This window comes from Telmatherina bonti (genome assembly GCF_933228915.1).
Source record: "Telmatherina bonti genome assembly, chromosome: 2".
Classification (NCBI taxonomy): domain Eukaryota; kingdom Metazoa; phylum Chordata; class Actinopteri; order Atheriniformes; family Telmatherinidae; genus Telmatherina; species Telmatherina bonti.
The window spans coordinates 43123320-43267498 of NC_136620.1; the positions used below are offsets into that span (position 1 = coordinate 43123320).

Sequence of the window (144179 nt, forward strand, 5' to 3'; positions counted from 1 at the left end):
ACATTAAACATCCGGCCATCTTGGTTTGTTTACAGTTTCCTGTAAACCAGGAAAAGACGTGGATCGGATGGGACCATCAGTCAGTCCAAACCGGGTCCAGACACGCTTCAATTGAATCTGCATTAAATACAAAATAACGTCTCTAAACATTTAAACACAAGTTTAATAAAACTACGCTGGCATGCCGCGCACAGACAAGTCCTTCATTTGATCCGGAGGAAAGGTCACCATGACGACGACATAGGGTCCTTCGTTGGACTAAAAGGTCACCATGACGACGACATAGGGTCCTTCGTTGGACTAAAAGGTCACCATGACGACGACAGGTGGAGTATTTCAGCGGGACCGAGGCCTTGAAGGGACAAACTTCAAGCATTTCCTCAGAAAAATGCAGCAGAGTTCATGTAGTGAAGATTCTTCTAATAGACGGGAGGATGGTGGACGGGATGGGGGGGGGTTCGGGAATGGATGGGGGACGGGATGGGGGGGGGGGGTTTGGGAATGGATGAGGGACGGGATGGGGGGGTTTGGGAAACGGGATGGGGATGGGGGGGTTTGGGAATGGATGAGGGACGGGATGGGGGGGTTTGGGAAACGGGATGGGGATGGGGGGGTTTGGGAATGGATGAGGGACGGGATGGGGGGGTTTGGGAAACGGGATGGGGATGGGGGGGTTTGGGAATGGATGGGGGGGGGTTTGGGAAAGGATGGTGGACGGGATGGGGGGGTTTGGGAAAGGATGGTGGACGGGATGGGGGGGTTTGGGAAACGGGATGGGGATGGGGGGGTTTGGGAAAGGATGGTGGACGGGATGGGGGGGGGTGTGGGAATGGATGGGGATGGGGGGGTTTGGGAATGGATGGGGGACGGGATGGGGGGGGGGTTTGGGAAAGGATGGTGGACGGGATGGGGGGGGTGTGGGAATGGATGGGGGACGGGATGGGGGGGGTTTGGGAATGGATGGGGGACGGGATGGGGGGGGGTTTGGGAAAGGATGGTGGACGGGATGGGGGGGGTTTGGGAAACGGGATGGGGATGGGGGGGTTTGGGAAAGGATGGTGGACGGGATGGGGGGGGTGTGGGAATGGATGGGGGGTGTGGGAATGGATGGGGGGTGTGGGAATGGATGGGGGACGGGATGGGGGGTGTGGGAATGGATGGGGGACGGGATGGGGGGGTGTGGGAATGGATGGGGGACGGGATGGGGGGTGTGGGAATGGATGGGGGACGGGATGGGGGGGTGTGGTTTACGTTTACGTCGATGTTAAAATCCTGGTCAGACCAGTTTTATTTTCCTCCCAGGAGGCAGAAAACCGACGCGGTGGTGAAACGGTGAGGAAGAGGAGGAGTTGTTACTGGGATGAAGACCAGTTCCATCTCAACCCTCCATCCCAAAGTCCTCTGTGAACTTCTTCACCTTCAGCAGGTCTTCGGTGTTGACTGTGGGACGTGTGGTGGACAGAGAGCGCAGCATGTCCGCCTGAGGAGGAACAGAAGACATTGTTACTTGTTTATTGGATCACAAGCCTGCATAATACTGGTCCTACTGATCTCTACTGGACCGGAGCTACCGATCTCTACTGGTCCTACCGATCTCTTCTGGACCGGAGCTACCGATCTCTACTGGACCGGAGCTACCGATCTCTACTGGTCCTACTGATCTCTACTGGACCGGAGCTACCGATCTCTACTGGACTGGAGCTACCGATCTCTACTGGTCCTACCGATCTCTTCTGGACCGGAGCTACCGATCTCTACTGGACCGGAGCTACCGATCTCTACTGGTCCTACCGATCTCTTCTGGACCGGAGCTGCCGATCCCTACTGGTCCTACCGATCTCTACTGGACCGGAGCTACCGATCTCTACTGGTCCTACCGATCTCTACTGGACCGGAGCTACCGATCTCTACTGGTCCTACCGATCTCTACTGGACCGGAGCTACCGATCTCTACTGGTCCTACCGATCTCTACTGGACCGGAGCTACCGATCTCTACTGGTCCTACCGATCTCTACTGGACCGGAGCTACCGATCTCTACTGGTCCGACCGATCTCTACTGGACCGGAGCTACCGATCTCTATTGGTCCTACTGATCTCTACTGGACCGGAGCTACCGATCTCTACTGGTCCTACCGATCTCTACTGGTCCTACCGATCTCTACTGGACCGGAGCTACCAATCTCTACTGGTCCTACTGATCTCTACTGGACCGGTGCTACCGATCCTTACTGGTCCTACTGATCTCTACTGGACCGGAGATACCGATCTCTACTGGACCGGAGCTACCGATCTCTACTGGTCCTACCGATCTCTACTGGTCCTACCGATCTCTACTGGACCGGAGCTACCGATCTCTACTGGTCCTACTGATCTCTACTGGACCGGAGCTACCGATCTCTACTGGTCCTACCGATCTCTACTGGACCGGAGCTACCGATCTCTACTGGTCCTACCGATCCCTACTGGACCGGAGCTACCGATCCCTACTGGACCGGAGCTACCGATCCCTACTGGACCGGAGCTACCGATCCCTACTGGACCGGAGCTACCGATCTCTACTGGTCCTACTGATCCCTACTGGACCGGAGCTACCGATCCCTACTGGACCGGAGCTACCGATCCCTACTGGACCGGAGCCACCGATCTCTACTGGACCGGAGCCACCGATCTCTACTGGACCGGAGCTACCGATCTCTACTGGTCCTACCGATCTCTACTGGACCGGAGCTACCGATCTCTACTGGACCGGAGCTACCGATCTCTACTGGACCGGAGCTACCGATCTCTACTGGTCCTACCGATCTCTACTGGACCGGAGCTACCGATCTCTACTGGTCCTACTGATCTCTACTGGACCGGAGCCACCGATCTCTACTGGACCGGAGCCACCGATCCCTACTGGACCGGAGCTACCGATCTCTACTGGACTGGAGCTACCGATCTCTACTGGACCGGAGCTACCGATCTCTACTGGTCCTACTGATCTCTACTGGACCGGAGCCACCGATCTCTACTGGACCGGAGCCACCGATCTCTACTGGACCGGAGCTACCGTTCTCTACTGGTCCGACCGATCTCTACTGGACCGGAGCTACCGATCTCTACTGGACCGGAGCTACCGATCTCTACTGGTCCTACTGATCTCTACTGGACCGGAGCTACCGATCTCTACTGGTCCTACTGATCTCTACTGGACCGGAGATACCGATCTCTACTGGACCGGAGCTACCGATCTCTACTGGTCCTACCGATCCCTACTGGACCGGAGCTACCGATCTCTACTGGACCGGAGCTACCGGAGCTACCGATCCCTACTGGACCGGAGCTACCGATCCCTACTGGACCGGAGCTACCGATCTCTACTGGTCCTACCGATCTCTACTGGACCGGAGCTACCGATCTCTACTGGTCCTACCGATCCCTACTGGACCGGAGCTACGGATCTCTACTGGACCGGAGCTACCGATCTCTTCTGGACCGGAGCTACCGATCTCTACTGGACCGGAGCTACCGATCTCTACTGGTCCTACCGATCTCTACTGGACCGGAGCTACCGATCTCTACTGGTCCTACCGATCCCTACTGGACCGGAGCTACCGATCTCTTCTGGACCGGAGCTACCGATCTCTACTGGTCCTACTGATCTCTACTGGACCGGAGCTACCGATCTCTACTGGTCCTACTGATCTCTACTGGACCGGAGCTACCGATCTCTACTGGACCGGAGCTACCGATCTCTACTGGTCCTACTGATCTCTACTGGACCGGAGCCACCGATCTCTACTGGACCGGAGCTACCGATCTCTACTGGTCCGACCGATCTCTACTGGACCGGAGCTACCGATCTCTACTGGTCCTACTGATCTCTACTGGACCGGAGCTACCGATCTCTACTGGTCCTACCGATCTCTACTGGTCCTACCGATCTCTACTGGACCGGAGCTACCAATCTCTACTGGTCCTACTGATCTCTACTGGACCGGTGCTACCGATCCTTACTGGTCCTACTGATCTCTACTGAACCGGAGATACCGATCTCTACTGGACCGGAGCTACCGATCTCTACTGGTCCTACCGATCTCTACTGGTCCTACCGATCTCTACTGGACCGGAGCTACCGATCTCTACTGGTCCTACCGATCTCTACTGGACCGGAGCTACCGATCTCTACTGGACCGGAGCTACCGATCTCTACTGGTCCTACCGATCTCTACTGGACCGGAGCTACCGATCTCTACTGGTCCTACCGATCTCTACTGGACCGGAGCTACCGATCTCTACTGGACCGGAGCTACCGATCTCTACTGGTCCGACCGATCTCTACTGGACCGGAGCTACCGATCTCTATTGGTCCTACTGATCTCTACTGGACCGGAGCTACCGATCTCTACTGGTCCTACCGATCTCTACTGGACCGGAGCTACCAATCTCTACTGGTCCTACTGATCTCTACTGGACCGGTGCTACCGATCCTTACTGGTCCTACTGATCTCTACTGGACCGGAGATACCGATCTCTACTGGACCGGAGCTACCGATCTCTACTGGTCCTACCGATCTCTACTGGTCCTACCGATCTCTACTGGAACGGAGCTACCGATCTCTACTGGTCCTACTGATCTCTACTGAACCGGAGCTACCGATCTCTACTGGTCCTACCGATCTCTACTGGACCGGAGCTACCGATCTCTACTGGTCCTACCGATCCCTACTGGACCGGAGCTACCGATCTCTACTGGACCGGAGCTACCGATCCCTACTGGACCGGAGCTACCGATCTCTACTGGACCGGAGCTACCGATCTCTACTGGTCCTACTGATCCCTACTGGACCGGAGCTACCGATCCCTACTGGACCGGAGCTACCGATCCCTACTGGACCGGAGCCACCGATCCCTACTGGACCGGAGCCACCGATCTCTACTGGACCGGAGCCACCGATCTCTACTGGACCGGAGCTACCGATCTCTACTGGTCCTACCGATCTCTACTGGACCGGAGCTACCGATCTCTACTGGTCCTACCGATCTCTACTGGACCGGAGCTACCGATCTCTACTGGTCCTACTGATCTCTACTGGACCGGAGCCACCGATCCCTACTGGACCGGAGCCACCGATCCCTACTGGACCGGAGCTACCGATATCTACTGGACCGGAGCTACCGATCCCTACTGGACCGGAGCTACCGATCTCTACTGGTCCTACCGATCTCTACTGGTCCTACCGATCTCTACTGGACCGGAGCTACCGATCTCTACTGGTCCTACCGATCTCTACTGGACCGGAGCTACCGATCTCTACTGGACCGGAGCTACCGATCTCTACTGGTCCTACCGATCTCTACTGGACCGGAGCTACCGATCTCTACTGGTCCTACCGATCTCTACTGGACCGGAGCTACCGATCTCTACTGGACGGGAGCTACCGATCTCTACTGGTCCGACCGATCTCTACTGGACCGGAGCTACCGATCTCTATTGGTCCTACTGATCTCTACTGGACCGGAGCTACCGATCTCTACTGGTCCTACCGATCTCTACTGGTCCTACCGATCTCTACTGGACCGGAGCTACCAATCTCTACTGGTCCTACTGATCTCTACTGGACCGGTGCTACCGATCCTTACTGGTCCTACTGATCTCTACTGGACCGGAGATACCGATCTCTACTGGACCGGAGCTACCGATCTCTACTGGTCCTACCGATCTCTACTGGTCCTACCGATCTCTACTGGACCGGAGCTACCGATCTCTACTGGTCCTACTGATCTCTACTGGACCGGAGCTACCGATCTCTACTGGTCCTACCGATCTCTACTGGACCGGAGCTACCGATCTCTACTGGTCCTACCGATCCCTACTGGACCGGAGCTACCGATCTCTACTGGACCGGAGCTACCGATCCCTACTGGACCGGAGCTACCGATCTCTACTGGTCCTACTGATCCCTACTGGACCGGAGCTACCGATCCCTACTGGACCGGAGCTACCGATCCCTACTGGACCGGACCCACCGATCTCTACTGGACCGGAGCCACCGATCTCTACTGGACCGGAGCTACCGATCTCTACTGGTCCTACCGATCTCTACTGGACCGGAGCTACCGATCTCTACTGGACCGGAGCTACCGATCTCTACTGGTCCTACCGATCTCTACTGGACCGGAGCTACCGATCTCTACTGGTCCTACTGATCTCTACTGGACCGGAGCCACCGATCCCTACTGGACCGGAGCCACCGATCCCTACTGGACCGGAGCTACCGATCTCTACTGGACCGGAGCTACCGATCTCTACTGGACCGGAGCTACCGATCTCTACTGGTCCTACTGATCTCTACTGGACCGGAGCCACCGATCTCTACTGGACCGGAGCCACCGATCTCTACTGGACCGGAGCTACCGTTCTCTACTGGTCCGACCGATCTCTACTGGACCGGAGCTACCGATCTCTACTGGACCGGAGCTACCGATCTCTACTGGTCCTACTGATCTCTACTGGACCGGAGCTACCGATCTCTACTGGTCCTACTGATCTCTACTGGACCGGAGATACCGATCTCTACTGGACCGGAGCTACCGATCTCTACTGGTCCTACCGATCCCTACTGGTCCTACCGATCCCTACTGGACCGGAGCTACCGATCTCTACTGGACCGGAGCTACCGATCCCTACTGGACCGGAGCTACCGATCCCTACTGGACCGGAGCTACCGATCTCTACTGGTCCTACCGATCTCTACTGGACCGGAGCTACCGATCTCTACTGGTCCTACCGATCCCTACTGGACCGGAGCTACCGATCTCTACTGGACCGGAGCTACCGATCTCTTCTGGACCGGAGCTACCGATCTCTACTGGACCGGAGCTACCGATCTCTACTGGTCCTACCGATCTCTACTGGACCGGAGCTACCGATCTCTACTGGTCCTACCGATCCCTACTGGACCGGAGCTACCGATCTCTTCTGGACCGGAGCTACCGATCTCTACTGGTCCTACCGATCTCTACTGGACCGGAGCTACCGATCTCTACTGGTCCTACTGATCTCTACTGGACCGGAGCTACCGATCTCTACTGGTCCTACTGATCTCTACTGGACCGGAGCTACCGATCTCTACTGGTCCTACTGATCTCTACTGGACCGGAGATACCGATCTCTACTGGACCGGAGCTACCGATCTCTACTGGTCCTACCGATCTCTACTGGACCGGAGCTACCGATCCCTACTGGACCGGAGCTACCGATCTCTACTGGACCGGAGCTACCGATCCCTACTGGACCGGAGCTACCGATCCCTACTGGACCGGAGCTACCGATCTCTACTGGACCGGAGCTACCGATCTCTACTGGACCGGAGCTACCGATCTCTACTGGTCCTACTGATCTCTACTGGACCGGAGCTACCGATCTCTACTGGTCCTACCGATCTCTACTGGACCGGAGCTACCGATCTCTACTGGTCCTACCGATCTCTACTGGACCGGAGCCACCGATCTCTACTGGACCGGAGCCACCGTTCTCTACTGGTCCTACTGATCTCTACTGGACCGGTGCTACCGATCCTTACTGGTCCTACTGATCTCTACTGGACCGGAGATACCGATCTCTACTGGACCGGAGCTACCGATCTCTACTGGTCCTACCGATCTCTACTGGTCCTACCGATCTCTACTGGACCGGAGCTACCGATCTCTACTGGTCCTACTGATCTCTACTGGACCGGAGCTACCGATCTCTACTGGTCCTACCGATCTCTACTGGACCGGAGCTACCGATCTCTACTGGTCCTACCGATCCCTACTGGACCGGAGCTACCGATCTCTACTGGACCGGAGCTACCGATCCCTACTGGACCAGAGCTACCGATCCCTACTGGACCGGAGCTACCGATCCCTACTGGACCGGAGCTACCGATCTCTACTGGACCGGAGCTACCGATCTCTACTGGTCCTACTGATCCCTACTGGACCGGAGCTACCGATCCCTACTGGACCGGAGCTACCGATCCCTACTGGACCGGAGCCACCGATCTCTACTGGACCGGAGCCACCGATCTCTACTGGACCGGAGCTACCGATCTCTACTGGTCCTACCGATCTCTACTGGAACGGAGCTACCGATCTCTACTGGTCCTACTGATCTCTACTGGACCGGAGCCACCGATCCCTACTGGACCGGAGCTACCGATCTCTACTGGACCGGAGCTACCGATCTCTACTGGACCGGAGCTACCGATCTCTACTGGTCCTACTGATCTCTACTGGACCGGAGCCACCGATCTCTACTGGTCCTACCGATCTCTACTGGTCCTACCGATCTCTACTGGAACGGAGCTACCGATCTCTACTGGTCCTACTGATCTCTACTGGACCGGAGATACCGATCTCTACTGGACCGGAGCTACCGATCTCTACTGGTCCTACCGATCTCTACTGGTCCTACCGATCTCTACTGGACCGGAGCTACCGATCTCTACTGGTCCTACTGATCTCTACTGGACCGGAGCTACCGATCTCTACTGGTCCTACCGATCTCTACTGGACCGGAGCTACCGATCTCTACTGGTCCTACCGATCCCTACTGGACCGGAGCTACCGATCTCTACTGGTCCTACCGATCTCTACTGGACCGGAGCTACCGATCTCTACTGGACCGGAGCTACCGATCTCTACTGGACTGGAGCTACCGATCTCTACTGGTCCTACTGATCTCTACTGGACCGGAGCTACCGATCTCTACTGGTCCTACTGATCTCTACTGGACCGGAGATACCGATCTCTACTGGACCGGAGCTACCGATCTCTACTGGTCCTACCGATCCCTACTGGTCCTACCGATCCCTACTGGACCGGAGCTACCGATCTCTACTGGACCGGAGCTACCGATCCCTACTGGACCGGAGCTACCGATCTCTACTGGTCCTACCGATCTCTACTGGACCGGAGCTACCGATCTCTACTGGTCCTACCGATCCCTACTGGACCGGAGCTACCGATCTCTACTGGACCGGAGCTACCGATCTCTTCTGGACCGGAGCTACCGATCTCTACTGGACCGGAGCTACCGATCTCTACTGGTCCTACCGATCTCTACTGGACCGGAGCTACCGATCTCTACTGGTCCTACCGATCCCTACTGGACCGGAGCTACCGATCTCTTCTGGACCGGAGCTACCGATCTCTACTGGTCCTACCGATCTCTACTGGACCGGAGCTACCGATCTCTACTGGTCCTACTGATCTCTACTGGACCGGAGCTACCGATCTCTACTGGTCCTACTGATCTCTACTGGAGCGGAGCTACCGATCTCTACTGGTCCTACTGATCTCAACTGGACCGGAGATACCGATCTCTACTGGACCGGAGCTACCGATCTCTACTGGTCCTACCGATCTCTACTGGACCGGAGCTACCGATCCCTACTGGACCGGAGCTACCGATCCCTACTGGACCGGAGCTACCGATCTCTACTGGACCGGAGCTACCGATCCCTACTGGACCGGAGCTACCGATCCCTACTGGACCGGAGCTACCGATCTCTACTGGACCGGAGCTACCGATCTCTACTGGACCGGAGCTACCGATCTCTACTGGTCCTACTGATCTCTACTGGAACGGAGCTACCGATCTCTACTGGTCCTACTGATCTCTACTGGACCGGAGCCACCGATCCCTACTGGACCGGAGCTACCGATCTCTACTGGACCGGAGCTACCGATCTCTACTGGACCGGAGCTACCGATCTCTACTGGTCCTACTGATCTCTACTGGACCGGAGCCACCGATCTCTACTGGTCCTACCGATCTCTACTGGTCCTACCGATCTCTACTGGAACGGAGCTACCGATCTCTACTGGTCCTACTGATCTCTACTGGACCGGAGATACCGATCTCTACTGGACCGGAGCTACCGATCTCTACTGGTCCTACCGATCTCTACTGGTCCTACCGATCTCTACTGGACCGGAGCTACCGATCTCTACTGGTCCTACTGATCTCTACTGGACCGGAGCTACCGATCTCTACTGGTCCTACCGATCTCTACTGGACCGGAGCTACCGATCTCTACTGGTCCTACCGATCCCTACTGGACCGGAGCTACCGATCTCTACTGGTCCTACCGATCTCTACTGGACCGGAGCTACCGATCTCTACTGGACCGGAGCTACCGATCTCTACTGGACTGGAGCTACCGATCTCTACTGGTCCTACTGATCTCTACTGGACCGGAGCTACCGATCTCTACTGGTCCTACTGATCTCTACTGGACCGGAGATACCGATCTCTACTGGACCGGAGCTACCGATCTCTACTGGTCCTACCGATCCCTACTGGTCCTACCGATCCCTACTGGACCGGAGCTACCGATCTCTACTGGACCGGAGCTACCGATCCCTACTGGACCGGAGCTACCGATCTCTACTGGTCCTACCGATCTCTACTGGACCGGAGCTACCGATCTCTACTGGTCCTACCGATCCCTACTGGACCGGAGCTACCGATCTCTACTGGACCGGAGCTACCGATCTCTTCTGGACCGGAGCTACCGATCTCTACTGGACCGGAGCTACCGATCTCTACTGGTCCTACCGATCTCTACTGGACCGGAGCTACCGATCTCTACTGGTCCTACCGATCCCTACTGGACCGGAGCTACCGATCTCTTCTGGACCGGAGCTACCGATCTCTACTGGTCCTACCGATCTCTACTGGACCGGAGCTACCGATCTCTACTGGTCCTACTGATCTCTACTGGACCGGAGCTACCGATCTCTACTGGTCCTACTGATCTCTACTGGAGCGGAGCTACCGATCTCTACTGGTCCTACTGATCTCAACTGGACCGGAGATACCGATCTCTACTGGACCGGAGCTACCGATCTCTACTGGTCCTACCGATCTCTACTGGACCGGAGCTACCGATCCCTACTGGACCGGAGCTACCGATCCCTACTGGACCGGAGCTACCGATCTCTACTGGACCGGAGCTACCGATCCCTACTGGACCGGAGCTACCGATCCCTACTGGACCGGAGCTACCGATCTCTACTGGACCGGAGCTACCGATCTCTACTGGACCGGAGCTACCGATCTCTACTGGTCCTACTGATCTCTACTGGACCGGAGCTACCGATCTCTACTGGTCCTACCGATCTCTACTGGACCGGAGCTACCGATCTCTACTGGTCCTACCGATCTCTACTGGACCGGAGCCACCGATCTCTACTGGACCGGAGCCACCGTTCTCTACTGGTCCTACTGATCTCTACTGGACCGGAGCTACCGATCTCTACTGGTCCTACCGATCCCTACTGGACCGGAGCTACCGATCTCTACTGGACCGGAGCTACCGATCTCTTCTGGACCGGAGCTACCGATCTCTACTGGACCGGAGCTACCGATCTCTACTGGTCCTACCGATCTCTACTGGACCGGAGCTACCGATCTCTACTGGTCCTACCGATCCCTAATGGACCGGAGCTACCGATCTCTTCTGGACCGGAGCTACCGATCTCTACTGGTCCTACTGATCTCTACTGGACCGGAGCTACCGATCTCTACTGGTCCTACTGATCTCTACTGGACCGGAGCTACCGATCTCTACTGGACCGGAGCTACCGATCTCTACTGGTCCTACTGATCTCTACTGGACCGGAGCCACCGATCTCTACTGGACCGGAGCTACCGATCTCTACTGGTCCTACTGATCTCTACTGGACCGGAGCTACCGATCTCTACTGGTCCTACTGATCTCTACTGGACCGGAGCTACCGATCTCTACTGGTCCTACCGATCTCTACTGGTCCTACCGATCTCTACTGGACCGGAGCTACCAATCTCTTCTGGTCCTACTGATCTCTACTGGACCGGTGCTACCGATCCTTACTGGTCCTACTGATCTCTACTGAACCGGAGATACCGATATCTACTGGACCGGAGCTACCGATCTCTACTGGTCCTACCGATCTCTACTGGTCCTACCGATCTCTACTGGACCGGAGCTACCGATCCCTACTGGACCGGAGCTACCGATCTCTACTGGTCCTACTGATCTCTACTGGACCGGAGCCACCGATCTCTACTGGACCGGAGCTACCGATCCCTACTGGACCGGAGCTACCGATCTCTACTGGACCGGAGCTACCGATCTCTACTGGTCCTACCGATCTCTACTGGACCGGAGCTACCGATCTCTACTGGTCCTACTGATCTCTACTGGACCGGAGCCACCAATCTCTACTGGACCGGAGCCACCGATCTCTACTGGACCGGAGCCACCGATCTCTACTGGTCCTACCGATCTCTACTGGTCCTACCGATCTCTACTGGAACGGAGCTACCGATCTCTACTGGTCCTACTGATCTCTACTGGACCGGAGATACCGATCTCTACTGGACCGGAGCTACCGATCTCTACTGGTCCTACCGATCTCTACTGGACCGGAGCTACCGATCTCTACTGGACCGGAGCTACCGATCTCTACTGGTCCTACCGATCCCTACTGGACCGGAGCCACCGATCCCTACTGGACCGGAGCTACCGATCTCTACTGGACCGGAGCTACCGATCTCTACTGGACCGGAGCTACCGATCTCTACTGGTCCTACTGATCTCTACTGGACCGGAGCCACCGATCTCTACTGGACCGGAGCCACCGATCTCTACTGGACCGGAGCCACCGATCTCTACTGGACCGGAGCTACCGTTCTCTACTGGTCCGACCGATCTCTACTGGACCGGAGCTACCGATCTCTACTGGACCGGAGCTACCGATCTCTACTGGACCGGAGCTACCGATCTCTACTGGTCCTACTCATCTCTACTGGACCGGAGCTACCGATCTCTACTGGTCCTACTGATCTCTACTGGACCGGAGATACCGATCTCTACTGGACCGGAGCTACCGATCTCTACTGGTCCTACCGATCCCTACTGGTCCTACCGATCCCTACTGGACCGGAGCTACCGATCTCTACTGGACCGGAGCTACCGATCCCTACTGGACCGGAGCTACCGATCCCTACTGGACCGGAGCTACCGATCTCTACTGGTCCTACCGATCTCTACTGGACCGGAGCTACCGATCTCTACTGGTCCTACCGATCCCTACTGGACCGGAGCTACCGATCTCTACTGGACCGGAGCTACCGATCTCTTCTGGACCGGAGCTACCGATCTCTACTGGACCGGAGCTACCGATCTCTACTGGTCCTACCGATCTCTACTGGACCGGAGCTACCGATCTCTACTGGTCCTACCGATCCCTACTGGACCGGAGCTACCGATCTCTTCTGGACCGGAGCTACCGATCTCTACTGGTCCTACTGATCTCTACTGGTCCTACTAATCTCTACTGGACCGGAGCTACCGATCTCTACTGGACCGGAGCTACCGATCTCTACTGGTCCTACTGATCTCTACTGGACCGGAGCCACCGATCTCTACTGGACCGGAGCTACCGATCTCTACTGGTCCTACTGATCTCTACTGGACCGGAGCTACCGATCTCTACTGGTCCTACCGATCTCTACTGGTCCTACCGATCTCTACTGGACCGGAGCTACCAATCTCTACTGGTCCTACTGATCTCTACTGGACCGGTGCTACCGATCCTTACTGGTCCTACTGATCTCTACTGAACCGGAGATACCGATCTCTACTGGACCGGAGCTACCGATCTCTACTGGTCCTACCGATCTCTACTGGTCCTACCGATCTCTACTGGACCGGAGCTACCGATCCCTACTGGACCGGAGCTACCGATCTCTACTGGTCCTACTGATCTCTACTGGACCGGAGCCACCGATCTCTACTGGACCGGAGCTACCGATCTCTACTGGTCCTACTGATCTCTACTGGACCGGAGCTACCGATCTCTACTGGTCCTACTGATCTCTACTGGACCGGAGCTACCGATCTCTACTGGTCCTACCGATCTCTACTGGTCCTACCGATCTCTACTGGACCGGAGCTACCAATCTCTTCTGGTCCTACTGATCTCTACTGGACCGGTGCTACCGATCCTTACTGGTCCTACTGATCTCTACTGAACCGGAGATACCGATATCTACTGGACCGGAGCTACCGATCTCTACTGGTCCTACCGATCTCTACTGGTCCTACCGATCTCTACTGGACCGGAGCTACCGATCCCTACTGGACCGGAGCTACCGATCTCTACTGGTCCTACTGATCTCTACTGGACCGGAGCCACCGATCTCTACTGGACCGGAGCTACCGATCCCTACTGGACCGGAGCTACCGATCTCTACTGGACCGGAGCTACCGATCTCTACTGGTCCTACCGATCTCTACTGGACCGGAGCTACCGATCTCTACTGGTCCTACTGATCTCTACTGGACCGGAGCCACCGATCTCTACTGGACCGGAGCCACCGATCTCTACTGGTCCTACCGATCTCTACTGGTCCTACCGATCTCTACTGGAACGGAGCTACCGATCTCTACTGGTCCTACTGATCTCTACTGGACCGGAGATACCGATCTCTACTGGACCGGAGCTACCGATCTCTACTGGTCCTACCGATCTCTACTGGACCGGAGCTACCGATCTCTACTGGACCGGAGCTACCGATCTCTACTGGTCCTACCGATCCCTACTGGACCGGAGCCACCGATCCCTACTGGACCGGAGCTACCGATCTCTACTGGACCGGAGCTACCGATCTCTACTGGACCGGAGCTACCGATCTCTACTGGTCCTACTGATCTCTACTGGACCGGAGCCACCGATCTCTACTGGACCGGAGCCACCGATCTCTACTGGACCGGAGCCACCGATCTCTACTGGACCGGAGCTACCGTTCTCTACTGGTCCGACCGATCTCTACTGGACCGGAGCTACCGATCTCTACTGGACCGGAGCTACCGATCTCTACTGGACCGGAGCTACCGATCTCTACTGGTCCTACTCATCTCTACTGGACCGGAGCTACCGATCTCTACTGGTCCTACTGATCTCTACTGGACCGGAGATACCGATCTCTACTGGACCGGAGCTACCGATCTCTACTGGTCCTACCGATCCCTACTGGTCCTACCGATCCCTACTGGACCGGAGCTACCGATCTCTACTGGACCGGAGCTACCGATCCCTACTGGACCGGAGCTACCGATCTCTACTGGTCCTACCGATCTCTACTGGACCGGAGCTACCGATCTCTACTGGTCCTACCGATCCCTACTGGACCGGAGCTACCGATCTCTACTGGACCGGAGCTACCGATCTCTTCTGGACCGGAGCTACCGATCTCTACTGGACCGGAGCTACCGATCTCTACTGGTCCTACCGATCTCTACTGGACCGGAGCTACCGATCTCTACTGGTCCTACCGATCCCTACTGGACCGGAGCTACCGATCTCTTCTGGACCGGAGCTACCGATCTCTACTGGTCCTACTGATCTCTACTGGACCGGAGCTACCGATCTCTACTGGTCCTACTAATCTCTACTGGACCGGAGCTACCGATCTCTACTGGACCGGAGCTACCGATCTCTACTGGTCCTACTGATCTCTACTGGACCGGAGCCACCGATCTCTACTGGACCGGAGCTACCGATCTCTACTGGTCCTACTGATCTCTACTGGACCGGAGCTACCGATCTCTACTGGTCCTACCGATCTCTACTGGTCCTACCGATCTCTACTGGACCGGAGCTACCAATCTCTACTGGTCCTACTGATCTCTACTGGACCGGTGCTACCGATCCTTACTGGTCCTACTGATCTCTACTGAACCGGAGATACCGATCTCTACTGGACCGGAGCTACCGATCTCTACTGGTCCTACCGATCTCTACTGGTCCTACCGATCTCTACTGGACCGGAGCTACCGATCCCTACTGGACCGGAGCTACCGATCTCTACTGGTCCTACTGATCTCTACTGGACCGGAGCCACCGATCTCTACTGGACCGGAGCTACCGATCTCTACTGGTCCTACCGATCTCTACTGGACCGGAGCTACCGATCTCTACTGGTCCTACTGATCTCTACTGGACCGGAGCCACCGATCCCTACTGGACCGGAGCCACCGATCCCTACTGGACCGGAGCTACCGATCTCTACTGGACCGGAGCTACCGATCTCTACTGGTCCTACTGATCTCTACTGGACCGGAGCCACCGATCTCTACTGGACCGGAGCCACCGATCTCTACTGGACCGGAGCTACCGATCTCTACTGGTCCTACCGATCCCTACTGGACCGGAGCTACCGATCTCTACTGGACCGGAGCTACCGATCCCTACTGGACCGGAGCTACCGATCCCTACTGGACCGGAGCTACCGATCTCTACTGGTCCTACTGATCCCTACTGGACCGGAGCTACCGATCCCTACTGGACCGGAGCCACCGATCTCTACTGGACCGGAGCCACCGATCTCTACTGGACCGGAGCTACCGATCTCTACTGGTCCTACCGATCTCTACTGGACCGGAGCCACCGATCTCTACTGGACCGGAGCTACCAATCTCTACTGGTCCTACCGATCTCTACTGGACCGGAGCTACCGATCTCTACTGGTCCTACTGATCTCTACTGGACCGGAGCCACCGATCCCTACTGGACCGGAGCTACTGATCTCTTCTGGACCGGAGCTACCGATCTCTACTGGTCCTACCGATCTCTACTGGACCGGAGCTACCGATCTCTACTGGTCCTACCGATCTCTACTGGACCGGAGCTACCGATCTCTACTGGTCCTACTGATCTCTACTGGACCGGAGCTACCGATCTCTACTGGTCCTACTGATCTCTACTGGACCGGAGCTACCGATCTCTACTGGTCCTACCGATCTCTACTGGACCGGAGCTACCGATCCCTACTGGACCGGAGCTACCGATCCCTACTGGACTGGAGCTACCGATCTCTACTGGACCGGAGCTACCGATCTCTACTGGACCGGAGCTACCGATCTCTACTGGTCCTACTGATCTCTACTGGACCGGAGCTACCGATCTCTACTGGTCCTACCGATCTCTACTGGACCGGAGCTACCGATCTCTACTGGTCCTACCGATCTCTACTGGACCGGAGCCACCGATCTCTACTGGACCGGAGCCACCGTTCTCTACTGGTCCTACTGATCTCTACTGGACCGGTGCTACCGATCCTTACTGGTCCTACTGATCTCTACTGGACCGGAGATACCGATCTCTACTGGACCGGAGCTACCGATCTCTACTGGTCCTACCGATCTCTACTGGTCCTACCGATCTCTACTGGACCGGAGCTACCGATCTCTACTGGTCCTACTGATCTCTACTGGACCGGAGCTACCGATCTCTACTGGTCCTACCGATCTCTACTGGACCGGAGCTACCGATCTCTACTGGTCCTACCGATCCCTACTGGACCGGAGCTACCGATCCCTACTGGACCGGAGCTACCGATCTCTACTGGACCGGAGCTACCGATCTCTACTGGTCCTACTGATCCCTACTGGACCGGAGCTACCGATCCCTACTGGACCGGAGCTACCGATCCCTACTGGACCGGAGCCACCGATCTCTACTGGACCGGAGCCACCGATCTCTACTGGACCGGAGCTACCGATCTCTAATGGTCCTACCGATCTCTACTGGACCGGAGCTACCGATCTCTACTGGACCGGAGCTACCGATCTCTACTGGTCCTACCGATCTCTACTGGTCCTACCGATCTCTACTGGACCGGAGCTACCGATCTCTACTGGTCCTACTGATCTCTACTGGACCGGAGCCACCGATCCCTACTGGACCGGAGCCACCGATCCCTACTGGACCGGAGCTACCGATCTCTACTGGACCGGAGCTACCGATCTCTACTGGTCCTACTGATCTCTACTGGACCGGAGCTACCGATCTCTACTGGTCCTACCGATCTCTACTGGTCCTACCGATCTCTACTGGACCGGAGCTACCAATCTCTACTGGTCCTACTGATCTCTACTGGACCGGTGCTACCGATCCTTACTGGTCCTACTGATCTCTACTGAACCGGAGATACCGATCTCTACTGGACCGGAGCTACCGATCTCTACTGGTCCTACCGATCTCTACTGGTCCTACCGATCTCTACTGGACCGGAGCTACCGATCCCTACTGGACCGGAGCTACCGATCTCTACTGGTCCTACTGATCTCTACTGGACCGGAGCCACCGATCTCTACTGGACCGGAGCTACCGATCTCTACTGGTCCTACCGATCTCTACTGGACCGGAGCTACCGATCTCTACTGGTCCTACTGATCTCTACTGGACCGGAGCCACCGATCCCTACTGGACCGGAGCCACCGATCCCTACTGGACCGGAGCTACCGATCTCTTCTGGACCGGAGCTACCGATCTCTACTGGTCCTACTGATCTCTACTGGACCGGAGCTACCGATCTCTACTGGTCCTACTGATCTCTACTGGACCGGAGCTACCGATCTCTACTGGACCGGAGCTACCGATCTCTACTGGTCCTACTGATCTCTACTGGACCGGAGCCACCGATCTCTACTGGACCGGAGCTACCGATCTCTACTGGTCCTACTGATCTCTACTGGACCGGAGCTACCGATCTCTACTGGTCCTACCGATCTCTACTGGACCGGAGCTACCAATCTCTACTGGTCCTACTGATCTCTACTGGACCGGTGCTACCGATCCTTACTGGTCCTACTGATCTCTACTGAACCGGAGATACCGATCTCTACTGGACCGGAGCTACCGATCTCTACTGGTCCTACCGATCTCTACTGGTCCTACCGATCTCTACTGGACCGGAGCTACCGATCCCTACTGGACCGGAGCTACCGATCTCTACTGGTCCTACTGATCTCTACTGGACCGGAGCCACCGATCTCTACTGGACCGGAGCTACCGATCTCTACTGGTCCTACCGATCTCTACTGGACCGGAGCTACCGATCTCTACTGGTCCTACTGATCTCTACTGGACCGGAGCCACCGATCCCTACTGGACCGGAGCCACCGATCTCTACTGGACCGGAGCTACCGATCTCTACTGGACCGGAGCTACCGATCTCTACTGGTCCTACTGATCTCTACTGGACCGGAGCCACCGATCTCTACTGGACCGGAGCCACCGATCTCTACTGGACCGGAGCTACCGTTCTCTACTGGTCCGACCGATCTCTACTGGACCGGAGCTACCGATCTCTACTGGACCGGAGCTACCGATCTCTACTGGACCGGAGCTACCGATCTCTACTGGACCGGAGCTACCGATCTCTACTGGTCCTACTGATCTCTACTGGACCGGAGCTACTGATCTCTACTGGACCGGAGATACCGATCTCTACTGGACCGGAGCTACCGATCTCTACTGGTCCTACCGATCCCTACTGGTCCTACCGATCCCTACTGGACCGGAGCTACCGATCTCTACTGGACCGGAGCTACCGATCTCTACTGGACCGGAGCTACCGATCTCTACTGGACCGGAGCTACCGATCCCTACTGGACCGGCGCTACTGATCCCTACTGGACCGGAGCTACCGATCCCTACTGGACCGGAGCTACCGATCTCTACTGGACCGGAGCTACCGATCTCTACTGGACCGGAGTTACCGATCTCTACTGGTCCTACCGATCTCTACTGGGCCGGAGCTACCGATCTCTACTGGTCCTACTGATCTCTACTGGACCGGAGCCACCGATCCCTACTGGACCGGAGCCACCGATCTCTACTGGACCGGAGCTACCGATCTCTACTGGACCGGAGCTACCGATCTCTACTGGACCGGAGCTACCGATCTCTACTGGTCCTACTGATCTCTACTGGACCGGAGCCACCGATCTCTACTGGACCGGAGCCACCGATCTCTACTGGACCGGAGCTACCGTTCTCTACTGGTCCGACCGATCTCTACTGGACCGGAGCTACCGATCTCTACTGGACCGGAGCTACCGATCTCTACTGGACCGGAGCTACCGATCTCTACTGGACCGGAGCTACCGATCTCTACTGGTCCTACTGATCTCTACTGGACCGGAGCTACCGATCTCTACTGGTCCTACTGATCTCTACTGGACCGGAGATACCGATCTCTACTGGACCGGAGCTACCGATCTCTACTGGTCCTACCGATCCCTACTGGTCCTACCGATCCCTACTGGTCCTACCGATCCCTACTGGACCGGAGCTACCGATCTCTACTGGACCGGAGCTACCGATCTCTACTGGTCCTACTGATCTCTACTGGACCGGAGCCACCAATCCCTACTGGACCGGAGCCACCGATCTCTACTGGACCGGAGCTACCGATCTCTACTGGACCGGAGCTACCGATCTCTACTGGACCGGAGCTACCGATCTCTACTGGTCCTACTGATCTCTACTGGACCGGAGCCACCGATCTCTACTGGACCGGAGCCACCGATCTCTACTGGACCGGAGCTACCGTTCTCTACTGGTCCGACCGATCTCTACTGGACCGGAGCTACCGATCTCTACTGGACCGGAGCTACCGATCTCTACTGGACCGGAGCTACCGATCTCTACTGGACCGGAGCTACCGATCTCTACTGGTCCTACTGATCTCTACTGGACCGGAGCTACCGATCTCTACTGGTCCTACTGATCTCTACTGGACCGGAGATACCGATCTCTACTGGACCGGAGCTACCGATCTCTACTGGTCCTACCGATCCCTACTGGTCCTACCGATCCCTACTGGACCGGAGCTACCGATCTCTACTGGACCGGAGCTACCGATCCCTACTGGACCGGAGCTACCGATCCCTACTGGACCGGAGCTACCGATCTCTACTGGTCCTACCGATCTCTACTGGACCGGAGCTACCGATCTCTACTGGTCCTACCGATCCCTACTGGACCGGAGCTACCGATCTCTTCTGGACCGGAGCTACCGATCTCTTCTGGACCGGAGCTACCGATCTCTACTGGACCGGAGCTACCGATCTCTACTGGTCCTACCGATCTCTACTGGACCGGAGCTACCGATCTCTACTGGTCCTACCGATCCCTACTGGACCGGAGCTACCGATCTCTTCTGGACCGGAGCTACCGATCTCTACTGGTCCTACTGATCTCTACTGGACCGGAGCTACCGATCTCTACTGGTCCTACTGATCTCTACTGGACCGGAGCTACCGATCTCTACTGGACCGGAGCTACCGATCTCTACTGGTCCTACTGATCTCTACTGGACCGGAGCCACCGATCTCTACTGGACCGGAGCTACCGATCTCTACTGGTCCTACTGATCTCTACTGGACCGGAGCTACCGATCTCTACTGGTCCTACCGATCTCTACTGGACCGGAGCTACCAATCTCTACTGGTCCTACTGATCTCTACTGGACCGGAGATACCGATCTCTACTGGACCGGAGCTACCGATCTCTACTGGTCCTACCGATCTCTACTGGTCCTACCGATCTCTACTGGACCGGAGCTACCGATCTCTACTGGTCCTACTGATCTCTACTGGACCGGAGCCACCGATCTCTACTGGACCGGAGCTACCGATCTCTACTGGTCCTACCGATCTCTACTGGACCGGAGCTACCGATCTCTACTGGTCCTACTGATCTCTACTGGACCGGAGCCACCGATCCCTACTGGACCGGAGCCACCGATCCCTACTGGACCGGAGCTACCGATCTCTACTGGACCGGAGCTACCGATCTCTACTGGTCCTACTGATCTCTACTGGACCGGAGCCACCGATCTCTACTGGACCGGAGCCACCGATCTCTACTGGACCGGAGCCACCGATCTCTACTGGACCGGAGCTACCGTTCTCTACTGGTCCGACCGATCTCTACTGGACCGGAGCTACCGATCTCTACTGGACCGGAGCTACCGATCTCTACTGGACCGGAGCTACCGATCTCTACTGGACCGGAGCTACCGATCTCTACTGGTCCTACTGATCTCTACTGGACCGGAGCTACCGATCTCTACTGGTCCTACTGATCTCTACTGGACCGGAGATACCGATCTCTACTGGACCGGAGCTACCGATCTCTACTGGTCCTACCGATCCCTACTGGTCCTACCGATCCCTACTGGACCGGAGCTACCGATCCCTACTGGACCGGAGCTACCGATCCCTACTGGACCGGAGCTACCGATCTCTACTGGACCGGAGCTACCGATCTCTACTGGACCGGAGCTACCGATCCCTACTGGACCGGAGCTACCGATCCCTACTGGACCGGCGCTACTGATCCCTACTGGACCGGAGCTACCGATCCCTACTGGACCGGAGCTACCGATCTCTACTGGACCGGAGCTACCGATCCCTACTGGACCGGAGCTACCGATCTCTACTGGACCGGAGCTACCGATCTCTACTGGTCCTACCGATCTCTACTGGACCGGAGCTACCGATCTCTACTGGTCCTACCGATCTCTACTGGACCGGAGCCACCGATCTCTACTGGACCGGAGCCACCGTTCTCTACTGGTCCGACCGATCTCTACTGGACCGGAGCTACCGATCTCTACTGGACCGGAGCTACCGATCTCTACTGGACCGGAGCTACCGATCTCTACTGGTCCTACTGATCTCTACTGGACCGGAGCTACCGATCTCTACTGGTCCTACCGATCCCTACTGGTCCTACCGATCCCTACTGGACCGGAGCTACCGATCCCTACTGGACCGGAGCTACCGATCCCTACTGGACCGGAGCTACCGATCTCTACTGGACCGGAGCTACCGATCTCTACTGGACCGGAGCTACCGATCCCTACTGGACCGGAGCTACCGATCCCTACTGGACCGGCGCTACTGATCCCTACTGGACCGGAGCTACCGATCCCTACTGGACCGGAGCTACCGATCTCTACTGGACCGGAGCTACCGATCCCTACTGGACCGGAGCTACCGATCTCTACTGGACCGGAGCTACCGATCTCTACTGGTCCTACCGATCTCTACTGGACCGGAGCTACCGATCTCTACTGGTCCTACCGATCTCTACTGGACCGGAGCCACCGATCTCTACTGGACCGGAGCCACCGTTCTCTACTGGTCCGACCGATCTCTACTGGACCGGAGCTACCGATCTCTACTGGACCGGAGCTACCGATCTCTACTGGACCGGAGCTACCGATCTCTACTGGTCCTACTGATCTCTACTGGACCGGAGCTACCGATCTCTACTGGTCCTACTGATCTCTACTGGACCGGAGCTACCGATCTCTACTGGTCCTACTGATCTCTACTGGACCGGAGATACCGATCTCTACTGGACCGGAGCTACCGATCTCTACTGGTCCTACCGATCCCTACTGGTCCTACCGATCCCTACTGGACCGGAGCTACCGATCTCTACTGGACCGGAGCTACCGATCTCTACTGGACCGGAGCTACCGATCCCTACTGGACCGGCGCTACTGATCCCTACTGGACCGGAGCTACCGATCCCTACTGGACCGGAGCTACCGATCTCTACTGGACCGGAGCTACCGATCTCTACTGGACCGGAGCTACCGATCTCTACTGGTCCTACCGATCTCTACTGGACCGGAGCTACCGATCTCTACTGGTCCTACTGATCTCTACTGGACCGGAGCCACCGATCCCTACTGGACCGGAGCCACCGATCTCTACTGGACCGGAGCTACCGATCTCTACTGGACCGGAGCTACCGATCTCTACTGGACCGGAGCTACCGATCTCTACTGGTCCTACTGATCTCTACTGGACCGGAGCCACCGATCTCTACTGGACCGGAGCCACCGATCTCTACTGGACCGGAGCTACCGTTCTCTACTGGTCCGACCGATCTCTACTGGACCGGAGCTACCGATCTCTACTGGACCGGAGCTACCGATCTCTACTGGACCGGAGCTACCGATCTCTACTGGACCGGAGCTACCGATCTCTACTGGTCCTACTGATCTCTACTGGACCGGAGCTACCGATCTCTACTGGTCCTACTGATCTCTACTGGACCGGAGATACCGATCTCTACTGGACCGGAGCTACCGATCTCTACTGGTCCTACCGATCCCTACTGGTCCTACCGATCCCTACTGGACCGGAGCTACCGATCTCTACTGGACCGGAGCTACCGATCTCTACTGGTCCTACTGATCTCTACTGGACCGGAGCCACCGATCCCTACTGGACCGGAGCCACCGATCTCTACTGGACCGGAGCTACCGATCTCTACTGGACCGGAGCTACCGATCTCTACTGGACCGGAGCTACCGATCTCTACTGGTCCTACTGATCTCTACTGGACCGGAGCCACCGATCTCTACTGGACCGGAGCCACCGATCTCTACTGGACCGGAGCTACCGTTCTCTACTGGTCCGACCGATCTCTACTGGACCGGAGCTACCGATCTCTACTGGACCGGAGCTACCGATCTCTACTGGACCGGAGCTACCGATCTCTACTGGTCCTACTGATCTCTACTGGACCGGAGCTACCGATCTCTACTGGTCCTACTGATCTCTACTGGACCGGAGATACCGATCTCTACTGGACCGGAGCTACCGATCTCTACTGGACCGGAGCTACCGATCTCTACTGGTCCTACCGATCCCTACTGGTCCTACCGATCCCTACTGGACCGGAGCTACCGATCTCTACTGGACCGGAGCTACCGATCCCTACTGGACCGGAGCTACCGATCTCTACTGGTCCTACCGATCTCTACTGGACCGGAGCTACCGATCTCTACTGGTCCTACCGATCCCTACTGGACCGGAGCTACCGATCTCTACTGGACCGGAGCTACCGATCTCTTCTGGACCGGAGCTACCGATCTCTACTGGACCGGAGCTACCGATCTCTACTGGTCCTACCGATCTCTACTGGACCGGAGCTACCGATCTCTACTGGTCCTACCGATCCCTACTGGACCGGAGCTACCGATCTCTTCTGGACCGGAGCTACCGATCTCTACTGGTCCTACTGATCTCTACTGGACCGGAGCTACCGATCTCTACTGGTCCTACTGATCTCTACTGGACCGGAGCTACCGATCTCTACTGGACCGGAGCTACCGATCTCTACTGGTCCTACTGATCTCTACTGGACCGGAGCCACCGATCTCTACTGGACCGGAGCTACCGATCTCTACTGGTCCTACTGATCTCTACTGGACCGGAGCTACCGATCTCTACTGGTCCTACCGATCTCTACTGGACCGGAGCTACCAATCTCTACTGGTCCTACTGATCTCTACTGGACCGGTGCTACCGATCCTTACTGGTCCTACTGATCTCTACTGAACCGGAGATACCGATCTCTACTGGACCGGAGCTACCGATCTCTACTGGTCCTACCGATCTCTACTGGTCCTACCGATCTCTACTGGACCGGAGCTACCGATCTCTACTGGTCCTACTGATCTCTACTGGACCGGAGCCACCGATCTCTACTGGACCGGAGCTACCGATCTCTACTGGTCCTACCGATCTCTACTGGACCGGAGCTACCGATCTCTACTGGTCCTACTGATCTCTACTGGACCGGAGCCACCGATCCCTACTGGACCGGAGCCACCGATCCCTACTGGACCGGAGCTACCGATCTCTACTGGACCGGAGCTACCGATCTCTACTGGTCCTACTGATCTCTACTGGACCGGAGCCACCGATCTCTACTGGACCGGAGCCACCGATCTCTACTGGACCGGAGCCACCGATCTCTACTGGACCGGAGCCACCGATCTCTACTGGACCGGAGCTACCGTTCTCTACTGGTCCGACCGATCTCTACTGGACCGGAGCTACCGATCTCTACTGGACCGGAGCTACCGATCTCTACTGGACCGGAGCTACCGATCTCTACTGGACCGGAGCTACCGATCTCTACTGGTCCTACTGATCTCTACTGGACCGGAGCTACCGATCTCTACTGGTCCTACTGATCTCTACTGGACCGGAGATACCGATCTCTACTGGACCGGAGCTACCGATCTCTACTGGTCCTACCGATCCCTACTGGTCCTACCGATCCCTACTGGACCGGAGCTACCGATCCCTACTGGACCGGAGCTACCGATCTCTACTGGACCGGAGCTACCGATCTCTACTGGACCGGAGCTACCGATCTCTACTGGACCGGAGCTACCGATCCCTACTGGACCGGCGCTACTGATCCCTACTGGACCGGAGCTACCGATCCCTACTGGACCGGAGCTACCGATCCCTACTGGACCGGAGCTACCGATCTCTACTGGACCGGAGCTACCGATCCCTACTGGACCGGAGCTACCGATCTCTACTGGACCGGAGCTACCGATCTCTACTGGTCCTACCGATCTCTACTGGACCGGAGCTACCGATCTCTACTGGTCCTACCGATCTCTACTGGACCGGAGCCACCGATCTCTACTGGACCGGAGCCACCGTTCTCTACTGGTCCGACCGATCTCTACTGGACCGGAGCTACCGATCTCTACTGGACCGGAGCTACCGATCTCTACTGGACCGGAGCTACCGATCTCTACTGGTCCTACTGATCTCTACTGGACCGGAGCTACCGATCTCTACTGGTCCTACTGATCTCTACTGGACCGGAGCTACCGATCTCTACTGGTCCTACTGATCTCTACTGGACCGGAGCTACCGATCTCTACTGGTCCTACTGATCTCTACTGGACCGGAGCTACCGATCTCTACTGGTCCTACCGATCCCTACTGGTCCTACCGATCCCTACTGGACCGGAGCTACAGATCTCTACTGGTCCTACCGATCCCTACTGGACCGGAGCTACCGATCCCTACTGGACCGGAGCTACCGATCTCTACTGGACCGGAGCTACCGATCTTTACTGGACCGGAGCTACCGATCTCTACTGGACCGGAGCTACCGATCCCTACTGGACCGGAGCTACCGATCCCTACTGGACCGGAGCTACCGATCTCTACTGGTCCTACCGATCTCTACTGGACCGGAGCTACCGATCTCTACTGGACCGGAGCTACCGATCTCTACTGGTCCTACCGATCTCTACTGGTCCTACCGATCTCTACTGGACCGGAGCTACCGATCTCTACTGGTCCTACCGATCCCTACTGGACCGGAGCTACCGATCTCTACTGGACCGGAGCTACCGATCTCTTCTGGACCGGAGCTACCGATCTCTACTGGACCGGAGCTACCGATCTCTACTGGTCCTACCGATCTCTACTGGACCGGAGCTACCGATCTCTACTGGTCCTACCGATCCCTACTGGACCGGAGCTACCGATCTCTACTGGACCGGAGCTACCGATCTCTTCTGGACCGGAGCTACCGATCTCTACTGGACCGGAGCTACCGATCTCTACTGGACCGGAGCTACCGATCCCTACTGGACCGGAGCTACCGATCTCTACTGGTCCTACCGATCTCTACTGGACCGGAGCTACCGATCTCTACTGGACCGGAGCTACCGATCTCTACTGGTCCTACCGATCTCTACTGGACCGGAGCTACTGATCTCTACTGGACCGGAGCTACCGATCTCTACTGGTCTTACTGATCTCTACTGGACCGGAGCTACCGATCTCTACTGGTCCTACCGATCTCTACTGGACCGGAGCTACCGATCTCTACTGGTCCTACCGATCTCTACTGGACCGGAGCTACCGATCTCTACTGGACCGGAGCTACCGATCTCTACTGGTCTTACTGATCTCTACTGGACCGGAGCTACTGATCTCTACTGGACCGGAGCTACTGATCTCTACTGGACCGGAGCTACCGATCTCTACTGGTCTTACCGATCTCTACTGGACCGGAGCTACCGATCTCTACTGGACCGGAGCTACCGATCTCTACTGGTCTTACTGATCTCTACTGGACCGGAGCTACTGATCTCTACTGGACCGGAGCTACCGATCTCTACTGGTCTTACTGATCTCTACTGGACCGGAGCTACTGATCTCTACTGGACCGGAGCTACCGATCTCTACTGGTCTTACTGATCTCTACTGGACCGGAGCTACCGATCTCTACTGGTCTTACTGATCTCTACTGGACCGGAGCTACTGAACCCTCCCGTAAGGGAAACATGACCTTCAGGCTGCTTCTCACCATGCAGACGATGGGCTCCAGCAGTTTATCACTCGGCACATCCATCCAGGTCATCTCTATGGCTGCAGGGTCACCAGGGGAACACGGGGTCAACAGGTCGTCCACCATCACCTGGTTGTTGCTCCGGGACGGACCACGTACCTGCGGGAGAAAAGCTCCTGTCTAATTATCCAGCTGTACCCAGACGGCTGATCTGACCTCGCCGACACGTTTCTCACCTTTTTAAAGTGTGTGGCGGACTGAACCTTCCGGACCGGCTGCATTAGAGCGTCCCGGACGATGATGCTAATGTCAGCGCCGGAGTAGCCGTCCGTTTTCCGAGCCAGGTCCCGCAGGTCGGCCTCGCTCAGGCTGTGCGGCGTGTTGCCCAGATGAAGCCGGAACATCTGGGCGCGAGCCAGCTCCTCTGGCAGAGGGATGTAGATCCGCTTCTCAAACCTGACATGCAGACCAGGAGAACCAGGAACAGGTTATGGTTTCATTGAGCTGAACTCCATTTAGACTCGTTTCTGTCAACTTTTGTCCACTTAAAGCTAGGGGGGCTAGCGCCTTGTCTTGGCTCCTCCCCCTCTGGTTCTACTCCTTGCATGATCCGAGGCTTTTTTATTCGCAGCTTTTTCCACCAAGGATTTTCTCTTTCTCTGCTGTTTAGCAGGAGGAGGCAAATAAACCGAGCCGGGTCGGGAAATCCTTCCTGCATTTTCTCAGCCATGTTTGCCTTCCGAGTTTCTTCTTCACTACTTTGTATTTTCATCCTAACACGCTGTTTATATGCAGGGTGTGGCTATCAGGTATCCGCTGCTGGAGGGGGAGGAGGGGAGCCGGGAGAAGAAGCTTACGGTAATATAAAAAATGAACAGCTCCATTTGGGTCGGAACGTTTGGATTGGTCAGAGTTTTTACAGATTTACAGTAAACTGAGGCGTCTAACTATATTTCTTATTGTTCATGAATACAGAATGTATAGACTACTATCAGGACGAGGAACCACTTCACCCAGAGGAACATGTCTCTGAGCAGGAGGACCTGCTGGAGATTTAAGGACACACTACAGAACATTCTCCCGTCTCTATTTTCTCCAGGTTGTGCCAAAACTGTTGTGGACGTTTCAGCTCTGACACGTCGGCTGTGAAGGAAAAGTACATTTGTTCCCAATGAAACAACGACTAGACAGCAAAGGATGGAGTTTGTTTTGAGCGTTGCTTCCCTGCAGACTGCTGGACAGAGGAGGACCAGCGTGTCGGGGTTTCCCATCCTGAGACACAAACTGGAAGTAAAACTGAACCAAAAACGCTGGTTTTGTTGTGATCTGGCTAAAAAAAAAAACCTTCTGCTGTGAACCAACAGACGTAGATGACATTGTGCGACATCGAGCAGCATCGACATTGTGCGGCATCGAGCAGCATCGACATTGTGCGGCATCGAGCAGCATCGACATTGTGCGGCATCGAGCAGCATCGACATTGTGCGACATCGAGCGGCATTGACATTGTGCGACATCGAGCGGCATCGACATTGTGCGACATCGAGCGGCATCGACATTGTGCGGCATCGACATTGTGCGACATCGAGCAGCATCGACATTGTGCGGCATCGACATTGTGCGGCATCGAGCAGCATCGACATTGTGCGGCATCGAGCAGCATCGACATTGTGCGACATCGAGCAGCATCGACATTGTGCGGCATCGAGCAGCATCGACATTGTGCGGCATCGAGCAGCATCGACATTGTGCGGCATCGAGCAGCATCGACATTGTGCGGCATCGAGCAGCATCGACATTGTGCGGCATCGAGCAGCATCGACATTGTGCGGCATCGAGCAGCATCGACATTGTGCGGCATCGAGCAGCATCGACATTGTGCGGCATCGAGCAGCATCGACATTGTGCGACATCGAGCAGCATCGACATTGTGCGACATCGAGCAGCATCGACATTGTGCGGCATCGAGCAGCATCGACATTGTGCGGCATCGAGCAGCATCGACATTGTGCGGCATCGAGCAGCATCGACATTGTGCGACATCGAGCAGCATCGACATTGTGCGACATCGAGCAGCATCGACATTGTGCGGCATCGACATTGTGCGGCATCGAGCAGCATCGACATTGTGCGGCATCGAGCAGCATCGACATTGTGCGACATCGAGCAGCATCGACATTGTGCGGCATCGACATTGTGCGACATCGAGCAGCATCGACATTGTGCGACATCGAGCAGCATCGACATTGTGCGACATCGAGCAGCATCGACATTGTGCGGCATCGAGCAGCATCGACATTGTGCGACATCGAGCAGCATCGACATTGTGCGACATCGAGCAGCATCGACATTGTGCGACATCGAGCAGCATCGACATTGTGCGGCATCGAGCAGCATCGACATTGTGCGACATCGAGCAGCATCGACATTGTGCGGCATCGAGCAGCATCGACATTGTGCGGCATCGAGCAGCATCGACATTGTGCGACATCGAGCAGCATCGACATTGTGCGGCATCGACATTGTGCGGCATCGACATTGTGCGGCATCGAGCAGCATCGACATTGTGCGGCATCGACATTGTGCGGCATCGACATTGTGCGGCATCGACATTGTGCGGCATCGAGCAGCATCGACATTGTGCGGCATCGAGCAGCATCGACATTGTGCGGCATCGAGCAGCATCGACATTGTGCGGCATCGAGCAGCATCGACATTGTGCGGCATCGAGCAGCATCGACATTGTGCGGCATCGAGCAGCATCGACATTGTGCGACATCGAGCAGCATCGACATTGTGCGGCATCGACATTGTGCGGCATCGAGCAGCATCGACATTGTGCGACATCGAGCAGCATCGACATTGTGCGGCATCGACATTGTGCGACATCGAGCAGCATCGACATTGTGCGACATCGAGCGGCATCGACATTGTGCGGCATCGACATTGTGCGACATCGAGCGGCATCGACATTGTGCGGCATCGACATTGTGCGACATCGAGCAGCATCGACATTGTGCGACATCGAGCAGCATCGACATTGTGCGGCATCGACATTGTGCGACATCGAGCAGCATCGACATTGTGCGGCATCGAGCAGCATCGACATTGTGCGACATCGAGCAGCATCGACATTGTGCGGCATCGACATTGTGCGACATCGAGCAGCATCGACATTGTGCGACATCGAGCAGCATCGACATTGTGCGGCATCGACATTGTGCGACATCGAGCAGCATCGACATTGTGCGGCATCGAGCAGCATCGACATTGTGCGGCATCGAGCAGCATCGACATTGTGCGGCATCGAGCAGCATCGACATTGTGCGGCATCGACATTGTGCGGCATCGACATTGTGCGGCATCGAGCAGCATCGACATTGTGCGGCATCGACATTGTGCGGCATCGACATTGTGCGGCATCGAGCAGCATCGACATTGTGCGGCATCGACATTGTGCGGCATCGACATTGTGCGGCATCGAGCAGCATCGACATTGTGCGGCATCGAGCAGCATCGACATTGTGCGGCATCGAGCAGCATCGACATTGTGCGGCATCGAGCAGCATCGACATTGTGCGGCATCGAGCAGCATCGACATTGTGCGGCATCGAGCAGCATCGACATTGTGCGGCATCGAGCAGCATCGACATTGTGCGACATCGAGCAGCATCGACATTGTGCGGCATCGACATTGTGCGGCATCGAGCAGCATCGACATTGTGCGACATCGAGCAGCATCGACATTGTGCGGCATCGACATTGTGCGACATCGAGCAGCATCGACATTGTGCGACATCGAGCAGCATCGACATTGTGCGACATCGAGCAGCATCGACATTGTGCGACATCGAGCAGCATCGACATTGTGCGACATCGACATTGTGCGACATCGAGCAGCATCGACATTGTGCGACATCGAGCGGCATCGACATTGTGCGGCATCGACATTGTGCGACATCGAGCAGCATCGACATTGTGCGACATCGAGCAGCATCGACATTGTGCGGCATCGACATTGTGCGACATCGAGCAGCATCGACATTGTGCGGCATCGAGCAGCATCGACATTGTGCGACATCGAGCGGCATCGACATTGTGCGGCATCGACATTGTGCGGCATCGAGCAGCATCGACATTGTGCGACATCGACATTGTGCGACATCGAGCAGCATCGACATTGTGCGACATCGAGCAGCATCGACATTGTGCGGCATCGACATTGTGCGACATCGAGCAGCATCGACATTGTGCGACATCGAGCAGCATCGACATTGTGCGGCATCGACATTGTGCGACATCGAGCAGCATCGACATTGTGCGGCATCGAGCAGCATCGACATTGTGCGGCATCGAGCAGCATCGACATTGTGCGGCATCGAGCAGCATCGACATTGTGCGGCATCGAGCAGCATCGACATTGTGCGGCATCGACATTGTGCGGCATCGAGCAGCATCGACATTGTGCGGCATCGACATTGTGCGGCATCGACATTGTGCGGCATCGAGCAGCATCGACATTGTGCGGCATCGACATTGTGCGGCATCGACATTGTGCGGCATCGACATTGTGCGGCATCGAGCAGCATCGACATTGTGCGGCATCGAGCAGCATCGACATTGTGCGGCATCGACATTGTGCGGCATCGAGCAGCATCGACATTGTGCGACATCGAGCAGCATCGACATTGTGCGACATCGAGCAGCATCGACATTGTGCGGCATCGACATTGTGCGACATCGAGCAGCATCGACATTGTGCGGCATCGAGCAGCATCGACATTGTGCGGCATCGAGCGGCATCGACATTGTGCGACATCGAGCGGCATCGACATTGTGCGGCATCGACATTGTGCGACATCGAGCAGCATCGACATTGTGCGGCATCGAGCAGCATCGACATTGTGCGGCATCGAGCAGCATCGACATTGTGCGACATCGAGCGGCATCGACATTGTGCGGCATCGACATTGTGCGGCATCGACATTGTGCGGCATCGAGCAGCATCGACATTGTGCGGCATCGACATTGTGCGGCATCGACATTGTGCGGCATCGACATTGTGCGGCATCGACATTGTGCGGCATCGAGCAGCATCGACATTGTGCGGCATCGAGCAGCATCGACATTGTGCGGCATCGAGCAGCATCGACATTGTGCGGCATCGACATTGTGCGGCATCGAGCAGCATCGACATTGTGCGGCATCGAGCAGCATCGACATTGTGCGGCATCGAGCAGCATCGACATTGTGCGGCATCGAGCAGCATCGACATTGTGCGGCATCGAGCAGCATCGACATTGTGCGGCATCGAGCAGCATCGACATTGTGCGGCATCGAGCAGCATCGACATTGTGCGGCATCGACATTGTGCGGCATCGACATTGTGCGGCATCGAGCAGCATCGACATTGTGCGGCATCGACATTGTGCGGCATCGACATTGTGCGGCATCGACATTGTGCGGCATCGACATTGTGCGACATCGAGCGGCATCGACATTGTGCGGCATCGAGCAGCATCGACATTGTGCGGCATCGAGCAGCATCGACATTGTGCGGCATCGAGCAGCATCGACATTGTGCGGCATCGAGCAGCATCGACATTGTGCGGCATCGAGCAGCATCGACATTGTGCGGCATCGAGCAGCATCGACATTGTGCGGCATCGAGCAGCATCGACATTGTGCGACATCGAGCAGCATCGACATTGTGCGGCATCGACATTGTGCGGCATCGAGCAGCATCGACATTGTGCGACATCGAGCAGCATCGACATTGTGCGGCATCGACATTGTGCGACATCGAGCAGCATCGACATTGTGCGGCATCGAGCAGCATCGACATTGTGCGACATCGAGCGGCATCGACATTGTGCGGCATCGACATTGTGCGACATCGAGCAGCATCGACATTGTGCGACATCGAGCAGCATCGACATTGTGCGGCATCGACATTGTGCGACATCGAGCAGCATCGACATTGTGCGGCATCGAGCAGCATCGACATTGTGCGACATCGAGCAGCATCGACATTGTGCGGCATCGACATTGTGCGACATCGAGCAGCATCGACATTGTGCGACATCGAGCAGCATCGACATTGTGCGGCATCGACATTGTGCGACATCGAGCAGCATCGACATTGTGCGGCATCGAGCAGCATCGACATTGTGCGGCATCGAGCAGCATCGACATTGTGCGGCATCGAGCAGCATCGACATTGTGCGGCATCGACATTGTGCGGCATCGACATTGTGCGGCATCGAGCAGCATCGACATTGTGCGGCATCGAGCAGCATCGACATTGTGCGGCATCGAGCAGCATCGACATTGTGCGGCATCGAGCAGCATCGACATTGTGCGGCATCGAGCAGCATCGACATTGTGCGGCATCGAGCAGCATCGACATTGTGCGGCATCGAGCAGCATCGACATTGTGCGACATCGAGCAGCATCGACATTGTGCGGCATCGACATTGTGCGGCATCGAGCAGCATCGACATTGTGCGACATCGAGCAGCATCGACATTGTGCGGCATCGACATTGTGCGACATCGAGCAGCATCGACATTGTGCGGCATCGACATTGTGCGACATCGAGCAGCATCGACATTGTGCGACATCGAGCAGCATCGACATTGTGCGACATCGAGCAGCATCGACATTGTGCGACATCGAGCAGCATCGACATTGTGCGACATCGACATTGTGCGACATCGAGCAGCATCGACATTGTGCGACATCGAGCGGCATCGACATTGTGCGGCATCGACATTGTGCGACATCGAGCAGCATCGACATTGTGCGACATCGAGCAGCATCGACATTGTGCGGCATCGACATTGTGCGACATCGAGCAGCATCGACATTGTGCGGCATCGAGCAGCATCGACATTGTGCGACATCGAGCGGCATCGACATTGTGCGGCATCGACATTGTGCGGCATCGAGCAGCATCGACATTGTGCGACATCGACATTGTGCGACATCGAGCAGCATCGACATTGTGCGACATCGAGCAGCATCGACATTGTGCGGCATCGACATTGTGCGACATCGAGCAGCATCGACATTGTGCGACATCGAGCAGCATCGACATTGTGCGGCATCGACATTGTGCGACATCGAGCAGCATCGACATTGTGCGGCATCGAGCAGCATCGACATTGTGCGGCATCGAGCAGCATCGACATTGTGCGGCATCGAGCAGCATCGACATTGTGCGGCATCGAGCAGCATCGACATTGTGCGGCATCGACATTGTGCGGCATCGAGCAGCATCGACATTGTGCGGCATCGACATTGTGCGGCATCGACATTGTGCGGCATCGAGCAGCATCGACATTGTGCGGCATCGACATTGTGCGGCATCGACATTGTGCGGCATCGACATTGTGCGGCATCGAGCAGCATCGACATTGTGCGGCATCGAGCAGCATCGACATTGTGCGGCATCGACATTGTGCGGCATCGAGCAGCATCGACATTGTGCGACATCGAGCAGCATCGACATTGTGCGACATCGAGCAGCATCGACATTGTGCGGCATCGACATTGTGCGACATCGAGCAGCATCGACATTGTGCGGCATCGAGCAGCATCGACATTGTGCGACATCGAGCAGCATCGACATTGTGCGACATCGAGCAGCATCGACATTGTGCGGCATCGAGCAGCATCGACATTGTGCGGCATCGACATTGTGCGGCATCGAGCAGCATCGACATTGTGCGGCATCGAGCAGCATCGACATTGTGCGGCATCGAGCAGCATCGACATTGTGCGGCATCGAGCGGCATCGACATTGTGCGGCATCGAGCAGCATCGACATTGTGCGACATCGAGCGGCATCGACATTGTGCGGCATCGAGCAGCATCGACATTGTGCGACATCGAGCAGCATCGACATTGTGCGACATCGAGCAGCATCGACATTGTGCGGCATCGAGCAGCATCGACATTGTGCGACATCGAGCAGCATCGACATTGTGCGGCATCGAGCAGCATCGACATTGTGCGACATCGAGCAGCATCGACATTGTGCGACATCGAGCAGCATCGACATTGTGCGGCATCGAGCAGCATCGACATTGTGCGACATCGAGCGGCATCGACATTGTGCGGCATCGAGCAGCATCGACATTGTGCGACATCGAGCAGCATGCTAACAGGAATGTTTCTGAATAGGAAAGGCGAGTGGAAAACGTCAAACGACCTTTTCCAGACTAGCCAGAAAGCGAGTATTTACCGGCGACGACCTGCTGCACAAAGGAACCAAACTGTTTACACGAAGTGGTCAGTTCACCTTCTGCGGATGGCGGCGTCGAGAACCCAGGGGATGTTGGTGGCGCCGAGGACCAAGATGCCGTCGTTGTTGTTTCCCACGCCTGCAATAAAGCAGAACTTATCTTCATTTGTCTCCTTCTGGCTCCGAACAGTTCATCACATTAACGATGAAACATTTTCCATCTGCTGATAAAAAGGTTTGCAACATGAGCTTCAGACTCGCCGAGTAAAAATGGAACACGCCGCCCTCCGACTCACCCTGCATCTGGACCAGAAACTCCGTCTTGATGCGCCGAGCAGCTTCACTTTCGTTCTCGTTCCTGGAGCCGCACAGCGAGTCCACCTCGTCGATGAAGATGATGGAGGGTTTGTGCTGGCGAGCCAAGTCGAACAGGTTCTTCACCAGCCTGGAGGGACAGCGGGACGGAGGGCGTGAGAAACGGGCCTTTCGCCGCCACACAGCACGGAGACAGAAACCTACTTCTCGCTCTCGCCGAGCCACTTGGACATGAGATCTGAGGACGACACGGAGAAGAAGGTGGAGTTGTTGGCCTCGGTGGCCACGGCCTTGGCCAGGTACGACTTCCCCGTCCCCGGAGGACCAAACAGCAGGATTCCTCTCCACGGAGTGCGCTTCCCTGAGGATAACATGCGGAGTCAGAACGCCAGCGCATCGCGCTTCGGAGATGGGGGAGGAGCCTACCGTACCTGTGAAGAGGTGAGGGAATTTGATTGGCAGGATGACGGCCTCCTTCAGAGCTTCTTTAGCTCCTTCCAGACCGGCGACGTCGTTCCACCTGACGTTGGGTTTCTCCATCACTATGGCGCCTGAAAACCGACAACAACCGGGTCAGACGACTTTTCTACGTTCCATTCCTGCCCGCCGCCGTCAGAGGTCCGCCACAAGAGGCCCGCCGCCGCCAGATGTCCGCCACAAGAGGTCCGCCGCCGCCAGATGTCCGCCACAAGAGATCCGCCGCCGCCAGATGTCCGCCACAAGAGGTCCGCCGCCGCCAGATGTCCGTCACAAGAGGTCCGCCGCCGCCAGAGGTCCGCCACAAGAGATCCGCCGCCGCCAGATGTCCGCCACAAGAGGTCCGCCGCCGCCAGATGTCCGTCACAAGAGGCCCGCCGCCGTCAGAGGTCCGTCACAAGAGATCCGCCGCCGCCAGATGTCCGTCACAAGAGGTCCGCCGCCGCCAGAGGTCCGCCGCCGCCAGATGTCCGCCACAAGAGATCCGCCGCCGCCAGATGTCCGCCACAAGAGGTCCGCCGCCGCCAGATGTCCGCCACAAGAGGCCCGCCGCCGTCAGAGGTCCGTCACAAGAGATCCGCCGCCGCCAGATGTCCGTCACAAGAGGTCCGCCGCCGCCAGATGTCCGTCACAAGAGATCCGCCGCCGCCAGATGTCCGTCACAAGAGGTCCGCCGCCGCCAGAGGTCCGTCACAAGAGGTCCGCCGCCGCCAGATGTCCGCCACAAGAGGTCCGCCGCCGCCAGAGGTCCGCCACAAGAGGTCCGCCGCCGCCAGAGGTCCGTCACAAGAGGTCCGCCGCCACCAGAGGTCCGCCACAAGAGGTCCGCCGCCACCAGAGGTCCGCCACAAGAGGTCCGCCGCCGCCAGATGTCCGCCACAAGAGGTCCGCCGCCGCCAGATGTCCGCCACAAGAGATCCGCCGCCGCCAGAGGTCCGCCACAAGAGGTCCGCCGCCGCCAGAGGTCCGCCACAAGAGGTCCGCCGCCACCAGAGGTCCGCCACAAGAGGTCCGCCGCCACCAGAGGTCCGCCACAAGAGGTCCGCCGCCGCCAGAGGTCCGTCACAAGAGGTCCGCCGCCGCCAGAGGTCCGCCACAAGAGGTCCGCCGCCGCCAGAGGTCCGTCACAAGAGATCCGCCGCCGCCAGAGGTCCGTCACAAGAGGTCCGCCGCCGCCAGAGGTCCGCCACAAGAGGTCCGCCGCCACCAGAGGTCCGCCACAAGAGGTCCGCCGCCGCCAGAGGTCCGTCACAAGAGATCCGCCGCCGCCAGAGGTCCGCCACAAGAGGTCCGCCGCCGCCAGAGGTCCGCCACAAGAGGTCCGCCGCCGCCAGAGGTCCGCCACAAGAGGTCCGCCGCCGCCAGAGGTCCGCCACAAGAGGTCCGCCGCCGCCAGAGGTCCGTCACAAGAGATCCGCCGCCGCCAGAGGTCCGCCACAAGAGGTCCGCCGCCGCCAGATGTCCGTCACAAGAGGTCCGCCGCCGCCAGATGTCCGCCACAAGAGGTCCGCCGCCGCCAGATGTCCGCCACAAGAGGTCCGCCGCCGCCAGATGTCCGCCACAAGAGGTCCGCCGCCGCCAGATGTCCGTCACAAGAGGTCCGCCGCCGCCAGATGTCCGCCACAAGAGGTCCGCCGCCGCCAGATGTCCGCCACAAGAGATCCGCCGCCGCCAGATGTCCGCCACAAGAGGTCCGCCGCCGCCAGATGTCCGCCACAAGAGGTCCGCCGCCGCCAGATGTCCGCCACAAGAGATCCGCCGCCGCCAGATGTCCGCCACAAGAGGTCCGCCGCCGCCAGATGTCCGTCACAAGAGGTCCGCCGCCGCCAGATGTCCGCCACAAGAGGTCCGCCGCCGCCAGAGGTCCGCCACAAGAGGTCCGCCGCCGCCAGATGTCCGCCACAAGAGGTCCGCCGCCGCCAGAGGTCCGTCACAAGAGATCCGCCGCCGCCAGATGTCCGCCACAAGAGGTCCGCCGCCGCCAGAGGTCCGTCACAAGAGATCCGCCGCCGCCAGAGGTCCGTCACAAGAGGTCCGCCGCCGCCAGAGGTCCGTCACAAGAGGTCCGCCGCCGCCAGAGGTCCGCCACAAGAGGTCCGCCGCCGCCAGATGTCCGTCACAAGAGGTCCGCCGCCGCCAGAGGTCCGTCACAAGAGATCCGCCGCCGCCAGAGGTCCGCCACAAGAGGTCCGCCGCCGCCAGATGTCCGTCACAAGAGGTCCGCCGCCGCCAGAGGTCCGCCACAAGAGGTCCGCCGCCGCCAGAGGTCCGTCACAAGAGATCCGCCGCCGCCAGAGGTCCGCCACAAGAGGCCCGCCGCCGCCAGATGTCCGCCACAAGAGGTCCGCCGCCGCCAGAGGTCCGTCACAAGAGGTCCGCCGCCGCCAGATGTCCGTCACAAGAGGTCCGCCGCCGCCAGATGTCCGCCACAAGAGGTCCGCCGCCGCCAGAGGTCCGTCACAAGAGGTCCGCCGCCGCCAGATGTCCGCCACAAGAGATCCGCCGCCGCCAGATGTCCGCCACAAGAGGTCCGCCGCCGCCAGAGGTCCGTCACAAGAGGTCCGCCGCCGCCAGATGTCCGCCACAAGAGATCCGCCGCCGCCAGATGTCCGCCACAAGAGGTCCGCCGCCGCCAGAGGTCCGTCACAAGAGGTCCGCCGCCGCCAGAGGTCCGCCACAAGAGGTCCGCCGCCGCCAGAGGTCCGTCACAAGAGGTCCGCCGCCGCCAGAGGTCCGCCACAAGAGGTCCGCCGCCGCCAGATGTCCGCCACAAGAGATCCGCCGCCGCCAGATGTCCGCCACAAGAGATCCGCCGCCGCCAGATGTCCGCCACAAGAGGTCCGCCGCCGCCAGAGGTCCGTCACAAGAGATCCGCCGCCGCCAGAGGTCCGTCACAAGAGATCCGCCGCCGCCAGATGTCCGTCACAAGAGATCCGCCGCCGCCAGAGGTCCGTCACAAGAGGTCCGCCGCCGCCAGAGGTCCGTCACAAGAGGTCCGCCGCCGCCAGAGGTCCGTCACAAGAGATCCGCCGCCGCCAGAGGTCCGTCACAAGAGGTCCGCCGCCGCCAGAGGTCCGCCACAAGAGGTCCGCCGCCGCCAGATGTCCGCCACAAGAGGTCCGCCGCCGCCAGATGTCCGCCACAAGAGGTCCGCCGCCGCCAGCGGTCCGAAGCAGAACCGAGCGGAGACATCCAGACCTCGCCTCGCTTTGAGAACAAAGTGGAACCATGGTCCGGACTCGGCAGCGTTTACGCTGGTCGGCCCATTTCGGTTCTGGTTCTACTGGGAATGTTCTGACCCATGATCAATGAAAGAAATGATCTAGAGCTGCAACTAGCGAGTACTTTTGGAATCGGGTACTCTGTCAATTATTTCTACGAGTAATCGAGTACTCTAACGATTCTATTTTTTAAATTATTTGTAGAACAAACACTAGAAACTCAACCAAAGTAAATGTATAAATGTATATCTGTGAAGCTGTTGCATGTGTTGTTACGACCTAATGCAGGAGGATTTGGTGCAGCCGACGTGTTTGTGCTCCATGTGTGGAGAAACAATCCTCAACCGATCAGGAATTTCTGCCTTATAAAAGAATAAAAAGAAGAATTCCCGTAGAAAGAAGGAGTGACTTGTAAACATGCCCACAGTAAGAACTAGCCGATGTCTTGGTGGACGACACGCCTGGTAAAAGTCTGTCTGTTTAATCCGGAATAAAAGTTTGCTGCAGGAACAGAGGCTGCCTAAAACATGCGCTTTGACTCTGCGTGTGTGCAGGAGAGACAGATGAGGGACGGATTACCAGACGGTTAGCGTGCGTTAGCAGCCGACACCTCGCCATGCCTCGTCACTGCTGACTGATATCACAGGTTAGAACTCTGAACATTTTACCAGCCGCTGCTGCTGCTGGTATAAATCAGAAAGCTGGATCTCCTCCTGGAGGGGTGAAGTGGGGGGGGGGGGTACGCCAACTCTACGTTTTCTGTCCTTTTCAGTGTGAAATGGTCCCACACTGCCACTTTTCGGTCTTTTCCGCCCCTCTTCTTCATTCTCTGCCATTAGAGACCAAAGCAAGGAGGATGTTCAGACAGAAAGCAAAGCGCTGCTGGTGGAAACGTCCGTCATCAGTCCGGCTGAAACAGTCAGACTGTACAGACACACCGTAGGCCACAGGCTCTGCTTTTATACATTTTATACATGTTTAGATGTTTTATATGTTTACTGAAGCAGTGATGTCGTCCCTCCGAACAGCGCAGTGGTCTGAGAACGATGCAGAAATGAACATATATCTCTACGTTATGTTAATTACACGGAGCCTCGATCAGTTTTCGTACCCGACTGATCGTTGCTCGGATCACCAGCAGAACATTTTCATCTGAGACAAAACCTGCTGTTTAAAACACGACCAGAACCAGTCCGGCCAATCCAAGCCCGGTTCTGGAGGTCCACCATCCTGGTTACCAGGCGAGAGATCCGTTTCAGGTGAGTTGGAGCAGAGGTGCCTCTAAACGGACCTGGACCAGATCTGGACCTGGTCTGGACCTGAACTGGTCCTGGACTAGACATGGACCGGACCTGGACTAGAGCTGGACCTGGACTAGACCTGGTCTGGACTAGACCTGGACACAGATTACACATGGACCTGGACCAGACCTGGACCTGGTATGGTCCTGGACTAGGACTAGACCTGGACAAGACCGGACTGGACGTGGACCAGACCAGACCTGGACCTGGAGTAGACATGGACCTGGACCAGCCCTGGACCTGGACTAGAAATGGACCTCACCAGACCTGGACTAGACATGGACCAGACCTGGACTAGACATGGATCCAGACTAGACATGGACCAGACCGGACCTGGCCTAGACATGGACCGGATCTGGACTAGACCTGGACCTGGCCTAGACAAACTACACATGGACCTGGACCAGATCTGGACTAGACCTGGACTCGGACGAGACATGGACCGGACCTGGACTACACATGGACCAGACCGGACCTGGACTACAGCTGGACCAGCCCTGGACCTGGACTAGAAATGGACCTCACCGGACCTGGACTAGACATGGACCAGACCTGGACTAGACCTGGATCCAGACTAGACATGGACCAGACCGGACCTGGCCTAGACATGGACCGGATCTGGACTAGACCTGGACCTGGCCTAGACGACTACACATGGACCTGGACCAGATCTGGACTAGACCTGGACTCGGACGAGACATGGACCGGACCTGGACTACACATGGACCAGACCGGACCTGGACTACAGCTGGACCTGGTCTGGACCTGGACTAGACATGGACCAGATCTGGACTAGACCTGGACTCGGACGAGACATGGACCGGACCTGGACTACACATGGACCAGACCGGACCTGGACTACAGCTGGACCTGGTCTGGACCTGGACTAGACATGGACCGGATCTGGACTAGACCTGGACCCGAACGAGACATGGACCAGACATGGACTAGACCTGGACCTGGACTAGAGCTAGACCTGGTCTGGACCTGGACTAGACCTGGACCTGGACTGGACCTGGACTAGACATGGACCTGGACCAGACCTGGACCAGGCGGAGGGACGAACCCTGACCCACCCATCAGCTGCTCCTGCAGTTTCTTCTTCTCTGGGTTTTCCCCCTCGCTGTCGCTGTCGCTCCTGCAGAGAAACATCAGACGTCAGTAAAACCTGCTTTCAGCGCCCAGCGTGCCGGCAGCAGGACGGCGGCGTACTTGTCGTTACTCTGCGCCTCCTTAACGGGCTTCTTGCCCTGCTTGTCTTTGTTCTTCAGGTAGTCCTTGAGTTTCTCTGCTCTGTCCAGGTACTGCATGCACTTAGCTCGGATGCTCTCCTTGGCCTTGTCGCTGTGGGCCTCATCTGCACAGAAAGCAGCCTCCAGTCAGAACGATAAATCATGAACTCACCATCACTCAGCAGCTGCCAGGTGCCTACATTTGATGGCATGAAGGAAATATTCCACCGCATGTTGGTAGAGGCGCAGAGCTTCTTCATAGTTCTTGGCCTTGTCCTCCTCTGTGGCTTTCGTGACCAGATCGATGGCTTTCTGTAGCAGAGATACGAGTCAGACACGTCTCAGTCATCTGCATGTCAACAGAGCTGCTGTTGTTCAGGGTCTTAGAAACATCTCCAGTTATTTCCTGTGCCTGTCAGGACTGCGCCGGTTACTGCAAAGCTTCCATCATGGGGGGGAGCTGATGTTAACACCACCAGCATCCTGCAGCTGTAAACGTCTCCTGTTTTATTCACTCAGAAAATACTGACATCAGATATAAACTGCTCCGAAATACTAAACAGTCTGATGGTGGAGCTTCCAGACATGCTAACACTGCTGCTAACGTTAGCATTATCTGCCCTGTTAGCCGCTGCTGCAACACAAAGCAACAAGCTTTGTTCAAAAATGAATAGATAAAAAAAATCATTTTACACACACACACACACACACACATATATATATATATATATATATATATATATATATATATATATATATATATATATATATATATATATATATATATCAAAACTGTTTTAATGACAGTTTAATGATATTTGTGTTTTTGTCCGTTAAACTTGGAGCCTTCTGTTGAAAGTTAATATTTGCTGAATTTTAGAACCGCAATAAATATTTTCCTTCTATAAACCAAAACAATAAATATTTTCCTTCTACAAACCAAAACAATAAATATTTTCCTTCTATAAACCAAAACAATAAATATTTTTCCTCTATTAACCAAAGCACTAAATATTTTCCCTCTATTAACCAAAACAATAAATATTTTCCTTCTATAAACCAAACCAATAAATAATTTCCTTCTGGAAACCAAAACAACCGAAGCTAACCTCTTTAGCAGCTCGTGCTAACATGCTAACAGGAGAGCGAGCTCAACCAGCAGCTAAAGCTAGCAACAACTTACCTGTAAAGTTGACGTTGTCATTTCATCTCCCTTTACTGCTCCCCGCCTGGATGTCTATCTTCTGGTCCTCCCGGGAGGCGGAAAGCTGAGGAAACGCAGCGGCCGATGTTTTACCGCGACATGACAGAACAGCGGCTAGCAGAGACAGCTAGCAACTTCCGGAAGCTAGCGAACGACTTCCGGTTGAGATTTTCACAGAAAATGGTTTAATTTACTGCTCCATTCACTAGAATTACTGCCACCTTTTTCTGAAAGATAATTCTAATTAGAAATGGCATTTCAGTAACAGACTAATTATTTGCTGCCTATGGCTTAAAACTAAATAAATCTAAATGTGAAATGTTATGTTTGTACCCAACAGATGATAAAACTTTGTAAGATACGCCTGTCAAAAAGAGGGTTAAATATCCTGGCAGTCATGTTTGTAAAAAGGCTACGGAGCGTAAACAACTTAATTTCTCCCGAGAATGATTAAAACTAAAACCATATTGCATCTATGGCTTCAAAGAGACTCGTCAGTTTTAGGAAGAGTCCTTTTGACTGAAGCTGAAGGTGTTTCCAGATTTCCTCAACGTGCATGAATGTAAGAATATTAACAACATGTTTATTCACTTTGTATGGAGGAAAAAACACCATCATCTGAAGAACACTTTCATTTCTGATCCTAAAGATAAAGGTGGTTTAGATCTACTGGACTTCACAGACATTTTAGGTGAAATGGCTAAAAATGCTTAAAATCCCCAGAATCATGATGGTACTTCATCCCACACAACATATTCACGTCGGAGGTCTTGGGTTTCTGTTGTCATGTAATTATAATTTCTCAAAGTTACCAGTTAAAATGTCAAACTTTTATCAACAAGCATTGTTAGCTTGGAAACTATGCTATTCACATAACTTCTCTCCACATAAGTCCATAATCTGGACCAATGAATTTCTTACAAAAAGGAATACATTTTCCTTTTATTAATAAAAGGAACATTTTAATTACTAAATTGCTATATATGTTTGTCAATATATTGACAAACATATATTTAAAAGATTTGCTTAATTCCAATGGCCAACTACTTGATCATAAAGATTTATACAACAATATTTATGTTAATAGTGTTGACATCTGCAGAAATAAAAATATTAGGAAATGTTTCTATGATACTAAGAAAACAACAGCAAGCTGTAAATTCTTCTGGGGTGCTGTTTTGGTGTAAAACTCGGCTTGTTCCTTTTAAATTTTGAATTGCAAACAAAATCAGAGAACTGCGTTTAAAGATTCTTCATAACATTTACCCATCTAACACGTAGAATTCAAGATTTCGTGATATCGACAGCAAATGTACCTTTTGTAAAACAACCTGAAAATGTAACTCGCCTGTTTTATGGTTGCTCGTACAGCTTTTGGAAAGAACTTGAGAACTATACACAAGGTAAAAAAACATTTAAAATAAACTGAGAAGGGAAGGATATCATCACTTATTTTCATTCCAAAGACAAAAAACTTTGCACTATTGTCGATCTTTATATTCAATTAGGAAAATTTCGTATACATAAATGCAAATTTCTAAAGTCACCTCCATTATTTAAGTTTTTATGACTGAAGTTGATTATTACTGAAAGTCCCTACAACTGATTAGAAACAAAAAATCTGCTTCAATGATTAATATTCATTCAGTGGTTCTGAACCAATGAACTGTCACATAGTTATTGATACTGTAAATTGTACATTATTTGTAGTCTGTCACAGATTTTATTAGGGTCCGAGCTTTACAATGGATAGATCAGGCTATTGATCTATTATTATATCTATTATTTTATTATACTATACATTATTATTATCTATGATCTTATTATCTATTATCTTTTATTATTATACTATTATTATATCTATTATTATTATCAATATTAACTATTGTTTTCCAAATGTTTATTATTCTTCTCAGCACAACTCACTGGTTTGACCCGCTTAGCCTCCATGAAAAGTTGTGAAACTTGGCAAAAATAGCGATATTCTATGGTCCGCATACACTTCAATACAAAAATAGCTCAACAGCGCCCCCTAGACACGAAGAAATACCCCACAGAATGGGGGGTCTCAAAAGTCCACTTTGACGTAGGAAAACGAAATTCGACACTTCCATAACCTCAAGACAAGCAAAAAAAGTCAATGAAACACCTGTTGCCATGACAATGGGGGATCCGCCATCTTGGCGTTCATGTCCCTTTTTTTTTTTTACCATCTTTTTAATTTGGGCGCATCGTAATTGAACAAACTAGCCTGAGGGGATTCATGCTATTGGCTCTAAATTCAGCAGGAAGCTTTGTGACAAGAAGGGGACCAAAAGTTATTCAAATATTTCCAATAGGACAAAGCGTGTTACCGTGGCAACTCATGGAAAAAAGCGTTTTTATGATATGAGTAAGATATGAGTAAGTCATGAAACATGGCTTACTCATATCTTCGCAGAAAACATGCGATCTGCACCAAAATTGAAAGCATTCATATATAGTTGGACCTTAACACATTGTGTCTCTTATTGTGGAGGGGCCGCTTTTGGGGGGGGGGGTCATGAGGGTTCCGATCGTCTACTTTGACGTAGGACTATGACATTTGGCACACATGTGTAACATCTAATAACAAGTGAAAAAGTCAATTAAACACATGTTGCCATGGCAACGGGGGTCCGCCATCTTGGCATTTACATTTAATTTTTCACTTTATACACATTGTATATCTCCATTGAAATACATTAGATCTGCACCAAAGTTAACAGCATTCCTGTTTGTTTGGTCATTAACATGTTGCATTGTAAGAATGGGGGGGGGGAGATGCCACTTGCGGCTTTAATTTTAATTATTTTCAAATTTATTCTATTTTGTAGTCATTTTATTTATCTTTAATTATGGTTCTGTACGGAACGAAATGGTTGATTTTTGTTTATCTTTGTCGGTACAATGAATGTCAAGTTCAATTAAAGCCGCAAGCGGCATCCATCGGGTGCGAGCCTCATGTCAAGATCCCCCACCCCCAACTGTTCACAAAGCTTCCTGTTGAATTTAAAGTCCATCTCATGAATACCAAGATAGTTTGGCTGAACAAATGCACTTAAACTTAAAATACGGGCGTATTTGCCAAGATGGTGGATAAGCTGTTGCCATGGCAACAGGTGTTTAATGAACTTCTTTTTGCTTGTCTTGAGGTTGTGCATGTGTGCCAAATTTCGACCACCTCCCAAAAGCGGCCCCCCCAAAAGACATGTTTCAATGTGTTAAGGACCTAACAAATATGAATTCTTTCAATTTTGGTGCTGATCGCAGGTATTTCTGCGGAGATATGAGTAAACAGTGTTTCATGGCAAGGAGGTGTTTTTCCATGGGTTGCCATGGTAACACATTTTGTCGTATCAAAACGATTTTTGCCATTTTTGCATTGAAGTGTATCCGAACCATTGATTATCGAAATTTTTGCCGGGCTTGTGGTGTGTGCCAAGTTTCACAACTTTTCATGGAGGCTAAGGGTGTCTGTGCTGAGAATAATATAGAATAAACATTTCAACAATAGGGCCAGATCTATACTTTGTATAGCTGGGACCCGAAAAAAGCATTAAAAAAAAAAAAAAAAGGAATTACTGCCACCTAGCGGCCAAATATATGTAACTACATGCAAGTGCTCATATGAAGTTTGCACTGTCAAATTTCAATAACTGGCAAGATCAATAAGAATAAAAATATGTAACTTCAAATTGTATCGCTGCCCTGCGATGGACTGGCGAACTGTCCAGGGTGTACCCCGCCTTTCGCCTGAAAGACTGCTGGGATAGGCTCCAGCGTCCCCGCAACCCTTCATCGGACTAAGCGGTTAGGATGATGAATGAATTCTATAGCTATGCTGCATACAAATTTATAATACCACCAATGATAACATAATTACTTAAGATAGCTCTGCAGCTCGGCAGGAAGAGCAGTCGTCTTCCAACTGGAAAGTTGGGAGATCGATTCCAGGCTTCCGAAGTGTCCCTGGGCAAGACACTAAAAACCCCAACCTGCCCCCGATGTGCCTGTCGGGGTATGAGTGTGTCAGTATGTAGCTTTGGATAAAAGCGTCTGCTAAATGACTGTAGAATAGAATGAAGAATACACAGGAAAAATAGGCCAAAACGCATTTAGTTGAACAATAACTCACTTCTGAGCTGGAATTAACTAGTTCAGGAATGTTGATCTGCATTATAAATAAATGACACAAGAAGCTCAAAACTATGCAGGAAAAGATGATTAAAAGTAGTTGTTTACAAATTAAAGTAGTGAAATGACTCAGTAAATGTTGAATTTATAAAATTAAACCAAAATAGATTGAAATTATACAGATTTAGTCAGTGTGGTGTATTTTTTACTTTGAGCTGTATTTTAGATAAAAGATGACAAAAATGAAACCAGTGTAATTTATAACAGTTTTATTGGTCGGTCTTTACATTTCAGATAACTACTTTGCTCTAATACATTATATACCGTAACTTGAAAGGAAGTCTAAAATACTTTGCATATGACTATTGCATATTATAAACTATTACAGCAGCATTTTGTCCTGTGGCTTTCCAGGTTTGTGATTGTGTAGGACGCAAGCTGCCAGATAATACCTTTGGTTCAAAAAAACCCCTTCTTTGAAGCGTTGCTTTGCATAGACAGGAAAGCCATGCCGTCAGAGGAGAAAAGGGAAGGACAGGTGTGCATTTAAAGGGTTTGTGCACTGTGGTCAAATGATAACTCGAACCAACTTCACACAAACAAATGACTGATGGGAAATTACAATCTTTGTTAAAAACACTTTATCTTCAAACGTAGTGGGAACTAACATTAAACCCAACAAATCTCAAACCTCCCACAAACCAGTTGTGTTTAAAGGGGAGCAAAATCTACTTCTGCTTTAATCCAAACAGTATTTTCTTTTTAAAAAACCATTAAACAATTGAAACAAGCCAAAGGACATCAACTTCCCAGCTAAACGGGCCGATCAGATGGGTTTTCTGCTTTTCTGAAGTCCAACAGAACAGAAGCTTTGCTGAGCTTTCAACCACATCTCACGTCTTCATCAAAACTTTCTCCATAAAGTCTACAGTTTAAATGAATACCTAGTTTGTGAGCAACATGACGGAAGTTTATAATACTGCTAACAATACATACTCACACTTTAAAATAGTCTCTTCCATTTTATCAACACTTTGGCAATTAGTTTTGTTCAACACATGGTTCTGTCCGCACACCTGTTGCATTTATGTTCATGAGAACATTTATTTTATCTAAAAGGGACATCCTTGAAAAGGGTTTTTCCTCCACATGTATAATCCACCATGCTCATGTTTTAACCCTCAGAAATAAAATAAAGGACGTGACGTTTGAAGGATTTTTAGGTAGAGCAGCAGCAGTATAAAAACCTGAAGCAGAAGATGTTCCTTGATCCATGACGACGGTAAAATGAGCTTGAAAACTCCTAAATGATCCATTTTCATAAACCACCTTTGGTTTTCTGAAATTCTGACAGACAATAATGGCAGGTTCATTTTACCAGCCTTGTCACTAGATTTTAGCAACCAGCTTGTTTGCATCAGAATGAAGAGAAAAATATAACAGATAAGAAATATATGACAGTTTGACTGCAAATGTTGCAGGATGTGAAGTGAAAGCTTTTCTGGCAGTTTGAACATGAAAATAAGAAACAACTTTTTGGAGGTGGACGTAAAAAGTCACTGCAGGGTTTGGAGGAGGCGAGATGCTGAATGGCGCCCGTCGAGCCGTCCGCCGGGCTTCCTTGTTGGGAGGAGAATGAGAGATGAGGAGGGGATGGATGGAAAGGGAGGAGGAGTGAAAGAAGGGCGGAACCACAGTGTCAGAAAGTCATGCTGTCCACAGATAAACACTTTAAAACAAAGTAACACGGTTTCCATCTACAACAGGAATAATGCTGCTTCCGCGGCGCCGAAGCTACAATCCTCACGGTGTCAAATAAAAAAGACGGATTATAAAGAGCATCTTTGTCTAAAAGGCACAGTGGTGATCCTGATCAAGCCAAGAGAAGCAAGTGGTATCCAGACACTCGCGCACACACACACACACACTCTGCTCGGGTAACTGCATCATGTCTCATCACACATACACAGTAAGAGGAGCCCAAAGTGGATGAAAGGCTGTTCTGGATGGAGAGGCCGCACGCAGCAGCTGTGTTTACTACCACATATAAAACAGAAGAACATGTCAGCATCTTTTGTCCCATCTGAGATCTAAACCTCCTCATGTGGAATGTTACGAGACTCTTTTTGCTTTTCAAACTATTTCCTCTTCAAACTCACGACTAAAAGCTACCTGCTGCTTCCAGCAGTCCAAGAGGAGCTGAAAGGCACATTTTTATAACAAGTTAAGCTTTCCTGCATCACTGAGGGCTTGACTGCAGCTGAAAATGGGAAAACTGGGAAATAAAACATAGGAGGAGATCCAGGCGCCTGCTGCTGTGATTGGCTGCTTCACGTCAGGAGGCCCATACGAGTCAGCTTGGCCGACAGGAAGGAGTGCAGGACAAACACCACCGGCTTAGGACCCGAGTGAAGGTCGAACACCTGGAGGAAGGATGGAGGGAAGTTAAGGAAAGGAATAATGGGGAAAACCAAAACTGGAAAAGAGAAACAGAAAACTGCTAAATTTGTTTTTACTGAACAGCAGAAAATATAAAGTTGGAGAGAAAAACTGATGGATATTACAGACTAAAAGCTACTGTATTTATTGTAGTCTGTCTTATAAATATATCCATCCATCTTCTGTCGCTTATCCGGGGTCGGGTCGCAGGGGCGGCAGCCTAAGCAGGGAAGCCCAGACTTTCCTCTCCCCAGCCACATTTACCAACTCTGCGGTGGGGATCCCGAGGCGTTCCCAGGCCAGCCGAGAGATATAATCCCTCCAGCGTGTCCTGGGTCTTCCCCGGGGTCTCCTCCCAGAGGGACGTGCCTGGAACACCTCACCAGGGAGGTCCAGGAGGCATCCTGACCAGATGCCCGAGCCACCTCAACTGGTTCCTCTCGATGCGGAGGAGCAGCGGCTCTACTCTGATCTCCTCCCGGATGACCGAGCTCCATACATGAGACACACTGAATGATTGTGGTTAGTAATCATGATTACAATATTGATCAAAATAATCGTGATTATTATTTTGGGGCTGCACGGTGGCACAGTGGTTAGCACTGTGGCCTCACAGTAAGAAGGTCACTGGTTCGATCCTTGGCTGGTTTGGTCAGTGGCCTTTCTGTGTGGAGTTTGCATGTTCTCCCCGTGTATGCGTGGGTTCTCTCCAGGTTCCCCGGCTTCCTCCCACCATCCTAAGACATGCATGTTAGGTTAACTGGTTACTCTAAATTGCCCCTAGGAGTGAGCGTGAGTGGTTGTTCGTCTCTCTGTGTGGCCCTGCGATGGACTGGCGAGCTGTCCAGGGTGTACCCTGCCTGTCGCCCAAAGCCGGCTGGGATAGGCTCCAGCTTCCCCGCGACCCTGAATTGGAATAAGCGGTTCAGAAAATGAATGAATTATTATTTTGGTCATAATCATGCAGGCCTACCGACAGCTCATGACCATAGGTGAGGTTAGGAGCATAGACCAACTAGTAAATCTGTAATCCCAGGACTCGTTGGTGGACACCAGCAGTGAGGGATGCCGTCAAGCTGAAGAAGGAGTCCTATCGGGCCTTCTTGGCCTGTGGGACTCTGGAGGCAGCTGATGGGTACCAACAGGCTAAGCGGCATGCGGCTTCGGCTGTCGCCAAGGCAAAAACTCGGGCATGGGAGGAGTTCGGCGAGGCCATGGAGAAAGACTTCCGGATGGCTTCGAGGAGATTCTGGTCCACCATCCGGAAGCTCAGGGGGGGGAAGCAGTGCTCCATCAACACTGTGTACAGTGGAGATGGGGAGCTGCTGACCTCAACAGAGCTGGTGGACTCAGGGGTGGACTCTCCTATCTCTGGGGCTGAAGTCGCTGAGGTGGTCAAAAAGCTCCTTGGCGGCAAGACCCCGGGGGTGGATGAGATCCGCCCGGAGTTCCTTAAGGCTCTGGATGCTGTGGGGCTGTCCTGGCTGACACGCCTCTGCAGCATCGCGTGGACATCGGGGGCAGTACCGCTGGATTGGCAGACTGGGGTGGTGGTCCCCCTTTTTAAGAAGGGGGACCGGAGGGTGTGTTCCAATTACAGGGGAATCACACTCCTCAGCCTCCCTGGTAAGGTCTATTCAGGGGTCCTGGAGAGGAGGGTCCGCCGGATAGTCGAATCCCGGATTGAGGAGGAGCAGTGTGGTTTTCATCCTGGTCGCGGAACAGTGGACCAGCTCTATACCCTCTTTGGGGTCCTGGAGGGGGCATGGGAGTTTGCCCAACCAGTCTACATGTGCTTTGTGGACCTGGAGAAGGCGTTCGACCGTGTCCCCCGGGGGCTCCTGTGGGGGGTACTCCGGGAGTATGGGGTACCGGACCCCCTTGTACGAGCTGTCCGGTCCCTGTACGACAGGTGTCAGAGCTTGGTCCACATTGCCGGTAGTAAGTCGGATTCGTTTCCAGTGAGGGTTGGACTCCGCCAAGGCTGCCCTTTATCACCGATTCTGTTCATAACTTATATGGACAGAATTTCTAGGTGCAGCCGAGGTGTTTAGGGGATCCGACTTGGTGGCCTCAGGATTGGGTCTCTGCTTTTTGCAGATGACGTGGTCCTGTTGGCTTCATCTGGTCGTGATCTCCAGCTCTCGCTTGAGCGATTCGCGGCCGAGTGTGAAGCGGCTGGGATGAGAATCAGGACCTCCAAATCTGAGACCATGGTCCTCAGCCGGAATAGGGTGGATTGCCCTCTCCGGGTCGGGAGTCAGGTCCTGCCTCAAGTGGAGGAGTTTGAATATCTCGGGGTCTTGTTCACAAATGATTTATTCATCCACTAAAATATATTTACATTTTTAAAATGTTTCTTTTTTGGGGCATATGTTATGGGATTAAAATGCAATTAATCGACATTTGTTAATTCTAAAGCCTGTAATTAATAAGATTAAAATTTTAATTGAGTCCCACATCTAATTTATATACATTTAATTGAAAAGCCTGTAATTAATAAGATTAAAATTTTAATTGAGTCCCACATCTAATTTATATACATTTAATTGAAGAATATCTTTCTAAAATGGTTTTCTGCCTTGGAAAGGAAAAAAAAGGATTGAATAAATAATATATTAATGTCTCAGTCGGTTAGAGGAACTAATAAATATGTGTCTTTTACTGGAATGTTTCATATTCCTGATGTAAATGTGAATAATCATCTGCTGATAAATCTGAATTTTAATTTGTGGATTTATTTTTATTTGAATGGCAGTTTATTTTCTCAGAAACAGATTTGTTTGGATGGCTGATACGTCTCAGAATTTCTCCAGAACCACGTCTGATTTTAGAGACAAGATTTATAATCATACGTTATGAAGCTAACCAGGTTCCTGGGTGGAAAGGCTTTAACATCATGAACTGACCATTTCACCCTCTGGGCCACCAAAGTCCAGGTAGAGGTTGCGTATCCCATCATCTGCAGACATTTTGAGCTTTTCGTAGGGGTATCTGTACAGCACAGCACCCCCTGCTGGGTCGGCCGGCTCTCTGGTCACGGTGAAGCCTTTTTCATAGTGCAGAGTGAGCCGGACGTCCTGTCTATTCAACGTGCAACCTGAAAGAGAAGAAGAGAAGGTCACGGTTAGCAGACACACAACTGTCTGGAGACATTTCACACAAGAACATTCCATAGAAGCGATGGATGATAGTTTCAAACCTGAAGAAACAGGTTTGAAACTATCATATCAGATACCGAAGAGATCAAGACAGATCTTTTTGCTTTTTCAAGACTTGTTATGATGAGTCTCCATGGCAACTAAAGACTTGTTTACCATCGGGATCAACTGATTAACCTCTCCCAAATCAGGATTATCAATGAAACAACACATCAAATCCCGATGGAGTTGAAAAGAAAGAGAAGAGGATGCAGAGCAGCAGTCAGACAGCGGAGAAAGCAATGGAGATTTAAACCATTTCTCCCGACCGTCATCATGGGTAATGTGAGATCGCTAGCTAACAAAACGGACGAGCTTGAGATGCTAACAAGGTCTCAGAAAGAATACAGAGAGTGCAGTATTATGTGCTTCACCGAGACATGGCTGCATGAACACATCCCTGACTGTAATGTGTCTGTACCGGGCTTTAAAACGGTCCGTGCAGACCGCAGTAGACAACACAGCGGAAAGCTAAAGGGTGGTGGAATTGCAGTGCTGGTTAACCAGCGTTGGTGTCATCCTGGACATGTTACTGTCAAGGAGAAGATATGCACAAGGGACATGGAACTGTTAGCTGTGAGCTTCCGTCCATATTATTTACCCAGAGAGTTTACCTGTGTTATTCTGGTAGCGGTTTATATAATACCTGGTACCGCACCAGACACAGCCTGTGACGTCATCAGCTCCGTCGTTGCTCGGCTACAAACACAGCATCCAAACTCATTCATGGCGATCTCCGGAGACTTCAACAACGTCTCCCTCTCTGCAACTCTACCAACATTCCAGCAGTTTGTCAGCTGCTCCACCAGAGAAAATAAGATGTTGGACTTATTTTATGCAAATATGAATAATGTATGCAGTTGTTCTGCCCTGCCTCCTTTAGGAAGATCTGACCATAATCTGGTTCTTCTCACCTCCACCTACAAGCCCGTCGTTCAGCAGCAACCAGTCATCACAAAGACTATAAATATCTGGTCTGCTGAAGCTGAAGATGCTCTTAGAGGAGGCTTTGAGGCTACAGACTGGAACGTCCTCTGTGAACCTCATGGAGACGACATCAACGCCATGACTGAGTGTGTGACAGATTACATAAACTTCTGTGTGGACAGCATCGTCCCAACAAGAACAGTGAGGTGCTTCCCCAATAACAAACCCTGGATCACCAGTGACCTGAAAAAGCTGCTGAACATCAAAAAGAAAGCCTTCAGGGATGGAGACAGGGAGTTATTGAGGGCAACACAAAAACAACTTAAAACCCAAACTAAGAAGTGCAAGGAGGACTACAGGAAGAAGTTAGAAAGTCAGCTCCAGCAGAATAACCTGAGGGATGTGTGGTCTGGAATGAAGAAGATCACCGGCTTCAAGTTAAAGGGGGACCAGCCTGATGGAGGTCTGGACAGAGCTAATGAGCTGAACATATTCTTCAACAGGTTCAGTTCACCCCCTACCTCCAGCCCAACAGACCACACACCCTCCATAAGCCCACTGCTTTCCTGTCACGCCTCCAATCTGTCACCCTGCAGCTCAGTCATGGACCAGAACACAGCTTCATCTCCCTCCACATCAGGACATCCTGAGACCTCCACCTTGTTTGTCTCCTGCAATCAGGTTAAGAAGCAACTTGAGAAACTGAACCAGAACAAGGCTGCAGGTCCAGATGGTGTCAGTCCCAGAGTTCTCAAGACCTGCTCAGAACAACTATGTCCGATTCTCCAGCACCTTTTCAACACCAGTCTGAGACAAAATAGAGTCCCAGTGCTGTGGAAAACCTCCTGCCTTGTTCCAGTGCCTAAAAAAACACAACCAGCTGAACCAAGTGACTACAGACCAGTTGCCCTGACATCTCACATCATGAAAGTCCTGGAGAGACTCTTACTGGCTCACCTCAACAAGCAAGTAAACACCTTTCAGGACCCATTCCAGTTTGCATATCGTAATGGACTTGGGGTTGAAGATGCCATCATATACCTGCTCCAGAGAGCACACTCTCATCTGGACCATTCAGGCAGCACTCTGAGGGTCATGTTCTTTCATTTCTCAGTGCTTTTAATACCATTCAGCCTGCTTTGTTATGTGAGAAGCTCCATAAATTCCAGGTGGATACCTCCACAACCACCTGGATCTATGACTACCTCACAAACAGACCCCAGTTTGTGAGACTGAAAGGTTGTGTGTCTGAGATGGAGGTCAGCAGCACTGGTGCACCACAAGGAACTGTACTCTGGCCATTCCTCTTCACTCTGTACACCTCAGACTTCCAGTACAACTCTGAGTCCTGTCATCTGCAGAAATACTCTGATGACTCTGCAGTTGTGGGGTGTATCAGGGATGGACAAGAAGCAGAGTACAGAGAACTGGTCAGTCAGTTTGTTAAATGGTGCGGTGACAATCATCTCATATTAAATAGCAGCAAAACAAAAGAGATGATTGTTGACTTCAGGAGGAAGAAGAATAAACAAAGCACTGTTTCCATCCTGGGAGAGGAGGTGGAGGTGGTGGAGGAATACAAGTATCTTGGAGTTCAGCTGGACAACAAACTGGACAGGAAATGCAACACTGACTACATCTACAAGAAAGGTCAGAGCAGACTGTACTTCTTAAGGAAGCTGAGATGGTTTAACGTCTGCACCAAGATGTTGCATATCTTCTAGAAGTCTGTTGTGGAGAGTGCAGTCAGCTTTGCAGCATCTGCTGGGGTAGTAGCATCAGAACCAGACTTGAAGAGAATCAACAAACTGATCCAGAAAGCTGCTTCTGTGCTTGGAGTAACTCTGGAGCCGCTGGAGCTGATTGTCCAAAGAAGAATGCTGCACAAGCTGATGAAGATGATGGAGGATTCTTCACACCCTCTCCACAACACAGTGATGAAACAACAAAGTGTGTTCAGTGAGAGGCTTCTTCAGGTCCGATGTAAGACTGAAAGATACAGAAGATCATTCCTGCCAGCAGCCATCAGCCTCCGGAACAAGACCTCCTCTAGTTATTATTATTATATACTACAATATTTCCCTTTGGGATTAATAAAGTATTTTTCATTTCATTTCATTTTTCATTTCATTGCGTTATGTATTGTATTATGTACTGCGTTTTGTTGCATTGTACTTCTACATGTGTAATGACAATATGGTTGAATCTAATCTAATATAATGACTTTGCATTAGATTAGATTGTATCACATACAATCACAGAACATCCTGGAATTTATTCAACAAATGTGAAGGAAATCTGATGTAATGTGATGATGTTCTTTCCATGCCTCCTCAGTGTGGGGTGTTATGGGTCTAACCCTTCTCTACCTCCACTGGTGTCACCACATACTGCTGAGCAGCCTGGAGTTCTGCTGCTTTTCACCCTCCTTTGTTTCTCCTTCGTCTCCCGGTTCACATTACTGTTGTAATGCAGTAACGGGCCTCAGACTCTCCCTGAGAAATGTTTTTCTCTTTGTGACATACTTTGTCTGCAGGGAGTGAAGACCTTCTAGCTGCGCTGTGTGAAAGCCCAGCGTTGCTTTCTCTACATTTCTAGCTGCTTGTCGAGGGTTACCGTGGTCGCTGACTCTCTTCTTCAGGGGTGTATGGACGATGCTATTGTCATGGTCTCTCCAGACACCCAGTGATGCAGGATTGAGGTCCACTTCTCTTGTAACTCAGTCACATTTCCCTTACATGTTGTGGCAGAACACCAGAGATGATTCATTCTGATACTCCCGATACGTTCAGCGGCTCTTCACCACTCAGAAAAACAGCAGCAGGAACAGACACATTGCACTCCATTATTCCAGGGTTCCACATGTCCTCACAACCATCGATGCATTCGGTTTTAATCTGGAGCCCAAATCCAGTTTTGGAGACTGTTGGTGGTCTCACCAAACGTTTGCCACAACCTTCCCAACATTTCTCCTGTTGACACAATACTTTTCCTTTCTGGTGAGATATCCCCCCCCCTTCTGTCTCCTCTTCTCTTTTGGGTCACAAGTCTCCATTGTTTACTCGGTTTTCTCTTAATTTGATACACACAATGGGACCCATCAGGACTGCGAAACCAACCAACCCGCATCGTCACCATTTACGGTACTGCAAGATGGCGGCGCTCTTGCTATGAAAGATAAAACTTTCTTGTATATGTTAATATTTGTCACGTTTGGAATATTATTATTGATAAGATTATGACTGAGTCTAGTAGATAATGTCAGTTTACTTAACTGTTTCATTCCCACTTTAAACCAGGTGGTAGGAAGGCCTCTGATTGGACGGAGCACTGACATACACCAGAAATAAACAGTATTTCCTTCCTGCTTCTCGTCTTTTCAGATATAACATAGAAAACCACATGATAAGTAACATTTAATCTTCACTTCAATATTTTTTAAGTAGCATCTTGATGTGAGGATCCAGCTTCGCCGTTTCCAGCAGCTGAGGAGGAGGAGGAGGAGAGAGTACCGGAATCGGGAGGCCGAAGACAACTCATGTGCATCATCGTGACGGCATGAGGGAACGACCACAAGGAACGTTTACATGATGGAGGAATTAATCTGTTCAGATATACAACAACAATAAACTAAATGCTTACGTCAGAATTAAGTTGAATTCAGAATTGTCAGCTCCAATTGGATTTAGGTGTTTCCATGGTCATTTGTCATCTCTTAAAGGCAGATTTAGCTTTAATTGAGAGAATGAGAGAAGAATTAAAACTCTCCTGTAAGTCAGCGTTCCCAGACCAGGATGGGGGAGCCATGTCGATTGGCGGCCATTCTAAGCTGAATGTTTGGTCACCTCGTTGAATGGTTTCATGTGAACTCCTTGCAGCAAGCAAAACCTTTGTGTCTTCTCCCTGATCTGAAAGTCTGTCGTTCATTCTCTGACAACTAAAACAATAAAATAAAAATACATATTTCAACGTGAAGTTCAGGAGAAGACTGAAGATTTGGGTCTTTATTATGAGATGGTATTAAATGCTAACAGTGCAGTATGCTAACACTTTAGCATTAAATCATCATCATCTGACGAGGTGTACAGTATGTTCAATAACACAGATCTGCTCCTTAGTAGCCGGAAGCAGCTATTTATCTCCACATCTCACTTCTGAACTTCAATGCGAGCTAACTCTCAGTTTTAAAGGATCAGAGTAGCGGTGCAGATAATCTCCAAGATGCCCTCAGCAGTCCTGCAACCAACAAAGGACAAAGTTTATGTTTTTAATTGTCTGAAGACAGCCAGCTCTTCCTGGATTACACATCATGTCATCAACAGATGTCGATGTTGCACCTGCATCTGCTACCTGAACAGCAAGAACACAGCAGCAAAGCACACCTTCAGCCTGAAACCTCTGACTCTTAACAACATGTAGTGTCCTGCAGCATCCCAAGACTGCAATGCTGCACACATCATGTGCAGCATCTACAGCTGTGTTTTATGGCAACTTGTCACACACTAGCAACTGGATATCAACACACCAAACATTTGATCCTGAACTGTGGCTGATACAGAAAAGTAGCCCAAAGAGGAGAGACGAGCTCCATCCCAGACTTTTACTGGCAGAAGAGGTCGCTAAGAAAATACAGGCTGCAGCCATGTTTGGGGGTAACCAACCAAAGTTCAGTTGTGTTGCAAGTAACAGTCCTCCGAATTATAGCGGTAACAGAGAAGTGGCTACCTGGCTACAGGGCGACCTGGCTACATGGCTACCTAGCTACATGGCGACCTGGCTACATGGCTACCTAGCTACATGGCGACCTGGCTACAGGGCGACCTGGCTACAGGGCGACCTGGCTACATGGCTACCTAGCTACATGGCGACCTGGCTACAGGGCGACCTGGCTACATGGCTACCTGGCTACATGGCTACCTGGCTACATGGCGACCTGGCTACAGGGCGACCTGGCTACAGGGCGACCTGGCTACATGGCTACCTAACTACATGGCGACCTGGCTACAGGGCGACCTGGCTACATGGCTACCTGGCTAAATGGTGACCTGGCTACATGGCTACCTAGCTACATGGCGACCTGGCTACAGGGCTCCCTGGCTACATGGCTACCTGGCTACATGGCTACCTAGCTACATGGCGACCTGGCTACAGGGCTCCCTGGCTACATGGCTACCTGGCTACATGGCGACCTGGCTACGGGGCGACCTGGCTACAGGGCGACCTGGCTACATGGCTACCTAGCTACATGGCTACCTAGCTACAGGGCTCCCTGGCTACAGGGCTCCCTGGCTACAGGGCTCCCTGGCTACATGGCTACCTGGCTACATGGCTACCTAGCTACATGGCGACCTGGCTACAGGGCGACCTGGCTACATGGCTACCTAGCTACATGGCGACCAGGCTACAGGGCGACCTGGCTACATGGCTACCTGGCTAAATGGTGACCTGGCTACATGGCTACCTAGCTACATGGCGACCTGGCTACAGGGCTACCTGGCTACATGGCTACCTGGCTACATGGCTACCTAGCTACATGGCTACCTAGCTACATGGCTACCTGGCTACATGGCTACCTAGCTACATGGCGACCTGGCTACAGGGCTCCCTGGCTACAGGGCTCCCTGGCTACAGGGCTCCCTGGCTACATGGCGACCTGGCTACCTAGCTACATGGTGACCTGGCTACAGGGCTCCCTGGCTACATGGCTCCCTAGCTACATGGCGACCTGGCTACAGGGCGACCTGGCTACATGGCGACCTGGCTACATGGCTATCTGGCTAAATGGTGACCTGGCTACATGGCTACCTGGCTACATGGCGGCCTGGCTACATGGCGGCCTGGCTACATGGCGGCCTGGCTACATGGCGACCTGGCTACATGGCGACCTGGCTACATGGCGACCTGGCTAAATGGCGACCTGGCTAAATGGCTACCTGGCTAAATGGCGACCTGGCTAAATGGTGACGTGGCAACATGGCTACCTGGCTACATGGCGACCTGGCTACAGGGCTTCAGGGCTACCTGGCTACCTGGCGACCTGGCGACGTGGCTACATGGCGACCTGGCTACATGGCGACCTGGCTACAGGGCTACATGGCGACCTGGCTACATGGCGACCTGGCTACAGGGCTACATGGCGACCTGGCCACAGGGCTACAAAACTACATGGCTACCTGGCTACATGGCGACCTGGCCACAGGGCTACATGGCGACCTGGCCACAGGGCTACAAAACTACATGGCTACCTGGCTACATGGCGACCTGGCCACAGGGCTACAAAACTACATGGCTACCTGGCTACATGGCGACCTGGCCACAGGGCTACAAAACTACATGGCTACCTAGCTACATGGCGACCTGGCTACAGGGCTACATGGCGACCTGGCCACAGGGCTACAAAACTACATGGCTACCTGGCTACATGGCGACCTGGCCACAGGGCTACAAAACTACATGGCTACCTGGCTACATGGCGACCTGGCTACAGGGCTCCCTGGCTACATGGCGACCTGGCCACAGGGCTACAAAACTACATGGTTACATGGCGACCTGGCCACAGGGCTACAAAACTACATGGTTACATGGCGACCTGGCTACAGGGCTCCCTGGCTACATGGCGACCTGGCCACAGGGCTACAAAACTACATGGCTACCTAGCGACCTTGCTACATGGCTACATCTGTAAATCTTGCTGCTTTGCATATTTTCTACTGGGACACCTACCGATAGAGACTTCCTGGATGAGCTCAGCGGCACCATGCGCTCCCTGAACCAGCGCTCGTGTCCATGATGACAGATCCCAGTGAGTTTCCACTCTGAAGACGTGGGACTCGATGCCCCGTCCGGTCCCGGTCCGAGTGGCGAATACAAGGTCAGATCCTTGGGAGGGAGACCCCTGGGCACTGCCAGAATGAACCAGCCTGGAGAAAAACACACAGATGAGCTGGTTTCAGACCAGTCCTGGGTGGATGGGGGGCGGTGGGCATTGGATCTGGGGTTTTCTTCTGCTCCCTCTCCCCTTCTTCGAGGGGATGATAACAGGATACCCGTTACATGCTGCTGAGCAATTCCCACCCGCACATCATCCTGTATCTGCAAGACTCAAGCCAAAATAGCGTAACACATAAACTTACACAAACTGAACAATACACAAACTAGAGGGACTTCCGGTTTGACGATGTGGTGGTGGGACGTGCGAGGTTTGCTTCTGCATCATTTCAGTAATATTTGATCATTATGTCAGGCTTTCAAGTACACTTTTGGTATAACAGCTCATGTTTAATTACCGGTACATTCCTGCCGCATTGATATGAGTTAAACTGCACGCATGGCCAGGAAAAAATCAGTCGCAACAGACTTCTCTCAGTATCGGTGAGGACGCTAGCAAGTGACAATCATCCATGCACAAAATTAGCTGTGATGAGCCCGGACACAACACTTTTTTTTTTCCTTTTCTTATATATATATATATATATATATATATATATATATATATATATATATATATATATATATAAATATAAATATATATATATATATATATATATACGTATATATATATATATGTGTGTATATATATATATATATATATATATATATATATATATATATGTGTGTATATATATATATATATATATATATATATATATATATATATATATATATATATATATATATATATATATATATATATGTGTGTGTATATATATATATATATATATATGTGTGTATATATATATATATATATATATATATATATATATATATATATATATATATATATATGTGTGTGTATATATATATATATATATATATGTGTGTATATATATATATATATATATATATATATATATATATATATGTATATATATAAATATAAATATATATATATATATATATACGTATATATATATATATGTGTGTATATATATATATATGTGTGTGTATATATATATATATATATATATATATATATATATATATATGTATATATATAAATATAAATATATATATATATATATACGTATATATATATATATGTGTGTATATATATATATATGTGTGTGTATATATATATATATGTGTGTGTATATATATATATATATATATATATATATATATATATATATATATATATATATATATATATATATATATATAAGAAAAGGAAAAAAAAGTGTTGTGTCCGGGCTCATCACAGCTAATTTTGTGCATGGATGATTGTCACTTGCTAGCGTCCTCACCGATACTGAGAGAAGTCTGTTGCGACTGATTTTTTCCTGGCCATGCGTGCAGTTTAACTCATATCAATGCGGCAGGAATGTACACAGCATTTTTAGTTGTAACAACACATTGGATGAAGTAAAGAATAAACCGAAAGATGAGGGACGTGATGTGTGGCGTTGGGAGCTGATTCTGTTGGGTTGGTGTGCATTGCGTGGACTGGATGGGCTTCTGTTTAATCCCTTTCAGACATTAAATGATGACTTTTGTTTCTTTAAGATTACAGTTATTTTTATGTTTATTATGACTAAATAAACTGACGTTGACTGAAAATAAATGGAGAACGACTTTGGGCTGTGCTTGTTAAATACCCAGCTGAGAGAGATCTCAAGCTTTAAAACAGGAACGGCACACCAACATCATCTTCATGTGTTAAAGCTGCGTTATCTTCTTGGCGAGGTCATGTTCAGCTTTCCCAGGGAAACACCGACTTATGGATCCACTGCCACTATAGTCTCACACAGATACAGTTATGATCCAAAGTCCAGGATTTTCACAGCACAGAACATGGTCCACATGATATGTTTAACAGTATTCAACAGAAGAACATTATAATTATGAGACTATAATCACATGACTAAATGATTCAGATGCAGCCTCAGAAGCTCGTCTGCTGCACGACGTCGACCACGGCAGCTCACCGCCCCTTTAACCCTTGTCAGCATGCACCATGGTCTCCACAGGGACCCCAACATGTCTATCATGCCCGAGGGGGATTCAGGGGGTGGACTGGGGAAGGGAAAGTTTTGGTCTGGACCACTGCAGAGTTCTGTTTGTCACACATGCTGTCAGTCAGGACACTGGAGCAGAAACAGTCCCTACAACATGCTGCAACACTCCACCTCCCTCCTGTGTCAGCTCTGAGTCCTGGAACAGGACCAGATATGCAGATGTGACTGCAGGGACCCGGCCGCTGCTGATGGGGCCCGGGGATCCCAGAACCAGAGGGTCTGGCAGAGCCCTGCTGGTTGTGACTGTGAACAGTGTGGATATGGATTTTATGGGGGACATGTGGGCTTGGTTTTCACCTTTGACCTCTGGAAATGATGGGTCCTCCTTGTCCTCGGACTGACTGTGGGATTTTCTGGAAGTAAAAGACTAACGGATGTGGCCGGCAGGCAGCACGAGTCCCACCCCGACTACAGAGTCAGATGATGTTTTCTGGAATAAGCTGCACCCTGATTCTGTCAGAAAGACGGTTGTGTTCACTCAGTTCTCTGTGGAAAACCTGGATCTGCTTCCTGGAACCTTTGCCCCCCTCTCTGATCCTTTACATGTCAGTCTTTATTAATTACACATATGAACCTGATTTATCTACCAGGAAGCTTTAATAGACATGTGTTGGGCACTTCCTGGCATGAATTTCTGCTTGTATGCTGATTGGTGGGGGGGGGCGTGGTGACTGTAGTGGATCTGATTCCTGAGCAGACCGAGTGGTCCGAGCTGAATGATTATACACACCTACATATATTCCTGGCCTTGTATCCACATGACCAGGCCATACAATTAGACCAGAGATCAAACATTTTCATTATTTCTGCTTAGCTTCATACTACACTTTGAACATGCATACAAAGTTCTGCAGTCCTGCAGACTTTTGCAACTGAACAAGGTCCCAGTATTTTCTCTGCTCTGCTGCTGTGAAGCAAAACATCAGTTCTTACAGACAAAACAACTTCTGGCACGCTCTACATCTCTAGCTGTGCCTTATCACAAAACATTTATCTTCAGTGTCTCTGACAAAACATGCACCAGGCAGGCTGTTACGGTGGCAAACCTGTTTAAAGACAGCACACAGATGATCTCTGAGTATTCCCGGCTGTGTACGTTTCTAAATTTTCAGCCCAGACAACATAAGGCTGCATTAACTGTATAACAATAAATAAGGTGGTAATTTCCTGGCTTCGGTGTACGCCACTCAGGTGCAATGTGACCAATCGAAGAAAAATATCAGGAAAGGTTGGAATCCTCCATGTTTTTATTTGCTGACAGCCCGGTGTGTTAGGCCTGATCTGACTAAGTTAGTCCTATTAATTTCACATCAAGTGCTTTTATTTGACGAAGGGAAGCAACTCTTGTGAAGGCTGCCAGGAGACAGCCCGTTCTCTGGCTCAACATGCTCAACAAACAAATATTTGTACCCTGTAGGTCTTCAAAATACCATAAACGTGAGGCCGATCATCTGGGATGATATTGGTCTTTCCAAGGTTAAGCTAGTTATGCTAAACCGTTAGCCATAGCCTTTTCTGATACACACATTTGTGTTAAGTCCAGTGGAGAAGTGTGTGTAACAGTGAAAAATAAAACGTTCTCAAGAAGGAGGTGTTGCTGTGTGTGTGGGTGAGTGTGTGCACGTGCACGTGTGTGTGTGTGTGTGTGTGTGTGTGTGTGTGTGTGTGTGTGTGTGTGTGTGGGTCTTGTTGTAGTGGATGAAATCATCTTTAACATCAGTGTTGGATGTTTTTTATTACTGATTTGACTGTCGGGTCCTACATCCAGCCTCTCTACTCCCCGCTCCTGCCGATGACACCATGACTGTGTGGCTGGACTGGCCATCCTCTGCACCCCCAGACCTGACCTCTCTGACCGACCTCGAGTTGACCCTGACTTGATGGCTCCGCTCTCAGAACCCAGACCCAGGTGTGGGTTTTGGAGCGCTGTGGAAACACTGTGGTTTCCTGACATCTGATGGTGTCCCAGTTCGTTACCGTCGCCTTATTGACTCCCTTCTTTCTGCCATTTTGCTCCCCTGACAGGTTGCTGTATGCACATGTGCACTAACTCTTCTGACCCTGTCTCTACAGGTGACTCTCCTGCAGATGAAGGCTGCGTCTCTGATCCACCCTCCTTTTACAGCCTCTCACTTCCTCTTTTCTCTCACGGCCCACAGATGGAGAGATTTCCTCCTTGGTCTCTCTCAGGCCTTTTCAGGCCTCTTGGACCAAAGCACTTCCTCTCGTGCTGTTGTCCATGCGCATGCGTAAAAGGGGAGGACCAAATTGGTCCCCCCGTAGATTCTTTTTGCAGGTCCACCCGAATGGGCATGGGCCCCTCCGAGGCTCCCCCTCCTGGCACGACCCTGTGTGATAGTAATGTTTTAACATACTGTGCTGATCTCATGTGAACCTTTTCAGGCATTTGCTCTCAGGTTTCTGCAGACCTTCCTGAACCTGCGTCTAAGCAGCTCCGTTTACTTCAGCCTGGAGACTTTGTACTGATGAGAAGCTTCAAACGTCAATGCTGGGACCACCCATGTCACCTTGTTCCCATGGGGGTCCTTTTTATTGACAGGTACCAATCTCTGGCTTCAAGGATGAAGGACATAGAACAACCACGGTTTTTAGCCGGTCATCAATGTGACTTAGCTTTAGCCCGCTTACCTCCGTTAGCTGGGTAGCTCCCGTTATCTCGGGGTTAGCTCGGTTAGCTTTTAGCTACAGAAGCCTCAGAGTTCACTCGATGTCCATCATCCGCCATGACGCTCACAGCCCCCCTCTCAGCTCCACCTCTTTGCCCATGTTTGTGTTTTCCGGGCGAGACGACGCGCATGACGCTACCAACATGGCGACGGTAGGAACCGCCCACCGAGCTTCAATTCGGCTTTTCAGGAACCTATGGGTGACGTCACGGAGACCCCGTCCATCTCTTTATACAGTCTGTGGTTCTAACAGGTAGACGCGCCGTCATGTATTTCCCTGCTAGCACTCTGAGGAGCCCCTGTGCGGTCTACTCTGTCATTATGATACATGCGCCATGTGTGTGCTCTGGTTCTTTGGATGGCATGGTGATCGGTGGACCAGTTACCAGTGGTGTTTTTCTGATTCCACTTCTGCGTCTACTTGGGGGACCATTTTTTCCTAAACTGGAACTGACTGGTCTCCTTCCTCCTACGTGGATAATAAGAACTGTCGCAGGTGGTCTTGTGTGTTGAAATTTGACCTGACTAAGGCTACTTTGGTGTTCACGTTTAACACTACCTCTGAGCCCCTTTTGCAGTATCCTCCTCCTAGCCGATATCGGGGTGGTACTTTTAGTAACTCCTGTTGTCATGTGAGGTTATTTGTGTATGTTCCGGGCCCTCGCCGGGACCTGTTAGAAGATTTTCTCTTTGCAGTGATGTTGCGTCGTCGCCTCGTAGCTTGGCTGAGTCCTATGCTGATTTCCCTGTTGTAGGTCTTTTCCCGGGTTCCAAGTCTGAACTTGAGAAGTGAGTGGATGATTGCTTTGAGATGATGACTGGCATGTCTGCTCAGAGTAATAATTGGTTATTGCTGGCTGAGCAGGTAGAAGTGTTTGTTGGAGTTGCCTGTGTGGTCTGCCTGGGGCCCAGACCTGTGCTGCATGTAGTTACCCCTCCACCTGAGTTTGACTCCACCTGTATGATTGTTTACTCTCTTCTGAAAACCCTATCCCTTTCAGATATGTATTTCCTTGGATGTTCCTTTCCTTGTTACCCGCACACAGTCCCCTCCTCTCTGGTTCAGGTGTGACGAAGCGAGATTTTACTTGCTTCATGAGCTCCTCTCCGGGTTCTGGTTTTGGTCCGTGCTTGGTGTGACAGTGTTTATGCTGTTAATTTTCTGTGGCCTGCGCCGGCCTTTGGTGGTGGTACGGTGGTCTGGTTCTTAGGGGCGTGCTGCCATCGAAGTGGGCTGGTATATATGCCCCTGTCACCCTTCTCTTGCCTACAGCTGTCTTCCTGGGTTTCCCATCTGCCCCCTTATCCGGTCACTCGGTCCAGGCACTCTGTTCATCCTGACGACTCAGCTGCTTCTGCCTACGTCAACGCTATTGGGGTTCCATTGCAGTATTTGCTGCCCTTTTTGTTCTGTGTTTGCTGTGTCGTCCCGTGTATCAGAGCCTTGTTGGTTGGGCTGATTGACCTCTGCCTTAGGATGTCGCATTCCTCGGCTTGTTTATTACTCTCTTCCTGCTTCGGATCTCCCTCTCTTTGATCATTTTTCCTTCTTTTTTGATAGTGATGGCTTTTCTGATTCTGACTCTGACACGTGAGTGTTTTTCCTTTCAGGATGTTTTATGACGGATTTTCTTCAACCCTGCCAGGAGTAACAATTCTGATGTTTTAGTTTCATGCATCTCTTTGGGTAGTTAGTGTTATTTTATGGGTTTGTTTTGTTGCTTTGTTATGTTTGTGAATTGTGTTTCTTTTGTGTTGATCCTGAAAGGATCAAAAGGGGGGAATGTGGTGGAATTATGCGTATAGTGTAGTTTTAATATGTTACTCATTTATTAAGTTTCTTTTAAGTAGTACAAGATACATATTCTGCATAGTTAGAATAGTTCAGTAAGCTTGCTTTAGTAGATTCATGCATAAAACTAAGTGTTCTGTTCAAGGCCTGTTTCAGCTTTGACTGTCGTTATCTCCAAGCTAGCAGTTGTTTTGACTAGTGCTGCCAGGCAAAGGTTGTTTGTGTATGCTTAAAGAACTCTGTAGCACTCTGAGCAGGGGCAGAGCTCTCGAGACCTCTCGCCCGCAACATCTGTACATGCCCAATAAATTGAACAGAAAACAGTTGATTTATAGATTTATTTCTCATCGGATAAATTCCACGACACCCTCTGATGCATGAATTATTAAAAATTAATGCCACACTTCTTCACAATATTTTACTTTGACAAACTCGTACAGAGACACTTTAATATAATTTGACTTTTTATTTAGTTTATCTAAAACCCTGCAGGCCTGAGACAGATAGAAAAACTTTTATTTGCTCCATTTTCTATCATGAAGCTTTATCAATGTCTATTTTTATGAAGTTTAGGGGGTTTATACACAGCCAGTCAGAAACGCTGTGGTCCTGCTGAGGTTACCTGGTGGCGAGCAGCGGATGGGTCAACAGGGGGACGGCCCATGACTCTCGGCTCCAGGGGACATTTTCGAACAGCAGGATGTCCTTCTCTGTGAGCGCCATCACCACGGGCCGGTGCTGCTGCCGACCACCTTCCAGCTGGACCTGCAGCAGAGCCGGCACGTCAGTCACATGTGGAAAAGGTTTTAATAAACTGTCAACAGTAAACCTGCATAGCCGCGGTTTGTAACGCCTTATTCTGCTGCAGCTTCTGTCTGGACTTCAGCAAAATCTGCAGGTCATTTCCAGACATCAGGACCTACGTTTCTGAAAAATGTCTCCACCGTCCAGCCTGATTCAACCCCCACCTGAGTTCTTCCAGGAACGTCTCACCTGTGTTCAGAACTCTAAACGCTTTGTCTCCACCAGATTGTCCACAGTAGATGTCCTGTGTTTGACCATCACCAGTTTACTGATCTTTCTGGATGTTGGACTGGAGCTGTAACTTGTCTCAGTGTCCCCAGATTTCCCTGTGAGCCAGCTGCTTCAGCGCCAACCGTCCCTTCAACAAACCCTGCAGGAGCGCCAACCGTCCCTTCAACAAACCCTGCAGAAGCGCCAACCGTCCCTTCAACAAATCCTGCAGGAGCGCCAACCGTCCCTTCAACAAGCCCTGCAGGAGCGCCAACCGTCCCTTCAACAAACCCTGCAGGAGCGCCAACCGTCCCTTCAACAAACCCTGCAGGAGCGCCAACCGTCCCTTCAACAAACCCTGCAGGAGCGCCAACCGTCCCTTCAACAAGCCCTGCAGGAGCGCCAACCGTCCCTTCAACAAACCCTGCAGGAGCGCCAACCGTCCCTTCAACAAGCCCTGCAGGAGCGCCAACCGTCCCTTCAACAAACCCTGCAGGAGCGCCAACTGTCCCTTCAACAAACCCTGCAGGAGTGCCAACCGTCCCTTCAACAAACCCTGCAGGAGCGCCAACCGTCCCTTCAACAAACCCTGCAGGAGCACCAACCGTCCCTTCAACAAATCCTTTCATCTAAATGCGTATCTGGTGTCTGAACCTCCGTGCTGACATACACACACACACACACACACCATCTATCCATCCATCATCGATCTATCATCATCCATCTATCCATCCATCATCCATCCATCCATCATCATCCATCCATCATCCATCTATCATCCATCCATCCATCATCCATCCATCATCATCCATCCATCATTGATCCATCCATCCATCATCGATCCATCCATCCATCACCCATCCATCCATCATCATCCATCCATCATCCATCCACCCATCATCCATCCATCCATCATCATCCATCATCATCCAACCATCTATCCATCCATCCACCCATCATCCATCATCTATCCATCCATCCATCCGTTCATCTATAATCCATCCATCATCATGCATCCATCAACATCCATCCATCTATAATCCATCCATCATCCATCTATAATCCATCCATCCATCATCATCCATACATCATCCATCATCATCCATCCATCATCATCCATCCACCCATCATCCATCCATCCATCATCATCCATCCATCTATCCATCCATCCATCCATCTATAATCCATCCATCATCATGCATCCATCAACATCCATACATCATCCATCATCATCCATCCATCATCATCCATCCATCCATCTATAATCCATCCATCATCATGCATCCATCAACATCCATCATCCATCCATCTATCCATCCAACCACCCATCATCCATCATCATCCTTCCATCATCCATCTATAATCCATCCATCCATCATCATCCATACATCATCCATCATCATCCATCCATCCATCATCATCCATCCATCTATCCATCCATCCACCCATCATCCATCCATCCATCATCATCCATCCATCTATCCATCCATCCACCCATCATCATCCATCCATCATTCATCTATCCATCATTCATCTATCATCCATCCATCATCCATCCATCATCATCGATCCATCATACATCATCATCCATCCACCATTCATCTATCATCCATCCATCCATCCATCTATAATCCATCCATCCATCATCCATCTATAATCCATCCATCCATCATCATCCATACATCATCCATCATCATCCATCCACCCATCATCCATCCATCCATCATCGATCCATCCATTATCATCCATCTATCATCCATCCACCCATCATCCATCCATCCATCATCATCCATCTATCATCCATCCATCATTGATCCATCCATCCATCATCGATCCATCCATCATCATCCATCCATCATTGATCCATCCATCCATCATCGATCCATCCATCATCGATCCATCCATCATCATCCATCATCCATCCATCCATCACCTATCCATCATCCATCCATCCATCATCCATCCATCCATCATCCATCCATCATCATCCATCCATCTATCCATCCATCCACCCATCATCCATCCATCCATCATCATTCATCTATCATCCATCCATCCATCCATTCATCTATAATCCATCCATCATCATGCATCCATCAACATCCATCCATCCATCATCCATCATCATCCATCCAACCATCATCATCCATTCATCATCCATCCATCATCATCCATCCATCTATCCATCCATCCATCATCATTCATCTATCATCCATCCATCCATCCATCAAAATCCATCCATCATCATCCATCCATCATCATCCATTATCATCCATCCATCATCATCCATCCATCATCATCCATCCATCATCATCCATCCATCCATCCATCCATCTATAATCCATCCATCATCATCCATCCAACCATCATCATCCATTCATCATCCATCCATCATCATCCATCCATCTATCCATCCATCCATCATCATTCATCCAACCATCATCATCCATTCATCATCCATCCATCATCATCCATCCATCTATCCATCCATCCATCATCATTCATCTATCATCCATCCATCCATCCATCAAAATCCATCCATCATCATCCATCCATCATCATCCATTATCATCCATCCATCATCATCCATCCATCCATCCATACATCTATAATCCATCCATCATGCATCCATCAACATCCATCCATCTATCCATCCATCCATCATCATCCATCTATCATCCATCCATCCATCCATCCATCAAAATCCATCCATCATCATCCATCCATCAATCATCCATCATCATCCATCATCATCCATCCATCATCCATCATCATCCATCCATCCATCTATAATCCATCCATCATCATGCATCCATCAACATCCATCATCCATCCATCTATCCATCCACCCACCCATCATCCATCATCATCCTTCCATCATCCATCCATCCATTATCATCCATACATCATCCATCATCATCCATCCATCATCATCCATCTATCTATCCATCCATCCACCCATCATCCATCATCATCCATCCATCATCCATCCATCCATCATCAATCTATCCATCCATCCATCTATAATCCATCCATCCATCATCATCCATCCATCATCATCCATCATCCATCCATCTATAATCCATCCATCATCCATCTATAATCCATCCATCCATCTATCTATAATCCATCCATCCATCTATCCATCCATCCACCCATCATCCATCCATCCATCATCCATCATCATCCATCCATCATCATCCATCCATCTATTCATCCATCCATCCATCATCATCCATCCATCATTTATCTATCATCCATCCATAATCCATCCATCATCATGCATCTATCAACATCCATCCATCATCCATCTATAATCCATCCATCCATCCATCATCATCCATCCATCATCATCCATCCATCATTCATTTATCATCCATCCATCCATCCAACATCCATCCATCCATCTTCTGCCGCTTATCCGGGGTCGGGTCGTGGGGGCAGCAGCCTAAGCAGGGAAGCCCAGACTTCCCTCTCTCCAGCCACATTTGCCAACTCAGCGGGGGGGATCCCGAGGCGTTCCCAGGCCAGCCGAGAGATATAATCCCTCCAGTGTGTCCTGGGTCTTCCCCGGGGTCTCCTCCCAGAGGGACGTGCCTGGAACACCTCACCAGGGAGGTCCAGGAGGCATCCTGACCAGATGCCCGAGCCACCTCAACTGGTTCCTCTCGATGTGGAGGAGCAGCGGCTCTACTCTGAGCCCCTCCCGGATGACCGAGCTCCTCCCCCTATCTCTAAGGGAGAGCCCGGCCACCCTGCGGAGGAAACTCATTTCAGCCGCCTGTATACGAGATCTCGTTCTGCGCAGAGTCCGCATTACTGCAGACGCCGCACCGATCCGTCTGTCAATCTCACGCTCCATCCTTCCCTCACTCGTGAACAAGACCCCGAGGTATTTAAACTCCTCCACTTGAGGCAGGACCTGACTCCCGACCCGGAGAGGGCAATCCACCCTATTTCAGATTACACACATTGTTTTAAGTATAGTCTGTGCTGATCAAGAGGTAAACCTACCTGTTCAGCCAGCCAGCCGATGTGTTTGAGGTGGGGGTGTGTGGAGGCTGCAGATGAAGCCCCCAGATAGGCGTTGATGTGTGCCAGGGTTTGTGGCAGCAGGGCGGTGATGTTGGTGTGGATGGCAATGAACCAGGAGTTAGCTGTGGAGCCATCTTTGCAGCGCAGCACCACAGTGTGCTGACCATCTGGAGAATGCAGCTCCAGCAGCCTTTAGAGCAGAAAGACATAATTTCTAGCTTCATGAGAGGAAGATTAAAGACGCCTACCGGGGGCAGAAGACTGGTTTCAGATCCTGCTGCGTTGGGGTTGTCTGGACGTGCTGACGTTGCGGTAACGTATTGTGTCATTTCCTGTTTCCCTAGCGTGTGTCACTGCGGATTGCTATGAGCCGTTGGCTCCTTTAACTTCTTTCTAACTTCTATCTATTGTTAACCAACCACTCACTTTAGCGCACAATATCTTCCCAAACCACTGTTCTATATATTGCATTTATTTTTGGGATCTTTGGCTTTCTGTTTACTGACTTAAACAGCTCAAGCACTCGGTTTTAGCATGGCTGCTAGCTCTCTTCCCACACCCCGGTCCCCTGCCTTTTCTTGCTCGGTGTGTCTGATGTTTAGCTACTCCTCCGCCTCCTTTAGTGATAACGGTAGGTGTATTAAGTGTAGCAGCTTGGCAGCCTTGGAGGCGAGGCTCTGTGAGTTAGAAGCCCAGCTCCGCACTCAGTTAGGGAAGCAGTTAGTCAGCAAGCCCCCATTAGCCAGTGCGGAGCTACCAGCCAGGGCAGCTAGCCCACCTAGCCGTCCCTCAGCAGTTCCTGCGCAGCCGGGAGCCGAGGCGGGCTGGACGACGGTCAGGCGGAAGCGTAGCCCCAAACCAAAACCCACTGGCCACCACCGACCTGTTCACGTTTCTAACAGATTTTCCCCGCTCGGTGACACACCCGCTGAGGCAGAAACCCTGATTATAGGTAGTTCCATAGTCAGAAACGTGGCTCTAGAGACACCGGGGACCATAGTCAAATGCATTCCTGGGGCCAGAGCGGGCGACGTCGAATCGTATTTGAAACTGCTGACTAAGGCTAAACGTAAATACCGTAAGATTGTAATTCACGTCGGCGGTAACGACACCCGGTTACGCCAATCGGAGGTCACTAAAATTAATGTTGCTTCGGTGTGTAACTTTGCCAAGAGCATGTCGGACTCCGTAGTTTTCTCTGGTCCCTTGCCAAATTTAATCAGCGATGACATGTTCAGCTGCATGTCATCCTTCAACCGCTGGTTGTCTAGGTGGTGTCCCGATAACAACGTGGGTTTTATAGATAATTGGAGTGCTTTTTGGGGAAAGCCTGGTCTTATTAGGAGAGATGGCATCCATCCCACGTTGGATGGAGCCGCTCTCTTATCTAGCAATATGGACTCTTTTATTAGTCCGCTAAATTGACAGGAGGTGTTGCAGCTACTTTTCAGTCAGAATTATTAATTAGTCCTAAGCTCAAAACTAACTATAAATCCTTTGAATTCCTGACATTAAATTTATCTCATCCAAAATGGAATTCAGAGAAACCGCTGCTTTTAGCATTAGTGTATCGCCCACCTGGACCTTACTCCGAGTTTCTGACCGAATTCTCTGATCTCTTGTCTGAGTTAGTGCTGACTACTGATAAAGTCATTGTACTAGGTGATTTTAATATTCATGTTGACCATGAAAATGATAGTTTAAACATTTCCTTTAGCTCTATTCTAAACTCAATTGGGTTTTCACAAAATGTCCATGGAGCCACTCACTCTCATGGTCATACTCTTGATCTGGTTCTAACATCTGGTATTGAGACTGATAAGCTCAAAGTATTTCCTCAAAACCCTGTCTTGTCCGATCACTTCTTATTAACCTTTGAATTCACTTTATTTGATTACTCACTGACCAAAAATAAATTCTACTATAGTAGATGTTTATCAGACAATAATATTACAAAATTTAAACAATCAATTGAATCAATTTTTTCACCTCTACCATGTGTTAGCATGACTGAGAGTCCCCCTTTAAGCCTTACTCCTGCTCAGATTGATCAACATGCTGATACTATAACAGCTTCAATGCGTACAACCTTGGATAATGTTGCTCCCCTAAAGAAGAAGAAATTAGGTAAGATTATGAAGGCTCCCTGGTTTAATTCCCAGCTTCGAGCTCTAAAACAGGCATCAAGGCGTTTGGAAAACAGATGGCGTTCATCAGGACTAGAGGAGTCTCACTTAACCTGGAAAGAAAGTTTAATTGTATACAAAAAAGCCTTACGTACGGCAAGAACAGCTTATTATTCATCATTGATAGAGGAAAACAAAAACAACCCTCGGTTTCTTTTCAGCACTGTAGCTAGGCTTACTAGGAGCCGGAGCGCTGTGGAGCCATGTATTCCTTTCTCACTTAGCTGTGATGATTTCATGTATTTTTTCAGGAATAAAATTGATACTATTAGAGATCAAATCCACAATATTCTTCCTTCTACCTATAATGTTGAGCCTGTTGTGGTCTCCGAAGCATCCTTAGAACCAGGATCTGACTTGTGTCTAAATAGTTTCTGTCCTGTCCAACCCTCTGAATTAACTAAAATAATAGCTTCATCTAAACCATCCACCTGTATCTTAGACCCTCTCCCAACGAGCCTCTTTAAGGACATTTTCCCTTTAATTAATACATCACTACTAAATCTTATCAATATGTCTTTAGTGACAGAATATGTACCACAATCATTTAAAACTGCTGTAATCAAGCCTTTACTTAAAAAGCAATCTCTGGATCCAGAGGTGATAGCAAATTATAGACCTATATCTAACCTCCCGTTTATGTCCAAAATTCTGGAGAAAATAGTTTCAGCTCAGCTACATGCCCACCTGAGCAGAAATAATTTATGCGAGGAGTTTCAGTCAGGATTTAGAGCTCATCATAGTACTGAGACGGCATTGGTGAAAGTTACTAATGACCTTCTTATGGCCTCAGACAAAGGACTTGTGTCCGTACTTATCTTGCTTGATCTTAGTGCTGCATTTGATACAGTCGATCATAACATTCTGTTACAGAGACTAGAACAGGTGGTTGGAATTACAGGTACAGCGTTAAGCTGGTTTAAATCATATTTATCTGATAGACTTCAGTTTGTTCATGTAAATGACAAGTCCTCCTCCCAAACTACAGTAAGTCATGGAGTTCCTCAAGGTTCTGTACTTGGACCAGTACTCTTCACGCTATATATGCTCCCTTTAGGCAAAATTATTAGACAACATGGAATAAACTTTCATTGTTATGCAGATGATACTCAACTATACTTATCCTTTAAACCAGATGAAACAAATCAGCCCAATAGGCTACAAAATTGTCTCATAGACATAAAGACTTGGATGTCTAGAAATTTTCTCCTCTTAAACTCAGATAAGACTGAAGTAATTCTCGTTGGATCTGAAAAACTCAGAGCTAAATTTTCCAGTTTTGTAATTAACCTGGATGGCATTACTTTAGCTTCCAGTGCTACAGTGAGAAACCTTGGAGTAATATTTGACCCTGACCTGTCCTTTGGTCCACATATTAAGCAGGTTACTAAAACAGCCTTCTTTCATTTACGTAATATAGACAAAATTAGGGACATTCTGTCTCAGAGTGATGCAGAAAAACTGCTTCATGCTTTTGTTACTTCGAGACTAGATTACTGTAACTCTCTATTACTGGGCTGTCCTAAATATGCCCTGAAAAGCCTTCAGCTGATCCAGAATTCTGCAGCCAGAGTCCTGACCAGAACCAGCAGGAGAGATCATATTTCTCCAGTTTTAGCCTCTCTTCATTGGCTGCCTGTTGAATCTAGAATAGAATTTAAAATCCTTCTCCTTACATATAAAGCCCTCCACAACCAGGCACCACTATATATCAAAGACCTCATTGTTCCTTATATACCAAGCAGAGTACTTCGTTCGCAGACTGCAGGCTTACTTGTGGTTCCTAGAGTCTCAAAGAGCCGAGCAGGAGGCAGAGCCTTTGGTTATCAGGCCCCTCTCTTATGGAATAAGCTCCCAGTTAGTGTTAGGGAAGCAGACACCCTCCCCACCTTTAAGACTAGGCTGAAGACTTATCTTTTTGATAAGTCCTATAGCTAGGGATGGTTAGCATCCCTTAGTTATGCTGCTATAGGTTTAGACTGCTGAGGGACATTTCCTGATACACTGAGCTTCTTTCTTTTTCTCTTTATCTCTTTCTTTCTAAAAGCACCACAGAAGAAGACAGTACACATGTGCAGTGCATCATAGATGATCCAGAGGCCAGTAGATCCACTCTCACATGAAAACATCTTTTTGTCCTCTGACAGCCACTGTACATTCACTACATGCTATGCTCACCTTTACCACTAGATGGCAGTTTTTTAGACTCTGAACCTTAATATTCCGTTTTGATACTAACATAAGAAAATGTTCCTGTTCTAAATGTTCCGGAAGAAAAACCAGACCTGTTCTCCAGATCTGGCATGGTGAGGTTCCTGCTGATGAAGCACATCTTCAGGCTCATCACCTTCCGGTCTTTGGAAGTGGAGGAAGAGGAGCTGCTGTACTTTGGCGAGCCAGAGTCCTCGCTGCCGCTGTAGCCAGGCGACTGCGGCCGCACGGTGTCCCACGGCAGGTCTGCCACCAGAGACGGCTTCTTGAAGAGTGGGGACACCTCCCGGATGTACTTCACTGTGGAGGAAAAGAAGATTTCATGAATACAGACCGTAGCACTGCATCATTTCTGCCACTGTTAGTTATTTCACATGTTTACAGCTCATCAGCAGAAAATCCAAAACAACATTCTGCTCAGAAAGAGCATCATGACGCCCGACCGTCCACAACATGGAGGTCTGCTGGAGCCACAGCGATCAGTATTGATCCACCATTAACTAAGACTCCTGGGCAACGTCTCCTCCAGTTAAACCTACTGGCAGCTCTTCCTGCTGCCTTCCATGTCCCACTGTAAAGCAGAAAATGGGCTCGCAATCTCAGAAAAACATGTGCTGCTTTTACAGATGTGAGCCCAAACTTTCCAAATGTGGCGGTGGCCTCCCGTCCCCAGTGAGGCCTCCGTGGATTTCACCTCCTCATTGTATCCTCGCGCCGCTGCGCTCATGTTCAGCTTGTGAAGAACGAAGAGGTGAAGGAGGGAAGTGTGGGTTGGCCTGAAACCTGAGAGCAGTCTGCAGAGATGAGCTCATTCAGCATGTAGACTGAATTTTAGTTTAGTGAAGGTTTTCTGCAGAGGAAGCTGCTGAACCAGCCCACAGTGGAACGGTCGGCTTACAGAAATGATTGAGTGAGCGGAGATTTCCTGGATAAGATCTTCCTCTTCACTGCTTCACTCTGAGAGGAAACAGCACAACTCATCTTTCTCTGCTGCGAGTGAAACTAAACGTACAAAGACTGTTAAACTTCATATAATTCCTATTTAAATGTAAAATCACCTTTTGGAAACATTCAGTCCCATTACAGCTGTTCTGACATCACATGTCCCGCCTACAAGTACAGCCATGAAGACGTTGAGGCAGCGCCACTCTGGATAGTTGTGGTTATGGTAATATCTGCATGTGCAGTGTTTGTTGAAGGAAAACTGCTGCAAACTGTGAATACCCGGACATGAAATAAGCAAAAATGTGTCAGTGAATCTGCATTTGTACATGTCCTACATCTAAGCAGCACACACAGGCGTACAGGGATTCCTTCAGGTTTGTTTATTGAACAGGAAAATATGCGACCAGATTGTAGCTCTGAGCTTCTTTCCATCGGCGGATCCTCTGACCCTGTGGAGACAGAACGTCCCGCAGAGCGATGAAACGGCTCTATGGCGGCCTCAGTCCTGCAGGTTCTCCATGTCTCCCTGCTCCAACACACCTGTCTCACATTAATGAGTCGATGTGCAGGCCATTGGCTCCGTTTCATTTAGGCAAAATGTCACGTTACTGGTCTGTTCCCAGGACATAAACTAAGTGTCCTGGTAGGACATAAACTACTAAAGAATAAATATATGATATAAATGAATATCATGTTTTAATATAAGATCGCCTTTGTGAGAAATGGGAAAAGAAAATGATACAACTATATTTTATAGAAGACTTAAATAATTATAAATATACATTAAATATCACTAATAAACAAAACAAGTATCATTGCATAACTAAAATTCTGTATTTAAAAGAATGCTGAATTGTTTTTGTTAATTCAGCGTTAAAACAGTTCTTTCTGCATCTCAGAGACAATGATCCAAATGGTTTGACTGGAAGGCCTCTTCTCCATCTATGCTGTAATTATGCTCTCGCCTCGCTGCCGTGGCGTTCTGACGCGCCGCTGTGTCATTCTTTGGCAGCGTGAAGACCATCCACATCTGCTTCTACTCAGTTTCCTTCCTTGTGTGTTTGGTTGAAGTCAAAGAGGTCTGGGATAGCTGCAGAAGGAAAGAAATCCAAAATCCTGACAGTTGTTCGAGCTGCGCCATTTGCCGTCGGAGCCTCTACACAACAAAACAGCAGAAGTTTCAGGCCCAAAGTAGGAATTTCTCCTCACAGGTCTGAAAGAGAGTCCAAAACCAGCAACTGCAAAGTTCCCCGTCATGAGTTATAGTTCCCACCAAAGCCCGGACCAACACGGGTCCAGTTACTTTTCCACAGATAAGTCAGGGAGTGTTGGGAAAACCTCTTCCTGAAGAAGATGGAGCGTTCTTTACCTGCTTCCTGCGTGGTCTTTATTTTTGCTTCGTTTCCTGCGGACTCTGGTCTTCAGGGGAAGTTCTCGTTTCTGCTGATCAGCTTCCCGTCAGACCGGCAGGACGGGATGAATTCCCGTCAGACCGGCAGGACGGGATGAATTCCCGTCAGACCGGCAGGACAGATGGGATGAATTCCCGTCAGACCGGCAGGACAGATGGGATGAATTCCCGTCAGACCGGCAGGACGGGATGAATTCCCGTCAGACCGGCAGGACGGGATGAATTCTCGTCAGACCGGCAGGACGGGATGAATTCCCGTCAGACAGGCAGGACAGACGGGATGAATTCCCGTCAGACCGGCAGGACAGACGGGATGAATTCCCGTCAGACAGGCAGGACAGACGGGATGAATTCCCGTCAGACCGGCAGGACGGGATGAATTCCCGTCAGACAGGCAGGACAGACGGGATGAATTCCCGTCAGACCGGCAGGACAGACGGGATGAATTCCCGTCAGACCGGCAGGACAGACGGGATGAATTCCCGTCAGACCGGCAGGACAGACGGGATGAATTCCCGTCAGACAGGCAGGACAGACGGGATGAATTCCCGTCAGACCGGCAGGACAGACGGGATGAATTCCCGTCAGACCGGCAGGACAGACGGGATGAATTCCCGTCAGACCGGCAGGACGGGATGAATTCCCGTCAGACCGGCAGGACGGACGGGATGAAATACCGTCAGACCGGCAGGACGGACGGGATGAATTCCTGTCAGACCGGCAGGACGGACGGGATGAATTCCTGTCAGACCGGCAGGACGGGATGAATTCCCGTCAGACCGGCAGGACGGGATGAATTCCTGTCAGACCGGCAGGACGGACGGGATGAATTCCCGTCAGACCGGCAGGACGGACGGGATGAATTCCCGTCAGACCGGCAGGACGGACGGGATGAATTCCCGTCAGACCGGCAGGACGGGATGAATTCCCGTCAGACCGGCAGGACGGGATGAATTCCCGTCAGACCGGCAGGACGGACGGGATGAATTCCCGTCAGACCGGCAGGACGGGATGAATTCCCGTCAGACCGGCAGGACGGACGGGATGAATTCCCGTCAGACCGGCAGGACGGGATGAATTCCCGTCAGACCGGCAGGACGGACGGGATGAATTCCCGTCAGACCGGCAGGACGGGATGAATTCCCGTCAGACCGGCAGGACGGACGGGATGAATTCCCGTCAGACCGGCAGGACGGACGGGATGAATTCCCGTCAAACCGGCAGGACGGACGGGATGAATTCCCGTCAGACCGGCAGGACGGGATGAATTCCCGTCAAACCGGCAGGACGGACGGGATGAAGAGAGAAGTCTGACTTCACACGTCTTGCTGTGGGAAAACTTGTGGTTCAAGGTGAACCGGAAACTTCTTCATCACAGCGACCAGAGTAATGATCGCAGAGCGGAAAGGAAGGCGTCGCCTCAGACCACCAAAATCTGGTGGTCCCCCCAGGAATGCCCCTCCATCTCCCTCCATCCTTCCTGATTTTTCATTGGTATTGACGAGTTCCAGATCAATGACTGTAGGACGGCACCCAGCAGGGTCAGAAACTCATCCTGGACGTCTCCTTTCATGTCGATCTGCACGTCCGAATAAAATAATCCCATATCAGGACCACAAGTCCCCATGAGTAAATTCTCACATCACACCATTCCTTTTCTCATTCAGGTTGCAGTTTAGGACCAGTAAGTCCAGTTCCAAGTGAAAACCACCAAATCTGCGGCTAATCAGAGCCTGTTCCTACCAGCAGGTCCAGGTTGGTACTGTTCGGGTCAGGACACAGTTTTCTATTTACAAAATACAAAAATTGGAAAGAGTTCTATCATATGGCATCAGAACCGTCCTACTTTGTTGAGACCTTTTCAATGGGATTGGGTTATCGATCCAAAACTTGACACGCTGCAGCTCCCTGATTGGTGGAAGGGTTCATCACTTCCTGAGTGGATCAGCTCCAGGTTTAAAAGATGGTGGAAATTTCATTCTAAAGGAGAAAGTAGACCGCCTACTGGATGTCCATCGTTCTCTGGTTCTGGCTGGTCTTCTTAGTCCAAGTTCAGGGATGACCTTGCAACATTACGTAGCTGCATCTGTCGTCGATACCGGCCTACCAGGCCAGGTTACAGTTGCTATGGAAACGTGACAGAGACCGGGCTTCACCAAACCAAACCATTCCGCCCTGAGCCAGACCCAAAATGTACCAGCAAGCCTGAGTCCAGGCAAACATCTTCCAAGTAAAGACCAGATTAGACCCAGACCATCTCAGTGTGGACGTCATGACCAAGATGTTTCACTGACCAACTCAATGTCCCCATTAATGATTTAACTAGTTTACCACAATGATGGTAGAACCCTACCACATTACTACACGAAAACACGGTTGTGACGGCCCGATTGGGTTTGGTTGGTTTCCCTTCTTACTTGTGTTTTTTCCTCTTTCACAGTGGTAGCTGTAGCTCATCCCGCCAACAAGGAGCACTTGGCCAGTCCTCCTTATATGCCATCTGTTGCAGAATTGAGCCCCCCACTTTTGCCCCCTTCCCTTGATCCCTTCAAGCGTTTTGGTTTCGTTGGGCATTTTGCTTTAATAAATTATGTTCCAGTTTTGGTTGTAATTCTACTGTGTCTTTGTTATGGCTTTCATGCCGGGTCATGACAAATTGGGGCCTCGTCCATCTTGTGTGCCGTGGTGGCTCTTTGGTTTTGTGAATGGGGTTGTGGACTACTAACGTAGCGGGGGTTTCCTGCTGGTGGCGTTTTGTGGCCGGTGCGGCTGTGTTTTTGGTGTTGTTTGGCAGCGGAGTGTGTTTCGCTGTAGGTGTGTTCTGTCGGATTGTTTGTGTGGGGCAGGATGTTTGTTGCTGTTGGTTGGTGCTGTGTTGAGCACGTTATTCCTTTGTAGGCTTGGCGGCGCTCCCTTTGGGTGAGTTGCGTTGGGCTGGTAGTGCTACAGTAAACGGGGGTTGAAGCTTCTGCTTGGGAGCACGCAGTCAACTGAAGTTGGTCTTTTTAACATGGGAGTCTATGGGGATTTGCTCTGTTTTGCAGCCCCTAGTGGATGAAGGGGGAACTGCAGTTTTATGCACTTCTGCATAGGCTTCACTTTTAACTGCCGAAGGCTCCGTTCATCTTTCATATTCAGTCTATGGGGGTAACACATGCTTTAAGGCAGGAAGAGCTGATGTCTGGGCAGATTAAGGTGTACAGAAACTGTCAGACTTTTACAAAGATGGAAACTTTTTTTTTACATTTGAGCAGCTTTGCCAAACATATGTTTCAAAGAAACATTTCTATAAAGATTTACAAATTAAACACTTCATTATGTTAAAATGTAAACAAGGAATTCTAACCAACATTTAGAGAATAGTCACGTGGGCGCCGCGAACAAGATGGCAGCTGGTTAAGATCTCTCCGCGTTACAACTTTCTATTTTGATCATTAATTAAGTGTGTGGCTCACTTTCGACAAAATATTTGTCATCTCTGCTGTTGGAAAGACCCTGTCGTGTTGTAGTGAAACGTATTGCTGTGCAGAGATTGACATGTCTTCAAAATCTCTTCCAAAGACGAACACGCGCAACGCTCCTAAACAACGTGGTGAGGAAGAAAGCCAGCCTCCCTCAAATGATGTTAACTTGATGGCTGAAGTTAAAATGAGTGGTACATTACAATCTGTAGCGGTCGATGTTACCACAATCGAAGTAACAACATCCGAACTTAAAACGGCGGTGACGGAAATGCAGGTTTGGGTTAAGGAGGCCGAGACACGTGTCTCCAGCCTTGAGGATACTACGGGCCATCTGCAGACGGCTGTGGGCAAGAGCCATGAGTTGGTGGAAGCGATGTGGGAGCGTATTCAAGTTCTTGAAAACCATAGCAAACAGAATAACGTAAGAATCGTTGGATTAAAAGAGACTGTTGGAGCTGACGGGACACTTGTGAACTGTGTCAGGAAGATGTTGGCGGAGGGGCTTGACATCAGGGCGGTTGATGCAGAGTTTGAGATAGAGCGAGTTCACCAGGCTTTAACCGCACGCCCCGACCCAGGTGACCCGTTTTCTACGATAGTCGGCGAGGGAGAAGGTGATTAATGCAGCTAAAGAGAAACGTGGCTTTGTTTGGGAAGGATGCCGACTGTCCATATTCCTGGACATGACCAGAGAGCTGGCGGAGAAAAGAATGGCTTTTACTGCACTGAAACAAAAGCTGCAGCGCCACAATGTTAAGTACACCCTGGCGTACCCAGCGTTGCTTAAGGTGAGGTGGAAGGACAAGAATATGGTTTTCAAGTCGGCAACGGCGGCTGAGAAGTTCTTCCAATTTAATGACGACGAGAGGAGTGCAGAGGAGACTACTGCAACCGAGTGAGGATTTTATTTGGAGCCACACACACTAGATGCTGTGAGTGTATGTGGGAGGGGTCCTGGACCACCTAGATGCTATGAGTGTATGTGGGAGGGAGGGTCCTGGACCACCTAGATGCTGTGAGTGTATGTGGGAGGGGTCCTGGACCACCTAGATGCTGTGAGTGTATGTGGGAGGGGTCCTGGACCACCTAGATGCTGTGAGTGTATGTGGGAGGGAGGGTCCTGGACCACCTAGATGCTGTGAGTGTATGTGGGAGGGGTCCTGGACCACCTAGATGCTGTGAGTGTATGTGGGAGGGGTCCTGGACCACCTAGATGCTGTGAGTGTATGTGGGAGGGGTCCTGGACCACCTAGATGCTGTGAGTGTATGTGGGGAGGGAGGGTCCTGGACCACCTAGATGCTGTGAGTGTATGTGGGAGGGAGGGTCCTGGACCACCTAGATGCTGTGAGTGTATGTGGGAGGGAGGGTCCTGGACCACCTAGATGCTGTGAGTGTATGTGGGAGGGGTCCTGGACCACCTAGATGCTGTGAGTGTATGTGGGAGGGAGGGTCCTGGACCACCTAGATGCTGTGAGTGTATGTGGGGAGGGAGGGTCCTGGACCACCTAGATGCTGTGAGTGTATGTGGGAGGGAGGGGTCCTGGACCACCTAGATGCTGTGAGTGTATGTGGGAGGGAGGGGTCCTGGACCACCTAGATGCTGTGAGTGTATGTGGGAGGGAGGGGTCCTGGACCACCTAGATGCTGTGAGTGTATGTGGGAGGGGTCCTGGACCACCTAGATGCTGTGAGTGTATGTGGGAGGGGTCCTGGACCACCTAGATGCTGTGAGTGTATGTGGGAGGGAGGGTCCTGGACCACCTAGATGCTGTGAGTGTATGTGGGAGGGAGGGTCCTGGACCACCTAGATGCTGTGAGTGTATGTGGGAGGGAGGGTCCTGGACCACCTAGATGCTGTGAGTGTATGTGGGAGGGAGGGTCCTGGACCACCTAGATGCTGTGAGTGTATGTGGGAGGGAGGGTCCTGGACCACCTAGATGCTGTGAGTGTATGTGGGAGGGAGGGTCCTGGACCACCTAGATGCTATGAGTGTATGTGGGAGGGAGGGTCCTGGACCACCTAGATGCTGTGAGTGTATGTGGGAGGGAGGGTCCTGGACCACCTAGATGCTGTGAGTGTATGTGGGAGGGGTCCTGGACCACCTAGATGCTGTGAGTGTATGTGGGAGGGGTCCTGGACCACCTAGATGCTGTGAGTGTATGTGGGAGGGGTCCTGGACCACCTAGATGCTGTGAGTGTATGTGGGAGGGGTCCTGGACCACCTAGATGCTGTGAGTGTATGTGGGAGGGAGGGTCCTGGACCACCTAGATGCTGTGAGTGTATGTGGGAGGGAGGGTCCTGGACCACCTAGATGCTGTGAGTGTATGTGGGAGGGGTCCTGGACCACCTAGATGCTGTGAGTGTATGTGGGAGGGAGGGTCCTGGACCACCTAGATGCTGTGAGTGTATGTGGGAGGGGTCCTGGACCACCTAGATGCTGTGAGTGTATGTGGGAGGGAGGGTCCTGGACCACCTAGATGCTGTGAGTGTATGTGGGAGGGGTCCTGGACCACCTAGATGCTGTGAGTGTATGTGGGAGGGGTCCTGGACCACCTAGATGCTGTGAGTGTATGTGGGAGGGGTCCTGGACCACCTAGATGCTGTGAGTGTAAGGTGTAAAATATTGTCCTATTTAACAACAAATCAAGCTGATGGAGTTTTTCTCCAAGAAACTCTCCTGAATCAGGGAGAGGAGACAAGATGTAAAACAGGATGGGCAGGTCACATGTTCTATAGCTCTTTTTCAAGTGCTCACAATGGTGTAATGATTCTTTTTAAGAGAAATATTAATTTTGTGTTGAAAATGTTTTTTTTTTAAAGATTCAGAAGGAAGAATGTCTTCAGGCTATGGTTGAGGGCCGACTTATGTAATACCTCTGTAATATCTATGCTCCAAATAAAGAAGACCAAATATTTTTTCATGAGGTAAATAGAATTTGGGGAGATGGAGGGACAAGTAGTGTTAGTAGGGGACTTTAATGGGGTTATAGATCCCTGCCTTGACAGGAGCTTCCGTAAAAGTTCTCTTTACTCCAAGGGCAGAGCGGCGATTCACATGCTGCACGATGTGGGCCTGACAGATATATGGAGGTTAACTAATCCATCCATGAGGGAATACACATTTTATTCTCATTGTCACAAGTCTTATTCTAGAATTGATCTTTTTATGGTTTCAAACTCTCTGATTAACTGTGTGACAAGCTGTTCTGTAAAATCTATTGCACTCACAGATCATGCAGCTGTTGAACTCTGCCTTAAACTCGGTGTGGAGAATAGAAAAAGGTCTAGGTGGAGAATGAATGTTTCATTATTACAAGACAAGTCTTTTAGGGCATCCCTTGGACAAGATCCTAAACATTTTTTTTGAATGGAATATGGGTAGCACAAAGTATGTTGAAAGCGTCTGGGAAGCCTCCAAAGCTTATATAAGAGAGAAACTTATAGCATATGGAGCTAAGAAAAAAGAGAAGGAGTGCAAAAATTAAAGATTTGAAAACAGAAATCAAACTATAAGAAAAGTTGTCAGAAAAATATGTGGAGTCACTATTTCGAGATATTTACAGGTTAAAATTCCAATTGAACAAAAAAGTAGGGTATTCTTTGTTTCACTTAAAAAGTACTTTTTATGAGGGAAGGGAAAAGACAGGGAAGGTATTCGCCAGACAAGTTAAAAAGCAAGATTTTATGAATACTATCCCTGCCATTAAACAAGGAAATAAATTGGTTACTTCTATTACAGATATAAATATGGTATTCAAACAGTATTATGAAACCTTGTACACTTCTACAGAGTCAGAAAATGATTACCAAAGCAATATTTTAGCTATCATAATCGACACACAATCATCTTTACCGCATCTGATGGATAGTATACAGCTCTTTTCATAAGTGTCAGGATAATCTGTAAATTGGGGCAAATCTGAGGCCATGCCTCGGTCTTCTCAGTGCTATTCATATATAGTAGAGAAATTTACATTTAAATGGGTGCCAAAAGGAATGAAGTATCTGGGGATTAAACTTTGTCGGGATCTGGAGGAGACGCCGCAGTTAAATTTCAACCCAGTCCTTCTGAAAATCAAGACAAGTTTGGAAAAAGAGGAAAAGCTAAAAATGTCTTTGTGGGGCAAAATCAATATTATAAAAATGGTTATCGCTATGTGATAGTGATGTTACCAATGGTAATACCACCTGCCATCTTTAAACAGTATGAAAACCTGATTATGGGAAGGGAAAAGAGCAAGAATAAAGCAGAGTGGACTGTATGCACCTAAGGAGAGGGGTGGCCTGGGTTTGCCCGATGCATCTTTATATTACCTGTCATTCCAAATGGCTACGTTCATGAAGTATTGGGAGAAGAGAAAGCAAGGACAAGAATGGATGACTATAGAAGCAGACATTTGTGCACCATTTCATCCTAAACACAAACTGTCTCAGAAATTTGATACTACAAACCCAGTACTTCCTCATTCCAGTCAAGTATGGTTGAAGGTACATGAAATACTTAAGCTCTCACACCATGTGCAAAAGTTCTCATCTCTCTGGAATAATCCTGTTATTTGCATTGGTAAAACACCAGTATTCCGGAGGCAGTGGCATTCCTGTGGTATACATACTACTGAAAATTTATTAGGCAAAATCTTATGCAGACCTTGTTCAGAAATATAAATTGGAAGAGAAAGACCATTTTTGGAAGTATCTACAAACATTGTGTTGTGTCAAAATTTAAAGAGAATTTGGAAAATGTTATTTCAGAAGACATTAAAATGCCACAGGACCGCAGCCTCACAGATTTATAGACTTGTAAATGATGGACGGAGTGATGACTCCATAAACATTAAGCTTTAGTGGCAGAAAGATCTAAAAACCGAGATCACAAATGAGAGATGGTCAGATATTTTGTTAGCTAACGGGAAATATGTGAAGGAAGCCAGAAGCAAAGGTATAGAATATAAACCCTTAGACAGATATTACCATACCCCAGTGAGATTACACAGGAGGAAACTCATGCCTGATAACTTCTGTTGGAAATGCAAAACGGAGGTGGAGACATAATGCATTGTCTGTGGGAATGCTCTTTAGCATGTTCTTTTTGGTCTAAAATTAGCGATGTGTTCAGTGGTTGGTCTGGTTCACAGCTACCTTTAAACCCTGAATTGTGTTTGTTAGGCGAAAGATCCAAACTGCCAAATGTTTCTAAGGGAGTTTTTAATATGGTTATTACTGGGATGGTGACGGCATCCAGGATTATTTTGAGAAGCTGGAAAACCACTGCAGGCCCGGAACTGAAAGAGTGGATTAATGCCATGATAGAGACGGCCTCTTACGGATCTATGCTGAAAAACTGAAAGACAACACAGAAGACAAAGAAACTGACGGGGATAACTTTTGGAACTACCTTCAAATAAGATAAGAGACATCTCAGTCAGACTGTTAACTGTTTGTCCCATTCCCCACTTTATTGCAGGAAGAAGTTAATTTTTTTTATCACACTCTATGCCTGTAAATTGTAATCCAGTGGGAGGAGGGGGGGCGAGGGGGTGGTTGGTGGGGGGTGAGGCGCACCAGCCAAGTTTCTTGTTTTGTTTTTCTCTTTGCTGTTCTTTGTTTTTGTTTTTTTAAATGTTAAAATCAATAAAAATTGAAATGACAAAAAACAGAATATCATCTAGAGAGGACAAGTCATATTTCTTTCTTCTATGCAGCTTCAAGTGATGAGGAAGCCATTATTGACAGGTTGGATGCATGGAGATCTGATATCTGTGAGGACATACAGGCAGCTGACTGGGAACCTGCATGTTTAAAAGCCCAAAAGCAATAAATTAATACAAGGTTGAAACTCCTGCAGCATAAGTGGTTGATGAGAACCTACATTACTCCAGTTAAACTGAATAAATGGTTACCTAACATTGCAGATAGCTGTTGTAGATGTTTAGAAGGCAAGGGTACTATTCTTCACTGTGTATGGGACTGTCCAACACTACAGCCAGTCTTACAGACTTTATCAACGATTGTTGGAGTAAATGTACTTCCTGGTATCTATCCAGAGAACTGTGCTTTCAGTTCCAGACGGATGAAACTGGTGGACTTTGGACTTATCGTTATATGTGGGTGAAAGAAATGGCATCATGTATTGCATTGGAACAACTTACTAATATTGTACCAAGAAATTTAGGAAACTTTGAAGAAATATTGTGCCCAATTTCTGAGTCATGATGAAGGAAACTGGTTGTGAAATACAAGCTCTGTGTTGTTTTCTTTTTTTGTGTTTTTTTCTGTATTCTTTGTCGTCATTATTGTTGTTTTGTTAAATTTACTGTCCGTTAGTTTTTTTCTGTTGTTGGGTTTTGTTTTAAATTGTATTTGCGTACTCCCCAGACGAAGCTATCTAATGTCATGTCCATGTCTATAGCTATCACTCCGATGTTTGCAATGGAAAAAAATCAAATATATTGGGAAAAATAAAGAAATCAATGTCTACATTTATGTATGTAAAAGAGCAGCAATGGAGATTTATTCTGAAATTATTCTGTTTTTTAAGCACATCTGCAGACCTCTGATGCAAAGTGCAGCGTTTTCCTTCAAAGCGTTGTGAAATGATGGGAATCCTGGTTCACGGCAGTTAGAGGATGAACCGGTCAGGAAGTCAGTAATGATATAGGCTGTTATGAATTGGCCTTCATTATGTTTTCCCCTCTGTCTGTAAAGCGTCTTGAGATGGCATTGCCGTGATTTGACGCTATATAAATAAAGTTGAATTGAATTGAATCGATAGAAACATCCGTTAATCAGCTTGGATTTGGATTTATTCACACCTATCCGCTTCCTCATCCCTGTCCCTCCAGATGACTGAAACAGTTGTTTGGAATTCACGCTGCTAAAATCTGAATGCAGACCTGTTTATCTGCCACAACGCCACATTAACTAATTACATCAGTCCCTTTTCTGAACAGTCAGTGCATCTGAAACTGTGTCAACTTTCTGCAGGATGAAGGAGATTATGGATAAAAACAATCACTTTCATCAATCAAAGCCGAGTCCAAGATGGCGCCAGGTGCCTGGCAGGTCGGCCGGCTGTCGCTCTGTGTGGGGTAATGTAGGTTTACCTGTTCTGCCATGAGGTGTGTCTCTGGGACAAGCTCCAGGCCATTCCTGAGGTATGTTCATAGGTCTGGAGCTTGTCCCAGATCTGTACTTTTTTGGATGTCCTACCACTCTGTATTCACTGATAATGAGAGGACCATGTACCCAACCGGCGCTCCGTTGTGCTAGCGGCTCTGACACCGTCAGCGGTTCGGTGGACCGGGAGACGCGGTGTGGACTGTCGGAACCTCCGCACACTGATGTGTGCTTCACCTTGTTTTTATCTTCATTTGGCTTTATTACAACCCTTTTACTCAATGACTTCTTGTTTTCACACAAACTGTACTTTATGTTTTAGACTGAAAGCTAAATTAAGGTGATCTTGCTCCTTTACAAAGCTTCTCCACCCAGAATGTAGTTTATTCAGCTTCTGTTGCACCACCAGTAAAGGTGGAGGACTGGTATCTGTATTCAAACCCTCTTTTTATGTCCAGCGACCTCCAGCTGTCAACTGCTCCAGTTTTCAGCTTCAGCTCTTTGAGGTAAAAGCTCCTGTGTGCGGAAGTCTATCCCTCTACAAAATTTAACAACACTTTCATACCTGGCTCGTTTTTCTGGACTACAATCACTTGAGATGTGCCGACACCGACACTAGCATCGGAAAGACTGACAGATCAACTACAAGATTTATTTAATAGACATTTAATTTGAGGGTTTTCTCTTTTTAATTGATGTTTTCATGTGTTAAACATTAAATATATAAATATATAATTCATGTTTCAAAGAATATATGTAGACATATTTATATATGTACACCACCAGTTTGGACACACTTTTCCATTGAATTTAATGGAAAATGTTTCACAGTTTAATCTATGGTCTTTGAGTGATAACAAGAAAATGATCAAAGTCTATAATGTATGATTACATTTTTAATTTAACCGACCTCGTCATAAAATAACCCAAGTATTGGATCAGAACTCTGTCTCAGCAGATACCTAAACCTTGGAATTGGTATCAGACGGGCAAATAGTCATCGGAACATCTGTAACGATCACTTTCTAGTTGTTGGCGATTTCAACGTGCATATCGGCTGTGAGACCAGACCGCTGGTGAAACTCAATAACTTTTAATCTCACGCAGTCTCTATGGATTAAATATACAAAAAAGTTAAATGTGTATCACGCTCTGACACGACTCTACCCGTTTTATTTTCCTCCTTATCGCCTGCACTTCCATCCATGCACTCTGTGCCCGTTCGCCGTTCCGTGTTCTTAATTCTTCAACCTGCGAGAGTCCTCTGCTACTTGGACTCTTCTCTGGATGTCTGTATGACGATGTTTAACTCATTCTGGACTGAGATGATCTCCACTGTACCAATGACTGTGTCGAGTGTAAAGCCTCATACTGACTCGGCTAACAGCGTATTCATGCGCTTGAGCTGTTGAGGCTGCATAAACAGAATATTTCTCCTCAGTCCTGATGAATGAAGTTGAGTCATTAGTTTAATCTTTGTGATGCTGTTTCTGTTAAACCTTCTTCTGTTTCAGGACTTATTACAGTTTTTTGTGAAAAGAAAAGAAAGGCCTCTGTTCTTAATCCACCACTGCCTTGGCCTCACAGGACCCCTCAATTCCCGCAACAAGCTCAGCTTTTTGTGCTTTATTTTTATGTTTGTTTATTTTGTTTTCATCGTTTTTATTGTTGATTGTTATTTCACAGTGAAGAACTTTGGATTGCCGTTGCCTACATAAAAAAAGACACTGACATAAAAAATAAAATACAATCGCTGTCTGCTGCTTGTATATAACCACGGTCTACCATCACTGTCTGCTCAATAAGGACCACCAAAATAAAAATCCATAAAAAATAAACCTTACTTACTTTGCAGATGTGTAGCTAGATGGGTGATGTCACCCGTAGGTTTCTGAAGAGCTGAATTGAAGCTCGGTGGGCGGTTCCTACCATCACCATCTTGGCAGGGGCCTGTGTGTCGTCTCGCCCGGAAAATACAAATATGGGCAAAGTGGTGGAGCTGAGAGGGGGACTGTGAGCGTCATGGTGGATGATTGACATCGAGCGAACTCCGAGCTTTCTGTAGCTAAGAGCTAACCGAGCTAACCCGGAGATAACAGGAGCTAACCAGCTAATGGAGGTAAGCGGGCTAAAGCTAAGCCACGTTGTTAACCGGCTAAAAACCGCGGTTGTTCTACGTTCTTCTGACTTGAAGCAGGAGATCGGTACCTGTCAATCAAAAGGACACGCCCCTAAATATGCCGAACTTCGAGATTAAATTACTTTTAAATGGGCAAGTTAGAAAAAAATTCACTCCCCCCACAGTTGACATGAAGGTAAACCTGACCTATTAAACCTAAAATGGATTTTTGAACCAGACTGTAAACGTGTTTATTCCTGCTGTATACGTGTTTATTTCTGTTGTAAACGTGTTTATTCCTGCTGTAAACGTGTTTATTCCTGCTGTAAACGTGTTTATTCCTGCTGTAAACTTGTTTATTCCTGCTGTAAACCTGTTTATTTCTGATGTAAACCTGTTTATTTCTGCTGTAAACCTGTGTATTTCTGCTGTATACGTGTTTATTTCTGCTGTAAACGTGTTTATTCCTGCTGTATACGTGTTTATTTCTGCTGTAAACGTGTTTATTCCTGCTGTAAACGTGTTTATTCCTGCTGTAAACGTGTTTGTTCCTGCTGTGAACCTGTTTATTCCTGCTGTAAACATGTTTATTCCTGCTGTAAACCTGTTTATTCCTGCTGTAAACCTGTTTATTTCTGCTGTAAACCTGTTTATTTCTGCTGTATATGTGTTTATTTCTGCTGTAAACGTGTTTATTCCTGCTGTAAACGTGTTTATTCCTGCTGTAAACGTGTTTATTCCTGCTGTAAACCTGTTTATTCCTGCTGTAAACGTGTTTATTTCTGCTGTAAACGTGTTTATTCCTGCTGTAAACGTGTTTATTCCTGCTGTAAACGTGTTTATTCCTGCTGTAAACCTGTTTATTCTTGCTGTAAACCCGTTTATTCCTGCTGTGAACATGTTTATTCTTGCTGTAAATATGTGTATTTCTGCTGTAAACGTGTTTATTCCTGCTGTAAACGTGTTTATTCTTGCTGTAAACATGTTTATTTCTGCTGTAAACGTGTTTATTCCTGCTGTAAACGTGTTTATTCCTGCTGTAAACCTGTTTATTCCTGCTGTAAACGTGTTTATTTCTGCTGTAAACGTGTTTATTCCTGCTGCAAACGTGTTTATTTCTGCTGTAAACGTGTTTATTCCTGCTGTAAACCTGTTTATTCTTGCTGTAAACCCGTTTATTTCTGCTGTGAACATGTTTATTCTTGCTGTAAATATGTGTATTTCTGCTGTAAACGTGTTTATTCCTGCTGTAAACGTGTTTATTCTTGCTGTAAACGTGTTTATTCTTGCTGTAAACGTGTTTATTCTTGCTGTAAACGTGTTTATTCTTGCTGTAAACGTGTTTATTCTTGCTGTAAACGTGTATTTCTGCTGTAAACGTGTTTATTCCTGCTGTAAACGTGTTAATTTCGGCTGTAAACGTGTTAATTTCGGCTGTAAACGTTTATTCCTGCTGTAAACGTGTTTATTCCTGCTGTAAACGTGTTTATTCCTGCTGTAAACGTGTTTATTTCTGCTGTAAACATGTTTATTCCTGCTGTAAACATGTTTATTCTTGCTGTAAACATGTTTATTTCTGCTGTAAACATGTTTATTTCTGCTGTAAACATGTTTATTCTTGCTGTAAACATGTTTATTTCTGCTGTAAACATGTTTATTCCTGCTGTAAACATGTTTATTTCTGCTGTAAACATGTTTATTCCTGCTGTAAACATGTTTATTCTTGCTGTAAACATGTTTATTTCTGCTGTAAACATGTTTATTCCTGCTGTAAACATGTTTATTCTTGCTGTAAACATGTTTATTCTTGCTGTAAACATGTTTATTCCTGCTGTAAACATGTTTATTTCTGCTGTAAACATGTTTATTCTTGCTGTAAACCCGTTTATTTCTGCTGTGAACATGTTTATTCTTGCTGTAAATATGTGTATTTCTGCTGTAAACGTGTTTATTCCTGCTGTAAACGTGTTTATTCTTGCTGTAAACGTGTTTATTCTTGCTGTAAACGTGTTTATTCTTGCTGTAAACGTGTTTATTTCTGCTGTAAACGTGTTTATTCCTGCTGTAAACATGTTAATTTCGGCTGTAAACGTGTTTATTCCTGCTGTAAACGTGTTAATTTCGGCTGTAAACGTGTTAATTTCGGCTGTAAACGTTTATTCCTGCTGTAAACGTGTTTATTCCTGCTGTAAACGTGTTTATTTCTGCTGTAAACATGTTTATTCCTGCTGTAAACATGTTTATTCCTGCTGTAAACATGTTTATTCTTGCTGTAAACATGTTTATTTCTGCTGTAAACATGTTTATTCCTGCTGTAAACATGTTTATTTCTGCTGTAAACATGTTTATTCCTGCTGTAAACATGTTTATTCTTGCTGTAAACATGTTTATTTCTGCTGTAAACATGTTTATTCCTGCTGTGAAGTTGGTCTTTTTAACATGGGAGTCTATGGGGATTTGCTCTGTTTTGCAGCCCCTAGTGGATGAAGGGGGAACTGCAGTTTTGATACTTCCACAATAGGCTTCATTTCTAACCGCTGGAGGTTGCTGCTTGGTTTGTACCAAAGTATAAACTGTCAAACTTCACATCAAGTCAGTTTCAGCAGCACAAGAGACCATTTTGTCATTAGAGATGAAATAGACGCACCAGGACAGCAGACAGACGTGATGAAACCCAAAACTACTGCAGAGACACAAAAGATCCATTAAACACAAAAGAACCAAAAAAAAAAAAACCAGGAAAACCAGCAAACAGGCAGAACTGGTGGGTCAAACGGGTTTTCCACCTGACATGCAACACTTTATTTCTGGTCATTACATGCGTCCGTCATGTTGGGGGTCCCACAAGACCGATCCTCTTTAAGTAAAATACAGAAGTCTAGTTTCATTAGGTGTGTTAAATTCTGCAGACACCAGAGACCGGATCAAAGACCAGAGCCCAGATCAGACACCGGAGGCCGGATTCTGCTCCGTGAGGAAGCAGGCCAACTATTCCCCATCAGGGTTGTCCCAGTTTCATCTATGTCCTTTGTGTCTGGAATGTGCTCCTTTCAATCCTCCAATTACTCGCATAATAAGTTCCTGTCCAAGCAGCCAGCTGAACCAATCACAGGCTCCGGTCTTCACACGGACACCTGGAAGGTTGCAGTCAGTATGATACAAACAGTATGTGGCATGATTTACAACTCACGGCGTCTCGGCAGAAACCCTCCCACCCTGGTCTCCGTCCTGTCGAACTGTCGCTCTCAGGAAGACGCCTCAGGACTGTTAAAGCCAGAACAGACTGAAAAACAGCAGTCGCATCCCTGAACTCGGTTTTCACAAAACGATAAAACTTAGCTGCAGTTTTAGAGCCTGTGAAACGTTGTTTTAGTTGATTTCTAATATTTTATAATACTTTATCTCTATTTTAGATAAAGTAAATAACCTTTAAAGTGACCTGCTACGCGCTGGCGTGACCTGCTACGCGCTGGCGTGACCGGCTACGCGCTGGCGTGACCTGCTACGCGCTGGCGTGACCTGCTACGCGCTGGCGTGACCTGCTACGCGCTGGCGTGACCGGCTACGCGCTGGCGTGACCGGCTACGCGCTGGCGTGACCTGCTACGCGCTGGCGTGACCTGCTACGCGCTGGCGTGACCTGCTACGCGCTGGCGTGACCTGCTACGCGCTGGCGTGACCGGCTACGCGCTGGCGTGACCTGCTACGCGCTGGCGTGACCTGCTACGCGCTGGCGTGACCTGCTACGCGCTGGCGTGACCGGCTACGCGCTGGCGTGACCTGCTACGCGCTGGCGTGACCTGCTACGCGCTGGCGTGACCGGCTACGCGCTGGCGTGACCTGCTACGCGCTGGCGTGACCGGCTACGCGCTGGCGTGACCGGCTACGCGCTGGCGTGACCGGCTACGCGCTGGCGTGACCTGCTACGCGCTGGCGTGACCGGCTACGCGCTGGCGTGACCGGCTACGCGCTGGCGTGACCGGCTACGCGCTGGCGTGACCGGCTACGCGCTGGCGTGACCTGCTACGCGCTGGCGTGACCTGCTACGCGCTGGCGTGACCTGCTACGCGCTGGCGTGACCGGCTACGCGCTGGCGTGACCTGCTACGCGCTGGCGTGACCGGCTACGCGCTGGCGTGACCTGCTACGCGCTGGCGTGACCTGCTACGCGCTGGCGTGACCTGCTACGCGCTGGCGTGACCGGCTACGCGCTGGCGTGACCGGCTACGCGCTGGCGTGACCGGCTACGCGCTGGCGTGACCGGCTACGCGCTGGCGTGACCGGCTACGCGCTGGCGTGACCTGCTACGCGCTGGCGTGACCTGCTACGCGCTGGCGTGACCGGCTACGCGCTGGCGTGACCTGCTACGTGCTGGCGTGACCGGCTACGCGCTGGCGTGACCTGCTACGTGCTGGCGTGACCTGCTACGTGCTGGCGTGACCTGCTACGCGCTGGCGTGACCTGGTACCATGTTTTGGCCTGTAAATTCCTCAGAACATACTATTAGATCATACGTGTGATCTGGGAAACCACACGAGGTTTTTCCAACACAGACCAGGAATTTTCTGGGTATTCCAGGACCGCGAGGCTCGTCAGTAAACTACAGGTTCATGAGTTGTGTACTCGCACGGCGTTCTGGAAGCTTCTCAGCACCGTGGGAAATCCACAAACAGCCGGGTGACACATTCCTGCCGACGGCCACACCTCCTCCTGGTGGGGGGGGGGGGCACACATCCTTCTGGTGGGGGGGCCACACATCCTCCTGGTGGGGGGGGGGGGGGGCACACCTCCTCCTGGTGGGGGGGGGCCACACATCCTCCTGGTGGGGGGGGGGGGGGGGGGGGGGGGCACACCTCCTCCTGGTGGGGGGGGGGGGGCACACATCCTTCTGGTGGGGGGGGGGGGGCACACATCCTCCTGGTGGGGGGGGGGGGGCACACATCCTTCTGGTGGGGGGGGGGGGGGGCACACATCCTTCTGGTGGGGGGGCCACACATCCTCCTGGTGGGGGGGGCCACACATCCTCCTGGTGGGGGGGCGTTGCTGGTTTTCCTCTCAGAGCCGGTTCAGGGCGATCCAGACCAGGTTGCTGCTGCTCTTTTGATTTGTTCCGAGTTATTGTGGCGCTGCAGAGATCTGGTTTACTCGGGTCGCTTGGGTTATTCCAGTCACTGCTGGCGTGTGACACATTCGCTCCGATTCATTCGGGTCAGTCCGGTTCATTACGGTTGCTCCAGGTTGTTCGGGTCGATCCGAGGATCTATGAGTTTCTGGAAAACAGGCGAAATGTGACCTGAGGGAAGTGTGTGACCGGCTGATCGGTATTCAGCCTGTGCTGCTTCCAGACCATTAAAGCTGAAGTTTCCAGAGCCTCGGGGTTCTGCAGCCCCTCTGCTACAGGCTGAACAGCAGCAGAGTTCAGGACCGCCACAGCTCTATAAACACCATGTCTGTCGCTTAACTCGGCAGTTTTATAATTTTCAATCAGTTTCTCTAAGAAATAATAATAAAATAAGTTTTATCCGCGTGTCTTTATCCAGGCCGACCAGCTGATCTCCTGCAGACCGTATGAAGCTGCAGACTAACAGATCAGTAATCTGCCTTCCTCACATGCTCAGTTAGCCGCAGCATTTTCCTGTCAAGAGGACATTTTCCACATGCTTCTAAAACTGAAACGTGCCATCAGTTTCTTTCTGTTACCACCTTTTTGACCAATAAAGTTGGCTGTTCGGTCACCAGCAGAGCTGAGAAAAAAAACACAAAAACTAAATCACAGTTTTTCTGCTGGACTTCAGAAATCATCCGAATTAATCCGATTTCAGACAATCTTATGTGGAAAGTTTTCCATCTTCAATATGTCAACATAAAATCCCACCACAATTCAACCAGAACATCAACCAGAGGGTCAACCAGAGCATCAACCAGAGCGTCAATCAGGGCGTCAACCAGAGCGTCAATCAGGGCGTCAATCAGGGCATCAACCAGAGCATCAACCAGAGCGTCAACAAGAGCGTCAACCAGAACATCAACCAGGACGTCAACAAGAGCGTCAACCAGGATGTCAATCGGAGCGTCAACCAGGACGTCGACCAGAGCATCAACCAGAACATCAACCAGAGGGTCAACCAGAACATCAACCAGGACGTCAACCAGGACGTCAACAAGAGCGTCAACCAGAACATCAACCAGGACGTCAACAAGAGCGTCAACCAGGATGTCAATCGGAGCGTCAACCAGGACGTCGACCAGAGCATCAACCAGAACATCAACCAGAGCGTCAACCAGAGCGTCAATTGCAGTGTCAATCGGAGCGTCAACCAGGACATCAACCAGAGCGTCAACCATTACTCCAACCAAAGCGTCAACCAGAGCGTCAATCAGAGAGTCAACCAGAGCGTCAACCAGGATGTCAACCAGAGCGTCAATCGGAGCGTCAACCAGGACGTCAACCAGAGCGTCAACCATTACTCTAACCAAAGCGTCAACCAGGACATCAACCAGAGCGTCAACCAGGACGTCAACCAGAGCATCAACCAGAGCGTCAACCAGAGCATCAACCATTACTCCAACCAGAGCATCAACCATTACTCCAACCAGAGCGTCAACCAGAGCGTCAACCATTACTCTAACCAGAGCATCAACCAGAGCGTCAACCAGGACGTCAACCAGAGCGTCAACCATTACTCCAAACAGAGCGTCAACCAGAGCGTCAACCAGGACGTCAACCAGAGCATCAACCAGGACGTCAACCAGAGCGTCAACCAGGACGTCAACCGGAGCGTCAACCAGGACGTCAACGGGAGCGTCGACCAGGACGTCAACCAGAGCGTCAATCGGACATCAACCAGGACATCAATCAGAGCGTCAACCAGGACGTCAACAAGAGCGTCAACCAGGACGTCAATCGGAGCGTCAACCAGAGCATCAACCATTACTCCAACCAGAGCCTCAACCAGAGCGTCAATTGCAGTGTCAATTGGAGCGTCAACCAGGACATCAACCAGAGCGTAAATCAGAGCGTCAACCAGGACGTCAACCATTACTCCAACCAGAGCATCAATTGGAGCGTCAATTGGAGCGTCAACCAGGACATCAACCAGAGCATCAATCAGAGAGTCAACCAGAGCGTCAACCAGGATGTCAACCAGAGCGTCAATCGGAGCGTCAACCAGAGCATCAACCAGGACTTCAACCAGAGCGTCAACCAGGACGTCAATCAGGGCGTCAACCAGGGTGTCAACCATTACTCTAACCAGAGCGTCAACCAGGACGTCAACCATTACTCTAACCAGAGCGTCAACCAGGACATCAACCAGAACGTCAACCATTACTCCAACCAGAGCGTCAACCAGGACGTCAACCATTACTCTAACCAGAGCGTCAACCAGGACATCAACCAGAACGTCAACCAGGACATCAACCAGAACGTCAACCAGTACGTCAACCAGAGCGTCAACCAGGACGTCAACCAGAGCGTCAATCAGGGCGTCAACCATTACTCCAACCAGAGCGTCAACCAGGATGTCAACAAGAGCGTCAACCAGGATGTCAACCAGAGCGTCAACCAGGACGTCAACCAGAGCGTCAACCAGGACGTCAACAAGAGCGTCAACCAGGATGTCAATCGGAGCGTCAACCACGACGTCAACCAGAGCATCAACCATTACTCCAACCAGAGCGTCAACCAGAGCGTCAATTGCAGTGTCAATCGGAGCGTCAACCAGGACATCAACCAGAGCGTAAATCAGAGCGTCAACCAGGACGTCAACCATTACTCCAACCAGAGCATCAATTGGAGCGTCAACCAGGACATCAACCAGAGCGTCAATCAGAGAGTCAACCAGAGCGTCAACCAGGATGTCAACCAGAGCGTCAATCGGAGCGTCAACCAGAGCGTCAACCAGAGCGTCAACCAGGACTTCAACCAGAGCGTCAACCAGGACGTCAGCCAGGACGTCAACCAGAGCGTCAACCAGAGCATCAACCAGGACTTCAACCAGAGCGTCAACCAGGACGTCAATCAGGGCGTCAACCAGGGTGTCAACCATTACTCTAACCAGAGCGTCAACCAGGACGTCAACCATTACTCTAACCAGAGCGTCAACCAGGACATCAACCAGAACGTCAACCAGAGCGTCAACCAGTACGTCAACCAGAACGTCAACCAGGACGTCAACCAGAGCGTCAACCAGGACGTCAACCAGAGCGTCAATCAGGGCGTCAACCATTACTCCAACCAGAGCGTCAACCAGGACGTCAACCATTACTCTAACCAGAGCGTCAACCAGGACATCAACCAGAACGTCAACCAGGACATCAACCAGAACGTCAACCAGGACATCAACCAGAACGTCAACCAGTACGTCAACCAGAGCGTCAACCAGGACGTCAACCAGAGCGTCAATCAGGGCGTCAACCATTACTCCAACCAGAGCGTCAACCAGGATGTCAACCAGAGCGTCAACCAGGATGTCAACCAGAGCGTCAACCAGAGCGTCAACCAGGATGTCAACCAGGACGTCAACCAGAGCGTCAACCAGAGCGTCATCCAGAACGTCAACCAGGATGTCAACCAGAGCGTCAACCAGAGCGTCAACCAGAGCGTCAACCAGGACGTCAACCAGAGCGTCAACCAGGACGTCAACCATTACTCCAACCAGAGCGTCAACCAGGACGTCAACCATTACTCTAACCAGAGCGTCAACCAGGACATCAACCAGAACTTAAACCAGAGCGTCAAGCAGAGCGTCAACCAGGACGTCAACCAGAGCGTCAACCAGGATGTCAACCAGGACGTCAACCAGAGCGTCAACCAGAACGTCAACCAGGATGTCAACCATTACTCTAACCAGAGCGTCAACCAGGACATCAACCAGAACATCAACCAGGACATCAACCAGAACTTAAACCAGAGCGTCAACCAGAGCGTCAACCAGGACGTCAACCAGAGCGTCAACCAGGATGTCAACCAGGACGTCAACCAGGACGTCAACCAGAGCGTCAATCAGGATGTCAACCAGAGCGTCAACCAGGATGTCAACCAGAGCGTCAACCAGAGGGTCAACCAGAGGGTCAACCAGGATGTCAACCAGGATGTCAACCAGGACGTCAACCAGAGCGTCAACCAGAGCGTCAACCAGAACGTCAACCAGAACGTCAACCAGAGCGTCAACCAGGACGTCAACCAGAGCATCAATCAGGGTGTCAACCATTACTCCAACCAGAGCGTCAACCAGGACATCAACCAGAACGTCAACCAGGACATCAACCAGAACTTAAACCAGAGCGTCAACTAGAGCGTCAACCAGGACGTCAACCAGAGCGTCAACCAGAGCGTCAACCAGAGCGTCAACCAGAGCGTCAACCAGGATGTCAACCAGGACGTCAACCAGAGCGTCAACCAGAGCGTCAACCAGAGCGTCAACCAGAACGTCAACCAGGATGTCAACCAGAGCGTCAACCAGAGCGTCAACCAGGACGTCAACCAGAGCGTCAATCAGGGCGTCAACCATTACTCCAACCAGAGCGTCAACCAGGATGGCAACCAGAGCGTCAACCAGAGCGTCAACCAGGATGTCAACCAGAGCGTCAACCAGAGCGTCAACCAGGACGTGAACCAGAGGGTCAACCAGAGCGTCAACCAGAGCGTCAACCAGGACGTCAACCAGAGCATCAATCAGGGTGTCAACCATTACTCCAACCAGAGCGTCAACCAGGACATCAACCAGAACGTCAACCAGGACATCAACCAGAACTTAAACCAGAGCGTCAACTAGAGCGTCAACCAGGACGTCAACCAGAGCGTCAACCAGAGCGTCAACCAGGATGTCAACCAGGACGTCAACCAGAGCGTCAACCAGAGCGTCAACCAGAGCGTCAACCAGAACGTCAACCAGGATGTCAACCAGAGCGTCAACCAGAGCGTCAACCAGGACGTCAACCAGAGCGTCAATCAGGGCGTCAACCATTACTCCAACCAGAGCGTCAACCAGGATGGCAACCAGAGCGTCAACCAGAGCGTCAACCAGGATGTCAACCAGAGCGTCAACCAGAGCGTCAACCAGGACGTGAACCAGAGGGTCAACCAGAGCGTCAACCAGAGCGTCAACCAGCGCGTCAACCAGGACGTCAACCAGAGCGTCAATCAGGGTGTCAACCATTACTCCAACCAGAGCGTCAACCAGGACGTCAACCATTACTCTAACCAGAGCGTCAACCAGGACATCAACCCGAACGTCAACCAGGACATCAAACAGAACTTAAACCAGAGCGTCAACCAGAGCGTCAACCAGAGCGTCAACCAGGACGTCAACCAGAGCGTCAACCAGAGCGTCAACCAGGACGTCAACCAGAGCGTCAACCAGAGCGTCAACCAGAGCGTCAACCAGGATGTCAACCAGGACGTCAACCAGAGCGTCAACCAGAGCGTCAACCAGGATGTCAACCAGAGCGTCAACCAGAGCGTCAACCAGGACATCAACCAGAGCGTCAATCAGGGCATCAACCATTACTCCAACCAGAGCGTCAACCAGGATGTCAACCAGAGCGTCAACCAGAGCGTCAACCAGGATGTCAACCAGAGCGTCAACCAGAGCGTCAACCAGGACGTCAACCAGGACGTCAACCAGGACGTCAACCAGAGCGTCAACCAGAGCGTCAACCAGAGCATCAACCAGAGCATCAACCAGAGCGTCAACCAGAGCGTCAACCAGGACGTCAACCAGAGCGTCAATCAGGGTGTCAACCATTACTCCAACCAGAGCGTCAACCAGGACGTCAACCAGGACGTCAACCAGGACATCAACCAGAACTTAAACCAGAGCGTCAACCAGGACGTCAACCAGAGCGTCAACCAGGACGTCAACCAGGACGTCAACCAGAGCGTCAACCAGGACATCAGCCAGGACGTCGCCTGCCTTTTACACGATATTCCAGTTATAGGACGTTTTCTGCAGAAGATGCAGATGAACAAACAGCAGCTGCATTTTCCAGACAGAACATTAACAACTGTTTTCCCTCCTTTTGCTTTCTTGGTCTTGATCTCCTTTAGCAACAAAATCCAGAACTTTCTTCACCATGTGTCAGAAGTTGCACCTCTCCCCAGGTTCTGCAACCTAAAATAAAGTTGTTTTACTTTCAGTTCCATAAATAAAAGCAGATTCGGTTCCTGGTTTGCGGCATCCAGTCTTTTCTGCTGCGACCGACATCTTTCCTGCTTTTCATCAGTTTTCTGACTGTCCTCCTGGTCTCAGATCAGCCTGGAACTGGTTTCTCTTCATGTCTGAATCTGTTCAGTTTCAGCCTAGAAAGTCTAAAAAATTAGTTAGTGCCAGCTGGAGTTTCTGATTGGCTGCTTCTGTCTCAGCACGAGACAGATTTTAACATGTTTAAAGTTTTATTGTCTAATGTAAACACTGACATGAAGAATAAAAAGTCATATGTGTGGATGTGAAACGCGGGAGGTGGATAAAGGTGTGTCCGACCTCAGCAGTCTAATATCGGCCCTCTCTAATCCCCGCTCTCGCGTGGCCAACTTACCCTCCAGCGTCACCTCCTTCCCGGCCTTCTTCAGCGCCTGAACCGCCATATCGTGAGTTGCCTCCCGGAGGTCGTTCCCGTTCACGGACAGGATGGCGTCCCCCACCCGGAGCGCGCGGCTCTGGTCCGCCGCGAGCCCCGGGAAGATCTTGGAGATGAGGATGGGCATCCGGTTCTCTCGCCCCCCCTTGATGCTGATCCCCAGTCCGCCGGACTCCTGCTTGACAACTCGGACTTTGCGAACCGCCTCCGAGGATCCGTCCAGGCTCATGGGGAAGTCCGCGTGTCTCGACCCGAAGCTGGACCCGGGACTCCCGAACTCAGAGTTTGTGCCGTTATTGGGGTACTTTCCGGGGCTGTTCGCGCCGCAGCTGCCGTCGTACTGACCCCGGCTGCCACCTCCGCGCCCCGGGCTGCCACTGCGACCCCGATCGGCCTGGTTCTGAAGTAGTTCTGGACCGCGACTCGTTCCGGACCCGTTTCCGTTCGACATGCCGTTTCGCAGGCCAGCCGGAGGACAGTCCCAGTGATTTGCCCCCGGTCCGGTCGCCTCCGCTTCGGCTGTCAACGTCAGCGTTTCGCGCGTGAGTTCGGCTGCAACCCGGACCCAGCGGTCCCGGAGCAGGAGGTCCAGTTGGCCGTTTTTGTCCGCTCTGGTCCAGACTGCCATTCCGGGACGTTATCCTGCTTGGAGGCGGGCCGCTCACACTGAACTCATCACCAACTTTTTCCTCTTTTTTCAGAGCACGGAGCGAAGCGGTGGTCCGCAGCGACACACCCACCCGCCGTGGCCGCGCGGAGAGGCGGGGGAACCGGGGGACTCCCGGGAAGAGGCGGAGGACTTGCGGCCGGAATGACGGACCAGCCTCGGAGGGCTTGTTTGCGAGTTTGAGCTGAAAAGCCGTCCAACTTCCAGGACAAAGTTAGCGCAAAGGCGACAGCGTCGTTTCCGCTACTACCTGTCACAATAAACGCGAGTAAAACGCTTAATGTGGAGTTCTTTACCAAACATCAACAATGTTATCACGTTTTACTAAAATCAAACCCAAAGTTGATTTCTTTTTCAGTTTCTTATTTTTTTTAAGTCTCTGTTTCTATTTTTTTATTTATCTATGTATACTATTTATTAAGTCCGGAAGCCTAGAGTTGCCATTTAGTTCAAACCTTTGGTGCATTCTGACTTTATATTGTATTATTAGTTTTGTGGTGAAAACATGGAATAAAACCATGTTGGAATGAGGAAACTGCGGGCAGCAGTGGAGACAAATGTCTAATTTACTAAGTTGTTGTTCATTCCAGGCTCAGAAGCTGGACGTGGTGGAGCTTGGATGACTTTGTAGACAGGAGGGCTTCATTTGTCCCAGCAGAGCATTTTAGCCTATAAAGTCTTTTAATTTTATTTTTCAGACAGCTGGACCACGTAGCGGATACACTCAGGGTCGTGTCGGAGCAGCAGTTTAAGGAAGCCCTGACTTCCCTCTCCCCAGACACATTTTCCAGGTCTGCTGGTGGGATCCAGCAGTGTTCAGGCCTGGGAAGGATGGATGGAGGGATGGATAGATAGATGGAAGGATGGAGAGAGGGATGGAGGGATGGATGGATGGAGGGAGAGAGGGATGGATGGATGGATGGAGGGATCAGTAAAAGCACATTTATAAAGAAATTATTTAATGAGTGACGTTTTCATGACAGCTTGACGTTTCGTGAAATGTTACCTAAAAGAATGTAAAAAAAAAAAAAAGGTTTGGGGCATTTGTATGTTTTATTCTGAAAGTATAATCCGTACACTTCCTGCTTGTGTATAAATCTGCCAGCTTGACTTCAGGCAGCTTGTGTCCGGAGAGAGGACTGGAGCCAGGTGACAGGCTGATTAATTATTCATGACAAAGAGGCGGAGCTTCCGTCCAGGCATCATTGGTCCTTAGACCGACTACAAGCCGCCATCAGTTCCTGACTGGTGGCTCTGCTGACGGACCTGGCTCCGCCGAACCAGAGGTCTCAGAGTGGGACAGAAACCTGCACTACAGGTGCCTGTATGGGTCACACGAAGGCTTCAAATCAACCAGCTGGTTGTTTTGGTTGGAAGATTTGTTTATTGATCCATGATGGAGGATCTCAGTCCTCCTATCAGTGTTTGATCAGGTGGAAATTCTCATCATTCCTGTTTTTCATCACCAGCAGTCACAGTCTGGATCCTCCAGTCCTGATCCTCCAGTCTGGATCCTCCAGTCCTGATCCTCCAGTCTGGATCCTCCAGTCCTGATCCTCCAGTCTGGATCCCACAGTCCTGATCCTCCAGTCTGGATCCTCCAGTCCTGATCCTCCAGTCTGGATCCTCCAGTCCTGATCCTCCAGTCTGGATCCTCCAGTCCTGATCCTCCAGTCTGGATCCTCCAGTCCTGATCCTCCAGTCTGGATCCCACAGTCCTGATCCTCCAGTCCGGATCCCACAGTCCTGATCCTCCAGTCCGGATCCCACAGTCCTGATCCTCCAGTCCGGATCCCACAGTCCTGATCCTCAAGTCTGGATCCTCCAGTCCTGATCCTCCAGTCTGGATCCTCCAGTCCTGATCCTCCAGTCTGGATCCCACAGTCCTGATCCTCCAGTCTGGATCCTCCAGTCCTGATCCTCCAGTCTGGATCCTCCAGTCCTGATCCTCCAGTCTGGATCCTCCAGTCCTGATCCTCCAGTCTGGATCCTCCAGTCCTGATCCTCCAGTCTGGATCCTCCAGTCCTGATCCTCCAGTCTGGATCCCACAGTCCTGATCCTCCAGTCCGGATCCCACAGTCCTGATCCTCCAGTCCGGATCCCACAGTCCTGATCCTCCAGTCCGGATCCCACAGTCCTGATCCTCCAGTCTGGATCCTCCAGTCCTGATCCTCCAGTCTGGATCCCACAGTCCTGATCCTCCAGTCCGGATCCCACAGTCCGGATCCTCCAGTCTGGATCCTCCAGTCCTGATCCTCCAGTCTGGATCCCACAGTCCTGATCCTCCAGTCCGGATCCAACAGTCCGGATTTCGCAGTCCGGATCTCGCAGTCCGGATCCCGCAGTCCTGATCCTCCAGTCCTGATCCAACAGTCCGGATCCAACAGTCCGGATCTCGCAGTCCGGATCCCGCAGTCCTGATCCTCCAGTCCTGATCCTCCAGTCCGGATCCAACAGTCCGGATCCAACAGTCCGGATCCAACAGTCCGGATCCCGCAGTCCTGATCCTTCAGTCCGGATCCCGCAGTCCTGATCCTCCAGTCCTGATCCAACAGTCCGGATCCAACAGTCCGGATCCAACAGTCCGGATCCCGCAGTCCTGATCCTCCAGTCCTGATCCAACAGTCCGGATCCAACAGTCCGGATCCAACAGTCCGGATCCCGCAGTCCTGATCCTCCAGTCCTGATCCAACAGTCCGGATCCAACAGTCCGGATTTCGCAGTCCGGATCTCGCAGTCCGGATCCCGCAGTCCTGATCCTCCAGTCCGGATCCAACAGTCCGGATCCAACAGTCCGGATTTCGCAGTCCGGATCCTTCAGTCCGGATCCCGCAGTCCTGATCCTCCAGTCCGGATCCAACAGTCCGGATTTCGCAGTCCAGATCTCGCAGTCCGGATCCTTCAGTCCGGATCCCACAGTCCTGATCCTCCAGTCCGGATCCAACAGTCCGGATTTCGCAGTCCGGATCTCGCAGTCCGGATCCTTCAGTCCGGATCCCGCAGTCCTGATCCTCCAGTCCGGATCTCACAGTCCTGATCCCGCAGTCCTGATCCCGCAGTCCGGATCCTCCAGTCCTGATCCTCCAGTCTGGATCCCGCAGTCCGGATCCTCCAGTCCTGATCCTCCAGTCCTGATCCTCCATTCCGGATACTCCAGTCCAGATCCTCCAGTCCGCATCCCGCAGTCCGGATCACGCAGTCCGGATCCTCCAGTCTGGATCCTCCAGTCCTGATCCTCCAGTCCGGATCCCGCAGTCCGGATCCCGCAGTCCTGATCCTCCAGTCTGGATCCTCCAGTCCTGATCCTCCAGTCCGGATCACGCAGTCCGGATCCCATAGTCCTGATCTTCCAGTCCGGATCCCACATTCCTGATCCTCAAGTCTGGATCCCACAGTCCGGATTTCGCAGTCCGGATCTCCCAGTCCGGATCCTCCAGTCCTGATCCTCCAGTTCGGATCCTCCAGTACTGATCCTCAAGTCCTGATCCTCCAGTCAGGATCCCACAGTCCGGATCTCCCAGTCCGGATCCTCCAGTCCGGATTTCGCAGTCTGGATCTCGCAGTCCTGATCCTCCAGTCTGGATCCCACAGTCCGGATCCTCCAGTCTGGATCCTCCAGTCCGGATCCCACAGTCCTGATCCTCCAGTCCGGATCTCGCAGTCCGGATCCTCCAGTCTGGATCCTCCAGTCCGGATCCCACAGTCCTGATCCTCCAGTCCGGATCTCGCAGTCCGGATCCTCCAGTCTGGATCTCGCAGTCCGGATCCCGCAGTCCTGATCCCGCAGTCCGGATCTCGCAGTCCGGATCCTCCAGTCCGGATCTCGCAGTCCTGATCCCGCAGTCCGGATCCCCCAGTCCTGATCCTCCAGTCCTAATATCCAGTCCGGATCCCACAGTCCGGATCCTCCAGTCCGGATGCTCCAGTCCTGATCCTCCAGTCCGGATCCTCCAGTCCGGATCCTCCAGTCTGGATCCCGCAGTCCGGATCCTCCAGTCCGGATCCTCCAGTCCGGATCCTCCAGTCCGGATCTCGCAGTCCGGATCCCGCAGTCCTGATCCTCCAGTTCGGATCTCGCAGTCCGGATCCCTAAGTCCGGATCCTCCAGTCCTGATCCCTAGTCCGGATCCCGCAGTCTGGATCTCGCAGTCCGGATCCTCCAGTCCTGATCCTCCAGTCCGGATCTCTCAGTCCAGATCCAGCAGTCCGGATCCTCCAGTCCGGATCCAGCAGTCCGGATCCTCCAGTCCTGATCCTCCAGTCCGGATCCTCCAGTCCTGATCCTCCAGTCCTGATCCCCAGTCCGGATCCCACAGTCCTGATCCTCCAGTCTGGATCTCGCAGTCCGGATCCCGCAGTCCGGATCCTCCAGTCCTGATCCTCCAGTCCGGATCCTCCAGTCCTGATCCTCCAGTCCGGATCCTCCAGTCTGGATCCGGCGGTCCGAATCCTCCAGTCCTGATCCTCCAGTCCTGATCCTCCAGTCTGGATCCTCCAGTCCGGTTCCCACAGTCCTGATCCTCCAGTCTGGATCTCGCAGTCCGGATCCCGCAGTCCGGATCCTCCAGTCCTGATCCTCCACTCCGGATCCTCCAGTCCGGATCCTCCAGTCCTGATCCTCCAGTCCGGATCCTCCAGTCCTGATCCTCCAGTCCGGATCCTCCAGTCTGGATCCGGCGGTCCGAATCCTTCAGTCCGGATCCTCCAGTCCTGATCTCGCAGTCCGGATTCCACAGTCCTGATCCCCCAGTCTGGATCCCGCAGTCCGGATCTCGCAGTCCAGATCTCGCAGTCCGGATCCCACAGTCCTGATCCTCCAGTCTGTATCTCGCAGTCCGGATCCTCCAGTCTGGATCCCGCAGTCCGGATCCTCCAGTCCGGATCCTCCAGTCCTGATCCTCCAGTCCGGATCCTCCAGTCCGGATCCTCCAGTCCGGATCCCACAGTCCTGATCCTGCAGTCTGGATCTCGCAGTCCGGATCTCGCAGTCCGGATCCCGCAGTCCGGATCCCACAGTCCTGATCCTCCAGTCTGGATCTCGCTGTCCGGATCTCGCAGTCCGGATCCTCCAGTCCTGATCCTCCAGTCCGAATCCTCCAGTCCTGATCCCTCAGTCCGGATCTCGCAGTCCGGATCCCACAGTCCTGATCCTCCAGTCTGGATCCCGCAGTCCTGATCCTCCATTCCGTATCCTCCAGTCTGGATCTCGCAGTCCGGATCCTCCAGTCCTGATCCCTCAGTCCGGATCTCGCAGTCCGGATCCCACAGTCCGGATCCTCCAGTCCGGATTTCGCAGTCCGGATCCCGCAGTCCGGATCCTCCAGTCCTGATCCTCCAGTACGGATCCCACAGTCCTGATCCTCCAGTCTGGATCCCGCTGTCCGGATCCTCCAGTCCGGATCCTCCAGTCTGGATCCCGCTGTCCGGATCCTCCAGTCCGGATCCTCCAGTCCGGATCCCACAGTCCTGATCCTCCAGTCCTGATCCTCCAGTCTGGATCCCATAGTCCTGTTCCTCCAGTCCGGATCCTCCAGTCCTGATCCTCAGGTCCGGATCCCACAGTCCTGATCCTCCAGTCCTGATCCTCCAGTCCGGATCCCACAGTCCTGATCCTCCAGTCCGGATCCCACATTCTTGATCCTCCAGTCCGGATCCCACAGTCCTGATCCCCAGTCCGGATCCCGCAGTCCGGATCCTCCAGTCTGGATCTCGCAGTCCGGATCCCACAATCCTGATCCTCCAGTCCGGATCCCACAGTCCTTATCCCCAGTCCGGATCCCGCAGTCCGGATCCCGCAGTCCGGATCCTCCAGTCTGGATCTCGCAGTCCGGATCCCGCAGTCCGGATCCCGCAGTCCGGATCCTCCAGTCCGGATCCCGCAGTCCGGATCCTCCAGTCTGGATCTCGCAGTCCGGATCCTACAATCCTGATCCTCCAGTCCGGATCCCACAGTCCTTATCCCCAGTCCGGATCCCGCAGTCCGGATCCCGCAGTCCGGATCCTCCAGTCCGGATCCCGCAGTCCGGATCCCGCAGTCCGGATCCTCCAGTTCGGATCCTCCAGTACTGATCCTCAAGTCCTGATCCTCCAGTCAGGATCCCACAGTCCGGATCTCCCAGTCCGGATCCTCCAGTCCTGATCCTGCAGTCTGGATCTCGCAGTCCGGATCTCGCAGTCCGGATCCCGCAGTCCTGATCCTCCAGTTCGGATCCTCCAGTACTGATCCTCAAGTCCTGATCCTCCAGTCTGGATCCCGCAGTCCGGATCTCCCAGTCCGGATCCTCCAGTCCGGATTTCGCAGTCTGGATCTCGCAGTCCTGATCCTCCAGTCTGGATCCCGCAGTCCGGATTTCGCAGTCCTGATCCTCCAGTCCGGATCTCGCAGTCCGGATCCTCCAGTCTGGATCTCCAGTCCGGATCCTCCAGTCCGGATTTCGCAGTCTGGATCTCGCAGTCCTGATCCTCCAGTCCGGATCCCACAGTCCTGATCCTCCAGTCTCGATCTCGCAGTCCGGATCCCGCAGTCCTGATCCCGCATTCCGGATCCTCCAGTCCGGATCCTCCAGTCCGGATCCTCCAGTCCGGATCTCGCAGTCCGGATCCCGCAGTCCTGATCCCGCAGTCCGGATCCTCCAGTCCTGATCCTCCAGTCCTGATATTCAGTCCGGATCCCACAGTCCGGATCCTCCAGTCCGGATGCTCCAGTCCTGATCCTCCAGTCCGGATCCTCCAGTCCTGATCCCCAGTCCGGATCCTCCAGTCCTGATCCTCCAGTCCGGATCCTCCAGTCTGGATCCCGCAGTCCGGATCCTCTAGTCCGGATCCCGCAGTCTGGATCTCGCAGTCCGGATCCAGCAGTCCAGATCCTCCAGTCCTGATCCTCCAGTCCGGATCCTCCAGTCTGGATCTCGCAGTCCGGATCCCGCAGTCCTGATCCTCCAGTCCTGATCCTCCAGTCCGGATCCTCCAGTCCTGATCCCCAGTCCGGATCCCACAGTCCGGATCCTCCAGTCTGGATCTCGCAGTCCGGATCCTCCAGTCCGGATCCCACAGTCCTGATCCTCCAGTCTGGATCCCGCTGTCCGGATCCTCCAGTCCGGATCCTCCAGTCCGGATCCCGCTGTCCGGATCCTCCAGTCTGGATCCCGCTGTCCGGATCCTCCAGTCCTGATCCTCCAGTCCTGATCCTCCAGTCCTGATCCTCCAGTCTGGATCCCATAGTCCTGATCCTCCAGTCCGGATCCTCCAGTCCGGATCCTCCAGTCCTGATCCTCCAGTCCGGATCCCACAGTCCTGATCCTCCAGTCCTGATCCTCCAGTCCGGATCCCACAGTCCTGATCCTCCAGTCCGGATCCCACATTCCTGATCCTGCAGTCCGGATCCTCCAGTCCTGATCCCCAGTCTGGATCCTCCAGTCCTGATCCCCAGTCCGGATCCCGCAGTCCGGATCCCGCAGTCCGGATCCTCCAGTCTGGATCTCGCAGTCCGGATCCCACATTCCTGATCCTCCAGTCCGGATCCCACAGTCCTGATCCTCCAGTCTGGATCCTCCAGTCCTGATCCCCAGTCCGGATCCCGCAGTCCGGATCCCGCAGTCCGGATCCTCCAGTCCGGATCCTCCAGTACTGATCCTCAAGTCCTGATCCTCCAGTCTGGATCCCACAGTCCGGATTTCGCAGTCCGGATCCCGCAGTCCGGATCCTCCAGTCCTGATCCCTCAGTCCTGATCCTCCAGTCTGGATCCCGCTGTCCGGATCCTCCAGTCCGGATCCTCCAGTCCTGATCCTCCAGTCCTGATCCTCCAGTCCGGATCCTCCAGTCTGGATCCTCTAGTCCGGATCCTCCAGTCCGGATCCTCCAGTCCTGATCCTCCAGTCCGGATCCTCTAGTCCGGATCCCGCAGTCCGGATCCTCCAGTCCTGATCCCCAGTCCGGATCCCGCAGTCTGGATCTCGCAGTCCGGATCCAGCAGTCCGGATCCTCCAGTCCTGATCCTCCAGTCCTGATCCTCCAGTCCTGATCCCCAGTCCGGATCCCACAGTCCGGATCCTCCAGTCTGGATCTCGCAGTCCGGATTCGACAGTCCTGATCCTGCAGTCTGGATCTCGCAGTCCGGATCCCGCAGTCCGGATCCTCCAGTCTGGATCCCGCAGTCCTGATCCTCCAGTCTGGATCCCGCAGTCCTGATCCTCCAGTCTGGATCCCGCAGTCCTGATCCTCCAGTCCGGATCTCGCAGTCCGGATCCTCCAGTCCTGATCCTCCAGTCTGGATCCCGTAGTCCTGATCCTCCAGTCCTGATCCCCAGTCCGGATCCTCCAGTCCGGATCCTCCAGTCCTGATCCTCCAGTCTGGATCTCGCAGTCCGGATCTCGCAGTCCGGATCCTCCAGTCCGGATCCTCCAGTCCTGATCCCCAGTCCGGATCCTCCAGTCCGGATCCTCCAGTCCGGATCCTCCAGTCCTGATCCTCCAGTCCGGATTCTCCAGTCCGGATCCCCCAGTCTGGATTTCGCAGTCCGGATCCTGCAGTCCGGATCCTCCAGTCCTGATCCTCCAGTCCGGATCCTCCAGTCCTGATCCCCAGTCCGGATCCCGCGGTCCGGATCTCGCAGTCCGGATCCCGCAGTCCGGATCGCGCAATCCGGATCCCTCAGTCCGGATCCCGCAGTCCTGATCCCGCAGTCCTGATCCTCCAGTTCGGATCTCGCAGTCCGGATCCTCCAGTCTGGATCCCGAAGTCCGGATCCTCCAGTCCGGATCCTCCAGTCCTGATCCTCCAGTCCGGATCCCACAGTCCTGATCCTGCAGTCTGGATCTCGCAGTCCGGATCTCGCAGTCCGGATCCCGCAGTCCTGATCCTCCAGTCTGGATCCCGCAGTCCTGATCCTCCAGTCTGGATCCCGCAGTCCTGATCCTCCAGTCCGGATCTCGCAGTCCGGATCCTCCAGTCCGGATCCTCCAGTCCGGATCCTCCAGTCTGGATCCCGTAGTCCTGATCCTCCAGTCCTGATCCCCAGTCCGGATCCTCCAGTCCGGATCGTCCAGTCCTGATCCTCCAGTCCTGATCCTCCAGTCTGGATCCCGCAGTCCGGATCCTCCAGTCCTGATCCCTCAGTCCGGATCTCGCAGTCCGGATCCCACAGTCCTGATCCTCCAGTCCGGATTTCGCAGTCCGGATCCCGCAGTCCGGATCCTCCAGTCCTGATCCCTCAGTCCTGATCCTCCAGTCCGGATCCCACAGTCCTGATCCTCCAGTCTGGATCCCGCTGTCCGGATCCTCCAGTCCGGATCCTCCAGTCCGGATCCCACAGTCCTGATCCTCCAGTCCTGATCCTCCAGTCCTGATCCTCCAGTCTGGATCCCATAGTCCTGATCCTCCAGTCCGGATCCTCCAGTCCGGATCCTCCAGTCCTGATCCTCCAGTCCGGATCCCACAGTCCTGATCCTCCAGTCCTGATCCTCCAGTCCGGATCCCACAGTCCTGATCCTCCAGTCCGGATCCCACATTCCTGATCCTGCAGTCCGGATCCTCCAGTCCTGATCCCCAGTCTGGATCCTCCAGTCCTGATCCCCAGTCCGGATCCCGCAGTCCGGATCCCGCAGTCCGGATCCTCCAGTCTGGATCTCGCAGTCCGGATCCCACATTCCTGATCCTCCAGTCCGGATCCCACAGTCCTGATCCTCCAGTCTGGATCCTCCAGTCCTGATCCCCAGTCCGGATCCCGCAGTCCGGATCCCGCAGTCCGGATCCTCCAGTCCGGATCCTCCAGTCCTGATCCTCCAGTTCGGACCCTCCAGTACTGATCCTCAAGTCTGGATCCCACAGTCCGGATTTCGCAGTCCGGATCCCGCAGTCCGGATCCTCCAGTCCTGATCCCTCAGTCCTGATCCTCCAGTCTGGATCCCGCTGTCCGGATCCTCCAGTCCGGATCCTCCAGTCCTGATCCTCCAGTCCTGATCCTCCAGTCCGGATCCTCCAGTCTGGATCCTCTAGTCCGGATCCTCCAGTCCGGATCCTCCAGTCCTGATCCTCCAGTCCGGATCCTCTAGTCCGGATCCCGCAGTCCGGATCCTCCAGTCCTGATCCCCAGTCCGGATCCCGCAGTCTGGATCTCGCAGTCCGGATCCAGCAGTCCGGATCCTCCAGTCCTGATCCTCCAGTCCTGATCCTCCAGTCCTGATCCCCAGTCCGGATCCCACAGTCCGGATCCTCCAGTCTGGATCTCGCAGTCCGGATTCGACAGTCCTGATCCCCCAGTCTGGATCCCGCAGTCCGGATCTCGCAGTCCAGATCCCGCAGTCCGGATCCTCCAGTCCGGATCCTCCAGTCCTGATCCTCCAGTCCGGATCCCACAGTCCTGATCCTGCAGTCTGGATCTCGCAGTCCGGATCCCGCAGTCCGGATCCTCCAGTCTGGATCCCGCAGTCCTGATCCTCCAGTCTGGATCCCGCAGTCCTGATCCTCCAGTCTGGATCCCGCAGTCCTGATCCTCCAGTCTGGATCCCGCAGTCCTGATCCTCCAGTCCGGATCTCGCAGTCCGGATCCTCCAGTCCTGATCCTCCAGTCTGGATCCCGTAGTCCTGATCCTCCAGTCCTGATCCCCAGTCCGGATCCTCCAGTCCGGATCCTCCAGTCCTGATCCTCCAGTCTGGATCTCGCAGTCCGGATCTCGCAGTCCGGATCCTCCAGTCCGGATCCTCCAGTCCTGATCCTCCAGTCCTGATCCCCAGTCCGGATCCTCCAGTCCGGATCCTCCAGTCCGGATCCTCCAGTCCGGATTCTCCAGTCCGGATCCCCCAGTCTGGATTTCGCAGTCCGGATCCTGCAGTCCGGATCCTCCAGTCCTGATCCTCCAGTCCTGATCCTCCAGTCCGGATCCTCCAGTCCTGATCCCCAGTCCGGATCCCGCGGTCCGGATCTCGCAGTCCGGATCCCGCAGTCCGGATCGCGCAATCCGGATCCCTCAGTCCGGATCCCGCAGTCCTGATCCCGCAGTCCTGATCCTCCAGTTCGGATCTCGCAGTCCGGATCCTCCAGTCCTGATCCCCAGTCCGGATCCCGCAGTCTGGATCTCGCAGTCCGGATCCTCCAGTCCTTATCCTCCAGGCCTGATCCTCCAGTCCGGATCTCTCAGTCCAGATCCATCAGTCCGGATTCCACAGTCCTGATCCTCCAGTCCGGATCCCACAGTGCTGATCCTCCAGTCCGGATCCTCCAGTCTGGATCCTCCAGTCTGGATCCTCCAGTCCGGTTCCCACAGTGCTGATCCTCCAGTCTGGATCTCGCAGTCCGGATCCCGCAGTCCGGATCCTCCAGTCCTGATCCTCCAGTCCTGATCCTCCAGTCCGGATCCTCCAGTCCTGATCCCCAGTCCGGATCCTCCAGTCCCAATCCTCCAGTCCGGATCCTCCAGTCCTGATCCTCCAGTCCGGATCCTCCAGTCAGGATCCCACAGTCCGGATCTCCCAGTCCGGATCCTCCAGTCCGGATTTCGCAGTCTGGATCTCGCAGTCCTGATCCTCCAGTCTGGATCCCACAGTCCGGATCCCGCAGTCCTGATCCTCCAGTCCGGATCTCGCAGTCCGGATCCTCCAGTCTGGATCTACCAGTCCGGATCCTCCAGTCCGGATCTCGCAGTCCGGATCCCGCAGTCCTGATCCTGCAGTCCGGATCCCACAGTCCGGATGCTCCAGTCCTGATCCTCCAGTCCTGATATTCAGTCCGGATCCTCCAGTCCGGATGCTCCAGTCCGGATCCTCCAGTCCTGATCCTCCAGTCCGGATCCTCCAGTCTGGATCCCGCAGTCCGGATCCTCCAGTCCGGATCCTCCAGTCCGGATCCTCTAGTCCGGATCCCGTAGTCCGGATCCTCCAGTCCTGATCCCCAGTCCGGATCCCGCAGTCTGGATCTCGCAGTCCGGATCCTCCAGTCCTGATCCTCCAGTCCGGATCTCTCAGTCCAGATCCAGCAGTCCGGATTCCACAGTCCTGATCCTCCAGTCCTGATCCCCAGTCCGGATCCCACAGTCCGGATCCTCCAGTCTGGATCTCGCAGTCCGGATCCCGCAGTCCGGATCCTCCAGTCCTGATCCTCCAGTCCTGATCCTCCAGTCCGGATCCCGCAGTCCGGATCCTCCAGTCCTGATCCTCCAGTCCTGATCCTCCAGTCCGGATCCTCCAGTCCTGATCCCCAGTCCGGATCCTCCAGTCCCAATCCTCCAGTCCGGATCCTCCAGTCCTGATCCTCCAGTCCGGATCCTCCAGTCTGGATCCTCCAGTCTGTATCCCGCAGTCCTGATCCTCCAGTCTGGATCCCGCAGTCCGGATCCTCCAGTCCGGATCTCGCAGTCCTGATCCTCCAGTCCGGATCTCGCAGTCCGGATCCTCCAGTCCTGATCCTCCAGTCTCGATCCCGCAGTCCGGATCCTCCAGTCCTGATCCTCCAGTCCTGATCCTCCAGTCCTGATCCCCAGTCCGGATCCCACAGTCCGGATCCTCCAGTCTGGATCTCGCAGTCCGGATTCGACAGTCCTGATCCCCCAGTCTGGATCCCGCAGTCCGGATCTCGCAGTCCAGATCCCGCAGTCCTGATCCTCCAGTCCGGATCCTCCAGTCCTGATCCTCCAGTCCGGATCCCACAGTCCTGATCCTGCAGTCTGGATCTCGCAGTCCGGATCCCGCAGTCCGGATCCTCCAGTCTGGATCCCGCAGTCCTGATCCTCCAGTCTGGATCCCGCAGTCCTGATCCTCCAGTCTGGATCCCGCAGTCCTGATCCTCCAGTCCGGATCCTCCAGTCTGGATCCCGCAGTCCGGATCCTCCAGTCCGGATCCTCCAGTCCGGATCCTCTAGTCCGGATCCCGTAGTCCCGATCCTCCAGTCCTGATCCCCAGTCCGGATCCCGCAGTCTGGATCTCGCAGTCCGGATCCTCCAGTCCTGATCCTCCAGTCCGGATCTCTCAGTCCAGATCCAGCAGTCCGGATTCCACAGTCCTGATCGTCCAGTCCTGATCCTCCAGTCCGGATCTCTCAGTCCAGATCCAGCAGTCCGGATTCCACAGTCCTGATCGTCCAGTCCTGATCCCCAGTCCGGATCTCGCAGTCCGGATCCCGCAGTCCGGATCCTCCAGTCCTGATCCTCCAGTCCTGATCCTCCAGTCCGGATCCCGCAGTCCGGATCCTCCAGTCCTGATCCTCCAGTCCTGATCCTCCAGTCCGGATCCTCCAGTCCTGATCCCCAGTCCGGATCCTCCAGTCCCAATCCTCCAGTCCGGATCCTCCAGTCCTGATCCTCCAGTCCGGATCCTCCAGTCTGGATCTCGCTGTCCGGATCTCGCAGTCCTGATCCTCCAGTCCGAATCCTCCAGTCTCGATCCCGCAGTCCGGATCCTCCAGTCCTGATCCTCCAGTCCTGATCCTCCAGTCCTGATCCCCAGTCCGGATCCTCCAGTCTGGATCTCGCAGTCCGGATCCTCCAGTCCTGATCCCTCAGTCCGGATCTCGCAGTCCGGATCCTCCAGTCCTGATCCTCCAGTCCTGATCCCCAGTCCGGATCCCACAGTCCGGATCCTCCAGTCTGGGTCTCGCAGTCCTGATCCTCCAGTCCGGATCCTCCAGTCTGGATCCCGCAGTCCGGATCCTCCAGTCCTGATCCCTCAGTCCGGATGTCGCAGTCCGGATCCCACAGTCCTGATCCTCCAGTCCGGATTTCGCAGTCCGGATCCCGCAGTCCGGATCCTCCAGTCCTGATCCCTCAGTCCTGATCCTCCAGTCCGGATCCCACAGTCCTGATCCTCCAGTCTCGATCCCGCTGTCCGGATCCTCCAGTCCGGATCCTCCAGTCCGGATCCTCCAGTCCTGATCCTCCAGTCCGGATCCTCCAGTCCGGATCCTCTAGTCCGGATCCTCCAGTCCGGATCCTCCAGTCCTGATCCTCCAGTCCGGATCCTCCAGTCCGGATCCTCTAGTCCGGATCCCGCAGTCCGGATCCTCCAGTCCTGATCCCCAGTCCGGATCCCGCAGTCTGGATCTCGCAGTCCGGATCCAGCAGTCCGGATCCTCCAGTCCTGATCCTCCAGTCCTGATCCTCCAGTCCTGATCCCCAGTCCGGATCCCACAGTCCGGATCCTCCAGTCTGGATCTCGCAGTCCGGATTCGACAGTCTTGATCCCCCAGTCTGGATCCCGCAGTCCGGATCTCGCAGTCCAGATCCCGCAGTCCGGATCCTCCAGTCCTGATCCTCCAGTCCAGATCCCACAGTCCTGATCCTGCAGTCTGGATCTCGCAGTCCGGATCCCGCAGTCCGGATCCTCCAGTCTGGATCCCGCAGTCCTGATCCTCCAGTCTGGATCCCGCAGTCGTGATCCTCCAGTCTGGATCCCGCAGTCCTGATCCTCCAGTCCGGATCTCGCAGTCCTGATCCTCCAGTCCTGATCCTCCAGTCTGGATCCCGTAGTCCTGATCCTCCAGTCCTGATCCCCAGTCCGGATCCTCCAGTCTGGATCCTCCAGTCCTGATCCTCCAGTCCTGATCCTCCAGTCTGGATCTCGCAGTCCGGATCCCGCAGTCCGGATCCTCCAGTCTGGATCCTCCAGTCCTGATCCTCCAGTCCGGATCCTCCAGTCCTGATCCCCAGTCCGGATCCTCCAGTCCGGATCCTCCAGTCCTGATCCCCAGTCCGGATCCTCCAGTCCGGATCCTCCAGTCCGGATCCTCCAGTCCTGATCCTCCAGTCTGGATCTCGCAGTCCTGATCCTCCAGTCCGGATCCTCCAGTCCTGATCCTCCAGTCTGGATCTCGCAGTCCTGATCCTCCAGTCCTGATCCTCCAGTCTGGATCCCGTAGTCCTGATCCTCCAGTCCTGATCCCCAGTCCGGATCCTCCAGTCCTGATCCTCCAGTCCTGATCCTCCAGTCTGGATCTCGCAGTCCGGATCCCGCAGTCCGGATCCTCCAGTCTGGATCCTCCAGTCCTGATCCTCCAGTCCGGATCCTCCAGTCCTGATCCTCCAGTCTGGATCTCGCAGTCCGGATCCCGCAGTCCGGATCCTCCAGTCTGGATCCTCCAGTCCTGATCCTCCAGTCCGGATCCTCCAGTCCTGATCCTCCAGTCTGGATCTCGCAGTCCGGATCTCGCAGTCCTGATCCCACAGTCCGGATCCTCCAGTCCGGATCCTCCAGTCCTGATCCTCCAGTCTGGATCTCGCAGTCCGGATCCCGCAGTCCGGATCCTCCAGTCCTTATCCTCCAGTCCGGATTCTCCAGTCCGGATCCCACAGTCCTGATCCTCCAGTCCGGATCTCGCAGTCCGGATCCCGCAGTCCGGATCCTCCAGTCCGGATCCCCCAGTCTGGATTTCGCAGTCCGGATCCTGCAGTCCGGATCCTCCAGTCCTGATCCTCCAGTCCTGATCCTCCAGTCCGGATCCTCCAGTCCTGATCCTCCAGTCCGGATCTCTCAGTCCAGATCCAGCAGTCCGGATCCCGCAGTCCGGATTCTCCAGTCCGGATCCCCCAGTCTGGATTTCGCAGTCCGGATCCTGCAGTCCGGATCCTCCAGTCCTGATCCTCCAGTCCTGATCCTCCAGTCCGGATCCTCCAGTCCTGATCCTCCAGTCCGGATCCTCCAGTCCTGATCCTCCAGTCCGGATCCCACAGTCCGGATCCTCCAGTCTGGATCTCGCAGTCCGGATCCCGCAGTCCGGATCCTCCAGTCCTGATCCTCCAGTCCTGATCCTCCAGTCCGGATCCCGCAGTCCGGATCCTCCAGTCCTGATCCTCCAGTCCCAATCCTCCAGTCCGAATCCTCCAGTCCTGTTCCTCCAGTCCGGATCCTCCAGTCCTGATCCCCCAGTCTGGATCCCGCAGTCCTGATCTCGCAGTCCGGATCCCACAGTCCTGATCCTCCAGTCTGGATCTCGCAGTCCGGATCCTCCAGTCCGGATCCTCCAGTCTGGATCCCGCAGTCCGGATCCTCCAGTCCGGATCCTCCAGTCTGGATCCCGCAGTCCGGATCCTCCAGTCCGGATCCTCCAGTCCTGATCCTCCAGTCCGGATCCCACAGTCCTGATCCTGCAGTCTGGATCTCGCAGTCCGGATCTCGCAGTCCGGATCCTCCAGTCTGGATCCCGCAGTCCTGATCCTCCAGTCTGGATCCCGCAGTCCTGATCCTCCAGTCCGGATCTCGCAGTCCGGATCCTCCAGTCCTGATCCTCCAGTCCTGATCCTCCAGTCTGGATCCCGTAGTCCTGATCCTCCAGTCCTGATCCTCCAGTCCTGATCCTCCAGTCTGGATCTCGCAGTCCGGATCCCGCAGTCCGGATCCTCCAGTCTGGATCCTCCAGTCCTGATCCTCCAGTCCGGATCCTCCAGTCCTGATCCTCCAGTCCTGATCCTCCAGTCTGGATCTCGCAGTCCGGATCTCGCAGTCCGGATCCTCCAGTCCGGATCCTCCAGTCCTGATCCTCCAGTTCTGATCCTCCAGTCCGGATCCTCCAGTCCGGATCCTCCAGTCCTGATCCTCCAGTCCTGATCCCCAGTCCGGATCCTCCAGTCCGGATCCTCCAGTCCTGATCCTCCAGTCCTGATCCTCCAGTCCGGATCCTCCAGTCCTGATCCCCAGTCCGGATCCTCCAGTCCCAATCCTCCAGTCCGGATCCTCCAGTCCTGATCCTCCAGTCCGGATCCTCCAGTCTGGATCCGGCGGTCCGAATCCTCCAGTCCTGATCCTCCAGTCCGGATCCCGCAGTCCTGATCCTCCAGTCTGGATCCCGCAGTCCTGATCCTCCAGTCTGGATCCCGCAGTCCTGATCCTCCAGTCCGGATCTCGCAGTCCGGATCCTCCAGTCCTGATCCTCCAGTCCGAATCCTCCAGTCTCGATCCCGCAGTCCGGATCCTCCAGTCCTGATCCTCCAGTCCTGATCCCCAGTCCGGATCCCACAGTCCGGATCCTCCAGTCTGGATCTCGCAGTCCGGATTCGACAGTCCTGATCCCCCAGTCTGGATCCCGCAGTCCGGATCTCGCAGTCCAGATCCCGCAGTCCTGATCGTCCAGTCCTGATCCCCAGTCCGGATCCCACAGTCCGGATCCTCCAGTCTGGATCTCGCAGTCCGGATCCCGCAGTCCGGATCCTCCAGTCCTGATCCTCCAGTCCTGATCCTCCAGTCCGGATCCCGCAGTCCGGATCCTCCAGTCCTGATCCTCCAGTCCTGATCCTCCAGTCCGGATCCTCCAGTCCTGATCCCCAGTCCGGATCCTCCAGTCCCAATCCTCCAGTCCGGATCCTCCAGTCCTGATCCTCCAGTCCGGATCCTCCAGTCTGGATCCGGCGGTCCGAATCCTCCAGTCCTGATCCTCCAGTCTGGATCTCGCTGTCCGGATCTCGCAGTCCGGATCCTCCAGTCCTGATCCTCCAGTCCGAATCCTCCAGTCTCGATCCCGCAGTCCGGATCCTCCAGTCCTGATCCTCCAGTCCTGATCCCCAGTCCGGATCCCACAGTCCGGATCCCACAGTCCTGATCCTCCAGTCTGGGTCTCGCTGTCCGGATCCTCCAGTCTGGATCCCGCAGTCCTGATCCTCCAGTCCGGATCCTCCAGTCTGGATCCCGCAGTCCGGATCCTCCAGTCCTGATCCCTCAGTCCGGATGTCGCAGTCCGGATCCCACAGTCCTGATCCTCCAGTCCGGATTTCGCAGTCCGGATCCCGCAGTCCGGATCCTCCAGTCCTGATCCCTCAGTCCTGATCCTCCAGTCCGGATCCCACAGTCCTGATCCTCCAGTCTGGATCCCGCTGTCCGGATCCTCCAGTCCGGATCCTCCAGTCCGGATCCTCCAGTCCTGATCCTCCAGTCCGGATCCTCCAGTCCGGATCCTCTAGTCCGGATCCTCCAGTCCGGATCCTCCAGTCCTGATCCTCCAGTCCGGATCCTCCAGTCCGGATCCTCTAGTCCGGATCCCGCAGTCCGGATCCTCCAGTCCTGATCCCCAGTCCGGATCCCGCAGTCTGGATCTCGCAGTCCGGATCCAGCAGTCCGGATCCTCCAGTCCTGATCCTCCAGTCCTGATCCTCCAGTCCTGATCCCCAGTCCGGATCCCACAGTCCGGATCCTCCAGTCTGGATCTCGCAGTCCGGATTCGACAGTCTTGATCCCCCAGTCTGGATCCCGCAGTCCGGATCTCGCAGTCCAGATCCCGCAGTCCGGATCCTCCAGTCCTGATCCTCCAGTCCAGATCCCACAGTCCTGATCCTGCAGTCTGGATCTCGCAGTCCGGATCCCGCAGTCCGGATCCTCCAGTCTGGATCCCGCAGTCCTGATCCTCCAGTCTGGATCCCGCAGTCGTGATCCTCCAGTCTGGATCCCGCAGTCCTGATCCTCCAGTCCGGATCTCGCAGTCCTGATCCTCCAGTCCTGATCCTCCAGTCTGGATCCCGTAGTCCTGATCCTCCAGTCCTGATCCCCAGTCCGGATCCTCCAGTCCGGATCCTCCAGTCCTGATCCTCCAGTCCTGATCCTCCAGTCTGGATCTCGCAGTCCGGATCCCGCAGTCCGGATCCTCCAGTCTGGATCCTCCAGTCCTGATCCTCCAGTCCGGATCCTCCAGTCCTGATCCTCCAGTCTGGATCTCGCAGTCCGGATCTCGCAGTCCGGATCCTCCAGTCCGGATCCTCCAGTCCTGATCCTCCAGTCCTGATCCCCAGTCCGGATCCTCCAGTCCGGATCCTCCAGTCCGGATCCTCCAGTCCTGATCCTCCAGTCTGGATCTCGCAGTCCTGATCCTCCAGTCCGGATCCTCCAGTCCTGATCCTCCAGTCTGGATCTCGCAGTCCTGATCCTCCAGTCCTGATCCTCCAGTCTGGATCCCGTAGTCCTGATCCTCCAGTCTGGATCTCGCAGTCCGGATCTCGCAGTCCTGATCCCACAGTCCGGATCCTCCAGTCCGGATCCTCCAGTCCTGATCCTCCAGTCTGGATCTCGCAGTCCGGATCCCGCAGTCCGGATCCTCCAGTCCGGATCCTCCAGTCCGGATCCTCCAGTCCGGATTCTCCAGTCCGGATCCCACAGTCCTGATCCTCCAGTCCGGATCTCGCAGTCCGGATCCCGCAGTCCGGATCCTCCAGTCCGGATCCCCCAGTCTGGATTTCGCAGTCCGGATCCTGCAGTCCGGATCCTCCAGTCCTGATCCTCCAGTCCTGATCCTCCAGTCCGGATCCTCCAGTCCTGATCCTCCAGTCCGGATCTCTCAGTCCAGATCCAGCAGTCCGGATCCCGCAGTCCGGATTCTCCAGTCCGGATCCCCCAGTCTGGATTTCGCAGTCCGGATCCTGCAGTCCGGATCCTCCAGTCCTGATCCTCCAGTCCTGATCCTCCAGTCCGGATCTCTCAGTCCAGATCCAGCAGTCCGGATCCCACAGTCCGGATCCTCCAGTCTGGATCTCGCAGTCCGGATCCCGCAGTCCGGATCCTCCAGTCCTGATCCTCCAGTCCTGATCCTCCAGTCCGGATCCCGCAGTCCGGATCCTCCAGTCCTGATCCTCCAGTCCGGATCCTCCAGTCCTGATCCTCCAGTCCCAATCCTCCAGTCCGAATCCTCCAGTCCTGTTCCTCCAGTCCGGATCCTCCAGTCCTGATCCCCCAGTCTGGATCCCGCAGTCCGGATCTCGCAGTCCAGATTCGACAGTCCTGATCTCGCAGTCCGGATCCCACAGTCCTGATCCTCCAGTCTGGATCTCGCAGTCCGGATCCTCCAGTCCGGATCCTCCAGTCTGGATCCCGCAGTCCGGATCCTCCAGTCCGGATCCTCCAGTCTGGATCCCGCAGTCCGGATCCTCCAGTCCGGATCCTCCAGTCCTGATCCTCCAGTCCGGATCCCACAGTCCTGATCCTGCAGTCTGGATCTCGCAGTCCGGATCTCGCAGTCCGGATCCTCCAGTCTGGATCCCGCAGTCCTGATCCTCCAGTCTGGATCCCGCAGTCCTGATCCTCCAGTCCGGATCTCGCAGTCCGGATCCTCCAGTCCTGATCCTCCAGTCCTGATCCTCCAGTCTGGATCCCGTAGTCCTGATCCTCCAGTCCTGATCCTCCAGTCCTGATCCTCCAGTCTGGATCTCGCAGTCCGGATCCCGCAGTCCGGATCCTCCAGTCTGGATCCTCCAGTCCTGATCCTCCAGTCCGGATCCTCCAGTCCTGATCCTCCAGTCCTGATCCTCCAGTCTGGATCTCGCAGTCCGGATCTCGCAGTCCGGATCCTCCAGTCCGGATCCTCCAGTCCTGATCCTCCAGTTCTGATCCTCCAGTCCGGATCCTCCAGTCCGGATCCTCCAGTCCTGATCCTCCAGTCCTGATCCCCAGTCCGGATCCTCCAGTCCGGATCCTCCAGTCCTGATCCTCCAGTCCTGATCCTCCAGTCTGGATCTCGCAGTCCGGATCTCGCAGTCCGGATCCTCCAGTCCTGATCCTCCAGTCTGGATCTCGCAGTCCGGATCCCGCAGTCCGGATCCTCCAGTCCTGATCCTCCAGTCCGGATCCTCCAGTCTTAAACCTCCAGTCCTGATCCTCCAGTCCTGATCCTCCAGTCCTGATCCTCCAGTCTGGATCTCGCAGTCCGGATCCCGCAGTCCGGATCCTCCAGTCCGGATACTCCAGTCCGGATCCCACAGTCCTGATCCTCCAGTCCGGATCTCGCAGTCCGGATCCCGCAGTCCGGATTCGACAGTCCTGATCCCCCAGTCTGGATCCCGCAGTCCGGATCCTCCAGTCCGGATCCTCCAGTCTCGATCCCGCAGTCCGGATCCTACAGTCCGGATCCTCCAGTCCTGATCCTGCAGTCTGGATCTCGCAGTCCGGATCTCGCAGTCCGGATCCCGCAGTCCTGATCCTCCAGTCTGGATCCCGCAGTCCTGATCCTCCAGTCTGGATCCCGCAGTCCTGATCCTCCAGTCCGGATCTCGCAGTCCGGATCCTCCTGTCCTGATCCTCCAGTCCTGATCCTCCAGTCTGGATCCCGTAGTCCTGATCCTCCAGTCCTGATCCCCAGTCCGGATCCTCCAGTCCGGATCCTCCAGTCCTGATCCTCCAGTCTGGATCTCGCAGTCCGGATCCCGCAGTCCGGATCCTCCAGTCTGGATCCTCCAGTCCTGATCCTCCAGTCCGGATCCTCCAGTCCTGATCCTCCAGTCCTGATCCTCCAGTCTGGATCTCGCAGTCCGGATCCTCCAGTCCGGATCCTCCAGTCCTGATCCTCCAGTCCTGATCCCCAGTCCGGATCCTCCAGTCCTGATCCTCCAGTCCTGATCCTCCAGTCCTGATCCTCCAGTCTGGATCTCGCAGTCCGGATCCCGCAGTCCGGATCCTCCAGTCCTGATCCTCCAGTCCGGATCCTCCAGTCTTAAACCTCCAGTCCTGATCCTCCAGTCCTGATCCTCCAGTCTGGATCTCGCAGTCCGGATCCCGCAGTCCGGATCCTCCAGTCTGGATCCTCCAGTCCTGATCCTCCAGTCCGGATCCTCCAGTCCTGATCCTCCAGTCTGGATCTCGCAGTCCGGATCTCGCAGTCCGGATCCTCCAGTCCGGATCCTCCAGTCCTGATCCTCCAGTTCTGATCCTCCAGTCCTGATCCCCAGTCCGGATCCTCCAGTCCGGATCCTCCAGTCCTGATCCTCCAGTCCTGATCCCCAGTCCGGATCCTCCAGTCCGGATCCTCCAGTCTGGATCTCGCAGTCCGGATTCGACAGTCCGGATCCCGCAGTCCGGATCTCGCAGTCCGGATCCCACAGTCCTGATCCTCCAGTCTGGATCTCGCAGTCCGGATCCTCCAGTCTGGATCCCGCAGTCCGGATCCTCCAGTCCGGATCCTCCAGTCCTGATCCTCCAGTCCGGATCCCACAGTCCTGATCCTGCAGTCTGGATCTCGCTGTCCGGATCTCGCAGTCCGGATCCCGCAGTCCTGATCCTCCAGTCTGGATCCCGCAGTCCTGATCCTCCAGTCTGGATCCCGCAGTCCTGATCCTCCAGTCCGGATCTCGCAGTCCGGATCCTCCAGTCCTGATCCTCCAGTCCTGATCCTCCAGTCTGGATCCCGTAGTCCTGATCCTCCAGTCCTGATCCCCAGTCCGGATCCTCCAGTCCCGATCCTCCAGTCCTGATCCTCCAGTCTGGATCTCGCAGTCCGGATCCCGCAGTCCGGATCCTCCAGTCCGGATCCTCCAGTCCTGATCCTCCAGTCCGGATCCTCCAGTCCTGATCCTCCAGTCCGGATCTCTCAGTCCAGATCCAGCAGTCCGGATCCCACAGTCCGGATCCTCCAGTCTGGATCTCGCAGTCCGGATCCCGCAGTCCGGATCCTCCAGTCCTGATCCTCCAGTCCTGATCCTCCAGTCCGGATCCCGCAGTCCGGATCCTCCAGTCCTGATCCTCCAGTCCTGATCCTCCAGTCCCAATCCTCCAGTCCGAATCCTCCAGTCCTGTTCCTCCAGTCCGGATCCTCCAGTCCTGATCCCCCAGTCTGGATCCCGCAGTCCGGATCTCGCAGTCCAGATTCGACAGTCCTGATCTCGCAGTCCGGATCCCACAGTCCTGATCCTCCAGTCTGGATCTCGCAGTCCGGATCCTCCAGTCCGGATCCTCCAGTCTGGATCCCGCAGTCCGGATCCTCCAGTCCGGATCCTCCAGTCTGGATCCCGCAGTCCGGATCCTCCAGTCCGGATCCTCCAGTCCTGATCCTCCAGTCCGGATCCCACAGTCCTGATCCTGCAGTCTGGATCTCGCAGTCCGGATCTCGCAGTCCGGATCCTCCAGTCTGGATCCCGCAGTCCTGATCCTCCAGTCTGGATCCCGCAGTCCTGATCCTCCAGTCCGGATCTCGCAGTCCGGATCCTCCAGTCCGGATCCTCCAGTCCTGATCCTCCAGTCTGGATCTCGCAGTCCGGATCCCGCAGTCCGGATCCTCCAGTCTGGATCCTCCAGTCCTGATCCTCCAGTCCGGATCCTCCAGTCCTGATCCTCCAGTCCTGATCCTCCAGTCTGGATCTCGCAGTCCGGATCTCGCAGTCCGGATCCTCCAGTCCGGATCCTCCAGTCCTGATCCTCCAGTTCTGATCCTCCAGTCCGGATCCTCCAGTCCGGATCCTCCAGTCCTGATCCTCCAGTCCTGATCCCCAGTCCGGATCCTCCAGTCCGGATCCTCCAGTCCTGATCCTCCAGTCCTGATCCTCCAGTCTGGATCTCGCAGTCCGGATCTCGCAGTCCGGATCCTCCAGTCCTGATCCTCCAGTCTGGATCTCGCAGTCCGGATCCCGCAGTCCGGATCCTCCAGTCCTGATCCTCCAGTCCGGATCCTCCAGTCTTAAACCTCCAGTCCTGATCCTCCAGTCCTGATCCTCCAGTCCTGATCCTCCAGTCTGGATCTCGCAGTCCGGATCCCGCAGTCCGGATCCTCCAGTCCGGATACTCCAGTCCGGATCCCACAGTCCTGATCCTCCAGTCCGGATCTCGCAGTCCGGATCCCGCAGTCCGGATCCTCCAGTCCGGATACTCCAGTCCGGATCCCACAGTCCTGATCCCCCAGTCTGGATCCCGCAGTCCGGATCCTCCAGTCCGGATCCTCCAGTCTCGATCCCGCAGTCCGGATCCTACAGTCCGGATCCTCCAGTCCTGATCCTGCAGTCTGGATCTCGCAGTCCGGATCTCGCAGTCCGGATCCCGCAGTCCTGATCCTCCAGTCTGGATCCCGCAGTCCTGATCCTCCAGTCTGGATCCCGCAGTCCTGATCCTCCAGTCCGGATCTCGCAGTCCGGATCCTCCTGTCCTGATCCTCCAGTCCTGATCCTCCAGTCTGGATCCCGTAGTCCTGATCCTCCAGTCCTGATCCCCAGTCCGGATCCTCCAGTCCGGATCCTCCAGTCCTGATCCTCCAGTCTGGATCTCGCAGTCCGGATCCCGCAGTCCGGATCCTCCAGTCTGGATCCTCCAGTCCTGATCCTCCAGTCCGGATCCTCCAGTCCTGATCCTCCAGTCCTGATCCTCCAGTCTGGATCTCGCAGTCCGGATCCTCCAGTCCGGATCCTCCAGTCCTGATCCTCCAGTCCTGATCCCCAGTCCGGATCCTCCAGTCCGGATCCTCCAGTCCTGATCCTCCAGTCTGGATCTCGCAGTCCGGATCTCGCAGTCCGGATCCTCCAGTCCTGATCCTCCAGTCCGGATCCTCCAGTCCTGATCCTCCAGTCCTGATCCCCAGTCCGGATCCTCCAGTCCTGATCCTCCAGTCCTGATCCTCCAGTCTGGATCTCGCAGTCCGGATCCCGCAGTCCGGATCCTCCAGTCCTGATCCTCCAGTCCGGATCCTCCAGTCTTAAACCTCCAGTCCTGATCCTCCAGTCCTGATCCTCCAGTCTGGATCTCGCAGTCCGGATCCCGCAGTCCGGATCCTCCAGTCTGGATCCTCCAGTCCTGATCCTCCAGTCCGGATCCTCCAGTCCTGATCCTCCAGTCTGGATCTCGCAGTCCGGATCTCGCAGTCCGGATCCTCCAGTCCGGATCCTCCAGTCCTGATCCTCCAGTTCTGATCCTCCAGTCCTGATCCCCAGTCCGGATCCTCCAGTCCGGATCCTCCAGTCCTGATCCTCCAGTCCTGATCCCCAGTCCGGATCCTCCAGTCCGGATCCTCCAGTCCTGATCCTCCAGTCTGGATCTCGCAGTCCGGATTCGACAGTCCGGATCTCGCAGTCCGGATCCCACAGTCCTGATCCTTCAGTCTGGATCTCGCAGTCCGGATCCTCCAGTCCGGATCCTCCAGTCTGGATCTCGCAGTCCGGATCCTCCAGTCCTGATCCTCCAGTCCTGATCCCCAGTCCGGATCCTCCAGTCCGGATCCTCCAGTCCTGATCCTCCAGTCTGGATCTCGCAGTCTGGATTCGACAGTCCGGATCTCGCAGTCCGGATCCCACAGTCCTGATCCTCCAGTCTGGATCTCGCAGTCCGGATCCCGCAGTCCTGATCCTCCAGTCCTGATCCCCAGTCCGGATCCTCCAGTCCGGATCCTCCAGTCCTGATCCTCCAGTCCTGATCCCCAGTCCGGATCCTCCAGTCCGGATCCTCCAGTCCTGATCCTCCAGTCTGGATCCCGCAGTCCTGATCCTCCAGTCTGGATCCCGCAGTCCTGATCCTCCAGTCCGGATCTCGCAGTCCGGATCCTCCAGTCCTGATCCTCCAGTCCTGATCCTCCAGTCTGGATCCCGTAGTCCTGATCCTCCAGTCCTGATCCCCAGTCCGGATCCTCCAGTCCCGATCCTCCAGTCCTGATCCTCCAGTCTGGATCTCGCAGTCCGGATCCCGCAGTCCGGATCCTCCAGTCTGGATCCTCCAGTCCTGATCCTCCAGTCCGGATCCTCCAGTCCTGATCCTCCAGTCCTGATCCTCCAGTCTGGATCTCGCAGTCCGGATCTCGCAGTCCGGATCCTCCAGTCCGGATCCTCCAGTCCTGATCCTCCAGTCCTGATCCCCAGTCCGGATCCTCCAGTCCGGATCCTCCAGTCCTGATCCTCCAGTCTGGATCTCGCAGTCCGGATCTCGCAGTCCGGATCCTCCAGTCCTGATCCTCCAGTCCGGATCCTCCAGTCCTGATCCTCCAGTCCTGATCCTCCAGTCCGGATCCTCCAGTCCTGATCCTCCAGTCCTGATCCTCCAGTCTTAAACCTCCAGTCCTGATCCTCCAGTCCTGATCCTCCAGTCTGGATCTCGCAGTCCGGATCCCGCAGTCCGGATCCTCCAGTCCGGATACTCCAGTCCGGATCCCACAGTCCTGATCCTCCAGTCCGGATCTCGCAGTCCGGATCCCGCAGTCCGGATCCCACAGTCCTGATCCCCCAGTCTGGATTTCGCCGTCCGGATCCTGCAGTCCTGATCCTCCAGTCCGGATCCTCCAGTCCTGATCCCCAGTCCGGATCCCGCGGTCCGGATCTCGCAGTCAGGATTCCGCAGTCCTGATCCCGCAATCCGGATCCCTCAGTCTGGATCTCGCAGTCCTGATCCTCCAGTCCTGATCCTCCAGTCCGGATCTCTCAGTCCAGATCCAGCAGTCCGGATTCCACAGTCCTGATCCTCCAGTCCGGATCCTCCAGTCCTGATCCCCAGTCCGGATCCCACAGTGCTGATCCTCCAGTCCGGATCCTCCAGTCTGGATCCTCCAGTCCGGATTTCTCAGTCTGGATCTCGCAGTCCTGATCCTCCAGTCTGGATCTCGCAGTCCGGATCCTCCAGTCCGGATCTCGCAGTCCGGATCCTCCAGTCCGGATCTCGCAGTCCTGATCCTCCAGTCTGGATCTCCCAGTCCGGATCCTCCTGTCCGGATTTCGCAGTCTGGATCTCGCAGTCCTGATCCTCCAGTCCGGATCCCACAGTCCTGATCCCGCATTCCGGATCCTCCAGTCCGGATCCTCCAGTCCGGATCTCGCAATCCGGATCCCGCAGTCCGGATCCCACAGTCCGGATGCTCCAGTCCTGATCCTCCAGTCCTGATATTCAGTCCGGATCCCACAGTCCGGATCCTCCAGTCCGGATCCTCCAGTCTGGATCTCCCAGTCCGGATCCTCCTGTCCGGATTTCGCAGTCTGGATCTCGCAGTCCTGATCCTCCAGTCCGGATCCCACAGTCCTGATCCCGCATTCCGGATCCTCCAGTCCGGATCCTCCAGTCCGGATCTCGCAATCCGGATCCCGCAGTCCGGATCCCACAGTCCGGATGCTCCAGTCCTGATCCTCCAGTCCTGATATTCAGTCCGGATCCTCCAGTCCGGATCCTCCAGTCCTGATCCCCAGTCCGGATCCTCCAGTCCTAATCCTCCAGTCCGGATCCCGCAGTCCGGATCCTCCAGTCCGGATCCTCCAGTCCGGATCCTCTAGTCCGGATCCCGCAGTCCGGATCCTCCAGTCCTGATCCCCAGTCCGGATCCCGCAGTCTGGATCTCGCAGTCCGGATCCCGCAGTCCTGATCCTCCAGTCTGGATCCCGCAGTCCGGATCCTCCAGTCCTGATCCTCCAGTCCTGATCCCCAGTCCTGATCCTCCAGTCCTGATCCTCCAGTCCTGATCCTCCAGTCTGGATCTCGCAGTACGGATCCTCCAGTCCTGATCCTCCAGTCCTGATCCCCAGTCCTGATCCTCCAGTCCTGATCCTCCAGTCCTGATCCCCAGTCCGGATCCCACAGTCCGGATCCTCCAGTCTGGATCTCGCAGTCCGGATCCTGCAGTCCGGATCCTCCAGTCCTGATCCTCCAGTCCTGATCCTCCAGTCCGGATCCCGCAGTCCGGATCCTCCAGTCCTGATCCTCCAGTCCTGATCCTCCAGTCCGGATCCTCCAGTCCTGATCCCCAGTCCGGATCCTCCAGTCCCAATCCTCCAGTCCGGATCCTCCAGTCCTGATCCTCCAGTCCGGATCCTCCAGTCTGGATCCGGCGGTCCGAATCCTCCAGTCCTGATCCCCAGTCCGGATCCTCCAGTCCCAATCCTCCAGTCCGGATCCTCCAGTCCTGATCCTCCAGTCCGGATCCTCCAGTCTGGATCCGGCGGTCCGAATCCTCCAGTCCTGATCCTCCAGTCCGGATCCCGCAGTCCGGATCCTCCAGTCCTGATCCTCCAGTCCTGATCTCGCAGTCCGGATTCGACAGTCCTGATCTCGCAGTCCGGATCCCACAGTCCTGATCCTCCAGTCTGGATCCCGCAGTCCGGATCCTCCAGTCCGGATCCTCCAGTCTGGATCCTGCAGTCCGGATCCTCCAGTCCGGATCCTCCAGTCTGGATCCCGCAGTCCGGATCCTCCAGTCCGGATCCTCCAGTCCTGATCCTCCAGTCCGGATCCCACAGTCCTGATCCTGCAGTCTGGATCTCGCAGTCCGGATCTCGCAGTCCGGATCCCGCAGTCCTGATCCTCCAGTCTGGATCCCGCAGTCCTGATCCTCCAGTCTGGATCCCGCAGTCCTGATCCTCCAGTCCGGATCTCGCAGTCCGGATCCTCCAGTCCTGATCCTCCAGTCCTGATCCTCCAGTCTGGATCCCGTAGTCCTGATCCTCCAGTCCGGATCCTCCAGTCCGGATCCCCCAGTCCTGATCCTCCAGTCCTGATCCTCCAGTCTGGATCTCGCAGTCCGTATCCTCCAGTCTAGATCCTCCAGTCCTGATCCTCCAGTCCGGATCCTCCAGTCCGGATCCCCCAGTCCTGATCCTCCAGTCCTGATCCTCCAGTCTGGATCTCGCAGTCCGGATCCCGCAGTCCGGATCCTCCAGTCTGGATCCTCCAGTCCTGATCCTCCAGTCCGGATCCTCCAGTCCGGATCCTCCAGTCATGATCCTCCAGTTCTGATCCTCCAGTCCTGATCCCCAGTCCGGATCCTCCAGTCCGGATCCTCCAGTCCTGATCCTCCAGTCCTGATCCTCCAGTCTGGATCTCGCAGTCCGGATCTCGCAGTCCGGATCCTCCAGTCCTGATCCTCCAGTTCTGATCCTCCAGTCCTGATCCCCAGTCCGGATCCTCCAGTCCTGATCCTCCAGTCCTGATCCCCAGTCCGGATCCTCCAGTCCGGATCCTCCAGTCCTGATCCTCCAGTCCTGATCCCCAGTCCGGATCCTCCAGTCCGGATCCTCCAGTCCTGATCCTCCAGTCCTGATCCTCCAGTCTGGATCTCGCAGTCCGGATCCCGCAGTCCGGATCTCGCAGTCCGGATCCCGCAGTCCTGATCCTCCAGTCTGGATCCCGCAGTCCTGATCCTCCAGTCCGGATCTCGCAGTACGGATCCTCCAGTCCTGATCCTCCAGTCCTGATCCTCCAGTCTGGATCCCGTAGTCCTGATCCTCCAGTCCTGATCCCCAGTCCTGATCCTCCAGTCCTGATCCCCAGTCCGGATCCCACAGTCCTGATCCTCCAGTCCGGATCCCGCAGTCCGGATCCTCCAGTCCTGATCCTCCAGTCCTGATCCTCCAGTCCGGATCCTCCAGTCTGGATCCGGCGGTCCGAATCCTCCAGTCCTGATCCCCAGTCCGGATCCTCCAGTCCCAATCCTCCAGTCCGGATCCTCCAGTCCTGATCCTCCAGTCCGGATCCTCCAGTCTGGATCCGGCGGTCCGAATCCTCCAGTCCTGATCCTCCAGTCCGGATCCCGCAGTCCGGATCCTCCAGTCCTGATCCTCCAGTCCTGATCCTCCAGTCCTGATCTCGCAGTCCGGATTCGACAGTCCTGATCTCGCAGTCCGGATCCCACAGTCCTGATCCTCCAGTCTGGATCCCGCAGTCCGGATCCTCCAGTCCGGATCCTCCAGTCTGGATCCTGCAGTCCGGATCCTCCAGTCCGGATCCTCCAGTCTGGATCCCGCAGTCCGGATCCTCCAGTCCGGATCCTCCAGTCCTGATCCTCCAGTCCGGATCCCACAGTCCTGATCCTGCAGTCTGGATCCCGCAGTCCGGATCCTCCAGTCTGGATCCTGCAGTCCGGATCCTCCAGTCCGGATCCTCCAGTCTGGATCCCGCAGTCCGGATCCTCCAGTCCGGATCCTCCAGTCCTGATCCTCCAGTCCGGATCCCACAGTCCTGATCCTGCAGTCCGGATCCCGCAGTCCGGATCTCGCAGTCCGGATCCCGCAGTCCTGATCCTCCAGTCTGGATCCCGCAGTCCTGATCCTCCAGTCCGGATCTCGCAGTCCGGATCCTCCAGTCCTGATCCTCCAGTCTGGATCCCGTAGTCCTGATCCTCCAGTCCGGATCCTCCAGTCCGGATCCCCCAGTCCTGATCCTCCAGTCCTGATCCTCCAGTCTGGATCTCGCAGTCCGGATCCTCCAGTCTGGATCCTCCAGTCCTGATCCTCCAGTCCGGATCCTCCAGTCCGGATCCCCCAGTCCTGATCCTCCAGTCCTGATCCTCCAGTCTGGATCTCGCAGTCCGGATCCCGCAGTCCCGATCCTCCAGTCTGGATCCTCCAGTCCTGATCCTCCAGTCCGGATCCTCCAGTCATGATCCTCCAGTTCTGATCCTCCAGTCCTGATCCCCAGTCCGGATCCTCCAGTCCGGATCCTCCAGTCCTGATCCTCCAGTCCTGATCCCCAGTCCGGATCCTCCAGTCGTGATCCTCCAGTCCTGATCCTCCAGTCTGGATCTCGCAGTCCGGATCTCGCAGTCCGGATCCTCCAGTCCTGATCCTCCAGTTCTGATCCTCCAGTCCTGATCCCCAGTCCGGATCCTCCAGTCCGGATCCTCCAGTCCTGATCCTCCAGTCCTGATCCCCAGTCCGGATCCTCCAGTCCGGATCCTCCAGTCCTGATCCTCCAGTCCGGATCCTCCAGTCTTAAACCTCCAGTCCTGATCCTCCAGTCCGGATCCTCCAGTCCTGATCCTCCAGTCCGGATCCTCCAGTCTTAAACCTCCAGTCCTGATCCTCCAGTCCTGATCCTCCAGTCTGGATCTCGCAGTCCGGATCCCGCAGTCCGGATCCTCCAGTCCGGATACTCCAGTCCGGATCCCACAGTCCTGATCCTCCAGTCCGGATCTCGCAGTCCGGATCCCGCAGTCCGGATCCCACAGTCTGGATTTCGCCGTCCGGATCCTGCAGTCCTGATCCTCCAGTCCGGATCCTCCAGTCCTGATCCCCAGTCCGGATCCCGCGGTCCGGATCTCGCAGTCAGGATTCCGCAGTCCTGATCCCGCAATCCGGATCCCGCAGTCCTGATCCTCCAGTTCGGATCTCGCAGTCCGGATCCCGCAGTCTGGATCCCTAAGTCCGGATCCTCCAGTCCTGATTCCCAGTCCGGATCCCACAGTCTGGATCTCGCAGTCCTGATCCTCCAGTCCTGATCCTCCAGTCCGGATCTCTCAGTCCAGATCCAGCAGTCCGGATTCCACAGTCCTGATCCTCCAGTCCGGATCCTCCAGTCCTGATCCCCAGTCCGGATCCCACAGTGCTGATCCTCCAGTCCGGATCCTCCAGTCTGGATCCTCCAGTCCGGTTCCGACAGTGCTGATCCTCCAGTCTGGATCTCGCAGTCCGGATCCTCCAGTCCCAATCCTCCAGTCCTGATCCTCCAGTCCTGATCCCCAGTCCGGATCCTCCAGTCCCAATCCTCCAGTCCGGATCCTCCAGTCCTGATCCTCCAGTCCGGATCCTCCAGTCCGGATTTCTCAGTCTGGATCTCGCAGTCCTGATCCTCCAGTCTGGATCTCGCAGTCCGGATCCTCCAGTCCGGATCTCGCAGTCCGGATCCTCCAGTCTGGATCTCCCAGTCCGGATCCTCCTGTCCGGATTTCGCAGTCTGGATCTCGCAGTCCTGATCCTCCAGTCCGGATCCCACAGTCCTGATCCCGCATTCCGGATCCTCCAGTCCGGATCCTCCAGTCCGGATCTCGCAGTCCGGATCCCGCAGTCCGGATCCCACAGTCCGGATGCTCCAGTCCTGATCCTCCAGTCCTGATATTCAGTCCGGATCCCACAGTCCGGATCCTCCAGTCCGGATCCTCCAGTCCTGATCCCCTGTCCGGATCCTCCAGTCCTAATCCTCCAGTCCGGATCCTCCAGTCTGGATCCCGCAGTCCGGATCCTCCAGTCCGGATCCTCCAGTCCGGATCCTCTAGTCCGGATCCCGCAGTCCGGATCCTCCAGTCCTGATCCCCAGTCCGGATCCCGCAGTCTGGATCTCGCAGTCCGGATCCCGCAGTCCTGATCCTCCAGTCTGGATCCCGCAGTCCTGATCCTCCAGTCCGGATCTCGCAGTACGGATCCTCCAGTCCTGATCCTCCAGTCCTGATCCTCCAGTCTGGATCCCGCAGTCCTGATCCTCCAGTCCGGATCTCGCAGTACGGATCCTCCAGTCCTGATCCTCAAGTCCTGATCCCCAGTCCTGATCCTCCAGTCCTGATCCCCAGTCCGGATCCCACAGTCCGGATCCTCCAGTCTGGATCTCGCAGTCCGGATCCTGCAGTCCGGATCCTCCAGTCCTGATCCTCCAGTTCTGATCCTCCAGTCCGGATCCCGCAGTCCGGATCCTCCAGTCCTGATCCTCCAGTCCTGATCCTCCAGTCCGGATCCTCCAGTCCTGATCCCCAGTCCGGATCCTCCAGTCCCAATCCTCCAGTCCGGATCCTCCAGTCCTGATCCTCCAGTCCGGATCCTCCAGTCTGGATCCGGCGGTCCGAATCCTCCAGTCCTGATCCCCAGTCCGGATCCTCCAGTCCCAATCCTCCAGTCCGGATCCTCCAGTCCTGATCCTCCAGTCCGGATCCTCCAGTCTGGATCCGGCGGTCCGAATCCTCCAGTCCTGATCCTCCAGTCCGGATCCCGCAGTCCGGATCCTCCAGTCCTGATCCTCCAGTCCTGATCTCGCAGTCCGGATTCGACAGTCCTGATCTCGCAGTCCGGATCCCACAGTCCTGATCCTCCAGTCCTGATCTCGCAGTCCGGATTCGACAGTCCTGATCTCGCAGTCCGGATCCCACAGTCCGGATCCTCCAGTCCGGATCCTCCAGTCTGGATCCTGCAGTCCGGATCCTCCAGTCCGGATCCTCCAGTCTGGATCCCGCAGTCCGGATCCTCCAGTCCTGATCCTCCAGTCCGGATCCCACAGTCCTGATCCTGCAGTCTGGATCTCGCAGTCCGGATCTCGCAGTCCGGATCCCGCAGTCCTGATCCTCCAGTCTGGATCCCGCAGTCCTGATCCTCCAGTCTGGATCCCGCAGTCCTGATCCTCCAGTCCGGATCTCGCAGTCCGGATCCTCCAGTCCTGATCCTCCAGTCCTGATCCTCCAGTCTGGATCCCGTAGTCCTGATCCTCCAGTCCGGATCCTCCAGTCCGGATCCCCCAGTCCTGATCCTCCAGTCCTGATCCTCCAGTCTGGATCTCGCAGTCCGGATCCTCCAGTCTAGATCCTCCAGTCCTGATCCTCCAGTCCGGATCCTCCAGTCCGGATCCCCCAGTCCTGATCCTCCAGTCCTGATCCTCCAGTCTGGATCTCGCAGTCCGGATCCCGCAGTCCGGATCCTCCAGTCTGGATCCTCCAGTCCTGATCCTCCAGTCCGGATCCTCCAGTCCGGATCCTCCAGTCATGATCCTCCAGTTCTGATCCTCCAGTCCTGATCCCCAGTCCGGATCCTCCAGTCCGGATCCTCCAGTCCTGATCCTCCAGTCCTGATCCCCAGTCCGGATCCTCCAGTCCTGATCCTCCAGTCTGGATCTCGCAGTCCGGATCTCGCAGTCCGGATCCTCCAGTCCTGATCCTCCAGTTCTGATCCTCCAGTCCTGATCCCCAGTCCGGATCCTCCAGTCCGGATCCTCCAGTCCTGATCCTCCAGTCCTGATCCCCAGTCCGGATCCTCCAGTCCGGATCCTCCAGTCCTGATCCTCCAGTCTGGATCTCGCAGTCCGGATCCCGCAGTCCGGATCTCGCAGTCCGGATCCCGCAGTCCTGATCCTCCAGTCTGGATCCCGCAGTCCTGATCCTCCAGTCCGGATCTCGCAGTACGGATCCTCCAGTCCTGATCCTCCAGTCCTGATCCTCCAGTCTGGATCCCGTAGTCCTGATCCTCCAGTCCTGATCCCCAGTCCTGATCCTCCAGTCCTGATCCCCAGTCCGGATCCCACAGTCCTGATCCTCCAGTCCGGATCCCGCAGTCCGGATCCTCCAGTCCTGATCCTCCAGTCCTGATCCTCTAGTCTGGATCCTCCAGTCCTGATCCTCCAGTCCGGATCCTCCAGTCTGGATCCTCCAGTCCGGATCCTCCAGTCTGGATCCGGCGGTCCGAATCCTCCAGTCCTGATCCCCAGTCCGGATCCTCCAGTCCCAATCCTCCAGTCCGGATCCTCCAGTCCTGATCCTCCAGTCCGGATCCTCCAGTCTGGATCCGGCGGTCCGAATCCTCCAGTCCTGATCCTCCAGTCCGGATCCCGCAGTCCGGATCCTCCAGTCCTGATCCTCCAGTCCTGATCCTCCAGTCCTGATCTCGCAGTCCGGATTCGACAGTCCTGATCTCGCAGTCCGGATCCCACAGTCCTGATTCTCCAGTCTGGATCCCGCAGTCCGGATCCTCCAGTCCGGATCCTCCAGTCTGGATCCTGCAGTCCGGATCCTCCAGTCCGGATCCTCCAGTCTGGATCCCGCAGTCCGGATCCTCCAGTCCGGATCCTCCAGTCCTGATCCTCCAGTCCGGATCCCACAGTCCTGATCCTCCAGTCTGGATCCTGCAGTCCGGATCCTCCAGTCCGGATCCTCCAGTCTGGATCCCGCAGTCCGGATCCTCCAGTCCGGATCCTCCAGTCCTGATCCTCCAGTCCGGATCCCACAGTCCTGATCCTGCAGTCCGGATCCCGCAGTCCGGATCTCGCAGTCCGGATCCCGCAGTCCTGATCCTCCAGTCTGGATCCCGCAGTCCTGATCCTCCAGTCCGGATCTCGCAGTCCGGATCCTCCAGTCCTGATCCTCCAGTCCTGATCCTCCAGTCTGGATCCCGTAGTCCTGATCCTCCAGTCCGGATCCTCCAGTCCGGATCCCCCAGTCCTGATCCTCCAGTCCTGATCCTCCAGTCTGGATCTCGCAGTCCGGATCCTCCAGTCTGGATCCTCCAGTCCTGATCCTCCAGTCCGGATCCTCCAGTCCGGATCCCCCAGTCCTGATCCTCCAGTCCTGATCCTCCAGTCTGGATCTCGCAGTCCGGATCCCGCAGTCCCGATCCTCCAGTCTGGATCCTCCAGTCCTGATCCTCCAGTCCGGATCCTCCAGTCCGGATCCTCCAGTCATGATCCTCCAGTTCTGATCCTCCAGTCCTGATCCCCAGTCCGGATCCTCCAGTCCGGATCCTCCAGTCCTGATCCTCCAGTCCTGATCCCCAGTCCGGATCCTCCAGTCCTGATCCTCCAGTCCTGATCCTCCAGTCTGGATCTCGCAGTCCGGATCCTCCAGTCTGGATCTCGCAGTCCGGATCCTCCAGTCCTGATCCTCCAGTTCTGATCCTCCAGTCCTGATCCCCAGTCCGGATCCTCCAGTCCGGATCCTCCAGTCCTGATCCTCCAGTCCTGATCCCCAGTCCGGATCCTCCAGTCCGGATCCTCCAGTCCTGATCCTCCAGTCCTGATCCTCCAGTCTGGATCTCGCAGTCCGGATCCCGCAGTCCGGATCCTCCAGTCCTGATCCTCCAGTCCGGATCCTCCAGTCTTAAACCTCCAGTCCTGATCCTCCAGTCCTGATCCTCCAGTCTGGATCTCGCAGTCCGGATCCCGCAGTCCGGATCCTCCAGTCCGGATCCTCCAGTCCGGATCCTCCAGTCCGGATACTCCAGTCCGGATCCCACAGTCCGGATCCCGCAGTCCGGATCCCGCAGTCCGGATTCGACAGTCCTGATCCCCCAGTCTGGATCCCGCAGTCCGGATCTCGCAGTCCGGATCCCACAGTCCTGATCCCCCAGTCTGGATCCCGCAGTCCAGATCTCGCAGTCCGGATCCCACAGTCCTGATCCTCCAGTCTGGATCTCGCAGTCCGGATCCTCCAGTCCGGATCCTCCAGTCCTGATCCTCCAGTCCGGATCCCACAGTCCTGATCCTGCAGTCTGGATCTCGCAGTCCGGATCTCGCAGTCCGGATCCCGCAGTCCTGATCCTCCAGTCTGGATCCCGCAGTCCTGATCCTCCAGTCCGGATCTCGCAGTCCGGATCCTCCAGTCCTGATCCTCCAGTCCTGATCCTCCAGTCTGGATCCCGTAGTCCTGATCCTCCAGTCCTGATCCCCAGTCCTGATCCCCAGTCCGGATCCTCCAGTCCGGATCCTCCAGTCCTGATCCTCCAGTCCTGATCCCCAGTCCGGATCCTCCAGTCCTGATCCTCCAGTCCTGATCCTCCAGTCTGGATCTCGCAGTCCGGATCTCGCAGTCCGGATCTCGCAGTCCTGATCCTCCAGTCCTGATCCTCCAGTTCTGATCCTCCAGTCCTGATCCCCAGTCCGGATCCTCCAGTCCGGATCCTCCAGTCCTGATCCTCCAGTCCTGATCCCCAGTCCGGATCCTCCAGTCCGGATCCTCCAGTCCTGATCCTCCAGTCCTGATCCTCCAGTCTGGATCTCGCAGTCCGGATCCTCCAGTCCTGATCCTCCAGTCCGGATCCTCCAGTCTTAAACCTCCAGTCCTGATCCTCCTGTCCTGATCCTCCAGTCTGGATCTCGCAGTCCGGATCCCGCAGTCCGGATCCTCCAGTCCGGATACTCCAGTCCGGATCCTCCAGTCCGGATACTCCAGTCCGGATCCCACAGTCCGGATCCCGCAGTCCGGATCCCGCAGTCCGGATTCGACAGTCCTGATCCCCCAGTCTGGATCCCGCAGTCCGGATCTCGCAGTCCGGATCCCACAGTCCTGATCCCCCAGTCTGGATCCCGCAGTCCGGATCCCCAGTCCGGATCCCGCGGTCCGGATCTCGCAGTCCGGATCCCGCAGTCCGGATCCCGCAATCCGGATCCCTCAGTTCGGATCTCGCAGTCCGGATCCTCCAGTCCTGATCCTCCAGTCCTGATCCTCCAGTCCTGATCCTCCAGTCCGGATCCTCCAGTCCGGATCCCACAGTCCTGATCCTCCAGTCTGGATCCTCCAGTCCTGATCCTCCAGTCCGGATCCCGCAGTCCTGATCTCGCAGTCCTGATCCCACTGTCCTGATCCTCCAGTCCTGATCCCCCAGTCCAGATCCCCCAGTCCTGATCCCACAGTCCTGATCCTCGAGTCCTGATCCTCCAGTCCTGATCCTCCAGTCTGGATCCTCCAGTCCTGATCCTCCAGTCCGGATCCTCCAGTCTGGATCCTCCAGTCCTGATCCTCCAGTCCTGATCCCCCAGTCCTGATCCTCCAGTCCGGATCCCGCAGTCCTGATCTCGCAGTCCTGATCCCACAGTCCTGATCCTCCAGTCCTGATCCCCCAGTCCGGATCCTCCAGTCTGGATCCTCCAGTCCTGATCCTCCAGTCCTGATCCCCCAGTCCTGATCCTCCAGTCCGGATCCTCCAGTCCTGATCCTCCAGTCCGGATCCTCCAGTCCTGATCCTCCAGTCCGGATCCCACAGTCCTGATCCTCCAGTCCTTATCCTCCAGTCCTGATCCCCCAGTCCTGATCCTCCAGTCCGGATCCTCCAGTCCTGATCCCCCAGTCCTGATCCTCCAGTCCTGATCCTCCAGTCCGGATCCTCCAGTCTGGATCCCGCAGTCCGGATCCTCCAGTCCTGATGCTCCAGTCCGGATCCTCGAGTCCAGATCCTCCAGTCCTGATCCTCCAGTCCGGATCCTCCAGTCCTGATCCTCCAGTCCTGATCCCCCAGTCCTGATCCTCCAGTCCGGATCCTCCAGTCCTGATCCTCCAGTCCGGATCCTCCAGTCCTGATCCTCCAGTCCGGATCCCACAGTCCTGATCCTCCAGTCCTTATCCTCCACTCCTGATCCCCCAGTCCTGATCCTCCAGTCCGGATCCTCCAGTCCTGATCCCCCAGTCCTGATCCTCCAGTCCTGATCCTCCAGTCCGGATCCTCCAGTCTGGATCCCGCAGTCCGGATCCTCCAGTCCTGATACTCCAGTCCGGATCCTCGAGTCCAGATCCTCCAGTCCTGATCCTCCAGTCCGGATCCTCCAGTCCAGATCCTCCAGTCCTGATCCTCCAGTCCGGATCCTCCAGTCTGGATCTCGCAGTCCGGATCCTCCAGTCTGGATCCCGCAGTCCGGATCCTCCAGTCCTGATCCTCCAGTCCGGATCCTCCAGTCCTGATCCTCCAGTCCGGATCCTCCAGTCCTGATCCTCCAGTCCGGATCCCACAGTCCTGATCCTCCATTCTTATCCTCCAGTCCTGATCCTCCAGTCCTGATCCTCCAGTCCGGATCCTCCAGTCCTGATCCTCCAGTCCTGATCTCCCAGTCCTGATCCTCCAGTCCTGATCCTCCAGTCCGGATCCTCCAGTCCTGATCCTCCAGTCCGGATCCTCCAGTCCGGATCTCGCAGTCCTGATCCTCCAGTCCGGATCCTCCAGTCCGGATCCTTCAGTCCGGATCCCGCAGTCCTGATCCTCCAGTCCGGATCTCACAGTCCGGATCCCGCAGTCCGGATCCCGCAGTCCGGATCCTCCAGTCCTGATCCTCCATTCCGGATACTCCAGTCCAGATCCTCCAGTCCGGATCCTCCAGTCCGGATCCCGCAGTCCTGATCCTCCAGTCCGGATCTCGCAGTCCGGATCCCGCAGTCCGGGTCCTCCGGTCCTGATCCTCCAGTCTGGATCCTCCAGTCCTGATCCTCCAGTCCGGATCCCACAGTCCTGATCCTCCAGTCCGGATCTCGCAGTCCGGATCCTCCAGTCCGGATCCTCCAGTCCAGATCCCACAGTCCTGATCCTCCAGTCCGGATCTCACAGTCCGGATCCCACAGTCCTGATCCTCCAGTCCGGATCTCGCAGTCCGGATCCCACAGTCCTGATCCTCCAGTCCTGATCCTCCAGTCCGGATCCTCCAGTCCTGATCCTCGAGTCCTGATCCCCCAGTCCAGATCCCCCAGTCCTGATCCTCCAGTCCTGATCCTCCAGTCCGGATCCTCCAGTCCTGATCCTCCAGTCCGGATCCTCCAGTCTGGATCCTCCAGTCCTGATCCTCCAGTCCGGATCCTCCAGTCCTGATCCTCCAGTCCGGATCCCACAGTCCTGATCCTCCAGTCCTGATCCTCCAGTCCGGATCCTCCAGTCCTGATCCTCGAGTCCTGATCCCCCAGTCCAGATCCCCCAGTCCTGATCCTCCAGTCCTGATCCTCCAGTCCGGATCCTCCAGTCCTGATCCTCCAGTCCGGATCCTCCAGTCTGGATCCTCCAGTCCTGATCCTCCAGTCCGGATCCTCCAGTCCTGATCCTCCAGTCCGGATCCCACAGTCCTGATCCTCCAGTCCTGATCCTCCAGTCCTGATCCTCCAGTCCGGATCCCCCAGTCCTGATCCTCCAGTCCGGATCCTCCAGTTCTGATCCTCCGTCCTTATCCTCCAGTCCTGATCCCCCAGTCCTGATCCTCCAGTCCGGATCCTCCAGTCCTTATCCCCCAGTCCTGATCCTCCAGTCCTGATCCTCCAGTCCGGATCCTCCAGTCCTGATCCTCCAGTCCGGATCCTCCAGTCTGGATCCCGCAGTCCGGATCCTCCAGTCCTGATCCTCCATTCCTGATCCTCCAGTCCTGATCCCCCAGTCCTGATC

General features: G+C 53.2%; 2 protein-coding genes across 2 annotated transcripts; both read right to left on the reverse strand.

Annotated features, from left to right (window-relative positions):
* Nucleotides 1-871: 871 nt before the first annotated feature.
* Nucleotides 872-44154, reverse strand: vps4a (vacuolar protein sorting 4 homolog A). The gene is made up of 11 exons (XM_079255292.1): nt 43994-44154; nt 43011-43122; nt 42791-42935; nt 42655-42716; nt 37011-37130; nt 36784-36940; nt 36561-36709; nt 36322-36403; nt 28253-28472; nt 28035-28175; nt 872-1480 (listed from the first exon to the last, which is right to left on the reverse strand). Exons 1-11 carry the CDS (start codon nt 44012-44014, stop codon nt 1379-1381), a joined length of 1311 nt encoding a protein of 436 aa, XP_079111418.1. The 5' UTR covers nt 44015-44154; the 3' UTR covers nt 872-1378.
* A 4269-nt stretch (nt 44155-48423) lies between these two features.
* Nucleotides 48424-105139, reverse strand: sntb2 (syntrophin, beta 2). Its single transcript, XM_079254218.1, has 7 exons — nt 104267-105139; nt 77749-77974; nt 73257-73467; nt 68851-68993; nt 61459-61655; nt 53518-53708; nt 48424-50592 (listed from the first exon to the last, which is right to left on the reverse strand). Exons 1-7 carry the CDS (start codon nt 104934-104936, stop codon nt 50500-50502), a joined length of 1731 nt encoding a protein of 576 aa, XP_079110344.1. The 5' UTR covers nt 104937-105139; the 3' UTR covers nt 48424-50499.
* Nucleotides 105140-144179: the final 39040 nt, after the last annotated feature.

Bases quoted from the DNA above. Each gene is read 5' to 3' on its own strand.
- sntb2 (XM_079254218.1), bottom strand. From the start codon at position 104,936: ATGGCAGTCTGGACCAGAGCGGACAAAAACGGCCAACTGGACCTCCTG. The intron at 68,994-73,256 runs GTAGGTTTACCT...GCTCTGCTGCAG, and splicing joins TCGGCTGGCTGGCTGAACAG to GTCCAGCTGGAAGGTGGTCG. The intron at 61,656-68,850 runs GTAACCTCAGCA...GTTTTTCTCCAG, and splicing joins CATCCGCTGCTCGCCACCAG to GCTGGTTCATTCTGGCAGTG.
- vps4a (XM_079255292.1), bottom strand. From the start codon at position 44,014: ATGACAACGTCAACTTTACAG. The intron at 42,717-42,790 runs GTACGCCGCCGT...GTTTCTCTGCAG, and splicing joins GAGGCGCAGAGTAACGACAA to GAGCGACAGCGACAGCGAGG. The intron at 28,176-28,252 runs GTGAGAAACGTG...TTTCTCCCGCAG, and splicing joins CCGCCACACACTTTAAAAAG to GTACGTGGTCCGTCCCGGAG.